This window comes from Falco cherrug, chromosome 9 (genome assembly GCF_023634085.1).
Source record: "Falco cherrug isolate bFalChe1 chromosome 9, bFalChe1.pri, whole genome shotgun sequence".
Lineage (NCBI taxonomy): Eukaryota > Metazoa > Chordata > Aves > Falconiformes > Falconidae > Falco > Falco cherrug.
Genome location: NC_073705.1, coordinates 20,806,250 through 20,928,145, shown reverse-complemented (window position 1 = coordinate 20,928,145; position 121,896 = coordinate 20,806,250). Strand labels below are relative to the sequence as shown.

Genomic DNA, 121,896 nt, shown 5'->3' with positions numbered 1-121,896 from the left:
CCCCAGCCGCTCCCGGCGCCGCAGCGCAGTGCGGGCAGGGTGTCCCTTAGCGGCTCCGTGCGAGCAAAGCGCCATTTACCGGGGAGCTCTGGCACCCCGAGAGGACCGGCGGCGCCCTGAGGGAACGGATCTCCCGCCCTGAGGCACCAGCGGGGCTGGGCGCGGGAGGGGCGGCTCTCGCGAGAGCACGGGCGGCCGCCATTGCCCAGCCGCCAGCCCGGACCCGCAGCCCCCTCGGCCCCGCGATGGAGGCCGGCGGGCGGCGGCAGCAGGAGGAGCGGCGGCGGCTCCGGGAGCTGCGGCAGGAGGCGGTGGAGTACTACCGAGGCCACCGAGTACAACAGCGGGTGGAGGACGCGCTCAACGCCCTCTTCCCCCTGCGCCCCGCGGATCTCTACGGGGAGCTGGTAGCGTGGGGAGGGGGAGCAGCCCGCAGGCGGCCGCCCCGGCTCCTCCTGAGGGAGACCCCCCAGCGCCGGGCTGAGGGACCGCTGCCCCCCGGCGGGGGGAGAGGGGCCGGAGGGGGCTCCCCTCGGCGGGCAGGGACCTTCCTGGCGCCGATTCAGGGCCGAGGAACAGCGGTGGGGGGGAGGCGGCCGTGTGGCGCTCCCCAGGCGCCCGTGGACGCCCCGCAGCCCCCTCAGCTTCCGGGCGTACCCGCAGGCCGGTGCGGTACTGCCCGCCCACCGCCGCCTGCTCGCCCCGAGGGTCTGACAAACCTCACACAGACTGATTCGAAGAGCTTGACGTCTCTGTGGTTACAGTTAAATAAATTCCCGCTGACTCAGGCAAGGACCGCCATGGTTTTGTGTTCGTGGCCAGTGGCACTTTTGACACTGGGCCAGATACATTCCCGCAGCGGCAGGGCTTTTTGTTCTGTGCTGGTTGCTTGTCTGGACACAAAACCAAGGTATGTTGCCTTCGGAGGGCACAGATGGATGTCCCTTACAAAACTGCTGTTCAGCATGGTGATGTGTCAGCCCAGTGGCAACAAGAGACAGTGCTATTCACACTGCAGCTGTTCCTTAACAGCAAATGGGCCTCATGGAAGTGGAAAGGATTCAGACCTTATCTGATCCCAGTTGGGAAAATACTGTAGACAGGAGTCCTAATGAAACCTCTATTAGTGGTGATACCGGAATTGCCAACACTAATAGTGAGCAACTTGGGGGGGGGGGGGGCGGGAATAAAATATTTAGTACGTTCTTTGATGTGAAAGTGGCAGCGGAAATGAAACATTTCATTACATATTACATCATTCCCCATCTCCCAAGTGTTTTGCCATCACCAGTTGGGACTAGAACTGTTCTTGATTTGCTTGGTGTTCGATGTTCCTTCTCTATGTAGCTAGCTGTGTTTCCTAGTTTTCCCATTTGGTAAGTCATTGTTTGGTGACCATCTCTGATACCAGACTAAAGAATGAAACTAGTAGGGGAATATGTAGTAACCCTTAGGCAGCACCTTAATCCTTTTTTTAAAGCAACATCAGTGTTTATTAAATACAGACCCCCAAATATATTCTTATAGTTGAATGATGACAGTTCAACAGGCCTGTTAAAGACTGTGTTGGAAGAAGTACGAGAACTCTGCCTGCCAGAAGTCTAGCTTTTCACCTGTTTCACAGGGGTCAAAGCTTGCTAACCTAAACCCCCAGATTTCCCATGGAGTAGTGACCCCTAGCTGCATCAGTTGCCTTGTGTCTTGTTACTAAGTGTGGCATACCTGCAACTCCTGAAATTTGTGCTAGTCTTAGCTCAGTTCTGTCCAACAAAAGCAACATTTCTAGTCAGGAGAGTTTGGTCATTGTGGTAAATATCTTTACAGCAAGCATGTTCTGTAAGAGAGGAGTGCTTATCATTGTTACTGAGAAGCTTGCTGACAAGCTGCTCTGCCTTCCAAATTAATCTTCTGCTATTAAGATCTTTAATGCTGCATTGGTTGAGTGCTGAGACACATGAGCAACTGTACATATATTTGATGAAGCAACCTTGAAACATTATTAGATATCTGGGACATTAAGTACTTTCTGTAAGCAAGGAGTATATTTTGAAAATACTTTTTGTTTTTCCCTGTCTGCAGCACATACAAAATTTTATGTGTAGCATTTCACATGTGGCTTTGGACTACCATGCTCAGATAGGAATTGGATCTGTTCCCTGGAATCTCATTCTTAAGCAGATAATATAGAAGTAAATGTGCAGTGTAACAGAAGTATTTTGAACCCTGGAACATATAAATGGATTTGCTCAATGGTGGATTTGATTGAAATATATTTAATGGAATAAAAGCATTTTGCATAGAAATTGACTTTAATAAAGTTCTTTCTCTTTCATTTAAGGCTAACTACTTTTCTAAATTTTCAAAAGCTCCAGTAATATGCAGATTAGTTGGAAGAAAAGTTCTTGATGGAGTTGGTCAGCCAACATTAGAAGTGGAAGTATATTGTACAGTTAAAAACTATGAGAAGGTATGAGCTGCTTCTTCCTGGCTTATTTCTTTTAATTAAAAAATAAATTATTACATTTATTAAATCTCTCAGTATCAGGGAGAAGTACTATTCTGCTCGCATCCTAAGGAATGTTTTATTTGTCATCTTTAGTGAAAGGAGATGAAACCCCGTAACTCAACAGTTGAGTGTTGTAACTTAGAAAAAAAGTCATGAAAAGTTAGACAGTGGCAGCAACTCTAAAACCTTTATTTTCCGTGAATTAGGCAATACTACTTTTTATTTTGTTAGTGGGATGTGACAGTGCATCTTTGTATATTAAATTTTTATCGGTCTTAGTGATCATGTAGCTTTTCCTTACACTCTATATCTAGCCCTGTAAGTTCATGTTCCTTTTACTTTTTTCTTTATTTTCAGATCCTTCTATTTCTGTTTGTATGACAGTGTTTCAGAAAAATATAGTACAGGTGAAAATCACAGTAAAGATGAAGGTACATTTTTACACTAAGCTAATAGGCTGATGTGGGCAATGGTTAAGTCAAACATATTCATCTAGCACCTGCAGTGCAAAATTGATGGTGCATTGCCATCTCTCCCCCAACCTGAAATATTCTAGACACTGTCGTTGCAACTCTAGCTATTGTGTAATTATTTCTACTTTCCCTTGGTTAAACTATGGTTCACTTCATTCTTGAATTAAATATAACTTCATAGGTACACAGTATATAAAATTAATACTATTAATGCAGGCAACTCTGTGATATTTTTAAATGATGGTTTCATTGAATTTTCTGAAGTATTTTTCTTCAGCAGTACAGAAAGATAAGTTCGTTACCTAGGTAAGACAAAATGTAACTGATCATGAGGAATGGCATTAAGAATGACTGCTGCTGAATCATGGTAAAAGTCTACCAACAGCTTCAACAGAAGATGTCCTGATGACTGTATGGTCTTCAAAATTACCCCATTCTGTTCTGATAACAAAATATATGCGTAAAGCAGATCTGCCAGGAGGTTTTTGCCTAAGTAGTTATAATTTAGGTCAAGAAACTTGAATAACATTTGTGATTACTTAGTATAAGAGACTAGAAAGAAGGTGCTGGATGAAAAAAGATAAGTACATGGAGCAAACATTAGATTTGGACATAGATACTTGTAGAGTTGGTAAGGACATATAATTCTTAGTCTAGCAAATGACATTTCCAAGTTAGAAATTAAAGAGTGTTTTAAGCCTTTTTACATTTTCTTGCAGAAAATTTGTTCTATTGTAATGTCTTCTCATTCTCAAATACCTGAAAATCCCTTATCTGAAACAACTGAAGCTGATGAGAAAGAAAGAAATGACTCTGTTAACACTGCTGTGGAATGGGTCAATGAATCGCTGAACACAATGTTCAAAAACTTGAAGCCTACTGACCAGTGTGAGGTTGATAAGATGCTTGGGTATGTCTTGCATATTATGTAAATTATTGCATTTGAAATATACACTGTTAGTTTATATTGTAAGTAAAAAAATATATTAAATATTCAATGTTTCCTACTATGATTTTTCTATATATTTTTGGGATGTGATGTCTATCTCAGATACATTGCACTATATTATTGACTGATGGTTTCATAATTACAATTTGAAAATTGTGTGTTTTTTCACAAGTTTTCATACATGGGATGCAAAAATAGGGGTCTCTAAGAAAACAATGCCTGAACACATTCATGAGTTAAAGGCTTCATTTAAGAAACTCATTCAGTGCCAGTTTCATTAAGTGGGGATGTTTTTTCAAATTGCAAGTTCACTTCTGTGCATTGCACTGCAGAACAAAAGTGGTACGAAAGGCTTGTGTGTCTTGTCTTCTGCACTGAGCTAATCCACAGAAAACATGTATGTACATACAATTTTCAGGTTTTGATGGAGTTTTCTTTCTGAGCAAGCTGATCCAAAAGGCTTTTTACTTGGGGCAACTAGTTTATTTGGAAACACAGTTTCTGCAGTAAACATCCATGTTTATTTTTTTCATGCAAATATTTCTTCTTGGGAGCATCCCAGAGTAAAAAAGAATGGCCATTCAAAGAAATGTGTGTGGTTGTTAAAAGAAAAAAAGGTGTAGGTTAAAAGTATCGCAGATGTACCTGAATGTATTTTTACAGTAACGTTAGAGGACCTACCTGGCAACATTGTGGCTTTCTTCATCCTAGAAGCAGTAATGTAGCCTGAAAGTGTTTCTTTCAACTTCACTGCTGAGGGGAGCTACACTTAGCTGGAGGGGTACGGGTAGGGCTGCCACACTTAACACAGACTGTAGCAAACAGACCTAATTGCCTTCCACATGCGTTAGCTTTGGGGAAACCTTGATGAAGGGAATAAGGACTCAATTGGAAAGAAATTCTTCCAACTGAAGTGAATCTAAGTAAGATTTTAACGCATTGTTTATATTACTTTATATATCTTACATACTTGGTTTGCCTGAATTGGGTGACTGCCACCCATGTAGGAAGTTTCCAGTTCATGCATGTAATCGAAAATCATCCACTTCTGAGCTTGCAGGCACTTAGATAAGCAGTGTACAACTGGCCTATTGGATTAGCAACCTGGGCCAGGCTGTTGGGTGTGATGAAGTTACGACAGGGTCCATTACTACCCATGCAAAGCAAATACATCCTTCACGCTAAGACTGTCAGCTCAGAGCTGACTTTCAAACCAGTGTGATGTGAAAAGCATGTGTTAAGGTTTATAATACTTGGTTGTGGGTCTGTTTGTTTAACTAATGCTGCAGGTGACTACCAAAAAATAATGTCATTTATTGACTTATCCAGCTTCACACGAGTCTATGGCAGAAACTCAAAGATGCCCTTAATTCACCTCTTAGCATATTCTTTAGCCTGCTGCATTCTGTGTCTACTTGTCTCATGTCTAAAAATGCTTTGAGCCAGTAATCTTTATGCCCTTTCCCTCAGTGAATACTTCTCAAAAAAAGTAGAAGAAAAGAAAGAAATTCAAAAGCAACAAGAAGAAGTAGCAGAAGCCACTCTTACCCTTACTTCATGCACTCCATCAGCAACAGCACTACCTGGGGAAAAAAAGACAGCAAAACCAGGTTTTACTTTATTTGATTTTAATATCTTCTGCAACACAGATATTGACAAAGGTGCTAAAATACTTTCTGAAATGTTCTGTGGACACTGAATACTTCCGAACACATGACACAGTGTCTTATGTTCAAAGGGTTTGGTTACTTTCTCCTAAATCTTTCTGATCACAGCAGGTTCTCCTGCAGAAATGAGACAGGGGAAAATACAGAGTTTTCTAATCATTCACCTGCATTGGTTGAACAGTTTCTGCCTTTGTTTTACAGTTGGCTTAGACAGGAGGTTATTACTTTTCAGAGTGAGGGGAATAAGAATGGAGGAGGATGCAAATGAAGAATAAAAATTAAAAAGATAGGGAAAGAAAAGGGAATCACAGAACTGAACAGGAGAATGGAGATAGAATTAAGATAGAAGTTGAAAAGAATGGAAAGCGGGAGGAAGGGAAGTTTCTTGCTAACACCGAGAAAAGGAGGAATAAGGTGAAAAGCAAAAGAGAAAGAAGGAAAGGGATGAGGTGGGACTGATGGGCAATTCAGAGTAAAAAGAAATAAGCAAGCAGTCCAACTAAAGGAAAAAATGGTGTGAGAGTAGAGAAACACAGTAAGTATACATGGCCAAAAAAAACCCCCACCACCAAAGCAAAAAAGCACCATACGTTACCTTCATATATGCATTACCTTAATAAAAACAAGATTTGTTACTATTTATTGGAAGGGCAGAAAATTTTGGCAAATTATTATTTCTTCCTAGTTTAGTTTCACCTGTCATATACTATGAGTAAAACCTCACAATTAATATGTCAGATATGTGCACAGTAAATTCACCTTCGACCTGAAATGTAACATCTGCAGTTGTCAGGTCTATCCAAATACCATCACGTTGTATACTTTTAGACAAGCTTCTGTTGATGCAGATATATTACTTGTTTTCACTGATTGTGTTTTCTTTGTGCTTGATTGTGAATTTGACTGTAATGTTATTGTTAGAATCTATACCTGACTATTAGGATCCAATGATAATAAAGCTATTTCTTGTTACAGGAGACCACTAAGAGGTGGTGACTCCCAGTAGCAGGTGCTTTCAGGGGTAGCATCTGTGGTGTAATTTATGCAGGTTACAAAGTAGCATGGTGTAAAGGATCTCTGCAGAACACTGCAGTTTGTTAAGAGATGCTCATTGGTGGATTACTCTTGTCTTACGTATGTAGCTCTTCATCCTCAATTTATGAGGTATAGAATCTGTGTGTAGTATGCAAACGAGGTAGAATCTAATCTGCATATCCAATTAAGGTCCTATTTAAATATCAGTCATATCCTGTAGTATTTATATTTTGTTGAAATCAAAACTCGTATGGCGCTCCCATTAGGAACCAAAGTAGTTGGTCAGATTTACCAAAAAGCCCCCAATGCATATGGTTCTCAAGAATCAGACCACTTATTTTGGTTTCAGATGGGTGCTTACTGTTCATGTTCATGTAAGCACTGTAGGCAATAAATATGTTAGTGGGCACTGCTGGTTTTCAAGCATTTTGGCAAAAGTTACTCCACTTATCTGGAAGGAGGATAGGTTATTTTGAAATTTTGACAAGGCTATGCATATGGAATATTTAAAAGACCTGTTTTCTCATTGGAAAATCCAACAGTAATAGGCCTAAATTTTTTACATACTCATTATTAGAAGAAAACAAGTATGTGTACTTTGCATCAGGTTATAATGTGATCTTCCAAGTTGTTTATGCAAAAGCAGAGCATACAAGGAGGATGATAAAGAATACTGAAATCGTGCTTATGAAAGGAACCTGAAAAATTATATCACATTACTGCATATAAACATAGATAAATAAAAATACATATTTCAGTGCTTGAAATATCTGTAAAAAAAATGGATTTGAAATACATTTGAAACCAGAGTGAGGACAGATGCTTTGCTTACTTGTAAAGTCATTTTGTGTAAAACAACTGACAAGATTAAGAAAAAAAGAACGATTCTTTTGTAATACAGTGAGTAGATACTGAAATGACAATATCATATTTACTCATATAACTGTGATACATAAAGCACATGTTTTAAACCAAGAAAATATTTAGCTATTACTGTCTTGCAGGGAAGAAGGTGGCAGTTGCAGAGAGAAGGATCCCACCCGCAGAGCCATGGGAATCAGTGCTCTGTGGCAGCTTAGCCATTGGGGGGACGTCCCTTGCTATAGCTAAGGCTGCTGCCACCATTAGCCATATCCCATTGTACCTACATATTGCACTGCTGAAACATGATCAGGTACATGTGACACTTGCAATTTTCTTTATTTTATCCCAGTCATTACAATTTTTCTAGAATTCTGAAGCCAGTAGTCTATTGTGACAGTGGTATTAAATACACATCATAGAGAAAACCCTTAAGACCATTGCCTGTAGCAGTCTTTGAACCTTGTGCCATAATTAAGATATATAAGAAATTACTCTGGTTTTTAACATTTTTATTTTCACGTGGTACTCCCAATTACAGGATTCACCTAAAGAAATGACTCTGCCACTCCCAATGGTTACTCTGTTGAACTGTGAAAAAATTTTGCCTGCAAAACTGAAATTAGTGAAAGAAGTTATGCTTATACCACCAGTTCAATTATCACTCAAACAGGTACTGTTTCATTTTCATTTTTATGAATGTATTTTATAGATTTTATATGAACATAAGTATATAGATCTTTTCAATATAGTCATTACAAACTGTATTTTTCATTTTTGTTTGGTTGCAAGGCCAAAGTTTTAACAAATGTTAGTGCAGAATTCTAACACTGGGAACATTAAAAGAAGTAAATAGATGAAGATTTAAAAAGAATATACGTGAAGATTTGAAGTTAAAAATGGATGTGTTAGTTAAGAGGGAAAAAATCAGTGCATTGATTGTATTACACAACAGTAAGAGATTTTCATTTTGTTTAAAATGTGCATTTACATTGGTAGATTATAAATAATATCAGATGAGTGATAGAGTGTACAAAACAAAACTTGTAACATTCACAAGAAAGCCTAAAATCTTTGGGAATAAATAGCTTTAAAAATAAAATTGTGAAGATAGAAGGGAATACAAAGCAGAAAAAAATCTATTCAATGAGCAAGAAGGATGGATGAGGCAGACTGGAACAACCTCTTTTATTTTAGCCATGTGTTGCATTAAAGAATGTATCTGCACAAGATGCCTACATTAGGGCTGTGATTTCTACTTTGTGTGCTGGTGACCTGAACAAATAGCTGAGCTCGATTCTCTTTCTTTTTCCTTTAACATTTTAGAATTGTCACCAAGAGCTCTTAATAAGGTTGATAATTCTGTACCTTTCAAAGACATAATGCCTCCTAGTGCTCATGGGAGAGCAGCAAGCTGTTCGCTGCAGTACAAAAAATGTAGCCATTCCTCTTGCGTTGTGTGTTGCCAGCTGTGACTGACTTCTGCCCCCTTCAGTATCCCTTTACTGGCACAGTTTAAGAAAGTCTGAAATGTGGTTTATGAAGTTAGCATTAAACTTACTAACTCAGCTGAAAAGGAAAGAGAGTTTCCTGTTATAAGCAATGGATTCATTTGATTGGAGTGTTCCTCCATTCCCTGTTTAAAATGAAGACAGTGATTTTTTTTCCCTGCTTTCTGGAAATGTTCTGAAGGTAAACACATTCAATTTTGTCAGTTTCCAGTTAGGAAGTCTTGGAGTCATAGTTGTGAACAGTGATCATCATCTTCCCACTTCTCAGATATTACACAGACCCAGCTTACATGTTAGATTTGGGAAGGGTTCCTTTTGAGGAAGAGACTACTTTTCTTGCCATCCCATTCAGCAACATAATCAAATATTCTTGTTCATTCCACTGCTACTAACCCTTTATTGTTGGCCACTTGACTGCATTTTATGGGTGGGGGGATTGTGTTAAGGAAGTCTTTAATTTTTTCTTTAAAAAATTATATTAAGGTCTGCATTTAGAGTGAGTGTTCTCTCTCTTCTGATTTAAGCTGCTAAAATGAAATAATTTATCTTGCTTTTGAAGGTTACTATTGTTTAATTTCAGGGCATAGAAAGAGTTCTGGATATTCAGAAAGAAGTGATGAGACTGTTGGAGCCTCCAGGCAAAACGGTATGATAAAAATGTGTAATGATAATGCAGTGTACTCCATTTGGTCTTTCTAATAGCATTGTCTTTTTAAGCTTAACCATGGAGCATTTAGCCTGTTATCAGGCTTTAGGCACAGAACAGAAAATGTGTTTCTCTGACAGATGAATAAAACATTGGCCATTTGGTGATATTAAATTAATGAAGATAGAATAAAAAATTGTTGTAAGCATAGTAAGACTTTCTGTTTACCTGAAGAAGTACACTGGGAGTGAATGGTGTCACAGCGAATATACAATATAGGGTTCTGATCTTGCTAGGTCTGACACACCCACAACACGCGTTATTCAAGGTACTGTTATTGTAGTAGTGTATCAATCTCAGTATGGGCATATACTTTTTGCAAAGCAAGGTCGTGGGGTTTCTCCAAGTATGGAGTCTAGGTTCTCATTTCTGAGATCCCCTGTTTTTCTGATAGGCTAGGTAAGAATCTTTTGAAAAAACAAATGATGGTTGGAGTGATGCCCACATAGAAATAGATCTTTGAAATGGGTTACCATCACAAAATAAAACTGGATAGGTGCTGATTAGTATTCAAGACAAAACAGAAGCTATTTCCTAACAGAAATATTTGCAATCTCTTTAGACTGAAATTCAGGCAACTTTTTTTTTTTTTTTCTTTTTTAATTCTGATGTCTCCCTGTCATTTTTGCACTTTTCCATGGAATTGATTTCTTTCTTCTTTCACTCCCTACAGACCAGTCCTCAACTAGCAGACAGTAAGAAAGGCAGAGCACATAATACAGGGAAGAAAGCTCTGGTAAGAAAAGAGATTTTCATTTTAAGCCTTCAGCAAGGTATTAACAACAGCAGGGAACCAAAATGTTCTTAAGAAATGGATCATTAATCTACATTACCATTTTGGAAAGGTCAAGGCAAGACTTTAAATATTCCAAATGCTCATATTTTGCATAATAACTTGGATTACACTGACTATACCTTCCCTTCCTGTGGAACAATAACAGAAAGGGGAAATTCTTCTGGAATCTGGTCATTTTTCTTGTATAGAAATCCCAGTAAAGTATCCAAATGAGCATTTTGCAGGCCTGTAGCACCGCCAGAGAACATGCCCTTTTGATCATGTAGGCCATAAAACTATTATCTGTAAGACTTGCCTATTGTGCTCTTTCCTAACTCCATGAGCATAACTCTCCTCTTAATCATGCTGCATTAAGTTTCTAGTTCTTGTTTGAGGTTATAGATAATGGCAAGTATGAACCAGTAGCTAAAGGGCAGCACTCACCGTAGTGTACAGGACATTATTTTATATGACTCAAAATCACTTCAAAACTGGTAGTTACTATAAATGAGTTTCCCAGATAGTAGGATGGAAATGCGATGCTAGTTTTGCTCTCCATTCTGAGACAATTAAATATTATCAAGTGAAAATTGTTACTGTTGTGGTGTGTACAAAAGAGAGGATGATCAAAAGTTTTTTCTATTTTTTTGTGCTTAAATAACAAAACTCATCAGCATTAAGCAGATGACCAATGTTTTTTTCTGGTGCGTAGTTTACATATTCTTATCACAATATGTACTGCAATTGCGAGTTAAAATAATTCCTTAAGATGTGCACAAGGAAACAATGCATCAGATTCTCAGGGGAAAAAAAATCCATTTATTTCAATAGGGGAAAATTAAAGGAGATAGTAGTGGGACTGAAATTTAAACTGATAAAAGCACAATGTTAGTTTGAACTTTTTTGGGGGGGGGAAGAAAAAATGACAAAGTAGGCAGTGAAGAAGAAGAACTTGTTTAGGTTATAGAAGTAAAGACTAGAGAGAAAAAATGTTTTTATAAAGATAAGCAATGCTTTTAATAGAATGTAACAAAGCACAACATATGGGTGCCTTGAAGATCACATAAAAATGCAGATTTAGCCTCTATCTCATGTTAAATGCACAAAGACTGCAGCATTTCTTGCTGTGTATTGCTGCAGCTTAGTGCTCGAAAAGCAACAAGTCAAATAGATTGTCTCTCCTTGCAGATTGCTACAAAATAATCTCACAATTTGACCTGGATTTTCTTCCTAACATTTTTTTGTGAAGGAACATTCATATATCTCCTACAGCTAGGCCTGCGTTCTGTCTGCTGTAGTTAGTTCTCCAACTCTTGTCAAAGCCAATGCTTTCCAATTGACTTCTCCAGTCTAACCCAGGATTATATCCTGCTGCTTTCTGGGCAGTTTTTAGTGTCATTCTTTATAATGCAAAATTCACAGACTTTAAAGTTAAAAATTAGTGTTTGAAAAACTTTAAAAAAAAAATGACAACAGAAGGACAGGTGAAATATTTGCTCAATACAACTCTGCTTGTGGCTTATGTCTAGGAACGCAGTTACTGAGGCAGACAACTCCATGCAGTTGTGCTAGAGGTATTCCTTCTTTATGAAATGTGTTCCTCCTAGAAGTCTTAAAAAATTCTAGTGTTTCTTCAGTACTCCATAGAGGCAATATCAAAGTTGTAGTTGAGGATAAATGAGTAAAAGCTGTTTAAAAATGGAGAATCTGGTTTTGTGGCAAGGGGATGGTCCACAGCACTGGAAACTTTTACATAGCACCCATGACAATACAGTGGTTGTTAAGAGTGCCTTTGAAGTCTTTTTTTAAGCCAGTACTGGCCATATAAGAGCAAGAACTGCATTACTAGATGTGTTACTGATGACTATATTAGCTCTCTACTCATTAGCACTTGATTACCCCTTATTGATAGGGAATTGTCCTTAGAATTGCCAATGCGATTTTTGAGAAGAGTCTTGTATTTTGATGACCGAATGCAGAGTGAAATGGCAGTGAAAAATTATATATGTGCTATATATATATATATGTATAAATAAAGTGATTAATTTTGTTTTACTTGCAGCCACAAGCCTTAAAAAGAATATCACACTTAGGTTGCCTAATAACAGGATGCGATAATTTAGAACAACCGCTACTCCTAATGCAAACAGCTTGCAACAATCTAGGTTTGGAGCTAGGAACAGACATGTACTTAGCAATAAATTGTGCTGCTCATGAATTAATGGATTACGTAAGTTATTTTCAATAACTATTTTGTTGGGTTTTAAAGGGAGTGTAGCTACTTGTTAGCAATTTATTACATTGCAAACTCACCTAGAAGCTTCTAACTCCATTTTTTAAAGGTAACAATCAAGCAGAGCAAAAGAATTGTCTCTGCATTTTTAAGGTATGGTTGAATCAGTCCTACAAGCGTAGCAGATGTGTTACTGGATTGTCGGTACAAGGGGACAAGACATGCAGACATCCATCTGGTAGCCTGATGCAGTGGGAACTGTGAGAATGCACGTATTCCTCCTCCCCAGCCGCACCAGCGTACTGGTGGTGCACCTTGAGTGGAATAAGGCTCACTGGACAAAGGCAGACCCCCATTACAGCTTGTGACCTGCCTACAGGAATCTCGGTTCCTTTCGTGATTTAACTTTAATCATTCAAACAGTATAAGCCTGCCTGCATCAGCCAGGTTTAATCCTTTTCTCTGTTTATTTATTTAATAAGAGTTTTCAGATCAATGCGTGTCAAATACAGCAAACTGTTTGAATGGGCAAACACCTACTACATGCCCTGTTTAACAAGCCAGCTTCATTTCATGTAACATCTCAGACAATTTTGAATGAAAGTATTAATCAACAAATCCTGGTTTGTTTGGCGTTTGGTTTTTGTGGGTTTTTTTTCATTTTATCACAAGGTATAAATGAAATTATTATCTTCTATCCACCTTGCTTTCAAAAATGAAGAACAAGTTATTTACACAAGTATACTTCTGTAACTCCTTCACACCACTAGATGCTTATTTTACCATTATATTACACTACATCTGTTGTTTTCTTCCAACTACCTTGACCTTTCCATGTAGTTTTTCTATGGTATGTTTGTATACCCACTAACATTCATCTCATTGTGTATCAACATTCATTTTTTAACTCTTATTTTTCAATATTTGTATTAGACAAAGTTTATTTATCTCCAGCTGAAGTTCTTGCTCCTCCTTCCAAGATCCATCAGGTGACTCTCTAAGCAGAAAAAGAAACTTCCTGTTCCATTTAATATCTCATGAGATATTGTGTGTTTGGGTGACAAAGCTTCCATTAGTAATATCTTCTGTGAAATCAGTTGCTTTCATGATAACCTATGATATCTGTATCCTATACCAGAATGAGCAAAATCTTAACAGATGAATTATCAGTAATTCTGCAACATTCTGTTATTGAAGTGTTATAGTCACTAAAGCAGTGGGTATTCTGGCACAGTCTGACAGTGTGCCCATAATTGTGTGCTGTGGTTTGTGCATTCTGTAATGATGAGACTAGTCTTAAAGTATTTTTTTCTTGTTTTTTTTTAAGAGGAAAGAGGTAAGGAAAAGCAGCATCTTGTTTTTGAGCACTGAGGGGGCACTCCTTTCCCCTAGCAGTATTTTCTTTATGAAAACGAGGACAAAAATCGTGAACTTTTTTTGGAAATGAAAAGTGAGAGTTTTCATGCAATACTGCGTAAATATGTCAATCATTGCTAACTTTATTCATAAATAAAACTGGCAGTGTAAAACTGACAGTGTTGCCTAGAAAATGCTGAAATAGGTCTCCCTGATTTTGGGAGTGGCATCTTTCAGAGACTTTGGCACAAGCCCACTGGAACCCACTGTTACTTCAGGCAGAGTTTTTCCATCACAATGTGCTGAGCGCTTAGCCATACAGCAGCCAAGTGACTGTGTGCTTATTGAAGAACACAATCTGCTGCCTTAATAGAGAACCTGGTGTCACAAGATCTGTATGCTTTCCTTATACTCTGGCTTTCAAAGTATTATTTCCTTATCTTTTATGCTTTTTACTTTACTTTCTAGGTTAAAGGTAAATATGAAATACTCACTGGAACATTCAAAAGTCCTGAGGAAATGGTTGACATATATGTGGAACTGATTAATAAATTTCCTTTTATTATTGCATTAATAGATCCCTTAAGAAAAGAGGTAAGATACCACAGTACAGTCCCTTTTCACATTTTTACAAAACACATAAAACATGAAGCTTCTGGTTTTGGAGTCTTTAAGCTCAAAAATATCACTATAAAAATGTATTTAACAATTCATTTGCATATCTGTAATTGACAATAACTAAAGTTTTCTATACTTTTGACATAATTCCTAACAAGATAATCCTGGCATGAACAGAATACGGTTAGTACAAATATTTAGAGAGTTACAAGAAAATGCTTTTTTTCTGATTCTACTTGCTAAAGCACTATTAAGTTTTCCTTCTTACATAAACAAATAGTTCAAGTTATAAAAACAAGTTATAACATTTGAGTGATATATGACTGACACTGTATTGTATTATAAGGAAGAAGCTAAAATTTGGACATTTTTATATATTCCTTAAAATCACTCAAAAAAATTATTGCTGCTATTCTTCATGATTGAGATTGACACTCAAAGCATGAACAAACCTGTCACTGGCAGCACTGCTCGGCAGAATTTTTTAAGTGGTAGTAAAATACCATGTATTTACCACTGTGATCAAAGTTAGAGGAGTTAATTTAGTGTGGCAAATATATTACAACAATAAAGTAGAATACTATTAAGCATGTTATGGAGTTATAGATGGATGAAAGAAACAGATTGCATAACCTTACATATTAGCATTTATACATTAAGTTTCCATGCTAAAAACTTAATTGTAGCAGAACCTACAATTGCAGACCTAGATTCTGCAGTTGCAAAACTTAATAAATATCTCTTGCTGTCAAACTGCAGCCTTTATCTTCTGTAAAATATATGGGGTTTGTTTTCATGAACAAAACAGGAAGACCGTGATTGAAGGTGGAAGCAAAGTGACATTGTCTTTGTCAATCTGCCCAGTGCCTGAATCAATAATTCTAAAACAGATGAGCTGCAAAATCCATCTGATTTTGTTCTTAACTGGAACTTTAAAAGTTCATTTTTCTAGTATGTGTTTATTGTTAGCTCGCTCAAATCAGCCTTGCCTCCCTGTGCTGTTTCAGTGTGACTCTGAATTACCCATGTTCCAAAACAGCAGATTATTCCCCACTGCTGCCAGGGCTGCAGAATTCTTTGAGAATTCTTACAAAGGAGCATACTTGCAGTATGGAAATCTGCTGGTGAATTACAACAGATAATTGTACAGATAAGTACAGATAAGGGAAATGCCTCTCCTCCTCCTCCTCCTCCTCCTCCCTCCTCACAAATCTACAAAGTTTACCCATGCCACACCTTTGCCACAGATAATCAGGTCCTTGAGGATTAGCCCTGGTACCAATTCCACAATTCATTGCCAGACAGCAGACCACTTTTGTGCTTAAGTTTGAACATTTGTTCAGATGTCAAAAACTTCATTTTCGTTTACATGCAAGCTTGAAATCCTTACAGGAATGGACCCTTGCACAGATTGCAACTACATAGGTACAAAAGTCTGTCTGATCCACAGACCAAGAATTATTACTGACGGAATTATTAATTGGAAAAGTAATGTTTTTAATGTGAGAACTTCGCATTCTATGGACACAAAGCAAGCAAATTAATTTTAAAATTTGTTCTTTCAAATTATTTACATATCCTTTTCCTTTTTTTGTCCTTAAATCTCAGTACCATGTGGACAGTGCATTAAAATCAAGAAACAAAGACCCTAAAAAATGGAGCTCTGCTGGAAAGACTGTTGTATTCTGCTGTTCCCTCTGGGTCAGTCTTACAGCTCTGATCCTCCTGACTTGATATATGTCACTGAGTCTATGACTGCCTCTTGTTTCATTATTTTATATTCAAACAAATATTAAGACATTTAAAATATTAACACAAGAATTAATCCCCAGAATAAAACAATAGAAAATAAATTTATATTACATTAGAATAGAATACATTTCAGGAAATAAATCAAAACTGCAAAATCCTACAGTTAATTTAATTTGAAATATTTTAAACTATACTTGTATGCAACTAGCTTTGATTAATTCCAGATTAGAATTTATGTTTTCTAGCAAAATCCTGAAATCCAAGTAAAATGGTATGTTCTTCTTAAGTAGACAGATTTTAAAAACAGTATAAAATATAATATGTTAATATGAAGGGTATCTTTAGGATTAAATAATTTTTGTTTTGTTTTGTTTTGTTTTTTACCTCCTCAATTAGGGTTTTCATTCAGTTTAGGTTTTTTAACTTCAATTATTTACTTGATTGTTTATGCAGGACAGACAACAATGGAGTAACATATGTTATGCTCTGGGTTCCAAATGTTACCTGATTGCTGAAGATGCTGCCACATATATTTCCAAACTTAAAATTGACCAAAACATAAACATACCAATGTGCAGTGGTGTTGTCCTGAAATATATTAACCAAACCAAGGTATCAGACCTCATAGAACTTACTGGACTTCTAGATGGTGAGTAGGGGAGGGGGAAAGGCTGACTTTCAAACCCTACAAGTCAATAAGTAGTGTTGTGACACCTGTAAATATTACACGTTTTTATTAAATTAATGCCACTTCTGATTTAGCAAGCCCTTGTCAGAAGAAACTAAAATTCATGTTTTGATTCCCAAATTCCTGTTCAGGAGCTTAAAACAGCATCCAAGGCTTCAACTATAGTAAATTAATACACTGTGGACGTTTTGAATATGGGTGCCCTTTGACACTGCAGCTAAGTCTCATACAGTTAGATATCAGAAGTGAACAACATAAAAAAAAAGATGTAGCTGAGTAATCTGAATTTTTACTAATACTAGTATTAATAATTAAGAAATCCAAACAAGACCAAAATGTTTAAAATTGCAGTTTACATAATTATTGACTACATATTATTGAGCCTTTGTGGTAACACTACTAAGAACTTCTGCAGTTTCATATGTGAGATTTCTCTTTGTATCAATTTGTCTGTATTCATGTTTATACCCAAGGGATAGGTGAACAAATTTAACATATCTAAGTTCCTTCCTTATTCCTTCAAAGAGCCCAGAATCACCATCTCAAAGCGAGTAAATAGCATCTTAAAGATTTCATTCAGTCAGGATGGTAAACGCTTCTTTTACAGTGAAGAAAAATCATTACTATAGTAAGGAGCACATTTAAAATAAACAGAACAGCCTCCTAGCCTGTAGAACGTGTTACCAGCCAGATCAGCGAGGGACAGAAATTAGGATAGGATGTTAGATATTCCCTTATCCATGCTGAAAATAAAATGTAATGTTAACCTAGCAAACTAATACAGTTTACATTTTTATGAGATGGGTTTCATTGGTTTTACTCCTGTTTGTATTTAAGCTTAGATAGCCCAAGGGTAAAAAAGAATGAGAACTCCAAACAATTTCTGTGTTGAATACATAAAATATACACTAATGAAGGTTTTACACTTCCATTATATATAGGTCAAAGACATATTACCATATTAGGAAGTCCAGATAGAGAATCTTCTGATGACAGCCTTGTGGATCTGGTAAGTATTGAAAGCTGTTCAATTGCAGAATTGCCAAAACACTGCTTTTAACACGAACTATATTTTAAGGAGAAAGCCTGTTTCTGCTTGAGAAAGAAACAACGTTTTACAAAATGGGCTTTTTCTAGAGAGTTACTTTTTTTTTTCTCCACAAGTTTATCTTTGAGTTTAAAGAGAACACACAGGAAATTTGCCAAAGCAGGGAGTATATTCAAAAATGTGTATGATCTATTTGGTTGCATTAGTTTATTAAAAAATGTGAGTTACTTAAAACATTTCTGAGTAGTAATAATATTTTAGGAAAAAATTCTTAATACTAATACATTTAATCTTTTTGTATTAAAGCTACATTTGCAAATAAAATTTCATTTCATACGCCAGTGAAAATTACTGTTTGCATCTGACAAATCTTTTATTAAGAGATTTAATTTCTAAATAGAGGAGGGTTTTTATCTGTAGAAAGAGTGTTAAATTAGAAGTAGGATACCGTATTTAACAATTAAGAATGACTTCACTTCCCAAACTGTGTAGTTTTAAAATACGCACTTTCTCGTTTGAGGCTGTTGGACTGGGTGCCAGGTTTATCAAGTTGGGAGGTCTTTCCCGCGGAGAAAGGGTGACCAAATACAACCGCCTTCTTGCTATAGAGGAAGAACTGGCCAAGAATGGAACGCTACGTATGAGCTTCTTTCTTACTTTGTTTTCAGCTTGCAATGAATACGAGAACAAAGATTGGAGGGAGAATGATTGAAACTGCACCACAGGAGGGAAGGGAAATCAAAAGACTATAAATAAGCACTGACAAAAAAACCTAGGATAGCACTTGCCACAATGTATATTGTTGTCCTAATGGATTATCTGTTTACTGAATGTTAAAATAGACCCCTTCTTGAGGAGTAGCCTACATTAAGCTTTTTTCCAGAATTAATTGGTTGGCGTCTTGAAGCCTACAGTGCAAAAGGAACAAAACAAAAAACCATGCATATAACACGTCGAAAAGCTGCCAAACCAGAATTTTAGCCCAAAAACCCCACCTCCCTTGAGCCCCTAAACATATATTGCTAACAAACCTTCATTTCACAACCCTCTTTTGTGTGTTACATCTCCAGCAGAATGTATTTGGAAAGCTACAGTTGCACGGGTAAGCACTAAATAAAACCCAAGAAAAAACGAAGTGATGATGCACATTCAGCCTTAGCCACACGTATCATTTCGGGGGCTGCATCTTCTTTTTACACTATAGGCTACACTGTTAAATGCTTAACAGTTCATTAGAGCCAATTCTCACTTGCTCAGGTATCAATCAAGACAGAATAAAGGCATACAGTCTGAAGGGGAAGCAGAGAGACAAGGAGAGGAAGAAAGGAAGGAAAGGGTTTGCAAGAATTATTATGCCTCAGAAAAGGAAACATGAAGGAGACTTCAGTCATTTTACCCTCTTGTCTAATAATTTTCAGTGTTCTATACATTGGATAGCAGCACTTGACATGCACACTATAGAACAAAGTTTTCATTTTAAAAACGTTTTTTATTGAAAATATTCTGAGTTTTCAAAATCTCCCCCTTGCTCATATATAATCATTGTTAAATAATAGGAACATGGACAGAAATTCTTTTTTGCTGAGAAGGTAGTTTCACAGAATGCACTTTTCAAAAACAAGACAGATAATTATAGAACTATGAATTTTAACTGCCTCAGCAGTATTAATATATTCCCTATTCAAATGGTATAGTCTAAACAAAAGAGCTTGAGTTTGACAAATATTTAGACCTGTATCTCATGAAATGAAATAGCAACAATTCCCGATGTCATTAATCGTTTAGCAGAAATAAAATCCAGTAACTAAATCAACAGCGGGGAAATACTGAGAGAGGATGTCTGAGCTGCATACCAAACTCTTCATTTGGCTGGGCCGCGAGCTATGGAATACGCTGGAGGGCTGCAAGTGGAGGGCTCTGTAAGTGGCTCACAGACGGGGGGGTGACACTGACCCCTCAGGAGTCCCCCCAGGAGCGACTGAATGGGGCGTACAGCTGGGCCCAGCAGCACCGTGCCCACAGCCACCCGCGGCTCCTCGCCCCGCGAGCGATGCGGGTTGCACAGAAGTAACTCTTGGCCTAAGCGCAGCCCCGGTGCTGACGCTGCGCTTCAGCCGCTGGATTCACCGGGACAATGCGCTGAGCCACTTGCAAGCTGAAGGGCAGGCTGGCCTTCCCATGCCAGTAACGCGCAGCTGAGGCGTGTTCGGGGATGGGGTGGGCACTGCGTGTCTGTGGCAAAACGGGGAGTTGGGAGGTGAGGTTAGGGAAGAGGAGCATCACAGAACGGGGAACAACAGCGGGGGAGAGAGAGGTGAAGCGTTAGTTACAGAAGCAACGCCTGAACGTGTGCTTACGTGAAGTTGTTACAGGCGGGGGTGGAGGTGCAGAGGAAGACTCAAAAAAAGGACAGCAGGGCGAGATGGTTAGTGAGGAAGGGAATCCAATAAATACTCCGGCTCCAGCTGCTGCGCACCGTGCCCTGATCCTGTAATCAACACACAGGCCTGGTGCTCCTTTGTTCCTAAGGGCCAGGCTTTAGAGGTGTTTAGAGACTCTTGTAAGCATCAGGCGGCATTTTAAAAAAATCTGAGTGCACCAGAGAACATTACAAGAAACCAGATTACAGCAAACATAAGAATGAGTTTCATTTTTCTCTTCTATTTCAGGTGAAGCAAATCTCAAATTTATTGCTTTTGCTGAAGAATCACAGCCAGAAAAACAGCTTTCTGATGTACCTCCTCCCCCCAAAGCCAGAGCCGTCGCCTCCACAGCTCTGCCCGCCAGCCCTGCAGGTTCGCAGCCTGCCTGCTCAGCTCCCAGCAAATAACACACTGACCTGAGTTGTCAACATTAACTTTTGGTTAATTTTTTTTAAAACAACAACTAGTAAGAAACTCATATCTTAACTAGTCCTTAATCCATTTATTTTCAAGCCCTTCAGCAAACATTTTAAAAAGCATTCAAATACTAGCTGCTTTTTTCCCAGGAGACCATCGTTTTCAGCTGAAACCAAGTTAACTGAGCAGCGGCTATAGTTTGAAAATGCCACAGAATTCTGTGCTGTATTTACAAATTGACCAAATAAATACCTCTGTGTTAAGTCCAAAACTAAATGTTTGTTTTGGGAAAGTGGAAATCTCTCTCCCTACAAAGAGCAAGCTATTGACAAACAGTAGAAAAAAAACATTTTACAAAACACAAAGGCCTTGACTGTTATGTGGCTCCATCCCCCCACGCACCCTCAATGCTGCTCTTAGATCTAGCCTACAAGGGAAATTTTGCTCCAGTTCTAGCTCGCTATCAACACAAGTGCATCAGTGCAAACCCCAAATGTAGGGCACAAAGCTGTAATTGGCATCACTAAGAAGCTCGCTTCAGTCAGAGGCAGGGAGTAACAAGTCAATTTCACAAGGTCTGGGAAACTTGTCAGGAGTCTTTTTAATAAGCAACAGTGAAAAGAGAAATAAATAATTTATGTCCTAGGTAACAAACAGTTTGAAATGCTTCTTAAAAAACTTCTGGAGGTTGTATAATTTGAAAATCGGAACATACAATACAGCAGCAGTAATTTGAGGAAAAAGACATATATAAAATGTTGCATTTGAAATTCAGTGTAACAGCCACCTAAGTGAAAGATTCACCACCAGAACCACATGCCCCCCAGAAATGCAGATATCAATGAGACAAATTTCCTCCAGTGTAGGAATTATATGTAGTTCAGCAATTAGATCAAGCCCAAGACCTTCTTAGCAAACATGCAAAAAACACCAAAAAGATGTGAAACTACCACACTCGTTACTATCATTTTATTTTTAGGAAAAGCACCAGACAGTTGCATGCAGAGCCAAACCAACAAACTCAGAACATTCATCCTTCAACACTATCATTGTTTCAAATCATTAAATTAAAAATAATCCAAGTGCATTCAGGTACTTGACCACTCGATTTCAGGTACACCAATCTTTAGGTAAATCCCTGATTACATTTGTTCGTGCGTTATAAAAGAATGAGATACTGTGTTCAGTTTAAAAAGAGGCTACAGTGGAATGTGAATTGGCAGTGGAGCAAATCACTTACGTACCTATCTCACTGTCTTCGTAGGAAATAAGGGCTGAGGGAAACTGGGATTTGTGTTCGCAAATACAGACATCTAAAGTGTTACCTAACAGAGACATCAATGCCACCAGCGTGTACCCGGGTCAAAGCAAAGGCTTATTTGTTTGTGCTGCGAGCTTTCAGCTGGCAGTTCGCAAAACGTTGATTCCAAATAACCTGCAATCCCAGAATGACCGAGTCCCAGATGTAGTCCGTGCTCATGGGAGCCTGGAAGAAGTTGTTTTGGTTTTTTTCAGCAGTAAATGCAGGCTCCAGTTGCAGCAGTTCCAAACCTGGCTGCGTCATGGAAACAAAAACCAGGAGGTGAGTCCTCTGAAAAGCTTTTCATCCAAATGAGAGCACCAGTCTCGACCCACGAGCTACGGACTCTGGCTATCGTTAGACGACATGCTGCACTGCCTCTGCTTTTCAAGTCTTTGGGCTACCTGTCTGCTGGAGAACCTGCAGCAGACAGACGTGTTATGCTTGTGCTTTTAATTTCCTCCAGAAAGCGTGTGTGGAGACAGCAGTAAGGAGACCTAAAAGATCTGGCTTGAAGCAGATACCAAAATGTTTTTAAAGCAATGTGTCTAAAGACCGATTTTTTAATAATTAGTAATACCTCCCATACTAAAGCTGATGTGTGCGTTATCACCTTCACAGGGTCTAACCCAAACCTGCCCGATTCAAGAGGGGTGCGAGGGGCTGCTGGCAAGCTGCAGAGTGGACCTTTTAACAAGGCATTCTTCTCAGTGAAAGAGTAATTAAAAAAGCCTTTTCAAAAACAGTTTTTAAGTAAAGGCAACTGACACCATCTAAGAAAATAATAACTGTACCTGCTAAATTAAAATGGGAGGGGGTTTTTGAGTGATACATAGTTATTTAACACTTTAATGCATGTAACTGAACCGCATACAAAAGACCATTTCAATCTATATCATTGAAAACTGTTTGGAGTACAGACTGTAGCCCCTAGTGACACACCTAAGCAACGTACACGTCCAGATAATGATTCCCAAAAGTTACAGCCTTTCAGAATAACAATTAACAGTTAGAACTGTCTGTTTCTTTTATTTTCTCAGCGTTAGTTTCTTTATACAGTGGCTTGTTTTTTTCTTCCTTCATTTTGTTCTGATTCAGAGTGGTGTTGGGCATCTGATCCCCACTGGTGGAAACAGGATCTAAAACTACAACGGATTCTGTCTCTTTTTCATTGCTAGAAGCTTCTCTTCTAAATTCTGTATGACTAGTTGATCTAAAGGAAAAAAGAATAAATATATGAATATGGGTAACAGCTCACACATTTAAAAGAAGGAATATAAATATACAGAAAAGCATTTCTATTACTAGTGGCATGTATGATCAGGACAGGTCTCCTGAACCAGTAAGTAGATTTATAGATTTAACAGCCGTTACACACAGATAGTAGCGCACAAAATGCAACAGTCGCATTACCCCTCCTGAATCCCTTGTTAAGCTAGCCGTGGAAGACACTTAACAGGAAAAATGAACTCACAAAGCACTGAAAAAAATCCTTAGACTACAAAAGGATCAGTTTAAAGATAGTCTTTGAGAATTTGTTTTCTCTCTGCTCATCTCAGATCCAGAATTGGGTTCCCCCATGTCCAACAGAGCCGTTGCACTCAGAGAAAATGCTGCCAGTTCCTGCGGGCTGTAGGCTAACAGCCTGCAGCCTGGACAGAGAACGTGGCTGCTTCTCCACACCTCCACCCCAGAGCAGCTTGCATGGGGCTTCCACTGTGCCACACTCCTCCGTACAACCGGGAGGCAGAGGCAGCGTAACCAGATTTGCCGCTGTGGCTCGGCACCAACAGGCTGCTAGTGGTCTCACTGGGAGCAAGCACCAACGATTTCTGAGAATTCACCGACTGGATGCGCTGAAGTACAGAGGGCGTTAGACCCACGTTCTGTACTGCAGCAATGGGGTTACATCTTGATCGCTCACAGCGCAGGGATCCGCGCCGATAAACAGCCCTCTGCGTGGGGAGAGAGGAAGGAAAGGTCAGAGACACCGGGGTTATTTGTCGAGGCTGGCAACACGCTAGAAACGCTAAAAGCACTTCTCTATATTCAAAAGCTTTGTACTAGTGTTGAAAACGTGCAGGCAAATCCTTAGATTAGCTTGAACGCCCCAGCAGAGAACCAGGCAAAGACTGGGGAAGCGGGAGCGGCCAAGGCAGGGACGGGGCACTTCCCGTGCCGCCCTGACGCCGCTGCGTGGGCAGGGGCTTGGCCTCCCCCGCCGGCTCTCCTGGCCAGCCTGCTGGCCCCTCGCCGGGGGCACGCAACCAGCCGCGCTCGGAGAGGCACTGGGCCCATCTTCAGGCAGGGCCTCACACAGCAGCGTGGACGCGGGGCAGATGTCCACGCCGATACAGCTACAACCCCCACGCTGGGCAGGGGCAAAACCCCTTAGTGCAGGAAGGTCCTACGCAGCGGCAGGCGCGTGGATCCGCTCTCCCAGGCAGCCTAACTGTACCGCTGCTGAATGCAACTGCATTTGCTAGTCTGCAGCCTTTTTTTAATTCTTTTTCTTCTTTTTCTTCTTTTCCTTTTTTTAATTTTTCATGCTTACTCATAAGGAGCAGCCTTCCATCCTGCTACGATAACACCCTTGAAAGGAAAAAGTGGAATCAACTGGAGGCCAGAGAAAGAAATTCAGCTACTGGATCCATCTGCTATGAACCGCCCTTTATTGTGACAGTCTTTGTCCTGGAGAAAATGACAAAGAAAAAAGAGGTCACCCCACTCAACAATTAGAGCACGGGGCGGAGAATGTACTGGCTCCCACCTGATGGGGAGAGAGTAAATGTACAGGTTAAAAACGAATAAATAATCACAGAAACAACAGATGCTGCACTTTCCGTTTCAGAAAGAATTTACTCAGCTTGCTACTGAAGCACTGGATATAACAAATGGAATTCCATGTTCAAGCTTTAATTACAAGCATTGTCTCTAACATTAGAACTTTGGTATAAGTTAATTAATGCAGAAATTGGTGCTAATAGATACAGTTTCAGACTCATTTGATTATCATCAGAAGCTAGTGATTTCATAAGGAAAATAATGCTTATTTTATGCAAAAGTTGCCAATCATTCCAGAAAACACAAGGTGGGGTATTTTAAATGTTACAGCAAATTAAACTTTATAAAGCAGTGTAACCAGAAGAGGGTTATTTTTAAAAGTGCTACCTCTGAAAAGCTGATTGCCCAACTCTATAAAAATGGTCAAAGCCGTAAATGCCAAGTTCATTTTTATTTCACTTTGGAGGTAACTATCTTTCAAATCCCAACAGCTGGACTATTTAATACAATCTGGTGAATCAAAGTATAATTCTTCACTGGGCTCACAGTGGGGAGTCTGCATTAGTGTATGGCAGCATTCCAACAACTGATGCACAGCCAAACACTCTGAAGTCTGTTTCATTTATAACAAAAATGGATAAAACGGCAATCATATTTACCACCTTTAAAGGACAGAAAAATAAAAGATGTCGATATAAAGTAGTTTAATGGAGAAAACCAGTGATTAAATCAGCGTTTCGAGCATAAAAATAAGAATTACTATTCCGACTTCACTGTACTCGCATTCCCTTCTTCAAATGCTTTACGCTGTTGCAGCACCAGCCTGACAGTGCTGCTGTTACAGATGCAGTATTGTTAAAAATTATTAACCCTATTTATCAGGTGTTCAGAGCTCATTTTCAACAGTTTGTCAGGAGCGGACTGCAGGCATAATGAAGTTTCAGTGCAAGAATGAACACAACATCGGTGCTCCCTTTCAGAAAACTTTTTTTTTTTACTGCTACAAATACAGCTGGGAAAAGCAATTAGTACAGATATAGTTAGCCACAGATTTGAACAGTTACGAATTTATCCAGCCAAGGTATTTGCATTTAGTTCTATGCAAAGCTCTTCCCTCATTAAGATTGTTAATGTTGTTATCAGTATTCTTGTTATTTGCCCAACTATATATTTAAGCCAGAAACTGAGAACCTAGTTCTATTGTACTCATTCATACATAATTCTTTATAAGTCTGCATATATTTTTATGACTAAACACATAAAATCTGTGCTGTGAAATCCAGATTTAGATGACAAATGCATTTTAGATTAATTGTAGGGGATATGCCAAGTCCCATGCAGTATTGAGGACTGCTTGTGATACAAGAGTATCAAAAGCAATATATTCTATTTAGATAGTTAAAGAAGCTACCAAAGATTTAAACATAAAGGCTTACACCTGACGGGCTGTCTGTGAACTAGTACTGCTGTGCCCTTTGTAAATAATTTACAGTAGGAGCATAAAAAGAAACTAAGGATTGGATGGTCAACTGAGACTTGGATTTTTCTTTGTTTCTTCTGGTTAATATTATAACCTTGGTATTACTTAACCTCACTCGGTGCTCTATTCAGGAAATCACTGTAATATGTTTCCATTTAGAAACCAGAATTTTATGTAAATATCATGGAAAATTTTATTGGATGAAGTCCCATCCAATTTTCTAAAAAGCAGAAGGCTAAAGGAAACCATTCAAGGAAAACGCTGTAGGAAAATCTGTGGGTTTTACAGCATATTTAGAAACTACTAGCAAAAATCTATCCCAACAAAGACTGGTTTTGCAAGTACATGGTATAAGCATGGGAGAATCCATGTAGATCCTCTGCCTGGAATCTGAGATAGTATGAATGAAGTAATTTCTGATACAAAAGCCAACACTAACATGGCATCAAATTAGTATACTTTGTCCTTCAGTGAGCTCCTTAATCTAGGATGCTGAAATAGCTGTCATCTGCCTTCAAAGCAAAATTGCTTTCAAAACCAAAATAAAACTCAGCTGGTGCTATTCCTTACTCCCCGAAAGGTAAGATCTGAAGCATTAAGCTAATTTGACAGTTGCTCACTACCAGCTGCTTCTTCCTAACAGTTAAAAACCATGCCTGCATGCCAGTTACAGCTTGCTATTCGCCGATCTACCGCCCACCCCGACCCCAGCATTCTCGTTTTCCTATAAGATACCCGTAACCGAGGACAAACATCACTCGTGCAATAAAGCTCAGACTCCAATCTCTGTGTCCTTTCCAAACTACCATGCTAGGAGGGTTTGCCAAACAACAGCAGCTCCGCTGTCCTGCCTCTGACCTGGACTAACCAGCCCACGGTGCCAGGCTGTACAGGACAGGGTCCCAGCTCAGCAGAGCACCACCATGGTCTGTCTGCTGCGTGCCAGACCACAAGAGGTGAGTCAATTTTATCCTCCGTCAAAAACTTTTCTTGAGAATAACTGCAGATGTGTTTATTAAACACCTCAGAATTCTTAAAAAGGCAGGGGAATTCAACAGACAGGGCCAAAGGCTAATGCTGAACAATAGTAAAAAATACACCAATTCCAAGCCTTGAAAGTCTTCAATGAACAAAAAAATCCCAGCACGCTACAGGATTTGTCAACAGGAAATTAGAGGGAATACAAAGAGTGACACTAGTGAATTAGTCGGTTGTTTTCCTCCTCTGATAGTACCAGTTCTATCTATAACACCAGACATCTGTGAAGTGCAAGAAACCTTCTCCGTTTCAGGAATGCCGCTGCTACACCTGGCTAAGTAGAAAGGTCACCAACATAGCAGCAAGCAGAACAGAACTGCAGATAATCTCTAGTACGGAATTTGTTCCCATTCTTAGGCACTGTTTTGAAAATGCTCAGAAAGATTAGCAAATTCATTTAAACGAAGAATCTTGAAGAGCTTCCACCTGCACTGAGGGAGCACAAAAGAAGTACACTAAGAAAAATGTATGACAGTAGCTTTTAAAATACTTAAAATTGAGGAGACCTCAAACTTCCAGGACATCCCATTGTTTTCTTCATTTGTTGTTCAAACTGAATTGCCCATGTTCAAGCTGCACTGGAAAACCTTTGCAGTTCTGTCTAGCTGAGGCTGAGCTACTTCCCGCAGAGCTGGTAGATGATTCAGGGGTACTAAGATTACAGCCAGGGGAAGGAGGACAAATCCTTTAATTGTATAAAATCATCAGATTAAGACTAACCCTCTCTGTGGTTCACTCTGTCAGCGGAGAACTCTGCTGCCCAGAAACAAAATGTTTACAAAGTGCTGGAAAAAAAACACCAAAAAACCCAGGGGCAGAGCCAGACACACCTTCTCCTTCTGTGTCTACACACTGCAGGGAGTCACGGGAACTCGCTTTGCTCCCAAGGTAACTAAATTGTCACCCATTCTCTTCTGAGCAATTGTCACAGAATTACAGTCATGCTGGGTTAAACATTTGGGAAGAGATTTGCAGAGGAAGTTACCTGAATACTGAGGTAAGGCCTCAATTTCTCTATAGGACACACATGATTGATGTCTTCCCCCTCAGCACCACCTGAGCAAAATTTCGCATTCAAACATTCCAAATCATCCTCTTAATGGCTTCAGACCCTTCTTCTAACAATCTCCTATACTGAAGGAACACCTCACCTAGTGGTTCAAAACCCACATTTTTCCTCTGAATTCATTTCTCTGAGCTGTCATCACTTAGTTTGATTACAGGAAAACTTCAGAACCAACCTGTAATTGCTGATGATGTTACAGCCCTTTTCCACAATCCCTCCTTCGGCCACTCACCTGAGTGGCCCAGCAGATTCAGCTGGTGGCCAGTGCTTTGGTAACACTGGCCACAGGAGTAACCATATCACCTGCGGAGTCCTACTACAACCAAAGCCTTTGAAACTCCTGACCCTTTGCATATTTCGGTTAGATTGCCACTGACTTGGGGGCAGGGAGGATCTGGGATTTTACTCAGTAGGCTGACTTCCATCTACGTATTGTTTACAGATACATTTTCAAGACTGGGTCTTTTTCAAAGGCATGACCTTCTTTCTCCGCAAAAACAGGTGTGCTCAACTGTTACTCAGTGTGAATAAAGAACGATGAATAGGGCTGTTCGCATTTAAATGTCTGTAAGTATTACTCCTCCTTCGGATTACAAGCCTCAGTAAATGGATGGCACAGCAAAGAGAAATATCTCATGCACAACTATTCCCAAGGTTTTCTATAGGCAGCTCTACATTAAAATCCAGGTGAAGAAAAAAAGAATAAATGCTGCACTGCCAGAGACACCTGGTAATGATGAGACATGCAGTCCTCTACCGTGCTCGAAAAGGCTTGCTTGGCTGCTGCAAACAGGGCACACCTTTGTCCGATTTCAAGGAATTGTGAATGATGAGACAGCTGCATCCTTTTGCCTCAGGTATGAATAATAAGCCGAGCCACAATAAATCTTTTTCATGCCTTTGGCATTTAGGGTATCTGCCCAAAGCAGCGTGCTGCTTGTTTAGTTAACACGGGCTACCTTCGAAAATAGTGTGGTGCAACATCAGCAGATGTGTAAAGGGAAACAGCCTGTGCTTCAGATCAGTGCCCTCACAACACACATTTCAGGGGGGGCGTTCATTGAACTAGCTCTTGGGTGGCTCCTGGGCCAGCCAGTAAAGGCTGGATCACATCTTCTGGTTCAGTTTCACTCATCCAACGAATCCCTAGTTTATGCACTAAGACCACTCCAGGATACGAAGCAAAGCATAGCAAATGGGGACAATAGGGAGATTTGCTTCAGAAGCGCTCTGTTGATCCAAACAAAACTGTTAGTATAGATGTACCCAGGGAAGCCCAGAAAACTGCCTAATTACAGAGCCAAGTAGTCAGATGTGATAGCCAAATGAACTTCCTTCTGATGTCTGCTTTGAATGAGCCTTCTTTCAAAACAACACACACCTAGGAGCGCGGAGGCTGCCTCTACTAACCTTTGCTGCAAACAGTACCCAGGAGGAAAAAGAAAACTAATTGCACTTCAACACGGTATGAAACGTCTAGGTTACTCCTGCTCCTCCCTGCCAGCCCAGCAGTGGAAGTCTGACAGCCCCAGCATCTTCTCGCTTGCTGGAACACCAGCCTCAAAGATGAGCCTAATACGCAGGTTACACCAGTGACGCGGTGCAAAGCAGCCCTGCAGCACTAAGGAATCTGGCCCACTACATTTGTTTTAATGCTTTAAACAGATAAATTAAAGCGAAATGTGTCTTTCAGGATGTCACTGAATAGGCAAGCTGAGAAATAAATTGCGCTTCACATATGCTTTTATAACACATAACAACTGTGACTGTCAACACAAGATCCTTTTCACTGTCAATTCACCACGCGTTCTGCGAGACCTTGGGGCCTGCAATTATTTCATTTCCTTTCTTGTAAATGCAATTTCCACTTAGTTTGGTGGAATAAAGGTAGACAAAAGGTGGTAGGAGTTGCTGTATTTTCTGATAAAGGTTATCTGTTCAAAATTGTAGAAATCCACAAATTACAAACAGTATTTTTCAGGAAAAACCTCACCTTTCCGTCAGGGTAGCAGTTCAAGAAAATGTAATGGCATTATTCATGTCAAATTAACTGTTGAACAAATCTTCATCTTTCTGATTAAATTAAAATGAAGATCATCTTTCTTCTAGGGATACTTAAATTAAATAAAAGGGGAAAACACATATGATTGTAAAAGACATCCTGCTTTTAAAACTCGGTGCGACTTAAATACTGTAGAGCACAAAAGGAAATTGGGCTCTTTATCCATTCAAAAATAAATTATAAAAGTACCTGCAAGAGAGTGAAGTAACTATCAATTCATAAAAATAGATACGAACTGAATTTCCAGCTCATTTGTCATTACTTACTCCTTTGAACCAAGCAATGGATACTTGCTAGAATTGGTACTGGTGATATTTTTTAACTGACAGAGCCGGAAATCAGAGGTTTAATTAGCCATGATTACAATATTCTGCTGATCTGATTTGTCTCAACTATTTCCTTTTCTTGAAGTGACAAACTGACAAACAACCTGGCAAGGGAACTGAAGCAAGTGCACAGCCTAATTTCAAAAGGAGCTTGGTATTGTTGTAAAACAAACCAATCCTCCAGGGGATCTGTCTGAAATAAATATTTCTGAAGCAGGTTTAACTCTTTGATGCTTAACTGGCACCTTGGGTCTTCAATCTGTTGCGACAAAAGATCCTTCTGCCCATATGTGCAAATGCGGCACTAACTATATTTTTTGTAGCTTTTGAAGACTCTTAATCTCGCGATTTCAAGGTAATTCAGAATTTTTACCAACAAACGTTTAAGAGGAATAGGACTTGTTTTGGTCCAACAGAAACTACCCTGAGCACCTGCATACAGACCAATATGACCTACATGACAGTATGTTTTAAAATATTGTGCTAGAATTACCCTATTTTTTACATCAAGAGTTAACTATACAACTATCATCCCTCTTCTCTTCAGGATGTGGAAAGACCCCTCAACTTTGCCATTCCTCAGACTCTTGAGGTCTCTTTTGGCAAAGATGATGAACTTTTTTTTGAAGAACGTTCACAGATTTTACAGGAAATGGGCTTTATTACAGAGAATTCAATTTCTACTTCCACATGAGGCTATAAATTATTTGAAGAGTCAGTGAGTGGTAAACAGCTGCAGACTGTACCTTTATCCTGTTAACCAAAACTGGTATTAAATCACTTTCAAAATGCACCAGCTAAACAGATCTGGTACTAAAATGTATCTAGAAATCCATATTCTACTTACTGTAATGTATGCTTGGAGCCCGTGACGCCCTTAAGCTCATTAGAGATGGGACCCGAGTCAGGTACTTTGGGACTGAATTCTGTCTCCAGGTCTTTCTTGTTCAGCGCTGTTTGTGCGGCACTGGCTCCCGAACCTAGCACAGGCAGAGATTTTGATTCTGATGTGGCCAAGATTCCAGTGGGACCTAAAATCCAAAGAAAGTTTAATGCTTCTGTCGTCTAGATTGACCAGTCTAGAAAACAACACATAAGCATAGCAGAATTCAAGCTAACTAAGGAATCAAAATGGAATTTTAACTAAAAGCCTCCAGTGCATGGAGGCTAGCAAAATGCAGCATTTGCAGCTTCTGCTCTCCCTGCCAAGATTAACCCTTTCTTGTACCCCAGGCAGGGCTTGCTATGTTGACACCGTCATGCACGGAATCCCCCAGCCTCGTGGGATGGCGAGTCCTGCTGCCCATGCAGCGCGTCCACGCCACAACTTGCCAGTGCTCTCCCAGCCCAAAGTACAGCTGGAGCGAGAACCAGCCCACTGACAAAAAAGCCTGTTCTCATACTCCTGAGTGAACTACCCAGCTACAGAGTCCAAGCTAAATCCATACAGTGACATTAAAACCAGCCACATCTGCATCAACTATCACATGGCCTTACACTTGCACAGACTGTTTCTAACTAGGCAGAACATCAACAGTTCCTTACAGATGATGATAATAAAGCACATTTTAAGAACTGCAGACCTTTGCTCTGCAGAAGAGGCTAATTCAAAATATTACTCCTAAATCCTCATTTCTCTGGTTACCATTACTTTAAGGAGTATTTTCTCAGTAGGCTCAGACTATTAACTGCAATAACAATGTCTGAGCTCCAGGCAGGACAGAGGAACCTCTGTGTATATGGCTGTGTGCGCAGAAAATCCCGACAGAGGCATCTCTTGGAGAAAATGGGGATGAAAAGTGACAGGTGCGACAGGGAAGTGAATCACTGTAGAAGTAAGCAGGGCTCTCCATAATGGCTGAAATGGCAATGGTCTGGAAGAGAAAGTAAAGCTTCAAGAGTCACTTAATGCAAGAGAGAGGAAGAGGACTACAAAGGAGTCCAGCCACTTACTGCCACTGTCCTGGTCAGTGGTCACTTTCCGGCGTCGCAGAACTCGTTCCAGCTCTGTTTCACTGCTGTCTGTTTCAAGGGACTTCAAGCTTCGGGAACTAGTGGATTTATTCAGCGTTTCCTACAGCAAGAAATAGGCATGAGAAGCTCTCTGAGGACATAGTATGCCTTGCCAAACATCCCATATGCACAACATGATAACCTTTTAAACCGCAGTTCTAGACCAGTGTGTGAAGCTCTTCCATTAGTACAACAGTGAGCATCTGGGGGCTGGCTCACCACTCCTCCCCTTACTTGGATTTCCTGGTGTAGGGATTAACCATACTTAGCTACACATTACGGTTCTGATATCGGGCTTAAGGGTGATGCTCTGGATCACCAATGAACAAATTCTGCTGTTTGCAGGGAACTGCCAACTTCCTCCATCTTAACGTTTAAAGGATCTTAATAAACTGCTAGAGCATTACCATGCCCATTATCAGCAGAAAGCCAACGACTCATATTTTACTGCTGCATATGTTCTGTGCTGGTCCTGTGTTGCTCCATCCTGGTGCGTACACCTATCTGTAGAAGTCAATAGGTACTAGCAGCAACTGCAGCACATTATTATATTCTGTAATCTAGCTGATCTGCCATAACCCTGACCCTATATCCACATACTTCATGGCTTCTCTTACATACAGAGTTTGATCTCAAGCTTTTTAAACACACAAAATAGAAATGCATGCTACTCGTGCCTTATGCCAAAACCAGTATTTTGTAGCAGCGAAGCTGCAAGTCCAGCAGCGCTTCTCTTAAGGTGTGAGAGGAAAGGCTTTAATCAAAGCCTGAAACCTCACAGACTTGCCCACAGGAATTTTAACACGCACATAGTGCACACTGCATGCATTTCCCAACTGACAAAAGTCAGTTACTGGATTAGCACCCACTTGATTGTAAAATTTCCCTAAAATGTTTACAATGCAACTGAAAACTTGGGACCTATATGGTATTTCATTCTCCCTCTGAGTCTTGCCATCTTTAGGGATGCCCAGGAACCCTGTTCATTCAGCCTTCCACAAATGTCAGACTCACACAGCATTTTTCCGAAGTATAAATAACATACTCTTAACATCTTTTTTTGACAAGCACATATATTCTGAGCAGAAATAGCAAATGACAAAAGGAAATGGCATCACAAGTTGCAAAACCTGTGCTACTTTCAGGTTCCCAGCAAAGTAACTAATTCTTCACCACCACCCAAAAATTAAAGTATTTTCTTTGGCAAATATTTGAAATTTAACTGGGCAGGTACATTATTAATTAGTAGTATGCTCCAGATCTGCACAAATGTACACAACAGAGTCACTCAAGTCTGCAATTTACAGAACATAAATGTGTTTTGTTTGTAACAATTATATGGAGGTCTACATGAAATGCATAATTAGCATAGTAACAACAAATGTTTACTCCATCACATCCCACCCCCGTGTTTGTTGTCTGACTGTGCATAATGACTGGTCTCAAGAATAGATTGGAATTGGATTTTACACAGTTTGTCTTACGCCGCAAATATCCTAAAGGGCTCCAAAGCAACAAGCTAGATACAGCAGTACAGTGACTGTAGGCTTCTCTCTGCTCCCTCTGAAGTACATAATCAAGTCTCCCCTGATGTCAGTGATACAGTGTCAAAGAAATTAAACAGCTATTAGAAAACGAAAGGGCCTTCAGCAGGATTGTTCAGTCCAGCCCTCACTGGTCCAAACAGCACGCCATATGAAATATTCCTATAATTACAGAGTTTCGTTTAAAACATAATCTCCACGTTGCATTTTATTTCTTTTCTATTTACCTCAACATTTAGTTATGTGTCCCTCTAATTACAGCTTAGCATTAAGGTCTGGTGGCCCTGTAGATGATTTCTTCCCTTCTTCCCCTGCTTTCGTGTGACTGGAGAACAGTAAGTTTAACACACTGTTGGTGCCGCACTCATGGTTTTAAATGGCAGCACAGGCTGTGGCTACGCTCCTTGCTGCACCACCCAACACAGCACTGAAGTTATTTTTCATAAGGTCTGTTTAGGTGCTACAATGGATGAGTAGAATGATTAGCCTTACCTTCTGTAGAGTGAATGTGAAGTATTTTGCTTCGGTTCAGGCAGAATTTCACCTTACAAAGGCAAAATTTCACCTGATGTCCCAAAGTCACGCTTCAACTTTAAAAGCTTCAGGGTCACAGAAGTCAGGGAGCAAGCAAGAACTACAGCTCCTTCTGAATGTTTGATACAATTTTAGCACTTGTGCAAAAGAAGCAACCAGTTAAATAAGCAATGCAATGTATGAGCAAAGGATGGAATTCAAACAAACTTAGCACATTGCTCTGAGCAGGACCAAATACACACCTGATGTTTTTATTTAGCGATCAATGGGTATGTGGACAGCTATTCAGAATTATTTTTTTCTACTTATAAAGGCAGAAAGACTAGAGAGCTCTTGCTCTATTTAGGCTACGTCTATGTTAACAAGAAATTCGGTGCCTCAGGAGAGAGCAGGAGTTCAGAGCAGTTGATGAGGAGAACCCTATGTCTACTATATGCGCTGTCTGGGGGCTTCACTTTGGACTAGATATATTCAGCTGCCTCTCACTCCCTAAGCATTCCCACTGTGAGTACTTGGATAGTTTCCAAAAGATCTATGGCAGGTGTGGACCATAACCTCCCCTCTAGTGGCAGGAACATACAAATCTGGGAGCAGAGTTAACAGGCTAGTTTTCTCCAAAATAAATTCTGTTCGCAAGACCAAAACCAATCTTTCAGTCTGACCAAAGTAAAAAGTGGAATCAAGGGATTCACTCCAAAACTGCTCTAAAGCTTCAAACCAAAACACTAATGCAGAAGTTTCAAATACTCGTCTATTTTACACAGAAGGCCCTGTCAGCTCAATGAGAAGAATAAATGAAATATAAACCACAAGTTTTCTTACCAGAATCCCTTTTAATTCTTTCATTGCACTTTCAGAGGGCTTTGGTGTTTCTGGCTGTAAAAACACATGCATGTTAAAAAACACATGAAATGGACCATGACAGACTTTGTACTTGAAGACAGATGTCGCACGAGGGTCCGCCACACAGGCGTACAGTTGTGTGCCGTTCCTCTGCTCTCTCCTCTCCTGGGCACATGGCTAACGTCCAATCTATAGTCTTACACAGATGAGTGGAAGAGTCTGAGCTCTTAAGACTGTGAATCACAGCCTACACACATAAAGAAAAGTCATGCTTTTGTGAAGACTGTAAGCAATATTTTATAGTAGCCACATTCAGGTATTAGTGCTAAGTGTTGCATAAAAGGAAGAAATACTGCTAAATACCATCTACTTCTTTATCACCCCCTTCGGTTCAGGCAGAATCCTGTTTTCTCTCTGTGCTTTTTGTTTCTCAGTAGCTGTTTGTTTACAAGATGTTTGCTTTCAGTTCCTTTCTCTGTCAAAGAAACTGGGCTTCTATTTACTTACTGTTGGCTTCGCTTCCTTTTCTGTTCTTCAGGCATATGCTGCTCTAATTTATTTTATTCAAAATCAAGCAAAGCAAATGAGGTGAGATAAATGTATTCTTTTGAATGTTTCACAGAAACTCTGATTTATTTTCAGTGTAAATTAGTGTACTTGGCTAATATCATTGCTCTGCTATTTATTCCAAACCTTTGTTTTAGGCCTGCTTGACTGGTTGACTGGTCTCAGATGAACTCCCTTTTTAATTCTGTCCATCATTTCTTCAACAGCTTGTCTCTTCAGATCCGTAACTTCTTCACCTGTTCCGAAAATCAAAAAGCATATCATGTTCCAGATATAAATACAGAGAAATAGTACAAAGAAAAAACCACGTTAAACAGATAGCCTACTAATCAGCTTGCTTGCCATAAAACAGTTACCATAATCATAAATTAGTTTTAATGATGAAACAGTATTTACGTATACAATGTACTTAGCTATACTCCATGCCTGCATGTGTGGGCATACTGCTCAGGTACTACCCAAATCCATGCTTTTCCTCAGTTTTATTGAAAATGGCAATGATAACCATAAATATATAGGCTTACTTTTCTCCCCGTAAGTGGGCTGTTCACAGGGTCTTTCTTACATGATCACTATCTTATTCTTAATTTTTCCCACCAAAAAGAGGCACTTCACCTGATGTTGCATGCATCTATATACAGTAGCAGAAAGCAGTAACCTCGTCTCTAGTTATCAGGAATTCTAGTTCCTGGATACAGCGCTGTTGGTGATCTTTGCTATCAGCTACACTGTCACAAGCTCTTCAAGGATAATATGCCAATCTACACACGCTGAGGATCCAGCCGTGGACTTTGCAAATGCCTGAAGAAGTTTGGACAGAAGGAGGGCCCAGATCCTGAAAAACGCAAAGCTCCTATAACAGTTTCGGAATTGCAAAAGTTTAGCGCTACAGGCTGAAAATACAGCCCCACTTCCACTGTACCTCTTCACCCTGGCTCAGCAGAAATTTCCCCAGCTTCACTGACACAGGACAAGTGCACAATGCCCCACACACGGCCTGCACGCAGCCCATCACAAGACTGCCGAACATGTCTTGTATTTCACATGGGTTTGAGAACCTTGCTGGAATGATACAGCAACATCTCAGACTGAACTAAAAACACGTTTAAAGAACACTGCATGAAGTCAGAGTGCAAAACTTAAATACCATGAAAGGAAATGGTTGCTTTCTCAAGAGACTGAGTATCAGGACTGCAAAATATTCAGATGAAGTGGGAAGCTGTGTGATGAACCTAAACAATACCTGTTAACTTATCAGTGTTCTGGATAATGTAACAAAAGACATTTAACATGCCATCCCAAAAAGAGGTGGGGGGGGGAAAAGAGTACTTAAAGCAAATACATGGAGAAATACGGCTGATGGTATTCAGAGCTGCAATGTTGTACCTTATATAACAGGAATTTTAAATAGACTTTCGCTCTCTCACTTGTCAGGGTACTATTGATGATTCATAGAAATGCAGTTTCTGTATTCTAAGCCTATTTAATGTCAGGCTTTAATTTCACAAACAGGCTGTTTCAAATATAAAAGCATAATTGGTGGTATGGGATAGAAACCACTCATTCTAAGTCCTTAACAAGGGTCAAAATAAGCCTCAAGTTGGATATAATAACAAGATCAAGACAGAACTTTCCACCTTTTTATATTTTTATTTTAGGAACAGCTCAACTATTAAGAGAAAAAGCAGTTCATATGTGATTGAAGAAAGGTCAGAACTCTTAAAGTTTGCTAATAAATAATGAAAAAATGGGGTGTAGAGAACTTATAGTGAATTTCATAGTATTTCCTGCAATCACCGTTTGTAACGGTCTCAACAAAAAGGTGTAATCAAAACATCTAGGATGCTTCAAGATAAGGAAACCTGATAAATAAAGGCAACATAATTGAACTTTTACTGAAATATAAGAGTGACTCTTCATCAGAGACCTCAGTACAAGGTCACTTCTCTGATTATTTTACCCAGACAAACAACTTTATTTCTCTCAGATTGGTAATGAGTTCCCAAAGGTCCCCGCCAGGACCTGCCCAAGTCACCTGATTCCTCAGTTCTTCACCTGAAAATGGGAGGGGTAATACTTCTTGTCCTTCACATCCTGCCTGTTGGTCCCATCCAACAATCCAGCAATAGTTACAGACCATGACAGTCTGCTAGCAGCAATTTTTTCTTTAACAGTTATATCCTATACCTACAATTTCAGCCAGGTTCCCTCCTGCAGCCCCCTTTGTTTAAGTGGCAGCAAATGAGTTAAGCAATTGACTACAAACTCCTGTTTCAGAAGGAAAGAGAGAAACAGCCAGAAAAACCTTAGTTATTTTACTGGCAATGCTTGTCTAACTGGCTTTGATTCTTCAGGCACTCATGTTCATTTGTAAATCTGTACTTGACTCCTGTTCTCAACCTACTAGGTTTCCAGCTTCCATTAACAACAATAAAATGCAATTTCAGCTGTTACTTTGCACGCAGAGTCACCTTAGTGCAAGATCCTGTTTTGTTTTAGGTTTTCAGTATTATTAAAGGATTAGCATTACAGTCAACTCTGAGTGGTAATTTCACAAGATATGAATAGAGGGATGAAAACTGAAGCATTTAACAAACTAGCTCTGTGGAGAGGCTTGGGACAGAAGAAATCACAAACAAGAAGCCATTTGAAAGTTGGAAACTTCCCTGTGTTATGCTGCATATAACCTGTTCTCTGCTTAATGCTTGTTGGATTTGTTCTTCTGCCTCTTCCAGATAACCTATGGTAGTGCAAAGTCCTGGACGTACTGTAGGTGCAGCTACATGCTATATTGTGTTCAGTTTAAAGCCACAGGCTGAGCCTCTAAACGCTGCTATAGTGCAACTACTACTGCCAGGGGGCAACTCAAGCTGCATGGAGTTGGTGTAACAGCATGGGGCCTAAACTGGACCATGCTGTTCTCCCCATCCATTTATATCACCCAGCACACCACCATACCCAACTAAGTGCTTATCTTTACCCTCTCCCCAAGGGAAAAAACAGGAAAGATAACTTTTTCTGCCACATCAGTGAGGAAGATCAGCTCAGTAACTTATCTGCTAAGCATTAGAGCCAGAAGCAGGAAGATCAGAACTCTTCAGTTACAGCAAGTGCTAGATCTTCCTTTACGGTTTTTGATCTGCAGCTTCAAAGACTGTTCATACTAAAATCCATTTGGAAAAAGTATATTGGATGCTGATGAACAGCTCAGCTGTGGAGGCACAGGTGGCTACAGGGGCTGCATAAGTTTGCTGGGTATCCTGAGGCAGCTCGCAGTAGAATAGAATAAAATATTTCAGTTAGAAGGGTCCTACAACAATTATCTAGTTCATCTGCCTAACCACTTCAAGGCTGAACAGAAGTTAACGCATGCTATTAAGGGCATTGCCCAAATGCCTCAAATGCTGGCAGGCTTGGGGCATTGACCACCTCCCTGGGAAGCCTGTTCCAGTGTTTGACCACCCTCCCCATAAAGAAATGCTTCCTCATGTCCAGTCTGAACCACCCCCCGGCACAGCTTTGAACCATTCCCGCTCGTCCTATCAGCAATGAGGTCACCCCTCAGCCTCCTTTTCTCCAAAGTAGACAAACTCAAAGTCCTTAGCTACTCCTTACCAAAGCTACCACACATGTACCTGGGCTGCAACCACATTTCTAACCGCAAGGCAGATGAATATGCTGGGACATGGATAGCAGTAGTTAATGTTGACAGTTATAAGCATTTGTATCACTAGCTGTACGCACGGTTCATTTTCACTAGTTTTATCTGCAGTACCTAGTGAATAATCTGCACGACTTGAGAAAGGACACGCCATACCTGACTCTTGCTGAGGAGGTTTCTCCTTCTTGCTCACGTTGGTGTTGGAGTGAGATCTCTTGCGAATCATTGACATAAGAGACCTTTGGGAAAAATGAAACTGCAGACTGTCATTCTGTCCTGTATTACACACTGTTAGAATGAACTTGAACATGACATACACAACAGCTTGCTTATACCTGATTATACAGCTAGTTACAAAAGACTCATTTAACAGTTCTTGAATGCAGATGTACGTTCTGAATTACCCCCCACAATGCCTCCCATCAAAATGCACCAGAGAAATCTATTTCTTTTTAACAGGCATTAGGCACAAATCAAAACACTCCAGATTTGAATATTAAATGACAGTGTCTCATTGTAACACATGACAAATTGAAGCTGCTCCAGCATAATAAGAGGAAAGAAGAGCTTTCTTCTTTTGAATATTGATAGCAAAGTATTAGGTATTCTAATAGATAGATATCGACATGAAGATATTGAATCTTCAGATATTGAAGTGAAGTATTATTCTTCAGAGGACACTTAAATATGGTCATCAGTATCTCCTCACCAACTACAAGTTTGTAATCTTCTTACGGTATCAAATAACTATCCTTTCACTATAGTCAAAATGTAAAAGTCCAGGCATAGAAATGATTCATCTTAAAGCCCAAGTATAAGCTCCTATGCATATCTGATGTGTCAGTGGGGCATATCACTCCCAGCTGAACATTGCTCCTTACAGAGCAGAGTGACCTCCCTGACAGAAAGGGTCAGAACTCTGTCCCAGAAAAAAGCAGCATTCAGCGCCTAGGCTCTGAAACAACCTCTACGCACATCAACATCACAGTGCATGAAGGAAATATTCTGATGTAGCTACTACAGGGCTTAAAATGAATTGTGTTACCGGTTTCAAAAATAAAAAAAAATAAAACAAAACACAAAAAACCAAACCCATACCACCACCACCCCAAGTTAATTCATGCTACACATTAGCAAGAAAGAAGCAAACAAGCCAAGTGAGTTAGCGGACAGAAAAGGAGCAAAAGGCGAAACACAATTGTTCAGAACATGTTTAGTTTAGATTTCTAAAAATAAAGCAAGATGCCCAAAGGGATGAATTCTCCCTACTAATCATCTCTATCCATATATTAACACAGTAGTTAACAAGATTCCTATATGTAATTTCTATTAGGTTAGAAAGTGTCAAAGTCCATTTATTTTTAAAACCAAGCAGACAACATGAAGATCAGCTGAGTTCCTAAAATTAGCTAAACACACCTTAGGGCTTAGTTAATTAATTCAGGTCTAATGCCTGATACATCCTATATTGGTCATCCTCTTTTACAGTCCTTTGCAAAAATCAGACTTAATTTTGATAATTTCACCCAAAGCTGCTTGACGATGGGGTGGTGATTTTCTGGGATTTTTTTTTTCTTTTTAACTTAGGAAAGCAATTGTGGGAACTCAATGGAGTCTGCATTTTCATCACCAGTATCTGACAGGAAGGGACACACAGTAACCCAACATAACCTTTGGTTCAAAGGCGTTTTCTTAGCAGTAGATTCAGACAAGCATTTCACAAATCTGCAATTACAGCTATCAGGTGAATAGAAAAAAATAACCTCTGAAATTAGAGAAGACAGGTATCCCTCCTACTGCAAAGTCACAGCCTAGACAACTGGTTGGGCTTGGCAAGGCAGACACTGTTCAGAATTGGTCAGGGTGTTCGTCTGTTGGCAGGTGGGGCACAGAGCCCGTCCTGCCAGTAAAAAGCCCAAGACAGATGGAGAAAGCCTTTTTTTTCTTTAAAGACCCTCTTCCTGCTTGGATGCAAGCTCATGTAATGTATTCTGCTTCAGCAAAGCATTAAAGCTGTGACCTTTGACTTAAGCACTTACCGTATAGGGTTAGGAGGAGGAGGAGGAGGAAGAGGAGGAGGGGGTGGTGGTGGTGGAGGTGGTGGAGGATTTTCAGACTGCTGTATTCGTTTTTGAAGTTCATCAACTGCACAAAAGCAACAAAACAAACTACAGTAAGTTCTTGGTTTCTCACATCTGCTCTAAAACTCTGATGGTTTAAACAAAGCAGCTACTAATTAACTAAAAAACAAACAACAAGAATAAACCATACAACTTCTAGGATATCACATTTTTTATTTCCTACCAAGAACAATGTCCTAGATGCACAGGATTCTCATTAAACCAGGTAGCTTCAATATGAGTTACTTTTGAAACTAAAATGACACTCTCCCTCGTACAGGATCCTTCATATAAAATGACAGAGCATGGAAAAGTTTATCACATTCCGGCAATGGTCTATTTGAGGTTCCATTTGAGAATGAATTAAGAAGAGATGAAAGAAATGAGCAATTTTGGCTTCCAGCCTTATCTCTGTCTTGCTGATGGTGTGGGTTTTCCCCACAAAAATGGTCAAAACTGGGCAGTGATCAGAATGGATTCCTTCTCTCCTGTTTTCGTGTCAGACCTAAACTGTGAAAATTACTTTTCTGCACTTGAAATATTGTCAAATGCAGTCAACTGGGGAAGAGCAGATACAAAGAAAAAAAAGTCTTAAATTTCTTTTTGTTAGAACAATTTTTAGCAATTGTTCTGAATTATGGCAGAAGTACAGAATATGATTTCCAAAGTGGATAAGGTTCATTATTCTCATAATGATGGATTCAAATTAAAATTACAATCTTTAACATTTACTTTTAAACTTAAAAAGAAAAAAAACTAAAATCAACTAAATTGCTTTAAATTTCAGGTACAATCTTTATGCTGATGAATTCCTTCTGAAGGACAAACAAGCCTGGAAGAACCTATGTGCTGCCATCCAGCGAGACCTGACCCCAGGCTGGAGAGCTGGGCAGAGAGGAACCTGATGAAGTTCCACAGAGACCAGTGTAGGGTCCTGCCCCTGGGGAGGGACAGCCCCAGGCACCAGCACAGGCTGGGGCTGGCCTGCTGGGGGGCAGCTCTGCGGGGACGGGACTGGGGGTTCTGGGGGCAGCAAGTCGCCCGTGAGCCAGCAGTGGCCCTGTGGCCAAGGAGGCCAGTGGGACCCTGGGGGGCATGAGGAAGAACATGGCCAGCAGGTGGAGGGAGGTGATCCTCCCCCTCTGCTCTGCCCTGCTGAGGCCGCCCCTGGAGTGCCGTGGCTGGTGCTGGGCTCCCCAGTTCGGGAGAGACGGGGACCTGCTGGGGAGGGGCCAGCGGAGGGTACCAAGATGGTGAGGGGACTGGAGCATCCCCCGTATGAGGAAAGGCTGAGGGGCTGGGGCTGCTTAGCCTGGAGAAGAGAAGGCTGAGGGGAGCTCGTCGATGCCTACAAACATCTCAAGGGCGAGTGCCAAGAGGACGGGGCCAGGCTCCTTTCAGTGGTGCCCAGTGACGGGACAAGGGGCAACGGGCACAGACCGCAGCACAAGAAGTTCCTGTCGAATATGAGGAAGAACAGCTTTATGTGGAGGGTGACGGAGCACTGGCACAGGCTGCCCAGAGAGGCTGCGGGGTCTCCTTCTCTGGAGACATTCAAAACCCGCCTGGACACGACTCTGTGCAACCTGCTCAAGGTGAGCCTGCTTTAGCAGGGGTTGGACTAGATGAGCTCCAGAGGTGCCTTCCAACCCCAGCCACCCTGTGATGCTGTGAAAGAATCTGCTGTGAAGGTTAGATCTTTTCCAAGGCAGCTGAGAATTCATATGCTGCCTAGGCGTATTTTTAAGGCTTGCTAATGTAAAACTCACACAAAGCAGTTCTTCCAAGCAAGACTGCTTAAAGTGAATCCTGCTTTTAAGGGTATGTTTCAGAAAAGTGCGGCTGTACATGGAGTCTTAACTGAAGACAGGGACTTTGGCCTCCTCTGACAGGGGCTTAAATGCTTCTCTGACCAGGTGTCATACTTAAAACTAGCACCTGGTTAGGCCTTCAGCTGAACAAGGACTGAAAGCAAAGGTACATGCAAATACTTAACCAGCCACAGCCCCACACTCCCTGTAGCGAAGCCACACACATCAGGTGCTCTTTTTAAAATCCATTTTAAATCAGGAGCATTAGGTCAGAAATATCCTCATTCAATACATGGGATGCTGCAGACAAGCCAGGCACCATCCTGACAGCCATAACTGTGTGAACATCTGCACTGCAACAGTTGTTCTGTCCTCAATATTCTGTGAACCTATTCTTTGGGTGTTAAAGTCAGAGACAAATGCACACAGCAGCTAGCAAGACTGTTCCTTTCCTTTCAGTCACTTGACACGGAACGAAATATTTGACTACACGTAAGAGATTTACATATAGAATTCTCATAGATATGAGCCATAAAATCCCACCAGATTTGTTTAGCTAACTTCTTTTGTAGAGCTCTGAAAGCAGTACTTACCTTTTAAATATCTGGTTTTTGAAAAAAAGAAAAAAAGAAACACCTCCTAGACCCTCTCACATCAGCAGAAATTGTTTTCTCACATGTCAGTATGCAGGGCTAAATCATGTCTTTATTTTCACTGATGTCTTCTATTGCAAGACTGTTAAATGGCTGGGTAAGCTTGATAATTACGGGATGTTTTTGTACAACTGATACAATGTAGACTCCACAGTCTGATAAATCACTGTGCATCTTTGCAAAACAAAAACAACGAAAAAAGGAGGGGAAAAAAAGAGCAGAGTTGTCCCATTTTTTTAATTTTTAAAACTAGGTAAGAGGATACATTTTGATTGGGTACACATTTCGACTGTGTCTTTCACACAGAAACAACAGATATATATCTCCATCTGTAAGACTCAGGGCAATTTAACAGTACCTTACAGAAGTTTTGCAAGGTTATTCTTTCACAGACATTCTAGACAACCGTAGTTGAAGGCAGTTACTGTATTTTGTCTTGTAAAGCACAGGTCTGGATCTCAGCTACAAAAGCTGTTGCTTCTGGGGTCTCAAATGTAACATGTATAATTCTATTAGATGTGCACTCACCACTCACACCCCCCTCAATTTTCCCTCTAAAATGAGTTATTATATTATTTTACCTGAATGCTTTAGGTCTCTAGCTTTTTCTTCTGAGTTCTGACACTTAAGCTCTAGTTCCTTTTTATCTTCTTCCAAAAGTTCTAGTTGCTGTTTAAGACGACTAATCTCCTTATGCAGTGCTTGATTCTCTAGCTGCTCCTCCAATTCTTTGATCTGCAGTCAGCAAACAATAGCATTCATTACAATGAAAGGTATTTTCTTCCCTTCCTTTTGAGAAATAACCCATTAGGCACAGTTATTCCCGAAAACATGATTTAGGAGTGAACTGCAAGTCCCAGAAAGAGGACAAATTTTGAATGAGAGCTGGACAGATCTCTCTGAGAGATGTCAGAATTTCTATTATGATCCAAACTTGTTTTATCTCTTCTTCAGAATACGTCTTTAGCTCCAAAGTATTTGAGCTATAAGATGTTCCCTTTTTCTTTTTATAGTTTTTTTATCACGTAATTAGAATTTCAGAACATTTCTTCATTTGAAAGCAGAAGAACATTGACATTTTTGTTCTTTCACTGATTGTTTCCACTGACAGGTTGTTATTTAATCTCCCTTGTCGCAACTCATGCACATGCCAGTAGGTGAACTATGGAACATCTGCAGCACTGAGGCAGCATTCAGGTGCAGAGTAGCAATCACTTCCCCACTCCCTAAATATATACATTTTACTCTAGACTTCAAGAGGCCAAAGATGCAGAGGTTTTCTATAAACTGGCAATTATCCTTCCAAAACACTCATTCAGAAGCAAGTAAGATTACATATAGTCTTAGTATCACTGCGCTGATGAAAGCACTGGAACTGTCTACCTCTTCCTAGCATTACTCTGTTAACAGAGTGGAAAACTAATTTTCAGGCTTTGGAGTGAAGCAATGGTGATTTCTCCCAGTTAGAGACTAATCTAGTCCTGTTTCAAAGAATATATTTGTTTAGATCCTAGTGCTTTAGACCCTATCATACCACTTTGCAGCATTCACCTAACATTTCCCTGCTCTAGTATGTCTGGCTCTTCCCCATGCAGTTCGTTAGCAAGTGGCCAGACTACTAGCGTGAACTGCCCACCTCTCAACTCCTGGTCCTCTTAGCTTATACCCCCCTTAAAACACCCTTTATATTACTCAAAGTCCAAAATATTCTCTTGTCATCTCTTCTTCAATGGAACCAGACTTACTGCTTGTATTGCACTTTACCGGCATCCAGAATAAAATACTTAGCTAAACCAGAGCCCTCAGGCCAAAAAACTTACAGGTTTTGTACTCATGTCTACCAGTGACCCAGAAAAAGGGCATCACAACCTTCTCTGAAGTTCAGGTTTGTATTTTGAATTCTTATGGGGCACAAGAGCTCAAATAATTCCGAACATAAAAAATATGATACTACTTAAATTCAGGAGGGTCTCAAAGACTTCTGCATGAGATGCAAAGTAATCCTGTTTTACCTTTTGTTGGTGTTGAAGCCTCTCTTCTTCTAATGTGTGGGTTAGCTTAGCGTTGTCATCCAAAGCCTTCAAAAGCTGTTGATCAGGAGCAGAATTTTGCAGAAGCAATTGACTTTGCCTTTTCATCTTGTTTTGTTCAATAAACATCTGCCAAAACAAAACCCACCCCCAACAAAAACAACAGTTAAGCACAGTCTAATGCTACCCTGGGAAAAATAGCAACTGAAAAGAAAATGAAGAAATTAACATTGTGTTAATATATGGTAGGGATAGCGAGGAAGAAGGTGAGAAGGAAAGGGAAAAGTAGTTCGAGAATAAAATTTACAAGAGCTAAGCTCACACTGAAAGAAACCAGGTGTTTGCTGATAGAACCACCCACTGCTACACCTCAATTATGCGCATGTTGGTAGCATTCAGAATTTAAACACGTCTCTGAATTTTGTTTCCTGGAAATGGGAACAATCTGGTCCCTATTCTGGGAGTTCCAGAGAGATTAAAAGAACTCTAGGTGGAGGAAAAAAAGGTCTGTGAATTCACAGGCTACCTCCTTAAACACACCTGCAAGCCTTGGCATAAAGCCCACTTCTTGTGAATGTTACTTGGATATGTGAATGATGGAGAGTCTTTGGCAAATGAATTTCAGTCCATGTCTGTGTAATCATTTCAGGGCAATTTCAGTCTTTTAGTTCTGATCCTTGTGTTCTTTCCTCTTCCTCAGTTATATTTTTGACGTGGGGAATGGATACATTGGGTGTGGGGGAAATAATCAAATAGTCTAGAGACCTGATATTTACAAAAATACCACACATTTCTCTAGGATTCACCTAAGAGATGCAGAGGCTGCCAGCACATGCAGTTTCCATAAGAAAGATCTGCTCCTTCCAGACTGTTCAGGAGCTCAGGAAAAAAAAGACTGATTCCTGCCAAAAAAAAAAATTCCTAGTGAATTTGTTCTGCATCTTGGCATCTCTTTCAGGTAGAGGGTTGCCCCCCCGGCAACAGGGGCTTCATCTCGAAAAACTCAGCTGAGCCTGTTCTTACAGCAGAAAGAGGGACCGGGTCATGCTGAGGTTTCAGACGAGTGCACAGATCAGCAAAGCATGCCACTTACAGCAGAAGAACAGAGAACAGCCTGAGAATGCAGACACTCCCTCCGACTGTAAAAACACTGTTGTACGGCACAGCAAAAGCAAGGCAATGCTTTAAGAATAAAGTATTTTAGACATACAAAAGTTCCATGGCTCTTTTCAGGTTCCCATACTATTTATTTACACACCCAAATTACGGATACAACATATGGTTTCTTTTCATCTGGTGCTACTGCAGTGCTACGTGATTTATTTATTTAATACAATTGGATTTTAAAGAAATATCAGCTGATGCAGATTTGTGGCAAGCATTCCATCCAGTGCTTTGCACAGACGCTTCAGTTGAGTCTTCTTAGCAAGCAGCTCTCTAGCTGTACATACAGACTGAGAAGCCTGCTGACCGTGCTGAACTTTTAACTCACAAAGCAGCCTGCTCGACCCTGCGTGCCAAGAAGAGTCAATTGATGCAGCCTTAATACTAAAAAAACCTACAGTGAACACTTCATTGGGCAAAGCTGTGCCATGAGGGCAAGGCAATAAAGGACTGGAAGTATTCGATGAAGAGGAAACGATGAACAGATTCTAGTACCACACTCTGTTATAAAACAAACGAAACCAAATTTATGACAAAACACACAGGCCACTGCGGCATGGTGCAAATGTGCACTGGACATCAGCTCCCTGTCACAAAATTCTGCCAGTCAAACCAATTATGTTTGCGTTACCTTAAATAAGTAGGGCTGTACCAAAAACAATTCAAAGGCAAGAGAAATTCAGAATCAAAGCTACCCACCCCAACCCATAAAGGTTTGCCTTTGTATTGCAATCCATCGACTTGTTTAACATTTTCTCTTCTTAAACAAAACAGCATGTTTGAAACATCACACTTTCAAAAGGCCTGTAAATCACTGCTAAAGAACTCAATACTGTCTCAAACCCTTCTGCTTTCCTGTCAAGTGAGTCAAAAGTTATTTAACCCTGATGGAAACATCTCTCTAGAAGCCACCTTCACCAAACGTCACAGTTTACCTATAGCAAACTTTCAACGCAAAGTGAAATCTTGGGTTTCATTTTTTTGGAATTTGAAAAACAGTTTGAGATGATAACTCCAGATTTTTGTTCCCCAAGTTTCTACCACTAAAACCAACAGAACAGAGTTGTTCCAGCCTGAGGGAGCAGAAAGTTGCCAAAACAAGAAGAAATCAAGTAGATCAACTTGATTTCTTCAGCTTGAGCAGATACTTCACCAAATGTAGAAAATTCATATTCACTTTGTTTCATGCTCTTCTGCAACAAAATAAAAAAAAATACTTTTGAAGACCTGGCTGAAAATCTTTTCATTCAGAAGTTTTCACATGAAGTATTTTCAATTGGCTTTATAAATTGCTTTCATGATATTGCAAATACGTTCCTGCTTACAACATATGTAAAAGTGTTTTCACCACCCCAAAAAAATTGTTGTTTATAACTTAATGCTGTCATCAGACACATGGGAATCAGTTTCTCATGGGGAATCCCATCCATTTCAGAAGTTACTTACACACGTGTCCTTGAAGTACCAGAATATTTTAAATGGAATGGAAAAAACTAGACAAGATGGCCATGACAGATAAAGCAGAAAGCAAGCTGGTGATGAACTGATTGCAAGTTTTTGAGAGGTTGCTCTGTGTGTTTGACAGGGGACAAAGAACCACCTTAGAAATTAATTCTAACTTAAAATTTAAAAAAATCAGTTCCTGCTTCAGCAGGGCAGAAATCTGTCTGCACAACCCTGAATATTAATTAAAGTGACTGCTGAAAGGGCAAAACAGCTACTAACAGGATTATTTGGACTAGGTGGAATTTAACCAATTGATGGATTAGTTCCGACTTTGCCACCTGCTAGACAATTATCTGCAGAGTATCCCAATCAATGCTAGAAATGTAAGTTGATGCTGAAGGAATCTACTGAAACCATGACTGCAACGAAAGGCAGATCACAAGGGACAATAGTTTGCTTACAGCTACCATTTAAATTTTAAAAATCTCCAAGTGTTGTTCAAAGCAGCTATGTATCTTTCCCCCAAGTTTACAAAAAGAAGCTCCAAAGTGCAGGAGATCTGGGACTTGGCCACTTTCCATCAGCAGAGTTTGCATAAGAATTGAGGAGGGGGAAAGAGAAGGGGGTGAAATCCTGAAAATAACAGACGTTTTTCCCTTGACCTTAATGGGGCCACACCTCATTCTCAGACCACTGCTCTAACCATTACCCTAAAGAGCGCTCGCTGCAGCTGTTTTTTGTTTACACCAGAGCTGGAAAAGGAATTCTTCCTCATTAAAAAAGTTAGAAAGCAACTCCATTAGTGTCAAGTCCCTGGGAACTCTGATCCTCGTTCAAATAATGTTCAGGGTACAACTGGATGCTTTCCAACTAACTCTTCTCCCAGGAGCAAAATGAGGCCAAAGGAAATGCTTTGATATCCATATGTTGCTAAATTTCCACCTATACATCGTTTGGGTACTCGCTATGCGGGATAACTTTTTTGTCTTAGCTACAGTTTGAAGGGAGTAGAATGTCTCAATACAGCCGCACTGTTATAAGAAGGTAATCACTGGGTGCATAAAGTAAAATCTACATCAGTGGCAAATGCTATCCACTATGAATAAAATAGCAAAAGGCATGTTGCAAGGCAGAGTCAAACTCTGGAAGTCTCAAATAGAAAAGAGATTAAGATCAGTCAACTAAACAGTCGGCCCTGATTTCAATCCTTGGCAGCACTGCTCCATCCCCTACACATCCTAGTGAGACATATAGTAAGTCATCCTCATTGAGTGGTAACACGCTCATTTACATCTGTCATAGTTTACAGGAGCTGATGTCTTTCCCATTACGTGTACCCTAAAGCCTTATAGTCTTGTGTTCAGACCTGAAATAAGTCCCAAGAAAGGTAGGGTTAAGGTACTTGTATCTCCACAAAAGAACAGCCTGTTGGGAGGATTGTATGTAAAGGGGAGGACAGAAGTGATCTTGTCTGATTATGGCTTGACAGGGCACTAAATGGCTCTAAATTCAGGAGGTACTCAGTTTAAAATACCAGCTCCAGGTGTGGATTTTAGTTCAATGGCTAATCAGGAAAGATAAACATATATACTCTAACTCTGTAACTGCTTAACTGTACTGTATTATCAAGGACACCTGGGCTTGTGAGCTTCACTGCACATAAATATTACAGCAGGGAACAATAGCTAGTGGGGGTTTTTGATGGGAGAGTTGAGAAACAGATGTATCTTACTAAAGCACATTAACATGCCCATAGTTTGGACATTGACCTAGAAACGCTCCCTCTACACTCAGATTCAATGCTGCACATCAAGCAATGATATCAGCCTCATATGAGTTACAAATTCCTTATGGTTTAGTGGGTTCATAGGTGTCTGAAGAGCTACTCAGGAAAAAAGCTACGACAAATAAATAGGCTCTGCAGTTCGGGCACAATCCAGAAAACGTGCTTCAGCACATGTTTGATTTTAAATGCATGTGGCATTACTTGGATCTGAAAATGTTGTAGCTGGTGCTTATATTCCTCCCTGCCTAGTAACTGCTTCTATGAAAAGTAACTGTCACGTGATGTCAGACAGAAAGAGATTACCCAAATGGCTAATATCAAGGGCATGGAGGGCACAGGACAAGACTCTCTCTAACAAAAAACCAAACAATGCGAAGAGTGGAAAACCACAGCAATGCATTTCTGGCAGTGTACTTCATAGAGCTCCTCCTTCAGAGGAGCCAAAGACTAACCCTAGATAGATTTTCAGACTACTACAGAAAACCAAGCAACAGGATCATGAAAAAGGACACGTGCATAGTAATGGGCAACCAACAGTCACTCCTCTTTCTCCAGATAATTCATAATATTTTATGGTTAGTAGTTTTTGTTCAGCCCTGCATCCATTTTAGACTAATAAAAGATACAATGCAGTTGATTTGGTTACTTGGCTAATAGCCAGACAACTTCTGAAGGGACTGTTCCTAAAGAACTACAAGTTGTAGTATTAGTAAGTTTTGTGGCTCAGAAGACGAGATCTAATTTACTTAGAATGGGGGAACTGGAGTAGATGAGTTAACTGTATTTCCACAAAGGTGCTTAGAGCATGTGTTTTGAGCATGAGAAAACTGAATCCTCATCAGTTTTGTAACTTACTTAAAAACACAGTATTATTTATTTTACCAGCCTGTTCTGTACAAAAGGATTTGTCAAACTACAGCACTCATTTTTCACTTATGAGACATAACTGCCCAAGGCCCAAAATAAAGGGAAAAAAAAATCACTATTGTAATTTATTTCTTTGTTTCCTGTAGAAAACCGTTTTCTTTTTGCCACGGCAGAAGTATATAACACTTCTATAACACTCACAGTCTTACACCATCGAGACACTATCGAATATATTTAGAAACAGATCATATACCACATGAAAAAGGAGGAAAACTCTCCACTTTTTTTCCCAATAGATTAATTGCCTGAACAAAAAAAAGAGAAGGGAGTAGGGGGGGAAAGAGGTAGACCAAAGAGATAGTTTCCTAGAGCGTACATCTGTTACCATTTCACAAGCCTGTTCTTGGGAAAAAGCTTGATGAAATATATTAGTGCTATATCATGCTTCAAAAGTGGTGACATCCAAGCTCAGGAGAATTCACGTACTAACCACTTATCATGTCTCTTTAATTATTATTCACAGTTTAGTCATCTGGAATGCAAATTAATTATCTTCAGATACCAGTCACTGTTGAACTATCCTTGGTAATGCACAGTGTGGTACTTGTAAGCACAGAGTTGCTCCACGAGTGCTGGTTATGCAGTATGCACTCACAGATGTGGCATGCTAATGCAGAAGTCCTCACACATTAACCCTTAATAAAAGGTCACAAACACATCTGAGGAAGAAGAGTTCTTGGGGAGCTCACGTCATTGAGATAACCAAATCCACTGCACACAACCTCATGAGTAGTGTAAACATCTGTTAAGAATGACAATAGTTTTTCCTAAGTCTTCTAAAGTGATAGCCACCTTTTATCTTTCAATAAGGGAAGATTCAGTCCTAGATTAAGTAATGCAGCTGTGCACTGGCCCACGTATGGGATGCAGGCATTTTGAGGTAAACAAATGGCAAACACAATGTTGTGTAATAGTTACTTAGAAACACATAGACATGGTATGCTGGTTTAATGCATCCATAAACACTGAGAGTTGAAGGGAAACTCAAGGAAAAGATGAACGATGCACATTACAGATTCGCTTCCCTTTTTTAATCCATCTGGATCACAGTTCCTTTGAACCTCTCAGACCACAAACTATTTTACAGACAACCATAAACACTTGGGAAACCCTTAATTTTTTTCTCCAGTTGTATGTTTTGAGAGAAAGCCTACACTAGCCTCAAAAGTGAACGGAACCCCAACAAACCTGCTCAGCAGTTTGACACTTCACTTCTATTTATCCAAGATACAGAGGACAGAAAACAAGAGCTCGATACTAACTTTGAGAGCACACTGCCTCTTATCCAGGAGGTTTCCAGAGTAACTTTAGATGCAAAGGTTGTCCCCATGCCAGCACACAAAACAGTAACGAACTGTTCACTTGTAGTGGTTTTGGCTGGGGTAGAGTTAGTTTTCTTCATAGCAGCTGGAATGGGGCTGTGTTTTGGATTTGTGCTGGAAACAGTGTTCATAATTCAGGGATGTTTTCATTATCACTGAGCAGCCCTTGCACAGAGCCAAGGCCTTTTCTGCTCCCCACCCCACCAGCGAGCAGGTTGGGGGGCACAAGAAGTCGGGAGGGGGCACAGATGGGACAGCTGACCCCAAGGATATTCCATGCCGTATGATGTCGTGCTCAGCATATAAACTAGGGTCTCCCCTAGGAAGGGGGGACGGGACGTTTCAGAGTGATGGCATTTGTCTTCCCAAGTAAACGTTACATGTGATGGAGCCCTGCCAGAAGGAATGGAGGTGGCTGAACACCTGTCTGCCCATGGGAAGTGGTGAAAAAATTCCTTGTTTTGTTTGCTTGCACGAACAGCCTTTGCTTCACCTTTTCAACTGCCTTTATCTGAAGCCATGAGTTGTCTCACTTTTACTCTTCTGATTCTCTCCCCCATCCCCCTCACGGGAGGAGTGAGCAAGTGGCTGTGTGGGGCTTAGTTGATGGCTGAGGTTAAACCACAACATCACTTTACAAAATATTGTTGCAAGGCAGGATGTATGCTTAATAAACTATTTATGCCAGATTATTTTGTTAAACTCCTGGGATTTTTACATCCCTAAGACTTTAAATTTACTTCTCTCACTGTGTTCCTCCCCTTTTGGCTTCCTCTGGCTGTATGTATTGTATTTTGCTCATCTTTGTGAAGAGTGCTTTTCAGGGCTAATCTCTATATTACTGCAATGGCCTTCAAGATACTCTCTGCCTTCCTTTGTTTTCTTATAAACTGCTCCACAAAGAGCTGAGAGATCTTAAAGTGTCTCTTAAAACATGACACTAGAATTCTGGTTAAGCTTGCCAAGATTCCTGTGTTAACAACCCTGTTTTATTCAGGTAGGTACAGATTTTTCCATGTCCCCGCCCCTTACACACTCTATTTATTTAGTTCTTTTATGCAGAGTCCTGTACCTTTCACAATGGATTGTGACTCACTTCAAACCTTCTTTCTTTTTCCTTCCCCCTCTCCACACCACGGCTGACAATATTTACTCAGTTTCTTTAGAACCTCTACAGAGCATGAATTCTAATGTTTGAAGTTGGATCATTTTTGATTAATTAAATATATATTATGGTGGTGCCAGCAGCATGACTATAATTAAAGCTGTATTGGATTATTTTTTAATCAAAAGCTCTGATTTTCAAGTGTTCACTCACTCCTATATGTGCTTGCTCCCTCCCTCTTCTTGTCTTTCCTCTCTCCCCCATCTGTGTTCTGCTTCTGCACACACACTCACCCACCCATTATTTCTCACACCTGTACTCCCAATTGCTCACATTCTGTGGCAAATCCTCCTCATTTGTCAGAAGTGCAGGATGCAAAGGGCATCCCTCCAAAAAGCAGCCTGCACCAGTCACTCATCTGGTCTCCTCCCACCACAGCCTCAACGCAACCCCAGGAGGGCAAAGCTAAAAGAGGAAGGCACTCTATCGAGAAAGGGGTTAATCTGAATTCATGGGATAGCCCCCTGTGAAGGCAAGATTCAGATACCTCAGCCCCTTAGAAAGACAAGACATCCACCACCAAACAAGTCCCTTCACAGGCAGTAAGTCTGTATTTCAGGGAGCTGAAAGACACATCTAGGCTGTTTGAGATGTCACAAACACTAATACGAAACACTAAGATGTGAATTCTAAAGTCTTTGCCGTGACGCTGCAGTGACACCCATGTTACTCAGAGCCTATTTCCTTTCTCAAAGTGCTCCAAACAAGTCGAGCACAAAGCACTGAACATGCAGTGTTGCCCTTTACTGAAAGCTACTCCTTCTCTCATTACTGCACAGATTATCACAACCAACTATTGTGGGTTCTGCAAAAAACAAGCAAAAATCCAGCAGGGTTTTTGTTTTTTCAAGAAACATTTTATAGGGACAGAGAAAACACGGCTGATGAAAGCAAGCAGAAAATCCCTGCACATCCTTAGCATAATCCAAACTGTAAGCACATCCTAGAAACCGCAGTTCGCAAAACACAGCTGCAACCTTGTGGCATGATCCATGTGAAAGGACACTCATACAACCTCACCCAAGCCTAAAGCTTTGTTGCTGTGGATGCAGTTGTGGTCTAGAGCCTATCTCTCTAATGTCTCAGGTCACTGAAGGGACACCATCAGTGTGAAACCAGGCAGTGATAGCAGATTTTTAAAGTGATTTGAAATGCTACTAGTTCCCCAAAGACAAATGAGCAATGTCTTTGTTGTCATGTTCCTATATTTTAAAAAACTTCCCAAAAATCTTTCTGAACAGCATGATACCAAAGGAAGAGGAGAAGCAGGTACACAAAAAGAAGACTAATGCAGGCCTGAAGCTCACTGTTGTAGTGACTCTGGTTTAGATGGGAGAACTTCACGGAATGAAAAGCCTCAACTGAAGAGCTAACACTGTCTGTCTACAACAACGGTAGCCCATAGTTTTCATGAGAGACAACTAATGACAAAAACCAAGAAGTACTTTTTTGCGCATAATCAATATTTTGCCTCAGACCTTAATAGCAAGACCAGCTTCCCTTGGGTACTCAGCCCCCTAAGCTGGAAGACAGGGATGAGGAGGAGCAGAATGAAGTCCCCACAGCCCAGGCGGAAACGGTTAGTGACCTGCTGCTCTGTTCACACATGCACAAATCTATGGGGCTAGACGGGATCCACCAAAGGGCACTGAGAGAGCTGGCAGAGGAATTGCCAAGCCTCCCCCCACCATTTATCAACAGTCCTGGCATACTATAGAGGCTGCAGAAGGCTGGAGGTCAGCCAGCGTGACCCCCATTTACAAGAAGGGCAGGAAGGAGGATCTGGGCCACTATGGGCCTGTCAGCCTGACCTCAGTGCTGGGGGAGGTTATGGAGCAGCTCATCCTTAGGGCCGTCATGCAGCACGTGCAGGACAACCGGGAGATCAGGCCCAGCTGGCATGGGTTCATGAAAGGCAGGTCCTGCTTGACAAACCTGATCACCTTCTATGACAAGGTGACCAGCTAAGTGGATGAGGGAAAGGCTATGGATGTTGTTGACCTGGACCTTAGTAAAGCCTTTGACACCATCTCCCACAGCATCTCCTGGAGAAACTGGCTGCTCATGGCTTGGACGGGTGTGCTCTATGCTGCATAAAAAGCTTGCCGGACAGTTGAGCTCAGAGTGGTAGTAAATGGAGTCACCTCTGGCTGGCAGCAGGTCATAAGTGGGCTCAGTGCTGGGCCAATTCTGTTGAATATCTTCATTGACAATCTGGATGAGGGCCTGAGTGCACCCTCAGTCTGCAGACGACACCCCGTTGGGGGTCAGTGCTGACCTGCCGGGGGGCAGGGGGCTCTGCAGGGGGGTCTGGGCAGGCCGGGCCGATGTGCCGGGGCCACCTGCATGAGGTTCAACCAGGCTCAGTGCCGGGCCCTGCCCGTGGGTCACACCAGCCCCAGGCAGCGCTGCGGGCTGGGGCAGGGGGCTGGGAGCTGCCTGGGGGGAAAGGGCCTGGGGGGGCTGGCTGACGGCCGGCTGGGCAGGAGCCGGCAGGGTGCCCAGGGGGGCAAGGGGGCCAACAGCACCCTGGCTTGTATCTGAAATAGTGTGGCCAGCAGGACCAGGACAGTGACCGTCCCCCTGTACTCAGCACTGGTGGGGCCGCCCCTCGAACCCTGGGCTCAGTTCTGGGCCCCGCACGACAAGAGGGACATGGAGGGGCTGCAGCGTGTCCAGAGCCGGGCAGCGGGGCTGGGGAAGGGGCTGGAGCACAAGGCTGGTGAGGAGCGGCTGAGGGAACTGGGGGCATTTAACCTGGAGAAAAGGAGGCTCAGGGGGGACCTTATTGCTCTTTACAACTACCTGACAGGAGGCTGTAGCGAGGTGGGGGTCGGTCTCTTCTCCCAGGTAACCAGTGACAGGACAAAAGGAAATGACCTCAAGTTATGCCAGGGGAGGTTTATATTGGATATTAGGAAAAAATTCTTCACTGAAAGGGTGGCCAAGCATTGACACAGGCTGCCCAGGGAGGTGGTGGAATCACCATCCTTGGAGGTATTTAAAAAGCACTTAGATGCAGTGCTTAGCAACGTAGTTTAGTGATGGACTTGGCAGTCTTGGGTTAACGGTTGGACTTCAGGATCTCAAAGGTGTTTTCCAATCTAAATGATCCTAGGATTCTATGATTTCTTTGGCATTGTACTTAACAGCTTGCCTGTCAGTTTGTTATTCAAATACAAAAAGTACTTTAAATATCTTTCAAAACATGTAGGTGCCTGACATTACAGTTATGAAACTAAACGGAAGCAACATTCTGGGCCCAGAGTATCAGATTATACTCTTTTTATGATCTGAAAACCAGTTTAACTACGCATCTATAAATTAGTCATTTCTGAGAGACATAAGACCTTTACATACAATCTCCTGTTGTCAGTTAATGAACAGAAGCACATAATTGTTCTATACTTAGAAGATAAAGCAAAGCAACAGTCAGAGATGCAAGACAGTGTAATAATGCAGGCTAAATGAACATGCTTAACTTTCTCAGAATTTTTTTTCCTTAAAAGAAGAGTTCTGCAGATATTACAGTCAACAAACACTGCTAATAAATAATGCCTGCACAATCTCAGGAGGTGAAGAAACAAAACACATTATAAAAATAGTTATCATAAAAAGCATAGGTAATGAAAAAGCCCAGGTTTCCTAAAGTTTACAAATAGTTGCAAGAAAGTAATATTTTACAGCACAGAATGGTAACAGTCTCAAAAAAATCCAAATGAATATTTAACAAACGTAGGCAATATTTTGTTTAACAACTTTCGTGACAAATAATGTCTCTAATAAATTTGAATGGAATTTGCAGATCTCAGTTTTATTTCTGAAAAACCGAAGTGAGCCTTTGAGCAAAATATAAATGGCCCAATGGCACTGAAGCCAAACAAAGGGAGTCATCCAGTTCTGCTCAGCAGAGGAATCTGGGCTCTGTCCCACCAAGCTCTATAAAAGTGCGGTTTGGAAGAGGCTGCATGTGCAGTCTCTGATCTCAGAAATCACTCCTCTTGAGTGATTTCTCTCCCACATCTCTTGACTCTAACAGCACCTTAAAAAGTCCATTTTTATACTTAAAATTTGGGAGTTAACAGGACATTTTAATAAATAGTAAATATTTTCATTTCTATTGTCTCTTATTCCCTTGGGGGTAAAATGTGTCATCAGCTTTAGCTTTGCCAGAAGTACAGTTACATATTCAACTCATGGCAAAAATACTGAAAACAAAAGGCAGGAGACTGCATATATGTGTATATATATATTATATAAATTTATATTTAATTCAATTACAAGTTGACTCATCAAATGATTGAAGCTTTAGTTCCACTGGAACTGATAAGCAGCAGTTTATCTAAAGCTAGGTTATACCATATACCTGTATGAATGAAAGAGAATCTGCCAAAGCTTAATATACTTGAATCTGCAAATACCTTTCTCCTTTAGGATGAGTACCCAGCCCCATTTTTCAAATGAAAATCTTCCTATTAATAGAAATTGTTCTATACCAAGAAGTTATTAGGTTACTGTCAAGGTAGCTCCTTCAATGGATTTCCCAAAGGGTCAACAGGGTGACCTTGCAAAGGAGAGAACAGGAAAGAGTAGCAAAAGGTGGAAGGAGGAGAACACTTGGCCCAGATGCTCTAAAGTTCTCCAGCCTTTGTACACAGTACCATCGGAGACAGAGAGCGAGTGCAATCAACATCTGGGTTGCCTTCTTCACCTCTAGCTTCCAGATGTTCAAATTTACTTACAGTTTATCTCAAATCCCAAGAAATTCTTTTTGTTTACAATGTTGTTATATGATTTTGTTCGTATCCAAAACACTCAAATACTCAGCAAAACCCACAAGATTAACAGAACAAAGTAAGCCTATTCACTGTTTTCTATACAGGTTCAGAATTTATATATGCCCTTGCTTACAACCACTAAGTGAATGCAGTTAGCTATAAAGGAGTTATCAAACATATTTTTAAATTTTGAGAGAGAAACAGCAGCAGCAAAGAGAAAAAGCAAAAGAGCTTTCTACTCAGACAAAGCTGACTTCCTGAAGGCTAAATACCTGCTTTCTGGCAGCCATGATTTCAAAACCAAAAATCCGCTTTGTATCAGGTGTCAGATGTTTCCCTTATTTACAATATTTCAGTACTGATGACTCATGTAGTTTTGATATATATAATGGCTTTCTTCAAACATGAGCTCCCAGAAAAATTATTCCTTAGGAAGCCCAACTTTTAATAAAGAAAATATCGATGCATGGGGGATAGAAAAGCTTGAAAATATAACCCAAGTGCAGAGCTCTAAAAATCCAGAGTGCAAGCAGAAAAAGCACACGAGAAAAAAAATAAAAAAACCCCACACAAAAAACAACAACAAAAAAAACCTAAAGTCATGATTTTATAGGGCTTCAGTCTATCAACAGAATGAAAGAGTTTGTCAGCATTTTCTAAGGCAAACATTGCCAGTCACAAGCCATCAGAGCAACCACCAGCCATTCCATAATGCTACCTGGTAACTCATTTTCCTCTTTGGGAGTTTATACCTTTGCTAGAACACGGACACAGTGTTTTTCAGCTTGAATGCTCCCTGCAATAGCTTATTCGAAAGGCCTATGTTAAACAGCAGCCAAACTTCTACAAACATCAACTAATATTGTATTTTGCAATGCTTTTTCTGTGAGTTCACGTATTTTTCAGGAAAAACACAATGCTTCAAATTATATCACTAGAAAAGCAGCTAATCCTTCCCAGATCCAGCTACTCACATACCACATTGAAATGTTGTAGCTGACTAAGCCCATTATAAATTTAAAGCCTCGCTTTAAAAGGGGAAAGAGGTAAGACTGCATGGATAATTCTGAAGTGCTTTATAAATGCTGTTGAAACAGTAAACCCATTTTACGGATGAAGTACAGATGTTAGCTAAGTAGTGCATAGACATTCAAAGGCATCTTTTGTACAAGAGCTGGGAATTGAAATCAAGTCATCTAAGATGGCAGGGTTTTGCCCAGCTGCAACGTCTCCATTTTACAACATCCCTTCTTCTTGACTACTCACCTCTTGTGCAAATGACTCTGCTTTCTTCCGCAGGTTCTTTTCCAGTTCAAAGTTTACATGAAGCTCTTCATACTCCTCTACTGCCAGCACAGACACTGTTTATAGGAATAAAACAGTATCAGAAGTAAAAGTGGAATAGATCAAAAAAACTACTGCTTGATTTACCCAGATAAACTGTTATTCCCTAGTACCATGAATCCTTGAAAGAAGGTGTAACTTAGTTTTACATTTCTGCATACAGTCTGCTTTGCAATATTTGTCCTGTTTGCTCTAAACCACACTATACATATGCACAACTACTGATCTTCTGAATAGAGTAATACCCCTGCCATCAAGGCTAAAAATCGCCATTAACAGGCATTACGTAGCACAGATCGTATTTTGCCTCTTTGGGTATGAGCCTTGCTGAATCTATCAAACATTACTATGTTATTTTGGAGGCACCTGCATTTGCCTACCTGGTTTGAGTGAGGTTTGATTTGTCCTTTTACAACAACCATTTAAAGGAGCCTCAAGAAGACAGCAGTGCAATTTTGCACTGCCTGTATTTAAACTGTGCTCACAAAAGCGAGGGTGGCTAAAGCTAACCATGGGGCGTGCTCCCCCAAACCATTCTGAGGCCTCAACCCAGGACAGCAAGGATCATTTGTCTCAGCGACCACCTTGATAAGGTTTAGCTCTTACAAGCTGAAGACTAGTTTGCAGGGTGATGACACTGGATTTCTTAACACTCGTACACAAGTTCCTTGCTTTTTTGGAGATGAACCTAACAGTTTTTAAAGCTACGTACAGTAAGTGGTACTTTAGACAGTGAGATACACATCCCAGCTCACCTGACTCTCAAAATGTTTACTAAAAAAAAAAAAATAAACCACACACCAAATTAACAATCAACCCCCACACTTAGATTTAAGATAAATCTGACTATCTGTCAACTCTGACTGAAATGTATTTGATTACATGGCTCCAAGACAGTGACACATAGACACACAGTAGGTATTGAATAGATACTTTGGTAGCTCATTTCAAGTATACAAACAAAAAAATCTTGCTTTATGTTGCCAGGGCACTAGGACCTAGCCTGGCATAACTCCTCCTTCCTGGAAAGCAGGCAAATGTGAAACAAGGGGTTGTTCCTTTGTTCATCTTTAGAACACAGAAAACATTTCAGAAACTTTTCATCTGTCACACTATCCCTGCAAAACCTTCTTCAAGGTGATCTGTCAACCTATCTGAATTTTGGTGTTTTAAGACTCTTCAAGTACTGCCTATCACAGGCTTAAGCCACGCAGACACATGGAAGAGGTAAGAGAGGAACACTTGGTGGAAGCTTACAGGATATGCCCTACTGCACCTTGCCAGACCCGTCGGCTTCCACTTCAGGAAAATGTGAAACAGCCAAGGAGACTTTCAACCAAACAGTTTTTAATTTTACAAGGCTAAATAAGCAACAAGAGAAAAGGGCACAGTACTCCAAGGCATAAAGTCTTTCCTCTTCCCTCTAAATTTCTTTTGGGTCAACTATTTTTCATGTGGAAGCACTCACCTTCATTAAGCAAAAGCTTTCTTTTCTGAGCCATATGTCTTTTCAGATCTTCCTTGCCCTAATTTTACCACTCACTACGTTCCAGGAAAGGAAAGTCCCTGCTTTCCTTCCATAACTTGCAAATCCTATTTATCTCATTCCCAGCATTCTTGCCTTTTTCTCACCATCCTCTGATCATACAAGTTGCTCCCAAGTCTTTAGATATTCAAAATTATTAGCTGTGTCCCAGCTAAAAGGAAAGCTGATGTAATGATTTAGGAAAACAGAAGATTAAGGTTCAAGTTCCATCTCTGTGAAGGACTACCTTCCTGCCCTAGTTTGCCACTTGGGCCACAGAGCAAAAAAAAATTCCGATTCTCACATATAATCTGTTGCTTATACCACCACATTTTGCTGAAGTTGAGATAGTCTAGAATAGTCCATGTGTTCATGCAGCGCCTGCAGCAATGAGGCAGAGTGTCAGATCTGGACCACAGTTGCTCTTCTGTAACCTACTCTTAGTACTACAACATAAAAGCTCTGAAGCTTCTGCAAAGCATGTAGCAAACTGTTAGAGAACCTGCTGAGACCACACACCTCTGTTACATTTCTCCAACAATTGTTGCTGCTTAGTAACTTCTGTTGTCAAAACAGCCTTTTCTTCTTTTACTTTATTCACCTAGAAAAGTATAAAGAACAAATTAAAAAGAAGAGTATTTTAGTTAGTAGTACAAGGCATAGAGCACATACATAATTGCAAGCAATATTTTGCTTTCAGTAATGCTGTTTCTTGAGTTTGGCTCAGTGTTAGGGTTTCCAGCAGGGTGGAAAGCATTTTTACCCCAACTCGGAGACCTCAGAGCATATGTCACAGAAGGGTTATGAAGTAATCCTCCCATGGCCCATTTGCATGGCACGTACCAGTCACAGCTGCAAATATAACACCCTTGGAACATTTCAGGATCAGGTGCCACAGCACCTGGTTGAAAAGTTACTAGCTTGCCCTTGACTGCTTGCATTTCAATATAGTTAGGCTGCTGTTTTGGTTTTTTTCCTGGGCTCTGTTTATTGTCCAAGAGCTGTCAGCTGTGTCTTTCTGAATCCAAGTGTTGCATAGACAGGAAGAGCCACTAAGTCCTGATTTGCATCAGTACATGGCTTATCCAGTTTTAAAGCAGGAATGAAACTCTGCTGGCTCCAAAAGCCAATTTGCTGGTCTAATTACCATGACAGGGCACTGCCAATGGCTAAACTCAAGGATATGCTCAATGAAGTAGCACCAGTGATTAAACTGGACATTCTCCAAAAGTATTTCTTGCACATCTACAGGTTTCAGGAAATCCAAGAACCCCGCAGGCTGTGATGGGTGAAGGGCTGTCAGGAAGGGGGAGATGAGAGTTATAATACGGGCATTAAAACAGATCATTAAAAGTCATTGTGCCAGCCACAGCAGCTGACTGGACTGTGACACAGAAGGCCCCTTACAGGTGTATGCCCTAAGTGGTCTATCATATGGGAAGGCTGGCAGGACTTGCGATTAGATAGTATTCAATTAACTTCACAACTAAGCGTTTTTAGCAAAATTAGACACAAAAAGTACTGACTACACACTAACGTGGTCTCCCCTTCCATGGTACAATACATACTTCTTCAATTACTTCTACAAGTTTGCACCTCAGGTTTTCCAGTTCAATGGCTAAGGTCTTCTTTTCCTCATGAACAGATACGATTTGATCTCGCAGCTCTATGGTTTGAGGAAGGAAATGAAAAATATATTTTATTCTTGGAAGAAAACAACAAAGGAAATGTGATACCAATGCAAGTACAATCAAGTACGAAACACCTTAACTGCATACAAAGCATTAATTGTATTCAAGGCACATCCTCAATAATTCAGGAACTTCATGTAAGTGTCAAGTAACAGATCTATAACTGGGCCACAGTTTCAGATTTACTCTGTTGAGGCAGGCTGCCCTGTTCAGTACTGCTGTCTTTATTTGCATTCTGAATGATTCATTTCCTGCTATAACAGGGCCAATCCTGCCACCACAGAGCGTCCTCAGTCCTATCCAGGGGACTGTCACATCACAGAGATGCTGGTACGGGGGCAGCAGAAAGCATTTTTTAATAGGTGTCCTTTAAAATAAATTAATGCAGTTCAATTATTTTTGGATCATGAATTCTCATCACAAGGGAAATAAACAAAACAACAGGCCGTTAATACTTGGGAGGTTTTCACCAAAGAAATTGTCCTGAATAGCTGCCAATTTATAGGCTTTGTAACGTTATGTGAACAGAGTCACAATATAACCTTTACTGATGAAAGAGTTAACGCTTGTAATTTTCCCCTCAGAAGTTTTGTTCCTTAATTATCAAAATATGAAATAAATGAAATTCACAATGGAATAAAACATTTGATTATAATCACTTCTTAACAGGAGATCAGTTTGCATACATAATATATCAAGGTTTAGGTTAACATAAAACCACCACAAAAATATAAATTTATTTTTATGTATTAGCTTTCAGTAAGTGCTCTCATTCCCCACCTGCTTCCAGTATTTCATAGCACCGCTGTTTGTTAAGTATCAGCCACGAGTTGAGAAAATTGTTGCTAATCAATTGCAGATGATGATGACGATATCATTCTGTTTGGTCTCACATCTTAAAAATGTTGATTCTACCCAAGCATCCCCTTCTCAATTCAGAGGCCTTAGATTTATTTTCCTCCAAATTAAAGGCACACATATTCTAAAGTAAATAGAGAGACCTGTTTTCCCAGAACATTCTTGAACCAAATCATCTCTTTTATGGATTTGTGCTTTCCAGTGAAATTAGTGGGGGAAAAAAGTCTCACTGAAATTTATGCTAGTAATTCAGGTCTTACAATATGTATATCAACCTCATTATCCAGAGAAGAAAGCAAATCCATATATCTAAATCTTTATAAATGTGTTCAGTAAATGTTTCTTTGCAGATACAGGTGTGCACTGTACTGCTCAACTAACACAGTTGAGTTTTCAGTTCTTGTTACATCCAAAAGGACAACTAAAAAGGAAAAGAAAACCCAAACCCTATAAATTAATTTCAGGTACTGCTCTGAGACCACCCTATGCTTCCATTAGGAACTACAGCTGTACTATCACCTTCCCCTAATGTATGAGAAAAAAAAGAAGGAGGAAGGTCTGGGAGAGACAAAATTTTATCCCTTTAATAAACAAGACAGTGTTAATCACAGATCCTCAGACTATACCACCATATTTGTATATCCTTACAGAAAATGGTGGGATGGAAGGAATCATTCCAAGAAACATCCAATATTTTGTTGAATGGTGAGAAAGCTAAAAGACTTCCAAGATCCCCAACACAAAACATAAATATTTGAAATCATAAACATGCACAGAAGAGCAAATTTCACCTGAGGCAACACCAGAAAGCAATAAAAAGAATTTTGAATAATACACCTCTTTCATTGCATATGATCTTTCACTTAGGAGGTAATCCAAGATGTAACTTCAGATTCTTCACTGAAGACGAACACCATGCAGCTTTGGCTTAGGCTTGGGACACAGCCCTAACGTATACCTTTTGGTATTGTCAAATCACTCTGCTACCATACACATACACATTTCTCTACAGGCACAGGGATGGAATATCTTCTATAGCAAATGGGATGCCAATGGTTTTTAGAATACTCAGCATTTGTAAAGGTAAGGTCATTAACATTTAATAGTAAGGCCAGAGAGAGGCACAGAAGCCAGGAGTTCTAAATCCTTTACAAAATGCCACATTGTTCTTTAGTGAATTTTTCATCAAGAAAGAAAGCATGTACATCAGAGGCTTTCTAAAATACTTCTCTACTTTGACCCTGCTACCCTCCTAACCATGTTCCTCTGATCCGTAGCCAGAGTCTTTGCTCTCTTTAAATGTATCCTTGATATCTTTCTCCAATAACAGACAGGAGGAACTCCAGAATCGTATTTCCAATTCAGATGGGTTGTTGGTGTGGATCACACCATTGCACTGCCTCTTCCTGCATCTATAGGATTGAAAACTGCTTGCTATAGAAGGGTACTATGGCATGTTATTTCTTGGGTGGGATTTCTGTAAAGCATTTTTACAACACTCATTCTCTTTTCTCAGTGATATTTTGTATTCTCGCTTCATTTTGAGGTTGCTCCATTCAAGAAAAACAATTAACAAGGCTACACTGAAAATTCAGGAAAGCTGTACTTGCAACATCATTTGCTATATTACTATCAGAAAAAAGTGAAGGCTGTTTGGTTTTTTGTTTGTTTGTTGGGTGTGGAGTTTTGGTTGGTTTTAAGTGAGCCACTTAGTCTCCCTCTGTCACCAAAAGCAGAATGTCGGCATTCCCCTTTTCTGGATACTATGATATAATAACATACAGAATCATAATGACTTAATCAGAATTAGACAAGAAAGGAAGGCAGATTTTGGATTGCAGAAATAAAATTTGACTTTCAAAAAAGACCCAGAAATTTCCTAATAAAGCAGATATATCTTATCTGTATATTTCCATGTTACCAAGTTTTGCTGGTTTACCCAGTACAACAGTCCTTTTTTAAGTTGCTTGTTTGGCAACAGCTCCGTAATATGAATGAAGTTTGTGCATACAAAGGTACATAATGGAAACAGAAATGGAGAGTCCTGTTACACCAGCTTTGAAATACTGACATTGCAGTTGGAGCAATACCAAGGTGACCTTATCCTTCTGCTCAACTTTTACTTTGTTAAGGATTTGAGGAAGTACTTCTTTTACCGACTCAGTAACATCAAACTCTCTTAGCTGTGTAGATCTCATTTTCCTATTGCATTATTACTTTGCAGGCTGTATATCCACCATATACATTACACAGTATCACAACAAGGCCACCATGTTCTTAGTCTTTTCTGGAAATCCTTTGATGACCCATCTGACTCGGTCTCGTGCTTCTGAGAGTGATCTCTGGTCCAAACCAATACTGGCATTCTTCAGACAGCTTCTGCTTTGTATGGTGGTGCAGGCTCAACAACACTCACCTTTTATTTGCTGCTGACAATGCAGAGAATTGCAGGATCCAGAGTTAGCTTCTGTATCTGTGGATGAATCATCCTCATCAATGTTAATCTCTTCAGTGATAATTTCTGGGCCCAGTTTTGCCATATAAAGCATACTAATTCTTTTCAAGGTCTTATTTTCTTTGTTCAGCTGAAAGTTAAGAAGCACAAACAGTAATAAGCTAGTCAGTCTGTCTTCAAGCTGCTGTGCAAGAAAATAGAAGTCAATTGTATTTTTTTTCTCCTTTATCATTAAAAGATCTATCAAATGAAGAAGACAAAGTAACATTTGATTAAATGGTCCATTCAACATTAAAAGATGTGAAGATGGGAAACTTGTCCACTTTCTCCCCTGAGGAGGCTTGAATTCAACATGATGCTTCATCCATGCCCTTCTTTCCTCTCTGGTACTTCTGATTAATAAATACCCTGTGTAGGTTCAAATGAAATCAAATCAACTATCAAGCTTACTTAATGCTACGAATTCTTTGTGATAGGTGCTTTAGCTCCTTACCCTTAAGCATGCATTAGCATCAACAGGAGCCCTAACTAAATGACCTGAAGAAGGGCTTGTGTTCCTGAAAGCTCCTGTGGTTTTGCCAGCTCTATCAACTGGTCAAATAAAAGCTCTTACCTTCTCATATGCCCTTCCTTTACTTATAAACTACCAACACCACAACTACTATGCTCCCAGTCATGATAGAATTACCTCAGAATTCTTCTGAATTATTTTCAATTCTCAGGAATTATTAGTGGAGTCAACATATGTAAGATGAAAGCTGTATCATAAACCAATTCTTTATGGGTCAAACCACAAGTCAGAAACCACTCTGAGTTGGATGCTTAAACACATGACTCATTGGTGGATGATACAGAAGAGGTTCTACAAGGCATCTCCATCTTGATCAAAGTGCCAGCAAAAACTGAACAGGGATTACTGCAAATGTTTCACTCTCACCATTTCTTTCACTGTCCTGCATCTAGACAGCCCATGCCAGCAGCTGTCAGCAAGCTCAGCACAGTCTCAGCAGTATTCAGGCATACGTTGAGGTCACTGTCCACCCACCAGCCAAGCATTCCCTGTGTTCAGGTCTAAGAATGAGACTCAATTTTCTAGTAATGACGTACAACATGTTGAAGTCAACATGCACTTCAGAAGTCCAATTTTTACCTTCAAATAAAACATATACTGTGCAGTTAAGCTGACCCTGAATTTTTACCCAAGCAATCATCTTTGATCCCCCTTTTCCTCAGCCCCCCAGCTACAGGAGATTTACTTGAGAACTGCTTCATCTCATTCCCAAAGAATGAAACTGAGCAAGCGGGAAAGGTGGTGTGAGGAACCTTACATGGTCAGCTCACAGCAACAAAAAAAATCAGCTTTGGCAAAGCAGCCCCATGGGATAAACCTATCCTTTGAACTGCTCCTCTACATGCATTACAGGAAAAGTGCAGGAAAGAAGAAAAGTTGCATAAATGCGTTCATTTTCTTACTTATATGCTGATTGTCTATCTTATGAATTCTAATACAGTGCCATTATGCAAACAATTAAGTAAATACCTCCAGAAAGTACATTGCTAATGCATCTAAATTAAAGTGATTTCTTGCTGGTGTGATTTTTGCCATATCTAAGGATGTACTTTGGGCAGGGGATGGGAGGGAGGGGTGGGGGGACAGAAAAAAAAAAAAAAGGCAGTCAGCATTGCTAATGAAATTTGGTTCAAAATTGCTGTAATCCATTTTCTGATGAAGTGGCTCAGATGCATTTTACACAACCAAAAATATATAAGGGAGATAAAAACATTCTTTAATAATAATGCACTTCTGATGAGATGGAATATAGAAAATTACACACTTGCTAAATTCATCAGACTAGGCGCAATCAACAGAGCAGCGGAGGTCACCTTTCCCCTGCCCTTGCTTTGCTTTCATAAACAATCACCTGAAATGTAATGCAGTGGTTGACTTTTTCCATTTCATTTAGACACTGAAATGCTCATTATTGTTTTATATCTCACACAGGACAGTTCTAAAACTTGTTTTCCATTTAACCTAAATGCATATAAAAACTAGATATCAAGATGCTGATCCATAGCTTAGTCTTCCAAAGTAGAAACTAAATTAAAATGGCAGGAATTGTATTTTGCATCTCGCATATGGCTTATAGTTTTTGCTACTTCAAAACAATTTCACAGATCCACAAGATTATACCAAACACATACCTGGGACATGCATACAATCTCAAGTTAAAAAAAAAAAAAAAAAAAGAAATTGGATGAAATAGAATCACCATAATTCTTCTCACCTTAGAAGCCAAAGCTTCAGCACTTTCACGGCACGTCTTCTCAATTTCAAGATGGTTCTGAATGCAGTTTACTTCCTCAATAACCATGTGAGAAACTAGGGGAAGAGTTTAGTCATTATTTTCCTGAATTTGACACGTGCATTTGACACATGCATCCCATGATGAGAAATATTACACCTTTTCCTGTTAACTTTCATGTAAGCATTTCAAATACAGAGAAGTACATACTTAGCTAATCTCCATGGATAGGAACGGTTTTGAACATTGACTATTTGGTTCATTGCTTTAAGCAAATCTTTCAAGCCATGTCTGCAGCACCAGAGGGGGAACTGGAGAATTGAGCATAAACTTATGGAAGTAGAAAGCCAGCAGAAGCCTACTTGACCATCATCATTCATCATCTTTACTTCATTACCACTTAAGGAATCACAGTGAGAACATTAGGATTGTCCCTTAAGATTGACATTCTTCTGAAAACTTGCTATGGATGCCATTTTCAGAAGATTAGAACCTCAGAATTTTTAAACAGCAAGATTAACTGGACAGCAAGTCGCCCGTGAGCCAGCAGTGGCCCTGTGGCCAAGGAGGCCAGTGGGACCCTGGGGGGCATGAGGAAGAACATGGCCAGCAGGTGGAGGGAGGTGATCCTCCCCCTCTGCTCTGCCCTGCCGAGGCCGCCCCTGGAGTGCCGTGGCTGGTGCTGGGCTCCCCAGTTCGGGAGAGACGGGGACCTGCTGGGGAGGGGCCAGCGGAGGGTACCAAGATGGTGAGGGGACTGGAGCATCCCCCGTATGAGGAAAGGCTGAGGGGGCTGGGGCTGCTTAGCCTGGAGAAGAGAAGGCTGAGGGGAGCTCGTCGATGCCTACAAACATCTCAAGGGCGAGTGCCAAGAGGACGGGGCCAGGCTCCTTTCAGTGGTGCCCAGTGACGGGACAAGGGGCAACAGGCACAAACTGCCGCACAAGAAGTTATTTCTGAACATGAGGAAGAACTTATTTACCTGGAGCATGACAGAGCACTGGCACAGGCTGCCCAAAGAGGCTGGGGAGTCTCCTTCTCTAGAGACATTCAAAATCTGCCTGGATGCAACTCTGTGCAACCTGCTCTAGAGGAACCTGCTTTAGCAGTGGGTTGGGCTAGACAATCTCCACAGGTCCCTTCCAACCCTGACCATTCTGTGAACTCAGGTATGTTATGAAGTTTATTTTCATCTTCCAGTCTCCAGGTTTATACAGTATTTTAAGTATCAACACACTTGCTGACCACACTGTACAAGAACAGCTGCAGGATGGACATACAGCACAGGTCTGGGGCAAGTTTGCCAGGAAATGGAGAAAGGAGTTAAGTGACTGAAGCCTCCATATTCACTGTGTCTCCTACAGCGCATGCTCCAATGAAGTCAAATCATTACCACAGCACAGTTCCTTCACCTTGTTCTGCCCATCAGCTCTGAAGCCGCCTGCAGTAGTACATCCTGATGGAGGCAGTCCTGATGGAAACTCAACACTGCTTGCAATGCCTGATTTCTGACAGCCTCAGCTGAAAAACTCAAGATCTGTATTACTATATGGCTGTAGTGTCTGAACTGTTTCTTGTTTGAAGTCTTTCTGTGCTTGAGAGTGCCCTAAAACAAGCACCTTGGTCTCAAAACCCACCTTCACAGTCCTCAATAAAGATTCAGGCCCCAGCATGTACACACACAAACTTCCATGAGACCAGGGCCAAGAGCAAGCTGCCTGACTGTGTCTGAAATCACGGCTGTGCTACTACATTTGATGTCACATTTGTCCTTTGCACTTATAGGATCCCTATTACCACAGTGGGTACACACCACTGTGTCAAAGATACACAATATTCTTAAGAGTGACCAAAAAGTTATGGAACAAATCTTATTTGTAACATAGGATACCAATGCAAGTTAGAGGAAAGTTAAAAGCATAGATACATTTTGGCTTGCCATTCCCCTGAATTTCCAGCAGTACTGTAGGTACTTCAATATACTAGTGTTGAAGGCTGTCTTCTAAGTAACAAGCTTCCAGTCACACGGGGGATCTGGAGCAAAGCAGAAAACCCAACAAGTTTCCCATTTCTCAGGCTAGCACCTTGCTCACTGATGCAGCTCCTCCTTGGCTCCTGGCACCTTTATCCATCCTAAGCAGCAGCCTGGACCCTAATTCTGCAAGTTATTTTATGGGGCAGATTCCTTCTCAGCCCACTGTCAGGATTTCAATGTGCAGAAAGGACTACTTGCAGCTGAACAATACTTTGGAGCAGGAGCAAGGCTAAAAGAAGATAGTGTAAATATGGAGGACTTCTTCCAGTATCTCCTTTCATTTTCATAAGAACAAGCTTTAAAACCTAGAGTTTTTACACCACTGCTTAGAAAATCCCACTCGGCCTCTTCCAAGACTTTTGCCTAAATACTGAAGAGACTTACTTAAGTCCTCTTTGATATCCAGAGGTCATCCTAATTACTAGAAAAATAGGACTTAGGATAGGAAAAAGAAGGCCATTAACAAGTATTTACGCAGCTTTATAGATACTTAGTCAATATTGACTAATGTCATTAATAACATACGTAACAAGAAATACATTGGAGTTTGTTGCCAAATGTGTAGCTGCGTGTAAGAAACAAGTTCGAGAAAATATGAGCAGACAAAGAAAAAAATCAGGGCAGAGTATTGGGAAATGTTGGTCCAAAAACCATTGACGTGAAGTCTTCTAACAGCAGAGCAACCACACCTCTTTCTTTGGTTGTCTTTTTGTTTCCATTTTTTCTGACTTTGGAGAAACTACCTGCTCCATGTGTGCTGTACCAGCTGCTACATTTAATTTGAAAGAGGAAAAGCTTCAGGTAGTACACGTCTATACCTCTTCTGGTGTTATTTTGCCTAGCTTTGGGAATTTGGAGCAACGAAATGCAGGATGAGGGAGCAGTGGAAATACAGAGCTGCTTCCCTTTTACAGACAGGAACCTAATGGCCTCAAGCAAGGCTAAAGTTAGGAAACAAGGATCGGGCTCACATGGCAGAACTGGGGATTACTCTTGGTTCATTTAAACTTAATTAACCTGCAATTATGATTAACTCAGGGGAAAAAATCTTTCCAAATTAAATACAAAAAAAAATGTATTATTTCCTAAGTCTGTCCAAAGTTCTTATTATGTCAATATTAATATTCATAAAGCAGCACTAAGTGGCCTGAAACATCTCTAACCTTGACAGTTTTTTTCAGGGGTAATAATAATCCGCAGCAAATGCAGGCCAACCAAAAACCACTTAACTAATTAGTAGTTGCAGTCACCGAGAAAACATGAATCAACACTGTTATTACAAGTGGCACATTTGAGTGGCATCTAATTATGACTTGATGAGCACGATACTTGCATTATCAACATTACTACTGCATCCCATCAGGGACTAAAAGCGGCTGATGGCATTGACTGCGAGAAACTCCCACTCAATGGTACTGCAGCACCCAACAATCTCCTTGGCAGGGGCACCCTCACTAAATGACATGTTAAGCATAATTACTGGTAGACATTGTAAATAAACAGGATTGGAAGTGAAAATTGTACCAAGTACATAAGACACAATCTGACACATTGGAAGTGGCAGCCTTAATTGAGAGTTTCTTTGACTGCTCAAGATCATTTCAACTGCATTTCTCGGAGGACAGTGATTATAACTGTGGAGACAGACGGCATAATGGTATCAGCACTGCTGACAGAGCAGTGAATTAAATTGTATCTGCTGTTGTGTGAAAGCCTTGATGAGAGGTACAGATCCTTAGTGGTCTTATCATTATAACACAATGGTCATGTTGTCATCAACCTTGCTGGCTCCAATTGAAAAGAAATGATTGTGTGTTGAAGCTTTCCCCCCCACCACCACCTTCTATCTCTTGTGCTCAATAGAACCAATTTTCAGAGAGCTATGAAATCACGCAATAGGGCCTAAAATGCAGCTGCTTGGCATACAAACGGGGCCCCATTAAACTGGAATCACACACAATATGTGTTTATGCCAGGAGAACAAATAGAAGCTGAGTACAGGCCAAGTTTATTCACAGACACAAAGCCAATGTAGCTCTTCATCAATATAATTGCCTTTTATATTGTCGTTTAAATAATGGGCTCTATTATTGCCTTAAAATCCTAATATTCCTGGCATTTTATCACTATGTTTACAAGGTATGTCCTTTAAAAATGTGAAAGGAAGATAAAAGAAACCTATAAAATTTTACAACATCAAATATTACTTCAAATTTTAAGTCTTAACTACTTGACATTTTTTGCCACACTCTGGTATTCCTCGTATCATAACAAAAACAAAACAGGCTGCAGTTTTTTCCAGAGGAATTAGACTTCTAAGAGAACATTCTTACCTCGCAGAACAGTTATCTAAGATCATTTAAGGCAGTAGGTGTTTGATTTTTAAATTATTTTCCATAATTGTGTCATATGAACAATTATAAAATAGAAGTGAGCAAATTCCTCTATTATACAGTCAAACAGAAGTATAGACAGTGTGATTTCCTCCTGCATTAACTTCATCCACATTTCTGATGCTTCGTTGTGCAGTTCACCATACTGGCATAAACCAGACATAACAGACCACAATCCTATTGTAACTGTCTCTTCTAAGGAGCTATTCCACTAGGATACTTCCACTCCCATTAGATGTGCTTTGTTGCTTCCAGACACCACACAGTTTCAATAGAACCATTACCATAAAAGTGTAAAACTGAATATTGACATTCTCACAGCCCAGACAAGATATACTTTGCTCTAAAAATTATCAACAGACAGCAGTTCATCCTAAAAACCTTTACTGGTGTGCTTAAAGTAATTTTACTTCGTCACAAAAAAATTACCATTATTATTACTAGCAATGTCAGCAAAAGGGTTAAATCCCACTCAACCCAAGCATATATCATTCCAAAAGTCACTTGCAGAATCCAGGTGAGACAGAGCTGCATTTGTATTTTCACCACTTTGCACCTTAAGAATGGCTACCTGTGTCAGAGCGTATAAAAGCCATGACAGCAGTTAGTCTGACAATGGTCAGTCTCACCAGATTAGCTCCTTAAAACAAGGTTTTGAAGGAGAAACAGCAAGTGGGCCTGAATCTCAGTCTTAACACCGCTGCAGAGTATGCAGAGCTATGTTCATAACTCTCTATACCAAAAAAAAAACCACTCCACACTAATATTAACAGCTTACTTTTCTGAAACTCCTCCAGTTTTTTGACAGCCTCATCTCGTTCTTGCTTGATTTTGTCACACTGTAGAAAAGAAAATTGAAATGAAATACTGATCCCAGTTATTTAATTAGCAGTCAGTCACAACATGCAAAATCAACAAAGATCCACTGCCAGCACAATAACGCACGGAAGCTTATCAAGGCATCGTTTCTTTTTGCTCTCAGTCACGTAAGATCGATGAAAACTATGCATAAAAAATTCATTACCCAGCGCATTTCCTAACCAAACTAGCAAGTTCTACTTGATTTTAGGTTCCAATTCAGAGCTACTCTGAAAACATTTTAGAAAAGTTACATTATCCTAAACTGATTTAAGTCATCCATGTTCCACACAACAGTAAAAGCAACACTTTGCATGTCAAGAATCTCCTTTTTATCTCTAGTTTAACACAAATAGACTTGGAAAAGAGGCCTACATTTCTATACCTACCATGTGCACGGAAAACCTCAAAGCCAATAAACAGGGACATGCTGTTCAGTTTCATAACATCATGATAAAAGCTTCAGCCTTAAAGAGAGGAGGACACTCATTTTCACACTTTGAGGATTTCCCATCAACCCAATTTTAATAATTTTGGGGTTAATGCTAACACTGCATAGGGCTACAATCACTGATCTTTTGATGGAAAAGTTTCTTCAAAGAGAAAGAATAAAACAGATGTTACATAGACTTGTCTAAGAAACCCCTTTCTATACGCAAATGAAAGGACTCAAAGAAATGAGTAAAATTCACAAGAGAGACAGTCAGTGATTAACCACACTGTGAAAAACACATGACCCGGGGGGAAGTATGACTGGCACACAACAGGTCTTACACTCACAGTGTACCAGACATCCTTCCTCACATGCGGTTGTGTATGTTCACAGTAATAAATCAACGCCAAGACCATGAGTTAACTTCTGGAAGAGATCTGTGTGACTGAGCTCCTTACAGTGTAACTGCAATTACAAGGATACTGACCATTGGAACAGAACTGGAGAAAAAAAAAACCTGAAATGATTTTGCTCGATTTTCAGTTTTTCCACATGAGGACTCACTTTGAGTTAGCTGGGAAAGGAGCCTGCTGTTTAGTAACAAGAAGCGGGAGAGCCCGATTCAAAGGCAGCCAAATTCAAGACAGCCCTTCTGTCAGCTCCGGAGGACCCTGGATGAGGCCCAAAGAAGGATCTGTTCTTGGGCAAGGAGAGGATGCCATTGGTGTCACCTCAGGGGCAGCCTTCACGCAGGTTTTGGAAGCTGCTGCTGATGGCTATGAGTGGGAGCAAAAGCAGCTGCACTCAACAAGCAACCTCTCTTCTCGTGGCACTGGGGTGATGAGGCAAGGGACAGCGGCTGAGTAGCGGGGACAGGTCAGTCACCAGCTGCTGTAAAGGTCTGTGAAAAAAGGCAGAGCTGCAGAAGGAGCAAGACATGCTGAGCAAGCAGCACAGGACAAAGACTCACCATTTCATCTGGCCCTGTTAACAAAGAAGCTGTTTAGAGAATCTTGCATAGGAGAGGCGGGGAAGGGAAATCTGTGCATGAATCTTGCTGCTTGCCGCCCTCCCTCTCAATTTTCTCAGCAAAAATGTGTGTTACCTTACTGGCAGAAGTGCAGTCTAAGAACAGCAGCAGTAAAAGACGCAGAAGAATTTCCGATCGTTCGTGCAAGAGTGCAGCTCCACTGCAAAAGGGGGATCAGCGTGAGCTGCTGCCTCTTTGTATTTTACAAGAGAGACACTGTAATCACACTGGCATACTTCACCCACAGATTTTTCTGCACTCTGCAAGCTTTCAGCCCACTGCACATTAAGTGAGCAAGCCGTTTTAATGCTCAGTTTAAAAACCAGGAAGATTAACATTTTAAGGATCTGATCTGTTGCCTGTGGAAGTCACCAAGACACTTTTGTACTGATGAAAACCTTGACGTAGAAGATGTGGTACACTCCCTATCCCAGTGATGGGAAAAACTCCTTTTGAAATCCTCCAGCAACATGCTCTAAGGCGTAACAGCTTTCCCTGTGCAGCAAAAGGGGAAGTGAAATGACCTATTCCACTTCACCTTGAGTGCTGTTTGCACAGAGAGCTCCATTTGGACCACGGCAAGCGGACTATTCTGATAGCTATGCATGTTTCTCTGCACAATCAGGGTCTGTAGGTTTGGGTCTCTGCTGAGCAATTCCTGCTCCCAGTTGCAGTTTCCTCAATATTTTCCCTTTGCTGCTACTGTGCTTCAGAATGAAAAAACAGGAAAAAAAGGAAAGCAGGAGATTGTTGCCCTTGCTGAAATGATCAATGGAAAGCACTTTGCCTTTTGTCTTGCAATCAGACCCGTGCAAGCAGAGCTGTTGCAAGTCCTACCAAAAAAAAATAGTTTATCTCAAATTTAGCTAAGGATTAGAAAAAGCTGAGATTGTCTTAAATGTTTCAGACTGGAAAGTTATACAAACAAAATATTCCTGTAAAGTAATGAAGTTTCATAATAAAAAACGCTGTCATCCCTTAAAATACATCGAACACACCTTTAAAACAGGAAAGTTTAAAAATACCAAAATTTAGAAATGTTAGCTGCTCTCAAAAAGCTGCACAGAAGCCTTCAAAATTCACAACCACCTCACTTTTCAAAAAGGCAATTTCAGGCAGATATGGTAGAATTCTTAGTTGACAGGAATATCAATAACGTTAAATGTTAAAAGCTAAATAAATACCATAACATCACTATAAAAATCTACTATTCACTTTTCACATTCAAGCACGTGCAACTGTTGAGGAGAAACAGCTTTCAAGTATTCAATAAGTCTTCCCTTGTCAGTATTAACAGATAGCTCCATACGCAAGTACCCTCAAATAAAAAAAAAAAAAAAAAAAGTCAATGATACCTGCATTGTTGGTCAATTTTATGGTCTTAACTTTATTTTGTTAAGAGTTCCAGCTTCTCTTCAGAAGAAAATAAGCATTTATACTATCTAATATTATAGCACCATTATCCCAATAAAAAACTGAAGGTAACAGACAACATTCCCGTTCCAGTCCTGAACTAGTGATAGGACTCAACAATAATTACTTGGCAATAAACAGGTATTGCATCTGTATTTTTAGAAACAAATTAAGAGCTCAGTTTCCAAAATTCATTTTGTGAATAACTCCTTACTTTGCAGAAGCAAGTTCAGGAGCTTTGCCAATCCCACTCAATTTCAGATTTTTGCCTTCTAGGTACACAAGATAAGAGGAAACACTTTCATTTCTAGCACAGGGAATTGATACGCTGACTACTTACAAGTAAACCACATACACATCAAAGGCTGATGTTCAAACCAAGACTGCATATAAAGCAAGGAGAACAGCAGTGCATAAATTTGGCGTGTACTTGGAGCTAGCACAGTACCAGGATAGTACCATGCTATCAAGGGAACCCGACAATACAACAGGATGTTGGAAGTCAATGCACACAACCACCTGGCAGCCTGTGGGTACATTCTCTGTACACCCGCTCCCACCAGCCTGATGACTCTTTGCCACTAATTCCAGGGAGGCCTGGGTTTCTTGTCTATTCTCTTTTAATAGGCTTCATTTTTGCCAACTATTTTGCACATAAGCTCCTACTGACTTCAGTAGAAAGCCTTCAAATGGCAAAAAACAAGAAAGAGATTGTTCAGTTCAGAAATTAAGATGCAAGAAGTTCACGTACTAGCCATATAGTCAATTAAAGCCATTGCTAAGCAACTCAAGATACATTCTTTCCCATTTACACAGATTATGAAATTTATGTAAATTTAATGCTTGTTCTAAAATTATGAGTTTGGTACAGTGCTCAAAAGTATCCTATGACATTTGCTACACTCAACTTACAGAAAGAATAAGCATGTCATCAGGGCAGAATCCCTTCTCCATTCCCATTTGGTGACAAAATATATAATCCACTCTATGGATTATATGCTTTAACAGAGCAACTATGAACGATGCATCAGAGATACAGTATTACACCTACTGTTTTGGATAGCTGTCTTGCTTTTTCTTTCCCCCCACTGGCAGCATGACAAAACACTGTCAAAACCAGTGTTCAGAGTCATTTCTGTCTGATTAGCAAGTAGTCAAATATTTATTCATGATCTGACTCTGAATACATCAGCACTGCATATTAAGTTATCTACATTTGTGTGCAACTGAACATTAGTTATCTGTTTTTTGGGGACTGGTACGCATGTTTAGTCGGTTCAATTAAAAGGATGACCTAAGAGAAGTAATCTGCCAATGTCATTTTTGTTCCAGTTTTTAAAAGTATTTAAAAATACTAATAACAAAATTCCTGCACCAGTTTTGTCAGAGACCCCACCAGAGGTCTCAAAATCGGCAGTTTAGCAAGGCAATGAGGAAGAGATGTTGCAGATAAAAGATCTTATATTTTGCTCCTAAATTTTCACGGTTATTAGCAGCAGTGCTTTGAATAAAGTAACCTATGACAACTCAGTTTCTAATCCTAAGAATACATATGGAACAAAAAGCGCACATCTTCAAAAATTTAAATTACATCTTATTTTAAGTTAGCTGCTCATTATCCACTGAGTTCCATGTTTCTAATATAAACTAGGATCATTTCTCCATGACACAGCTCATCTTTCAGAGCCATACAAGCATAGTGGTGACTTAGAAAAAGATTCCACTGAGTGCATCTAAAGCACATACATCAGACTGCTATCTAACTCCTGTGTGGTACTTTCCACAAATAATCTCCAAGCCTTATTCTAGAATTTCTCTCTTCTTTTCCTCCTATCTATGCAATTACATGAGCACAACTGATATGTGGATAATGGAGGAAGCTATTTGCTTACACTTATACTGACGAAGAGTGGCAGAAACTGGAACAGAAGCCACCCACAACTCCCCAGACCCACAGGCAGAGATAGCCTGTGCTAAATTCCTCCAACATCAGGTCTGATCCTGCAGAGCATAAACTAAGATACAAAGTTAGAAAGATGCTAATGAGTTTTCAGGATTACCCAGCCCTGCAATAATGCAAGGAATAGTTTCTTTCAGTATTGGCACTGGAAGCAAAAATAACCATGAACTCTGTACCAGCAGATTCTTTTTTTTTGTAGAATAAATGGACTTAGGGCCTCACACTTAACCACTTGAGTCCAAGCACTTAAACAGTTAAGCACAAATGCTTACACAAGCACACCAGTTTGCAGGATGGAGGTTCTTGGATGGAGAATACTTGCATAACAACTGAAAATCCTCCAACCCTGAGCACCTGCTTAACTAATTTGTTGGACTGGGAATGTAATCCCCATGTGCTCAGAGTTGGAGGATTTTCAGTTTTATGCAAGTATTCTGAAAAACGTCATACCAGCCTTCAGAACAAACACACAGGAGTGGCTGGAGATAGGCAGTTATAGGAAAGAAGTCTTGTGTGAGAGAGGAGCAAGGAAGAAGAGCAGAATGCAAGAAACATCAGAACATCTCATTTCATCTCAATTTTGGCTACAATGTTTTTCACTGGAATTGCCTTTGAAGAAGAAAAATTTCTAAATAAAAACGCACCTCGAGAAAATCCTCCCCAATCCCCACCCCCAAAACCTCAACAAAGCTTTGTTGAAGCAACAGCAAAAGCCAGCAGGACTTGGGTTCAGGGCAAAGCTGGGGAGCCTGTTTTTCATGTGGTAGACAGTCCTGGTGTGGAACCCCTCACATGATGGAAGCCAACAAGCAGCACAAGCTTGGAGGGGACAGGGCAAATTCAAGAAAGAGCACTGTGAAGGGCAGAACACACTGAAACCACATGCAGCTGAGGAAGTCCCCAGGCCGCAAGTGGTTTGGAAACTATAAGAGTACTCTGCAGAGGTGTTTTATACACGCTGTTACTCCTCCCTCTCCGCTGCTGTCAGAGGCAGGACACCAGGCTACTGGACTCTTGGTTTAACTCAGTTTCATTCTCCTTTTCCTCTGAGCACTAGGAGATGAACTGCTGCAGTCTTCTGAACAGCAAAAATTGAGGACCGATTTCCTGGGATATCTGAGGCTCTTGTGTAGGACAGCAGAACAGGAATGCAGCAACAAGCACAGTATAAAAGACAAGGAGGTCAACGGGTAGGAGGGAGTGAAGTGCAATGCGCTGAGCTCAGTGGAAATACACATAATCATTGCTGAAGCATAATGTGAAGATAAGCTTAAAGTTTTCTTTAATAATGAGAAAGTAGCTAAGAACAAGGTCTTCCCAATACAGCCTTGGCATTGCAACATTTATAGCAACCAGACTAAAAGTGACCCTTCAGAAATTACTTCACAGAAAGCTAAATTAAACCTACATGCCTTGGCAGCTAATAGGGATTTGAAAACTAACATGTCTCTTGCACTTTCAGTTCACTAATACTGAAGAAAGGATAATTTTTTGTTTATCATACAGAGTAGCACTGACTCCTCCTCTACCTTCCTCGCTATCTAGAACCGGTATGAGTCTTTTAAAGGCCACAGTTTCTTTCGGCAGATATCTGCTAAAGACCTTTTGCACATTGACACGGATTTATGCAGCGCAACACTCCCATCTAATCTCTCGCAGGAGTTCTCTGTTCCCATTGGCTTCCTTGCAGAAAGCAGGTGTGTTGAATGAACAACAGTGCTGGGTGGAAAGAGCTACCTTACCGAATGTGCTTAATTTAACTACTAAACAGTTCATCATAATTACAATAAACAATCTAGAAAGCAGTCATTTTTTACTCTAGTATGTCTGAACATTAAAAAAATTAATCCTGCAGTGATGTATGAAATTCAGCTCAAACATTAAAAGCTTCTTTTTCAAGTTGGACCCGCACACAGATTTCACAGAAAGATGTGTGATACGCTGCCATTCCATTTTATGCTGCAGTACCATTCTCCAAATTGAGATAAGATATTTTGCTCTCCTATTAAAAATTGGGTTGGTTTGTTTTTTAGGGTGACAGGGTGGGGCCAAGGGAGGGGAGAAGACTTTAAAGACCTTCAGAAATCATATTCCAACTTTCAGAAGGGCTGGGTACTTTTTTTTTTTTTTTCAGTAAGTCCCATTATGCAAATCTATTTGTAATAAAACAAGGTTTAGAACCAAAAGAAACAAGAATATCTACACACTTGAGTTGTCTACATTTCCCATTGTAATCCTAGGCAAGCTGTCTATTTCAGCAATCAGTTAAAACAAATTATAGATAAAAATCATACATAAAATCAAAATATACATTTAGAACAACTTTTCTGGAGCGGGACAGCTGGAATAGTTGATGGGAGTTGCACTCTGCTCCTCAATACTTACATGTGATAAGTATCACTTGCATCTATACGTAATCAGCTGAGCTCACAAAAGCAGACAACAACCCACCGTAGCAAATAAGGTATACTGATATTTAGCATTTTAGTATTAAAGAAATAATCAACAGATACAAACCTCTTCTTTCGTTTTCTTATTTTCTGCTCTAAGCTCTTCATATTCGCCAATAGCTATGCAAGAAAAAAGAAAAATAAGTTAATATTGCAGCACTTCCTTTGCCCAAATCAGCTCTCCATTTCATTCATTTTAAAGCTCTTCTGGCTATCTACACAGACTTCTTAAATAACACAGGTCATAAACTTCATTAATAGTGGATGAACTGGATATCCTTGTAGAATTGAAGTAATTGGAAAGTGTCTGAAAAAGATGGTGGCTCCCAAAACAATCAATTTTTGATCAATGGAGAGTTAAACAACCTTATTGATTGAGTTCAAAAATTACAAAGTGAATGTACTGGCTTGCACTCACTATTTTATACCCACACTGGCTCAGGTTACAGATCAATCCTAGAAAGCACGGTTAATACAATACTGTTACACATATGTAACTCCAGAGTAGCTGAGCGCCTTTATTTATTTATTTACTAACATTTTCTTCCAACAAGAGTCCTAGGACAGACCTTTTTCTTTAAACTCCACACTGGAGTCATGAAATGACTGTATGATTTACTTGGAATCACACAAGAACTCAGCTGCAGGGATCAGCAGGGAAGGGATCAACCTCCAGGATGCTAGAGATCCACAGTTTCAAACCAGTAAATAATATGCAGAAACAATCGATCAGCTACCAATTAAACTTCCAGTTTACTGTGTATTTTTATGTGTCTTCTTACATCTTTTATTTTACTACCTTAGAGACATGCCATTGTTACCACAACTTCCCAATTCTGTTGTCCTTTCAGTGTGTCCCATATGGGTTGTTTTGCTTCCAAGACCATAGAAATTTTATTGTCGCTAGAAAGAAGCCGAATACACCTCCAAACCTTAGAACAACAAACCTCGCTAGAAAGCAACACTGTTCAGTCTTCAAGATGCATGCTGCAAGAATAAAATGAGAGGGCTCCCGACATCACTATGCACTTTATCCCAGCCCTGTGGCATCTTCTCAAATTTTTTCTTATACCTAAGAGAAGCTATACTAGCATACAGGTTTTATTTCAATCCAACTTAATTAAAACTGGATAAAGGATGTGAATATATGGTTTTCAGCTGACAATAGCAGAGATGTTGGAGTTTCATCTTAAACTTAACATGTCTTACCCTACATCTGAAGACATGAACATGTACAATCTGGCAGATTAGCCACCCGAAAACCCGCTAGCCCTTTCTAGCTTTAGATAGTTAAACTTTTTCAAACAAGAAGCTCTTACAAATGAAAGTTACACTTTACACTGTTGTGACAGCCTCTTCTGCTTCTCCAGAGTTTAAAAATCTGTTGAAATAAAACTAATCCAACTCACTCCTGAAAGCTAGGTCCATGGCATCACTGTTCTGCTTGCCTTCAGCATGCCTATTACTCTCAGCAGCAGCACAGAAGTACCTCCGATGTAAAAAACTCAAATTATCCTAATTCCTCTTTTCTGCAAGACCACTTCATTTCATAGATGCAGGACTGACATACATGAAGTCTGGGATACAGAAAGCAGTATTAGCTCCTGGGCTAGTAACTCAAAACACAGGACTCTGCTGCTTGTGTGCCCTGACCAGCAATGGGGAAATGGCAAGACCTTGCTGACTGTATTAACTAGAAAGGGAAATGAAGGAACACTAGAAATCTCTTAGCCAGAATCTCAGCTTTGCTGTGATCAGCAGCGTTGAAAAATTTGCAGGGCTCTCAAAGAGGAAAAAGTTAAATAAAACCACTGAAAACAAAGTCACGGTCCACATGCAAACTCACAGAAAATCTGATTATTTGAACAGATGGAAAAAAATCCTCACTCCTGCTCATCCAAGTAAAAAGATATATCTGAAGAGCAGAACAAACAAAATCAGGTTTCTTAAAAATGTGCCATGCATCCCCCTGCCAGTAAAACCAAGGTTTCCCATCCATCCCTTTACTTTGTCCCCACTCCTCCTTACCTAGCCCGGAGACCCCTACCCACCTCCCATAGTCAAGAAGCACACAAAACCAACAGGTAGATGAACAAGGAAGAAACCACACTGATGCAGTTGCTCTAAGAAAGAGCGCCTTTAGTGAAACAACACATTTCCTGCACATGAACATGGAACAGAAAAGCTATGCCTCTTGATCAGTGTTCCACTTCTAATTTCCCTGTTCCCTTTAAGAAAACAAGGAAAGAGATTCCTAGCACCCAGATGCAAGAAAAGGAATGAAGGCTGTATCAACAGATATAGTTTCTTCATACTTGAAAACTGCTAGTGTTTGCTTGCCTGGAACTCATACTTGCTATGCAATGCTTTAAAAATGACTGAAAAATGTAAATATAGATTTGCCCCACCCTTAGCTCTCCTCACATGCTCCATGAACAGAGAACTCTGAATCAGCTGCCCTGAAGGCATGGATACAGGAACAAGTTACCAAAAGACAAGGAGACAATTTACACAACGCTCCAGTAATTCCAGTGAGGGCTCACCTGTGAGAGACTGGGAATTAAACCGTCTGTTATGGGTAGCCCTTCCCTCTTTTGCTGCTGACTGTTATCCACAGCACATTCATTGTGGAATTTCATTGCGGAACACAAACACAAAATCATCAGCTACTTCATGCTGCACTCACATGGCAACTTTCTGCAGTGCCTTTTTACCATGCCCACCCCCTTACAGTCACTGCAAAACTGTTAGTTCTGCCTTGAATACAGCTAATGCATAGCAAGGATCTGGTATCTTAAAACAAGATTGTTCTTCGTGGATGGCAACCTCTAGATAAAGCTCCAATACAGATCCCATCATTCAGATTTTCAGTTTTGGATTTATTATACACTAAGTCTAATGAAGAAATTGCTGTTTTTATCAGGCCTGGAAACAGAAATAATAATTTTAAAATGACTACACCATTTTCTGCTGTATATCAGATTCTCTGCAAAGGCAGAAGATGGAAATTGGCGGGCTTTTTTTTTTCTGAACATTGGAGGGGGTATTGGGAAGGTTTTATACAAAGTTTTTCAAGTGTTTTACATACAATAAGTTTTGAGGCCATCTAAAATAAACTCAAAGTCTACATAACCTTCACTGAACAACTAAATGCCATAAAGGTGACAATCATCTCTTTACTCTAAAATGACCCTAAAACAATTAATACCAGCAGCACTAGGCAACACTTTACATGTTCCAAATCTCATATAGCTTATTTAGCCTTAAAACGCACTTTGGTAGATCAAAAGTTATCATTATCACCCATTTATAAATCAACAAGCAATAAATCCTGTTGTATGAGGACCTCCCTAAACCTTCTCTGTGAGACAGGACTATTTTTTCACCTTAACCTATGAAGGTGCTCACACAATATGACAATGGCACTTGAGCATCTCAAAACTTCTTACATCTCACCTTGACTCACTCAGATTGTGCTATACATAATTTAACCCTGGAATAAAAACTCTTTCCAATAAATCAGTGGTGAATGAAACAGACTAAAATGCTTTACTAAAGGTGCTAGTAAAATTCCGTAACTGTACATCATTTTATCAAAGCATCAGTACTGTAGTATATATTGATAGTAAAATGCCTATGTTGTACTCATTAGCCTTCAGTGAATCCTGAAGAACTATAATAAATAAGTATCAGAGACAACTCCAGAAACTATCGCTGTCCGACACTAACTCTAAGTTTACCTTAATAGAACTATTCCTGATACACAACAGTATTATAGGAAAAAATTATCAGGATACAAACCCTATTTCTTTGCTTCAGGCTATCTTCACGCAGTACAAGGGCAACATTACAACTTTACTTCAAGACTAAGGAGAGAAAAGAGCTGGAAAAAGAGCTCTTAGCCCACCCAAAACATTCCCAGCCTTACTTGCTTTTACTGTAAAACACTCAAACCACAAAACAGCCAACACGAGTGAACACAGCATGTTCCTTCATAGCATGACCATGCTCATTCAGCAGCTACTTATTCCACAGCTCAGTGGGCCAGAAAGAACTGTCCTGTCAAGATATATCAATGTACTTTATCTGTATTAAATTAAGGAGGTAACTTTGTATGCAGAAGGTCCTTTAACTATATCTCAGTCTTTTGATTTTTAGTTGTGAACCTGAGTCTTCTGAACCTGGATTTGCTACCAGCAGATACACATTATCTAAATTAAATGTTTTATATATTAGATACTTATTGTGGCTAAAAAGCACTTGTTAGTAAAATGAGGTCACAAGGATAAAAGTATGTAATGACTATAATTCATAGTGAACAACAGAAAAGACACCTTCACTTACACAGAGCAAGGTGGTGAGAGACTTCCTACTCTTTTTATTTAAAAATTCATTAACTCTTTTTCTAATGCTGTACATTGAAAATACAAATTAAAAAAACAACCTTTAAAAGCTACATGAACTTCTTTTTTATTTATATTTATATTGCATTTATATTGCAAACCAGGGTAGTCTTTAAGTAGGCTGAAAGCCCTTCCATGCCAAATCAACAAGTAATGACACTTCAGCATTTCAAATCTACTTATTTAATCAAAAAGTATGTAGAGCTGTCAAAGGAAGCAAGTGTCATTCCGCTATTTATTCTTCTAGACTATGGAACAGGCATGTCTTTGCTGGTACAGGCAAGAGAAAGAGCTTACAGTGTGAGAAGGCCTTCACTCCAGATAAAACAAGCTATCCCAGTGAAGTCATCTTTTGTTGGTAGAAGCAAACTAACAACCAGCATTTTGCAGGTTCAGATGTATCATTAGAGAGAGAATTACCCCTGACAGCAACACTGCACCAGACACTTTAGTGGGACTGCTGCCACCACCCACCTCATCCCAGCGTACTTGGAACAGGGAGTCAGGCTAAGTCTTTTCTACAAACCACCTCTCAAATAGCAATGGTCTCCCTACAAGCACAGCATGCGTAAGACCTGTGAATTGCTGTCAAAAGTGTAAACAAAAGTCAAAAGGGCTCAACTTTTCTCTTGTTTCCCATTTTAGGCTCAAAGATCCCCTTCACTTAACCAGGTGATCTCTATTTCAACAGGACACGGTGTGACATCAGTAGTGCCAGCCATGTGCAAACTACTTCAAACTGATGCCTGGAAAGCATTTCTAACATCTCCTGGGCCTCCATGAAAGAGAGATGGAGCTGAGGAACAAGCACTTACAGGCTTGTGTAATGGTTAATATATGTAATGGCATTATACTCGTTACTTCACAATGACTCCAAATCCTGAGTCAGCATATATAAATATATTATTGGGCCTAAAGTTTACAGAGCCAAACTAAGCTTTTGGTCACATGTCAGTTGCATTAGCTGATACCTACAAGATTCCATTACCAAACAGTTCTTTAAAAAATAAACAAATAAAAATCAGGTGTGTAAGTATACAAAGGTAAGCATTAAGTACAAATACTGTAAGTCAGATCCTGCATCTGGGTTCCCACATGCTTTGATTTTACTCAAATCTGTAGAAATGTGTACAAAAAAATTTTTTCATGAGATCCCAAGTTTGCATCCTGCAGTCTTACAGCTTCCTGGAACCTGGACAGAGAAATTAAATACACCACTACCTGACAAAGCCCAACCACTAAGCTCACACCAAAAGACTTGCCTTCACAAGTTTCTGAAAGGCAGGTAGGGTTCCACACAAGAAACTAAAGTGGAAAACACTTTTAAACATTAATACATGAAAAAAAACATTCAGGCAGGGTGGGTTCTGCTGGTGAACGATGACTGCTGTGTACAAACACCCACATACATGGGTATATGGGGGAGGAACAACTATAGAGAAGATGACAACAGAGAAACATAGCAGCCAACAATATATCCTAAACAAAGAAATTCCTCTGGCCATATAAATTATTCCTCTGCCACAAAGAAGAATAAATTTGTCAAACCACATTAAGAGCTTATCAATAACAGATACTTAAAAAGTATTACCCTGAGATATCACTGTTAGATTGGTAGTCTGTTTCTTAGAATATTTCCTTATTCAAAGATTCTGACATAAAAAAAAAAATAAAGAGATTGCATAGATCTTAAAAAAAAAAATCATAGAGCCATAGTGCTTGAGACTAGAGACTGGAAATCACCACACTTCATCAAATCCAGCCAACAAACACAGAGCAAGACCTTCAAAACTGACAAAGAAAACCCAGGCAATGTAACCATGCTTAGTATATGTATAGTTAACAGGAGTTGTTAACCACTGTAATTTAACCAAGTGACCAGAAATGTGACTGTGATAGTGGCAGCTGAAGTGTAATTTTACCTAGTTTTAACTCCAGATGTTTTGGTTGCTGACTCTTGTTTTCGAGTAAACAAAAGTGACCGCAGCGGAAAATGACTCTGTCTTTAAGGGCAAAGTACCAGCAGTGCAAATAAAAGGAAAGACAAACAAGGCAATCTTCCAGGCAGGTAATCAACTACTGTTACAACATAGCTGTTAGCTTGCTACAGTTCCTCAGGTTCTACAACCAACCACTAATAATGCAAGGCTTTGCCACTTGATTGGGTTTGTTTCAGTTCTAAGTCTTACCCATAGGAATTATGAATCCAGCTGAATAGAAAAGTACACTGCTAGAAATACCACTTGAAAGTACGGTTAGGTAATACTAATATTTATAGTGGATCTGCTTTATCAAACCAAGCCATCTCAGAAAGCTATTCACAGGATTAAAAGTCAAACAATACTTTTAAGTCCTAAATATCATCAATACAGAGATCATGTTTCTTCATGATGCTCACCTTAAACTTGGTAATGGAGCAAGCCAAAGGACGATCAGTATCAGGTATCTCAGTCTAACACACAGGACTTGGAAAATTCAGCATGGGAGAAAGATAAATGTATCTTGCACACAGACAGCTGCAGTGCCCTTGTTGCTGTTCAGAGCACTGCCAAACAGCCACACGAGTTTGCGCAGACACCAGTCAGCATCACAGCTGCCACTGAGAATTGAGCAGGCAGCTACACAACACCTGCCTCAGGTTCAATGTATTGACCTTGATTAGGAAAAGTATAAGCAGTAGCTGAAATGTGACAGCAATCAGCCACCTACGCTGCTATTTGCCTTCCCCTCTACCTTTTGCCTCATTTCTCAGACACTTTAGTTAGCTGGTGTCAGGCAAGTTTCTCAAGACTAGAAAAACACATCCTGAAAGAGAAACCAAACAACAGCTACTGAACAAATGTTCTCTGAAACCCCTCCAAATCAATGGGTGTTTACCAGAAATCTGACTACAGACCATAATGTTACAGTAGTCTGAAGCCATATGCCACTCTGAAGGCGTTAAAGACAAGACATGATAAGTACATACACCCATTACCCCAAATATTCAGAGACAGCAGATCCTTCCACCAACAGCATTTACTTACCGAGTAATACTGCTATCTACACCTGGAAGCAGTAAAGAGGAAAAATAAAAGGCTGCTCTTCCTCCTCTTTTCACGCTGCCCCTGTTTAATGGAGCATCCTAAAATTACTTGAGGAAAGTTGTTAGTATCTAAAATAGTCTTGTTATCAATATGATTGGAGGGGAAATGATATATTCAAAATTCCATTATATAAAGAGGGAAAAAAATTTACTTACCTACAGCAACAATATTTAGGTCATTACTGTTAGGACAATTTTATGCATCTCATTACCTTTTCATCACTTGAATTCTTTTCTTTGGGCACCTCAGACTTGTCAGTTAACATAATGTAACTATTAATTTAACTGCGGTGTGCTGCCATAATTTTGCATTGGTTTAGATGTGAAACAGCATATAGGAGAGTATTTTCAAAAGTTTTCCAGTGGCTAAAACTTTCTCACCAGCCATACAATTACAAAAACATCTGTTAGCCTCACAACAACACTCTACAACTCCTGCATTTGGGGATGAACATCCACCAAAAAATGCCTTACAGGACAAGGTGTGCCGAGTACAGTTTCTGTTTCAACAGCTTAAGTGGATCTGGGACAGCCAGTCCTCAAGTTACAGTAACTTTCCCTTGAACTAATTCCTGCAGTCCTGTAAAATTTCATTAGACCTTAAAAGATACTCAGCCTACTGGAGCAGAAGACTTTCAGACATCAGATCTGAAGCCTCAACCTAACCAAGTTCAAGAGGCTAGGATTTCTCTAAAGAACAACCCAAACCTGCCTTTTTGCAACTAATTATTGCCATTTTAGCAACTGTCTTTTTTGCACAGGCAGCTCCTCTGGTACTGGAGCTGGTACCATCCAACAGTACCGGCAAGAAGCAGTCGGCAAAAAAACCCAGATTTTTAGCCTTATTTTTTGGTCTCGTGTTATCAAAATGCACAGCTAAAAGATTATCATAAATTTTATACCCACTGAAATCCTTTTAAGTCAGAATCTACCCAGTCCAGCCAGTAATCATGAATTTACAATGCTGAGTGTACAGGAACAACCAAAAAAAGAAGTGTCAAGGCAGGTCATAAACAGTTCATAAAAATCCAGCTGAAATTTGGTTAAGAAAAGCTTCTGCTATACAGCAATAGTGACCAAGCACATTGATGGCCAAGAAAAAATGACAGAAAAAGGGCACTGATCACACCCCCATAATTTCACTCTTTTACACAACTTTGTCCCACAGGTCCTTTCCAAACAGCTCCTCCCAGGCTCATGGGAGACCAGGAGAACACAGTTATGGGAATTAACAGCTGCAAGTTACAGGCTTGGTACTCTGCACCTACTGCACATGGTGCTGTGAGACAGGAGCCACACCAATTGTTTGAAGCATGTTCACAAGCAGATGTCCACAATTCAAACAGCTGGTAATGCCCATTTTTCAAGTGTTGCCTACCTATCTAACCAAAGTAGAAACTTTGCTAGACCAACCTGGTTTGGGGATTGACTGACCAGGGAAGTTAAAAAATGGGCTGCCTTTTGAGCATCCAAGCTCTTTTCCATTCCCCTTCTTACAGAAGAACTGTTTACAATGCATCAGCTTCCGAGCCGAACTATTCACTCACAAAGCTGAATATCTATAAAGTTGAAGTACTGGACTTTTCTCCAAAAGCACCGAGAGTGACTCACACAGGAATCCAAACCAGTCCAACACAACTGCTCCCTTTCATTTACACTGGCACTACAAAGGCCCTACAGAAACGTCTGGCGTACCAAGGCGAGCCCCAAGCCACGGGTAGGAAGTTTGCACACTGACAGGGAGAGGGATGGATGGTGTTGGCTGGGCTGGGTTAGCACCAGATCCTGCAGCGCAGGGTGGGAGATGGGACACGATGCCAGGTTCGGCACAGCCAGGCACACCACGTGAAGCTCGAGAGACAGCAAGGCAGACTTCCACCTCCTGCAGCCGGCCAGACATCTGGGCTCACCAGTACCGCTGGCCGGGGACCCATTGCCCACCGTGAGCCATGCCCACCACCAGCCCACGGGCCAGACCGAGCACAGGGCGGCAAGGCCCGGGCTGCGGGCAGTCCATGTGCCACCAGCACCGCAGCCTCTGCCCTCAGCCCGCCCGCCATGGGCCGCCGCGACGCCCACGCCCGCCCCGCCTCAGCCGAGCCCACCTGCGGGCGGCGAGGCAGCTGCGGCGGGCACTGGCAAGGGGTACCACCGAAACGTTTTGCTCCCCCGATTTATTTTGTTCAGGCTTTTTTCTCCTCTGCGTGGAGGGAGGGAGAAAGGGGCCTCGGAAGGAGGGACCTGGCCGCCGGGCGGGGGACGCTCAGGCCGCAGCCGCCCCCCCTCCCCGGCACAGGCCGCGCCCGCCCCGCCGCGCCCCGACCCCCCGCGGGGCCGGGCACGGAGCCCCCGCCTCACGCCGCCGCCTCACGCCGCCGCCCGGCAGCCGCTCCCGCCGGCCGAGCCAGGGCCCGCGGCGGCGGAGGGGGAGCCGCGCTCCCCAGCGCCGGAGGCGGCGACGGCGCCGCCCGCCCCTACCTTGGTCCTTCAGGCTGGCAAGGAGCTCCAGCTGCTTCTCTTCGTCGGAGCTGTTCATCTTGCCCCGCCGCCGCCGGCCAGCGGCTGCCCCGCTCCGCCTCACCTAGCGCGGCTTCACCTGGCAGCGGGGGCAGGGACGGCGGAGCCCCGGGGCGCGGCGGGCGCGGCGAGCGGCCCGGCCCGCTCTGCACATGCCCAGACTCCCGCGGCGTCCCAGTGAGCATGTGCGAGGTGCGGGCACGGCGGCACCTCGGCCCGCGGGCGGGCACCGGCCGGCAGGATGGCACTCGGCCCGCACGCCCGCCGGCCGGCCGCGGCTACACCCCAGGGCCGCTCGGCTTGTGGACGAGGGGGCAGGGGGCACAACAGCCACCAGCTGTTGCGGAGACGGGCGTCCTCACTGCCCTGTTGGGGCGGCCGGCGCGCCAGCCCCACGTAGGCACTGATGGGCCCTGAAGGCCCTTCCCGCCAGCCCGCTAGGGTGTCCCCCCACGGGTCTCCCGTGGGCCGGGCAGAAGCCCTCCTGAACCGCTCCCCGCGCCGCTGCGGGTCCGCATGTGTTTAATAAGCCCTTTTGTGCCCTTTCCGTAGGGCAATGTTCCACATGGGATTCATGTGCTGCCCCGAGGAGGGGTGGGAGGGCATAAAACTGTGATTCAAGCGCTGTGGTACAAAGAAAGCTAAAAAGTTTTTTTAAAAAATATCATAATAATTGGAGGGTCGCTTTACTGTTCGTGAGGATTGGGGGGAAACAACTGCATGCCGGTTCCAGTGCCCAGCAATTAATTGCAGCTTTGGAACAACATGAGGGCAGAGCGCTTCGATGGGGACCCCACCATGTTCGCCTCAGAGGAGCACAGTTGTCCTCTGCTGATGGCTTTTTGGAAAAGGAGGGGGCCTAGTGGTGATTCCTGTATTAAAACAGTTACCTTACCTGGCTTATCCCAAGGCTGACACTGCACTGCAGAATCTGGTTCTGCCTCTTATCTGCTGAGCTTCGGTAGCAGCCAGCTAAGCAGCAACTGTCTTCAGATTTGCATGGACAAAGGTACTGTTGATACACCTCCCTCCCGCCGCCTTTGGCAATCACCTATCGTTCACCACGCCGAGCAGGTCAGAAAACACAGCACTGCCACAGACATGGCAACATTAGTTAGAAATACCTGGGAAGGAAAGGAAAAATCTGATTACAAAGAGTTGCTTAGTCCTCACACCTCTGTCCTCCCAGACTGCATCCTGTAGTTTTTCCATCCTGACCTAGGAAACCTTTAAAACATGAAGAGACTCCATATTGATGCTTTACAGCATTGTCTGTCCCACAGGTAGTTAATAACACGTGTACCATCCTGGAAAGAAGCCGAGAGATCCAGGAGATCCACCATGAGATGGTGTCTCATAAGCATGTAACACTCACGGAAAGCAAAGGAGGCCATACAGGGAAGTTCACAAGCTAGTCAGCTTATTTTGAACTAGTCAGCACAAAACACATTTAACTGCACCAAATGCAAAGTTAAAAATTTGTGCTCCTGGAAGTGGAGTTGTATGCAGAGGATGGAAAATTATCGTGGAAAACGAAGGGTCTGTAAAGGAAGTGGGAGGCAAAGTACAGGTAATTACGTATGTGCTGCCAGTAAGGTACTACAGCAAAAGAAGGAGATGTATGCTGACAGCAGTGGAAAAATTTCTTCTATGACATTGACAAGACCAAAACAAAGTTACTGTCTCCAGTTCTTCAAAAGATGGTACAGAGACATTTACAGTGAAAGCACAAGAGAAAAAAAATGACCTAAGTTTTCAGGAGAGTGCTTTGCAATGAGAGACCTCAAACCCTTGATCTTTTTAATTGAGAAAAAAGGAAAGAAATTATTTAGTTATGTTAATTTCACAGGAAAAAATTCTCAATACTTGAGGGCTTTTCAGCCTACTGGAAAAAGAGTCAACCAGTATCTGTCTGTAACGAGAAGCTGAATGTAAAAACTACAAATAAAGCCACACATTAATAAATCTCTCCCTTTGAAGGAACACAGGGGTGCTATTTAGGTCTTTAGAGTTCTGGGCTGACCTCAGTTTTGAATAGCCCCCACTCTAAGTCAGAGCAGTTTTGCCAGGGTTTTGCTTTTTAGCATCCTTTCTTGGGTTGCCTGTTGGCTCACCTTCAGCCACAGGTCCCATTCCAAGCCCCTCTTCCCATTGCTGATATCGCTCCCCTCCATTTCCAAACCAATTTCTTTCACGCAGCGCAATAGCAGGATTTGCAAAAGAGTCATTGTAGGGTCGGTTATCCCTGTGCTGTGCCAAGACACCGGACATCTTCATCTTGCAACAATGTTCTGTCTGTTGTATGCAGCCAAAACAGGGCATAAAATGTCTTTGATATCTGCAGAGACAGTAAGCCGATTCTTCCATTATTTTATTTATTTATTCAAATTTAAGTATTATGGCTCTGTCAAAAGAATTCCCTTCCATAATTTCTATATTGCAGCTTCATCATTGTTCTTATTGTTATTATTCACTTAGACCTACATCAGGTTACAATACCTTGGAACCTAAGTATTTAAAACAAGAATGTTCCTGTTGCAAACCCTTTTGATTGCAACAGTAGGATGAGTGCCCCTACAGCATTACTCTTCGAAGACATTAATTGTTAATCAAGTGTTGCTTTTCTTTTTCTAAGTTAGCAGAAAACAGAAAAATTAACTCCATTACTAAATTTGCTAATGGATCCCCCTACGCTCTAATGATTTAACATCCACAGAAATGTTTCCCTGCATCGTTAATTCGTTTCATTGTTTCAGGGATATTTTAAATAACAGCCCGTAACACCTATTTCTATGTAATGTAATGTCGACATTGTGATTTGATAACCAATGCTGTAAACCACTAAGACCATAAAAGGCCGAAGCAGGCAATACAAGCACGCAACATGAGATTTCTTAATATTTGAATAGGGACTGGGCAGCAATTGCTTCCTCTGTCAAAGAAAAGCAACATTGTACTTTGAACACACATAACCAGTTTCTAGTGGTAGCATTGCAAGAACACTATCTCTTCTTTGTTAAATGGCAAAGCTAAGAATAAAAGGGGCTCTTAAAACTTGTCCAGTACACAGTCGGTACCAGTGCTGGGGAAAAAAATCAAAGATTTGGTCACTTTTGACTGGACATGACATGTCATGGATGATCCACATCCTTTTGGAGATGAAAATTCAGATGGATTCACCATATCTTTAGGTTCCACCCATATATGCCTATTCTTCCAAGACCAGGAGTAGCTTCGTCACAGAGCGTGCAGTGTTTTGAGAACTGCAAATTATACTTGGTAGGAAAATGGAAGACAGACATGATGGGGAAGGCTAGAAGCACTACAGAAAGTGGGATTGCAATTCAACTCTTGCCCAAGCGGAGCAGTGATTTAAGCTGGGTACTACTGTTCTACACAATGCTCTGTTATGCTACATGGAAACAGTGTGCCGGTTTTGGCTGAGATGGAGTAAATTTTCTTCTTAGCAGCTGGAATGGGGCTGTGTTTTGGATTTGTGCTGGAAACAGTGTTCATAATTCAGGGATGTTTTCATTATCACTGAGCAGCCCTTGCACAGAGCCAAGGCCTTTTCTGCTCCCCACCCCACCAGCGAGCAGGTTGGGGGGCACAAGAAGTCGGGAGGGGGCACAGATGGGACAGCTGACCCCAGCTGACCCCAAGGATATTCCATGCCATATGATGTCGTGCTCAGCATATAAACTAGGGTCTCCCCTAGGAAGGGGGGACGGGGACGGGACGTTTCAGAGTGATGGCATTTGTCTTCCCAAGTAAACGTTACATGTGATGGAGCCCTGCCAGAAGGAATGGAGGTGGCTGAACACCTGTCTGCCCATGGGAAGTGGTGAAAAAATTCCTTGTTTTGTTTGCTTGCACACGCAGCTTTTGCTTTACTTTTTGAACTGTCTTTATCTGAAGCCATGAGTTGTCTCACTTTTACTCTTCTGATTCTCTCCCCCATCCCCCAGGTGAGAGGGAACAAGCAGCTGTGTGGGGCTTCATTGCTGGTTGGGGTCAAACCCTGACAAACAGTGATAGTCAGTAAAAATAAATGCATCAGTAAAATAAGCGCATCATCTCTGAAAGTTTGAGCAAATTAAGGTGGCTGTGAAAAAAGACAAAATCTGGAATATAAATTAGTACATAAGACACGCTATGGTTTGTTCCTGATGTGCTTGACTTTGGTGAGACAACAGGCAGAATAGCATGCCAGCTCCTACTACCACGCATCAAACAGAAATGTAGACCTGCTAGGGAGAGCCTGCAACAAGAGCAGTCAGTTCTAAACGTAACCTGGGCCTGTCAGAAGAAAAAAGCGTGTGTTTAGGGGGATCATTCCCTATAATGAAAACCCAAGGAAAAAATAATGAAGGTCTTGATATCAATTAAGGACTATCACAAAGTTGTCCTCAGTAACCACTGGGTTGAAGAACCAGTGCAAGGTTTAAACTGTAAGTGGGGAGAAAGGTTAGGTATTAGTAAAGGATTTATTAGTGGAAGCACTGGAATAGGCGACAGAGAAGAGGAAAGGTGAAATCTTCAGAAGTTTCTGACAGGTCTAGGTAACCTCTGAGGGTCCGCCCTTCCAAACATCTGTGTAGGCAACAGGACTGAGAGCAAATGCACCACTCCTGCTCCTCTCTCCCTCCAGTTCCCCATCATCCACACCAAGGCTAGCTTCACAAGGAGTCCCCCCTGCCACCTTTCCAACTCGTCACAGTCTCACAACTCTTCCCACTATGCACAGAAGCGGGTGATGGACTCTAAGTTCTAAGAAGGATGGGAGAGAAAATCAGAGCTGAATGGCAATACCTCTGAATCTCTCAATACAGTAAAGCAAACCAGACATCCCATATCTCTGCTCCCACCCCTGTTGTTCATGGATGATTATGTTTATGAGCTTTATTGGAAATAATGCTCTGACACATTAAATGAAATAAGGAAAGACCTTCATTGCTGTTATTGTCCTTGCAGCAGGACAGATTTATTCTTGCTGTTGGCTGCCCCTGAGCTGCAGACAGGCCTGTGAAGGCTCACCCATAGCGGTGGGGTATGGGCACAGCTCTACCACTCCTGGACTGAATGGAGAGAGGCACCAATCAACAGAGGGTCACAACCTAGGCACAATGTCCAGGGCAGTATCCCTGAGCAACAGTAGGGGAGGGCAACATCTCCAGGCGTTATCTTTGAAATGAAACGTGGCTGCTGTCTTTCCATTTGCCTCTTTGGCTCCGTGCACTGACTCTCACCTGCTGGCAGCTGCCCACGTGGTGCAGCTCATATGCTCTTATATTCAGTTCTTCCATAGGATTTCCAGAAGGAGAGCTGATGCCAATAAGCAAGTGAAAGAGCAGGTGATATGCAAGATAGCCTCAAACTCTTGAAAACAGACTAGTCACAAGCCTGTCCCTGACCCTGCTCATGTAAGAACAGAGCAGGTCTTATGTTCATCTCCAGAGAGGCTAGGAGGGGCAGTGCCAAAGAGCTGGGTACTTCTGAAATGATGACACCATTCCTGGAGAGGCAATTTCTTTTATGCCTGTATATGAACTCTCCTAATGGCCAGGTAGTTTGGGACCATCATTGTTCATTATTTCTTCCTGCTACTATCAGGTTTTGGTAATTTTTCAGGAGGCATTTGCTTACCCTCTTTTGGAATTTTTCCAAATGTTCATTTTGCTGACTGCAGATTTGTACCACCTTGTTCCTACTGATGATGTAGTTAATACATAAACGTGTATATCTTTTCACTAGGGCTGCTCCCCATCTAAACAATACAAATATTTGTTTACTTGTTAAAACTTACATTGCTTGTTAAAATTTATATAGCGTTCCTGCACTTTTTATGACCAGAGGTTTCCAGTATCCTTACAAGGATGATGAAAATGAACAAAAGCTAAAGGGGAAAAAAAACACTTAAAGCATTCAGAATTTGCCTAAGATCAATATTCGATATTAGAGTGGCTTCAGTCTTGTGGGAGAGCTTTATAAAATCACATCCATCCACATCAAAGCATATCTGCAGGCAAATAACCAGTGCACAGGGTGGAACAAGAATAATGTTCATAGTTTCAAGGAGCTACAAAAATAGCCAAAAATTAAAGGAATCATTGTTTTCACTGTATCCTCTGCTCCAGACACATTCCTTTAGTATCTATTCCTGTAGGTATTATAAGGTGAGCATGAAAATATATTTATAGCAGACAACATGAAGGGAACCATGCAGTTGGAGCCCTATCGAACAGTAAGAGAAAGATGAGTAACAAAGAACTCAGAGCTGCAATGAATGAGAATCTAACTGGTATTGTCAATTTCACAGTAGCCAACAATAGTATAAAATAGGATAATTATATAGAAAATGAAAGATAAAGGAAAAAACAAGAGGTTTAACTTTGTCTTTCCTTGAGATAGATCTTAGTGAGATGTTGGACACCTCTTGTTAATAGCTTGCATATCATTTTTGCATTTTTTTTCATTATTAAGAGCATGCTTTATGCCTGTTCTCCTCTTGGATGGGACTTTGATGAGTATTCACACAGACGGACTTTGTAAGTTGAAAATATCACAGAATGACAAACTGAAGCAAATGCAAGTGTTGTGGTTTAACTCCAGCTGGCAACTAAGTACCATGCAGCTTATTCCCCCCACCTGGTGGGATGGGGAGGAGAATTAGAAAAAGGAAAAAACTGTGGGTTGAGATAAGAACAGTTTAATTATTGAAATAAAGTGAAAGGTAATAATAACAACAACAACAATAAAAATAACGTAACAAAAAGAGAAAGAGGAATAAAATCCAATAAAAACAAGTGATGCACAGTACAGTTGCTCACCACCTGCTGACCAATGCCCAGCCAGTCCCTGAGCAGCGATCACCCCCCTGGCCCTGGCCACCACCCACCAGTTTATATACTGAGCACGATGCTCTATGGTATGGAATATCCCTTTGGCTGGTTTGGGTCAGCTGTCCTGGCTCTGCTTCCTTCCCGGCTCCTTGCGCACCTCCTCACTGGCAGAGCACTGGAAACTGAAAAGTCCTTGACTTAGGGTAAGCACCACTTAGCCAGAACTAAAACATCAGCGTATGATCAACATTATTCTCATGTTATATCAAAAACACAGCACTGTACCAGCTACTAGGAAAAAAAAATAACTCTATCACAGCCGAAACCAGGACAGCTAGTAATTACTCACAAATTCCTACATTCAAAGAATCTAGAGTGGAGCGCTAGGAATTGACATCATGATTGTTTCCAATTAATGATTTTAGCCTGGAATCTTCTCAAGACAGTAGATTGTGAACCTTATCTATTCATCCTTATAGAATTTACTTTTTTTTTCCCCCCTCATAGATTAGCTGTTTAACAGAACACTGCACATGATTGTAATTGCAGAATTGAAGAGGCTGGTACCTTATCAAATAGGTACTGCAATCAGAAATTTGATCTAATTGTTATCGATCCTAGAATGTTCATGTTCCTATTCCTCATTGGGGTTAAAGGTTACTTGGACCTTTTAATGGACACAGAGAAATCTTACCTCATATTTAAATAAAACCCCAACATTTCCAACAAGTGACAAAGAAGGGAGCAGCGGACCTCCTCTGGCTGGGAGAGAAGGGTGTTCTCTTCTGAAGCAGTGGCATCCATCAGTCCTTGCCAAACCTAGATTATCTCGAGGGGTCATCGTCCTCCTGTTGAGGAGAGCTACCCTGTGGATACCACAGTGACTACAGACTGAAGTTACCCTCAGGGCATGACTACAGCCATATGTTCACCACTTTCAGAGCAGACATATTTTGAGGGGCGGAAGGGGGGGGACACAAGGAAAAATAAACTACATAATCACTGAACAGATAAACAACTATTTAAAAACTCAAAAAAAAATTAAAAGGCAATAGCTATTTGAGTATATAATTAACACCATGAATAAGACTAAACAGCTTATGTGCTGAGGTAATGTATATTTTTCCATCAAACCAATCAGTGCTGAATAACGACTAGCGTAGTATAGCTGGGTAAATATAAGCACTTCTTGTTTTCCTGAGATGACAACTAACTAATCAACACACATTCAAACTGGAGTATAAGTATGATTAAAAATAAAAAAATCAGATAATATGGGCTCATTTGAAAAATTTAACCATTTGATTAGAGACACTGGCATGATCTTTGCTAGTTATCCCTATCTAGGGTGACAAACGCGTCTATTTGCACAAAAAAAAGGCACAAACTGATTGGGGAATAAATCAGAAGAAGATTAAGTATTTAGCATGGCATTTTAAAATGCTGTAATTATACTGCAATTAACAACCCTGCATATTAAATCTGCAACTATAAAATAGAACTAGGCAAATCATACCTACCTGCCCTTCATAGCAGTACATCGTACATTATGGATGCTCACCTTGTTCAATTTGGTTGAAATAGATGTCTGCTCACCCCCAAGATGGGAACACCTGCCAACACATGCAAGGACACGTATTTAGAGATAAGAAATAGCTCAGGAGTGACTCACTATGTTCCTACCAGCAAAATAGAAGAACTCCTTTGCTTCCAACCTGGCAGGGACAAATGCCATGCTCTTGGAAAGCTGAAAGCTGAGTTGCTCTCCAGATCTCCCTCCTGAAGTGGGGGACCCTGTTTCACCACTATCGCACTGGGCAGGCTGTGCTTTACCCGTTGTTGCAGTGGCTTGTATGTGCTACTCTGGTTTATTTTGTAGCTCTTTGGATAAAATGGGCTGCCAGGGCAGAGAAGAGGGTTTGTATCGGAATGTCCTTGCAAGAAACATTTTCATGTGCCCTGTTTCTTCTTAGACATTACATTACTGTCTTCACTCAGAGTATCTGAGAGTTGTTTTGTCCAGTCTGGAGGAAGGAATAAGCTGCTGACTGATGCACCACATCACTTTGTTAAAGCAGTTGTAACACTTTTTTTCTGGTAGATGTTACACCAGTGACCAGAGTCATTGAAAACACAAATGCTACAGTGGCTCTGCCAGTAACAGCTCTGCAGCCCAAGAGCCAGCAGTCCCTCTTACAGCTCCCAGATTAATTCCCTTGGTTTCAGATGGAAAATTTTGCATAATTTAACAATCAGTTATTGATTCTTAAGTTTTCAAGTATTTCTTTTTAGGTATAAAAGAGAGAGCTCAGCAAAGGGCCTCTGAGGCGATCAAGGGACCAGAGCACATCACACATGAGGGAAGGCTGGGAGAGCTGGGACTGTTCAGCCCAGAGAAGAGAAGGCTCAAGGGGGGAATCTCATCAATGTGTGTAAGTACTTGATGGGAGGGTGCAAAAAGGATGGAGCCAGGCTCCTTCCAGTGGTGCCCAGTGACAGGACAAGAGGCAACAGGCACAAACTGGAACACCCCAAGTTCCCTCTGAACATCAGGAAACACTTTTTTACTGTGAGGGTGACTGAGCACTGGCACATGCTGCCTGGAAAGGTTGTAGAGTCTCCATCCTTGGGGACAGTCAGAAACTATCTGGATGTGGCAATGGGCAAACTGCTCTAGCTAGCCCTGTTGGAGCAGGGAGGTTGGACAAGATGACCCCCAAATGTTCCTTCCAACCTCAGCCAGTCTGTGAAAGACACTCTCACCCCACTGATACCTCTGGTCAGATGCTCTTTCTTCTGTGGTATTCTGCAAAGAGAAGAGATGAGCTGGTAAGACTGCATGTGAACGTAGCTTGGAAGAGAATCTGATGTTCCCCACTACAGAAGGAGTAACTCCACACAGTCTTATCAACACTGAGAATTTCATAAGTTGCCTATGAACAGGTATCTGGCTTGCATATTGCTCAGCTGCAAGTATTGTAACAGCATTTACTCCAATAGTCCCTACTCTAATATTTTTTTTAAATTACCATGTGTTATGTGATGATAAATGACAATAGCAAATAAGCTTCCCCCCCCAGGAAGAAGAGAAGATCCATCAGATTAGGTGAAAAATACAAATCTTAGCCATGTGGCATCAAGTATCTCTGTGATCATAATTTCATTATGAAACACAGACATTATCAGATTTTGGTGTGAACAGAGGTTTATCATGGGAGAAACCTGAGGGAAAGAACACACTGAAATCTAACAAAGTGTCACTGAATAAAAAAAGTTATTCCTTGGTAAATTGTTCCTGGAACTCACAGTGCTATTTTAGACCTTGTTCTTTGGTAAACAACTAACATCATGTCAAACTAAACAATAAAATCAATTAGCTAGAAACCTAAGTATGTTATTACACAACAGTCAAGGTCTCTTGGTACTGATCATAGGCATGTTAATAGACCATTCATAATGCCGAGATTCTGAATTCAATGCCACTCTTATTTTGCCTACATCTTTATTACGCTGCTCTGTAAAGTTGTCTTCATAATTAATTTCCTCAAGAAGGGCAAATCATTTCACTTATATTAAGCAATTTTGCAGCTTCTGAGAAATAACCCATTGCCCTGCTTTCTCAACACACTTTCTATCAAGTGTTCAGTGCGAGTGCAACTGGAGCTGCTTTGTCTGTCTGTCTGTCTCTCAGTTGAACTTTGAATGCAGCTCAACAGCAGTTTCTGGTTTTGTTCCTGTTGTGGACTTGTCCATTTTCTGGTGCTTGTACTACTACCATTTTCACTACATAATTAGGGTCAGATGCTAGTTCCTTGAATTAAAAGGCATTTGGGCTCTCCTCCCAACAAGCACTTCCACTCCCTTCTTGCAAAACAAAGCTGTCACATGCATTCTTTAGCTGATATTGGATTAAATTACACCACTCGACCACACTGCTATGCCAAGATAATTATGCCAGGTATTTTGCTGATAAAAATCACCATGGTTTTATCGTATGCTGTGGAGTTCCATCAATTCATGCCAGCAGAAAACTGCGCTCTTTAGGGACAGCGACAAAGCTCAGAGTTGCCATAAGGATTCTCACCAGGTTAACCGGCATTTCTGGAAGTCCTTCAACAAGGCAGAAGTAAAGGGACCAAGGAGTAAGCAAATTTACTCCCATAAAAATATAAGAAAACTTTCTCCCACTTGCCCAACTGTTCATCACCAGGTACTGAAGAAATACATCCTTTGCAACACACTTCATTTTGCTGACCTGCCATACCACAGGGCAGCTCCTACAGCTCACGCGAGCACTGTTACTGGCCATACTAGAAACAGAGATAAAGAAATTATGTCATGAACCTTGTGGTAGCAATTCCAAGAAGCTCATAAAGGGCTGTTCAGGAGACAGAAAAAACTGTTTGCCGTGGAGTTTTACCAGGAATAAACTTGGCCCAAAGTATTTGTTGACATTTAAGAGGACTCCCTGCTCTTGGAGCCTATGCAGAGCAACTCATTTCTGTGAGCCCGTGGCCACCCAAACGATCTTATGGGTTGGCTGGAGCCAGGGTTTGCCCTGTAGCTTCTCAGCATTAGTTACAAGTTCCCACTAGAGTCTGAAACAGAGAATCACAGACAGTGAAAATGGAGAAGAACCTTGCAGAGCAGCACACCCACCAGTGATCGTCCCCACAGAGCATTCTGGCCAACAGGACACTCCACTGTGTCTTCCCTATTGAAACAGGTCGTACCAAGAGCTCCTTAGAGTGAATATTGGGGGATAAAAATCCTGCTCGCCACACTAAAGTTAGTTTTCAGTAACCGTCTTGACTTCAAAATTGTTCTTAGTTCATGCCATTTCGACAAAGTGAAGTTTGCTTTATTTGTTGGATGAGACTATATACTATTTCTATTGCCACAAGAAGTACATATCATCTTCTCACTATTTCTATCACCAGGAGTGATAGATACCATACTTTTACTCCACCAGTGCTTTTTATTTGTATGCTGATTCTACATTAAGGCTTGTTAGTTAAAGGAGATGGCAAATAGTGTATTAACTACATCTCTGGGTCTGACCAGAAGATTATTTCGCAGCTTAATTACATTCTTTTTTAGTAACTTCCTTCACATTCCAAATACCAAGCATATCATTACTCATATAGTATAAAAAAACATAAACCTATGTAAAAATACTGCTTTAGTGCAAAAAAAAATATGGGGGAAATCTCCACATTGTACAAAACTAGTGCAATGCAACAATCTAATAAATCAGAGTGTTCTCACAAGGTGAGTTGTTGTGTCACTTGAGTGCTTGAAATGCTATCTAATGTCTCTGTGGAAATGGCTGAAAGAAACAACAGATGTCTCAGCTTTTTGCCTTTCATGTCTTGTTAAAAATCAAGAGAAGATGGAAAGGCAAACAAAGGGTTACTCATCATTTTCTCTCCCAGGAAAAAGTTCCTAAGAACACCGCCTACAAGAAGAGGCAGTGGTAACTGAAAGACAAAAAGCAATTTAGAAAATGATGAGCATTAATAACCGAAAAGGTTCATCAAGAACAAGGTAGAAAGGAGCAGAGAAATTCTGCAAGCTGCTCATCTGAATAATGTAGCAGTGTCACTGCAGCCTTCAGCACAGACATCTTGTATTATTCCCCACCAAATGCATTCATCCGAGAAACTCTGAATGAGATGCTTGTGATTTGATTTGTGCTGGATACTTTTGACTTCACTCTCTTGTTCAGACTTGCAGCTCTGGCCTCTGAGCAGCATCCCTGCTCTGCAGGGACTGAAAAGCGGTTAACTAGGTAAGAGTCAAGTGACTTGGAGCACCTAGCTCAATGCTTACAGCAGAGCTTTCCACAGCCATCATCTAAGATGTCTCCATGTCCTACTTTCATCAGCCCCCTGCACTGCCTTGTATGTGAAACAGCAATGTATGCCATTGTTGTTTATCTGCTAAACAACACGGCATATCAAAGTCTGCTTCACATTGCTATGGAAGCCACTTATGCTTTGTACTACAAGCCAAAGCAAATGCCCGATCTCTTATTCTACTATTTCATCCTTCTGTTCCTGGAAGAAGATGGATTTGTAATTTGCATTGGCTATACTAAGCATCTCCTGATAAGATGAAAACACTTAGAAAAAAATGAATATGCAAAGTGTGACCCAAGCAGTATTTCTAAGCCTGTGTTTCAGCTCTGGGAAGAGTGAGTGAGCACACTCTGGGGATCAGATGTTCAACCAACACCCCTATTGCATGTCACTGTGCATTTGGCATCACACAGCTCACTGGAATGGCTGGTGGTTGCAGGCAGTGTGCCATGATGCTGCGGGCAAGGGCAAGGACCGCTGCACTACTCACACCATGGCTCCCTGAGGATGCCTTTTCCACTGCTCCTGCACCTTTGTAGGCAAAGGGCCAAGCATTAAACTCTGAATCATCCCAGGCTGCATACAGCCACCCTCGACAAAACATTACAGATGCCAGAGCAGGAGATCAGGCTGTTCTGCCCTATAAGCCACTTAAACAGGATACGCAGAATGCCAGCTGAGATACTTTAAAAAATAAATTAATAATCCTGCTTTTGCATTCCTGAGCTGAAATTCTGTAGAGGAGTTCACACAGAATAGGTTAGCTTTGATCTTAAATATGTTACACTTCAAATAAAGAAACTGAAGAGACAGCATTTCTTTCCTTAGTTGTTTTCATTTAAGACCTCAATCCCAAGGTGCTGACGCTGATGGGCTGTACTGATGCCAAGTGCTGCTGAAAATTGATGAAAAGCAGTCTTTAAACCATTCAGTGAACGATCTCATATTTAATACCAAAGGCTACAGGCACTGAAAAAGGTTTGGTTGGTGAGTGGTGTATGTGAGCATGTCATTAAAGAAAGCTGTCCTCAATTATCCGTGGAACAATTTAAAAAAAAACCAAAACACTTTATTTACTAATTTTTGGATACACCCTACGAAGATACAGCCTTATGTATTTATATAGAAATGCAGGGGAATCAAAACACTTCTATACCTACTGTAAAATGTTTCAGACTGACTGTAAAACTGGTCTAGTGTCACATACATCTTGTTATAAGGACTGCTTTTGCTTTTGTTCATAGCATTGCCAAAAGTATAATGATATGGACTAAAGAACGCAGTGGCAAATTTCTGGCTAAAGCCAAATTTTGGGATTGTTTTCATGGTTACACTGCACTGATTTTAGTTACCTTAAGTGTGTGGAGGGCGGGGGGGGCAGGAAAAAAAAAGTATTGCCACTTTATTGGGAAGCTGTAGCACCTTACCACCTTGTGGCAGCTCTAAAAGCCCAGCCATGGATCTCTGTGGTGGCCACACAGTTGGTTTTGCCAAAGCAGAAGGCTGGGAGAGATGGGGTAGGGACATCCTGGAGAGGGTGGCCTCTGCATAGCCTGGGCTGGAGCAACCTGGAGATGGGCAGTGCCAGCCTTTTTGCCTTGGAAGGATGAGGGGGGCTTATGATGAGAGGAGATGGCATACACTGAGGCTGCGGTAAGAATGAGGAGGTGAAGTTGGTGGGAGTGACAGTCACAGAGGACAGTATGGAAAGAGGAGGAAAGAGGAGGAGAAAGCAGCCGGCAAAACAGGTGACCAGGGGGTCAAAGAGGGTCAGTGGGGTCCCTAAGACTGGAATGCATCATCCAGCTGGAGTGGATCCCCTTACTTCTGAGTGTCAGATTCCTTCCTGTCCCCACAACTGATGAGGGACCCTGTTGGTAAAGTGTCTCTATCACCTCTGCTGGGGTGTCCACATTGCAGTGAGCCCCCTCCTCCAGCTACCCACCCCTCCAGACAGAAGCTCTGAAAAACTCATCCTCAGTGATCACTCATATTGGGGGGAAGCTCAAGACCATTCCTACCTGCCTCCTGTCCCTCCCCGCCCCCCCCAGGTTTTAATATGCTAAAACCTGAGAAACAGCATCCAGAGATATAACATGAAGGATTACCCACCCATGAAGCACTTGCAGGTTTGTTCCCACAGCAAACCTGGCTTGTCTTACCTTATCTGTATGCTTGAGAATGCAGTCTTTAGTATGTAATCATATAATCATTTTCCCTGTGGGACCGATACTACTCCTTTCACTGCCATTATTAATAGCAACCTTGCCCATCTTGTTGCAGGAGCTGGAAGATGTACAACTAAACACCAGAGCCCGTTACAGGTAGTTAAGGCAACATTCTGTTAAAGACAGTATTTATATTTTTTAAAGTTAGAATTACTCTTCGTATTATCTAAGAAACTTTATATATTTTGTTAACAATTTAGTTCTGTTTTCTACAGTGAATGTGTGTTTTGGGAAGGGGGTGTCCAGAATGTGGGGAGTTGAGGTTTAATTTTAGGCCTGGGTTTATGGCACAAGGTAAAATTTTCTTTCCTCTTTGTGGTGAGCAGTCATGTGCATGGATTTAAAACAAGACCTTTGAGTAATTCAGGTGTTTCTGTTATTCTTGCACTTTTCAAAAGAAAGCATGTCAACTCAAGAAACTGCAAGTAGAATAAAAGATGACCATTCCTTACAGAACACCCATCCTGCTTCCTAAAACATTAAGAAGAAATACCAGAAGGAACCTCATTTCTACAAGAGCTACTTGAGCTTGGGCATGGCACCATGATGCCCTAATGTGAACAAGCTATATTTGAGTGCTTGAAACCACAGCATCAGCTAAGCGGGTGACTCCCCTGGGATATGATAGGAAACGGTCCCACTCTCTGCTGCTGGCTACCCTGCAAGAGTACTCTCTAGAAGAGTGCTCCATGCTTTTCTGTACGTCCTGATACACCGCTTCAGCACATTTTCATTCTCCATTAAGGTTTTCCGATACTTACATGAGATACCCTCAAATTTAATGCCTAGGTAGATTGCATTCCCAAAGTCTTTGACTCTGAACCATACAGGAACGGTAGCCAGAGGGGTGTAATGGTCACGTTCCCTCTGATTCTTGAAGTAACTTGCATCTGGACCAGAACATTTGCAAAGTTGCCGCCACAGAAAAAGTAGTCCCTGCAGGAAAAGTAATCCCTGTTCTGAGAAGTCTGCACAGCTCAGTAATACTGGCGAAACTGCTCTGATGTCTGCTGGGAAGAAAACACCACAGCTCCTGTGTGACTTTTCTTCCTGGGGCTTTCATTTCTGGAGCATCCAGTTAGAAAAAAAAGCTTTAAAGACTGCAGTTTTCAGAAAAAAAGCTGAACGTTTATCAACCCAAAGTCAGCTGAGGCCTCTAGGTGGTATTATAAGACAAATACAAAATAACTACCCTTTTGAGGGTGGCAAGTTAGGCGCTAGTCTTTGCAAAGAAGAGATTTGGGTCTAAGTGCCCTAAACAAAGGCTCTAATCTTGACAGTTCTGCATTGGAGCAGGAATTTACAGCAGCAGGTGTGAGAGGATGGAAGGGAAAAGGGAACCCTGCGAAGGGGGCACTAACCCCACTGTCAGTCCAGGCTGCTGTAACACACATTCCTGTCTCACAACAGGTTTACAACTACAAGTCTGAGCAGCTCCATCCCCTCCAGAGAAGGAAAGATACAGAGCCTCTTCATTCCCTGCTGCCACTGAAACCAGGTCATCCATGCCTGTGGCACTGCTCCAGTGAGACTAGAGTCAGGGGAGTCTTCCCTGCATTTTGAACAATACTACCAGCTCCAAAGGGTTTGCAGACTAGCTCTTGAGATAGATACAGCATGGCTTTGTAGCAGAAGCATCACACCAACACTTCTGACCTGGCCCTGGGTCCCCACACCAAATGAACCGACCCTACAGCCTCACCAGCTTCTGCAGAAGCCACTCTCCCCTCCGCCAACACACACACACGCCTCTGAGCTGTGCTGGAGGCAGCAGAAGAGACAGGCAGTATTTACTGAACAGATTTCTTTGGAACAAATGCTTGGCAAAATAATAATTTTACATTTATGCTTCCTACAGTGCCTCAAGAATTATGTCTGTTTAACTAGCATGTGCTTATTAAACTGGTAAAGAAGGCATTCTGGTGTGGTTAGTAAAAAACACAGGCAGTTGTGTATTGCATGGGACACAGTCCAGCTCGCCTAGCTCATCTGAACAACCTGTTCTGACCTGTCATAAACATTTGATTTTTGTAAAGGAACCAGATGTATTTAGTGGAAGTAAGGGTAGATTCTCTGACCAAACCCATTGGCAGGAAGAGTCTGGAACTGAAGTCGGCTTGCGGAGGGGAATCACTGCCTGTCTGGCGAGAGCTGGCACCACAGGTCATTGAGATCTCCACTTCTGGCTTGGGCGTAAGCATCAGAGTTAGTAATGAGTCTCAAGCCCATCTAGGTCTGATAAAGTCCTTGGCACGCACCAATGGTGATTTAGTCTCTATTCTTACTCTTTCTGCTGAACAACAACAGACTGCAGTCCAAAACCACTACAGATTGTTTCACACACAACTAATTCCTACAATACACCAGTGCTGACACATGCTAACACCTTTCTGTCTCTTTCTAGCAGCTATTTATATTAGTAAATAAATCTTGACCCAGTGTGAGCTGGCAACTAAAAGATGAACAGTTTGAATTTCAATCTCCTCTTTTATGCTGTCTCACCGGAACACATTCCCACACATCCAGAACTACTAAAAGCCAGCCACACTTTCCATAAATATAAATTTTCTAGCTGTTGTGCTTCTAATGCTGAACTGCCTTTGTCTCCGATCTGAACAGTTAGTATCCCAGTAATGCTTTTGAAATGTGTCTTAGCCTTGAGTTCCAGGTTAAGAAACAAGTGGCTTTTGTCAGAAAATCAGCAGAAAAATCAAGAGTACAGAAGGAAAATATCTTCAAAATACTCAGTACTTTCCAGTTCTCTTATGTCTAGGATGAAGCCAGCTGCCTCAGTGGGACTACATCAGGTTCAAGGTGTCTACAAATGGTCAAGTAGTACAAGCCAGACAGAAAAGTATGAAGAAGGGAAGCAGAGGGAATATCCAACAAACAGAAGACCAGATCAGATCACAGTAGGAATGGGAGTTCAGCTGGGTGGACATTTAGTGTAGGAAGAATCAGTCTTCTAGTGTGTACTTTGTCTCCCTCTGCCTTTCTGCCCTCTTCATTTCCTTCACCTGCCCAGCAGATTGAAAGCATTGCACTGATCAGGTATTTTCCAAGTCCTTTCAGGTTCCAGGTTCATTCTGTTCATGATACCAATCACCCACCCTCTGGAGCTGTGAGAGGGATACCTCATCTGGAATTGCTCAGGGTTCTACTTTGTTTGTTTGCATTGCAATGGCACGTAACCAGCTCTAGCTAAACCTTTTGCTTGTCATCCTAGCTGTCATAAAAAATCCTGGAGACAGAATCCACCCCCATTCCTCCCCCCAAAAAGGATCAGCTTCACCAGATAATGCAAACAGAGACTGGTAGAAAGGAGGTGTTACCAGTGCCACCATTAGACAGCCCCTGTTGCTGTTGCTCCTTCTCCTTTTGCCTATCAGCAGCCCCTGGGCTCAAGGCTCTGAGCCTTTTGTCCCTGCTTTGGCACATTCAACATGTGGGATTCATCTCCCTCGTAAGGGTGCCATCTGCTTTTAACTATGCAGGAATTCTATAAATCATTGTTATCATTGCTGCAAGAGAGGAAAGCTATCAGCACAAATCATACAGATGAACGGAAAGGTTTTCAGGATTAATAGGTCTGAAATATTTCTGACAGATCAGTTAAAAGATGCATTAAGGCAGAATATAACACTCATCAAGCTCAAGATTTGCTTTTCTTTCCTTGACATCTACCCATTGGAGCAAATCCTGAGCCACTAAGTCAGCTTGTTGACATACTGGGGCAGGAAAAACTGAAAAACACTAGTAAAAGCACTTCACAAAAGCTCCATAAGAACGTTCTATACCTTAACTCAAATTACTGATGTTGACAACTGTCATTCTGCACAGGGTTGCTCAGTATTCTGGGCAGCCAGGAATCGCATTAATTTTAGATTATTCTTACTTAAGGTACAAGGGTATCTCTAATGACATAAACTTGGAGAACTATACCCAAGGAACAAAAGTCAGCTCTGCCTTCCATGAAATTAAAACAAGAAAGATGACTGCAACAGAGGACGGTGACAGAGAGCCTGCTGTTGAAATATCGGTGTTATAACCGGAATGATTGCCTGCCCACTTTGTTTTGATATAGATCAGGAAAGAATCTAAAACTGTGTTTTCAAGTGAGGAGAGGGGAAGTGGACACCTTGGAGAAGTCACCAAACCTCTCCTTGTGAAGTCACCAGCAGTGGTGGAGTTGCGAGACCTTCCCACCTGGGGACAAGGAGTGACCCAAAGCTGCTTTAACTAAAACAACTGCATCTTAGCAGCTGCTCCAAACAGGAGCCACCTCCTAGCAAGTGTCTCTACGTAGGCAGGGACACTCAGCACTTTGCTCACAGGCAGAGTACACAGTCATGCTTGACCTGGCCAAGTTGTTAATACTCCAACCCCCCAAAATAACACCACTTACCCTATGCAGCCGAGTTTACTTTTACAGCGTTACAGAATCCACAGACACCTACAAATATAAAGACTGCATTGACTAATGCTTAGGTCAATATTATGAGTATATAGTTCAAAGTTAACGGCATGACCGATTCACACTGAAGGAGGACGGCTCATTACCCATCCTGGGAATAAATATAGCAGCTGCATAAACACACTTAGCTGCCAAATACAAACTGGATTATGGCTTTATTCTTATATAAAACACTAGCTCCCTCCCATAATGGTAAACAGAAACAACATTTAAAGGACCTAAAGTACATGATGAGCTGTCTCACCCATTTTACAAAAGCAAATATAATAGAGGAAGAGAGGGGTCTTATAAAAATATGATAATGAAAATGGCATTCAGAAATCCATTAGCAAGTGACTGTGCTTCATCACAGCAGTGGGGAAGTATTTTAAATGTAAGCAAAGATCTTTGCTTTTAAAATCCTTAATGAAGATGTAAAGTACTAAAAGCAACCAGGAAGTCTTAAAAAATAAAACAAGACTATGCAACAAAGCTAACACCTTAGTTCATAATGGATTACAAGTCGATACCATTGTTCCTGCCTACCTTATTGCAGACTACCGTTCACCAGAGTGAATGATACTACAAAACTCACCTACGTTTTTTTTCCTTGGCCTCCTTATCTCTAGTAAGGTTTGCTTCGTTTATTGATCTCCCTGATGGGTACCATAGCAATGGATGAAACAGGACCATTTATTCAAACTATCTTTAATTAAGGTAAGTGAAATTCATTCAGGTGAAAACTCAGAATACTAAGAAAAGGTAAAATAGGACTGAAAAAAGTTGCAAAGGATTGGTTTTCGGAACCTAGCTTAAAGTCTGTAGTTTTGGAAGGAAATGCATTGTAACGTGTATATTGGAAAACTGCCATCTGTTTTTAAGGAGAAAGTTAGGATTTACTAGGTGCAGAAGCTCCTAGCTGGGCAAAGGGATCCTGTATTCTGTAGCAACATCTGGAGTTCAGAGCCTCCCAATGCAGGTGGTGAAGACACTGCTACTTAAGGACTTCTTCAAAATGTCTTGCACCAAAAATGAGCCTTTTCCCAGACAAAACCAGTGATTTTTATGTGATCACTTTTTTTTTTTTTGACAAGTGCTCACTCTCTGTCATTTTGTTGTCAGATATGGCTATAACAGGGTACACTGTGCAGCCACTGGATGTCTTTGAGGAACGCAAGGGTAGTTTATAAGGGCAGAACTTCACTTCAAACAACTCATTCAGTAGTGCATTGCTTTCTCTGCCACATCAAGAAAGAGAAAGTGCCCTGGAAGTTGCAAAGCCATGTAGTTTACCTTTTGCCAATAAATGAAGTGACGAAAACCAAGCTGATACCTCCTATTTGTTAATGCAAACCACGATTAAAGGGAGAATGCCTTTCAAGATAGGTGGTATCTGAGAAAAGGGTATTTCTAAGTCTGCATCCTTTGCTTTCATATTTGGAGTGTCTTCTGCAGCAAGAACAAATGTCACTCCTGGGCTAGTAATACTGTGCCACTCTCCTCAAAGGCCATCTCCCACTGCTGTGCTTGAAACGGTGCTTTTCTGCTGCAAGTCCTGCTTAAGCCACATTTCATATGCAGGAAGGTGTGCTGAGAAGCACCAGGGAGGGTGGGGATGTCCCACGGCCAGACAGCAGCAAGGCACATCCCTCCACATGGGCAAGTATTTCTGGCATATGGCAAGTTCCATCTCTCATCACTGGCCTGTACAAGAAACATATCTAGTGGAAGTCTTGTATCATTCACTTACTGATGCAATGGCACTGTCTCAGCATCTCTGGATATTGTATTTTTATTTGCAGGCATGCTCAGCCTGCAATATATTATACTGTTGGAAATGTCGAGAAAAGCAGTCATACAACCAATAACTGAAAATTAACTGCTTGGCTAGGACTGAACTCCAGCACCTTTATAATAGAAAATAAAAACCCTGAAAATAATCAGCTGTAAAACAGTCCCCAAGGTCCCACCTTTGGCCATCAATTCCATCAGAAGTCTGACATACCCCTGGACTCCTGGGTTGCTTCCTGCTACAGGCAGCATCTACTTTCTGAGTAGGTATGCGAGTAGCACAGCTTCCTTGTACCTCCTTTGCAGTACAGAAAAGGTTACTGCTCAACCCTACATTGAAGCAACTGGCTTTGAGCTCTTAATTATCTTAGATACAACCAAGTACACTTTTCTAAAGTGAGATAATCTGATGTAAGAGCACACAGCTGCATAAAGGATGAGTGATTCACTTTCTTATGCCTGATGAAAAAGTCAATGTCTTAGGTGTAACAAAGTTGATGAACTACAGGATTAAAGAGGTGGATCTTGCTTGCAATAAAAGAGAATGGAGCAGGCATTCAGGGTCGTGAAACTACTGTTTATGCACTCCATAGCTTAACAAATAGCATAACAATATATAGACATTGATTTTGTAAGTTAACATAATGATTTCGTACACATGTAGCTATTATAAAGCGATGTATTTTTTTGTTCTGTCAATGCCCAGCAATAACTGGTTATTTGTGTCTCCCTGCACAACAGAGGAGTTGGCAGGAGTCTTACCCTGGAGTCAGTCATAAGGCTTATTTTTAAAAGGTTGGTAAGAGGCCCTTAAATGTGCTACTTCAATTAAGCCTTATGAATGTCAGTACACATTTCTTCAGAGATCTGAATTAGTGCAGTTAATTTTAATCTCTCCAAGAGTCAGTTTACCTTTAGAATCCAGATTCTGGAGGCAGGGCAGGAGGATGACTCCTTTTTGTCATGCACCAAAGTTCTCTGGACACAGCCACCTCTGGCATGGTCTTTTACTGCTCAAGGAACTCGAGCCAACAGAGAACCTCCAGGACATTGCTGTTCAGCCCCATGCTTCATCTCACACAATACCTCTCGTACATTTACCAAGCTCCCTTTTATGACTAGGTAGACACTGCTCATACTTACTCTGATTGCAAGGCTACTCAGATGCTAAACTAGAAGTCAGACAATCTCTACCTACCTATTTATAGCATCAACCTTACCTTATAGCTTTTCTCCCTACATGCTTGTAAAGGGTAATAATTTTTGCTTTTTCATGTTCATTTTGACAGGATGAGCAAAGCTCTGTCAGTTGCTCTGAATAAAAGGCTCTCGTCATTTCCCAAACTTCTAGCTCTTTGCTCACTTACCCCACTCCCCTCCTCCTTCACTCTACACAATTAGTTGCTTTCTTAGCAGTCAAACATAACTCAAGTGTAACTTCTTCCATTAACTCTACACAGGCATGGTGACTGCCATGGCTAGTAAGTTTTGAGGAGGAGGTGCCCAAAGTTTGGCTTAAATGCTTAAGCTTAAACAGCTGTGTTTTATTAGGATCACTATGGCACGAAGTACAGGCTTCATCTTTTGTCTTTATGCCTGGTTTCCAGAAAGGCCTCTGCTCAGACGAGGGAGTCCACCCAATTCTCTAAACCCAGGACCAAGGGGAATATCATGATTTGAGCCATCCTTTCCAGTGCTTGCTCTCCAGGTACCCTGCAGTTTAGCTCTACAAGGATTCACAGAGCCAACAGCAGAAATCCCCTAAAGTCTCTTTTAGACAAAAAAATTGCTACTAGAGATAACACCAGAGTATAAAAGGCTAAGGTGCAACAAGCCAGCCCAATAGCTAATATCAAAACTTACCTCCAGGGCCACACACCAGTGACACAAGTTAGACAGAAAGTAGCCAGTCAGCCCAGCACACAGGGGACAAACTGGAGACACATTCAAATCAAATAGAGATGAACCGCACAAAAGTATTCCCCATCTGTGGGGCTGCTTTAAACAGAGTTAGGGCTCTCAGCAGGGTGACCACAGGTGGAGTTAGGAGCTAGTAATTACTTGGTGGCCTCAGCTGGGACAGCTCAGGTCCCAGCCCAGGGGCCTGATGCTTGTCAGCTGGGGAACACAACCACATGAGGACAGCGTGGCTCTGCCCCCCTTCTAGATCTCCCTCTGCCTTTTCTTTTAACTTCTCTCTCTCACACTACTCACTCTTTTTCTTTTTTCCCCTTTTCAGAATTTTTCCATTCTTTCCACAGAGTGGACAGGGATGAGGTTATTTGGGATACAGTGACCTGCTTTTCTAAGCCAGGTTAGTCACTTGTTGATGGTTTCTCATGGTTGCCCATTCAGAAGGTGTTACAAAGGCTGTATCTGTGTTGATATCAAAAGAAGTCCAGAGAGAAATCACTGTCCCCAGGATTAACAGGCTCAGCCTGACTTATATCCTTGCTGCTCAGTGCTAGTTCCTCTTGATGGGCCATGTTTGCACTGCGCTGGAGGTGGCTCTCAGTATTTCCTAGGCACACTGTGGCTGTAGACAGAAATAACTGTAGGTTTTGGGCTTCTTTTTAGCTTTCAAAATACATGAAATAACATAAGGACTGTGTTGCAGCTCACTAGATTTATTTTTTTTTTTTTAATTAGCATAAACCAAGACTATCTGTGTGCACTGTGGTTGAGACACAGGAGTCTGTGAGAACGTTTGGGACTGCAAAGCCTGGTGGAGTAACACCGGATTGCATGGTATCACAAAACATGCTACCTTCTGGGAGCAATCCCTGCAACAACCTGTCCTTAATGTTACCTTGGAGACTTAGCTAGAGCCTTGAGAGCAAGCTGAGGAGTGATCTATGCAATACAGTCAGTGGACGGCCCAGGTGTCCAGCCTGCTCTTTCCCTCCTTTTATTTAACTGTGTAGATGCACCCAAAAATGCCAGTTCCCCTCTCCCTGGCAAACAAGGAGCACCTCCCCTGCTCTCTGGTCACCTTGTGAGGCTCTCTGAGTCCACTCAGCAGCAGCAAACTCACCTGGAAGCCCACTAGTTCCTTTTCCATCCCTCTGTCACCCATGGTGGCTATCCTGAGTTGTTTAGGCACCCTGACCTCCCAGTGACTGGGACATGCACAGGCCTAATAGGGAGTCTGGCACCGTGCTTTTGTCACAGACAATTTTTAATGATTATACTGCTATATGGTTAGAAGTGGAGAAAAAGTCTTCCTTGTTAGAAATAGGAGGGAAGGAGCTGCGTACCTCTACTCTTCCTTTTTAAGCCATTTCAGGAGACATCTTCATTTAGGAAACTCCCACAATGAGCCATGGGATGGGGTAGATAAGACACGTTTGAATATTTAGAGGAGAAAGATGGCCCCGTTCCCCTAGCTATCACCCAGCCCTCCCACCTCTGTCCTGCACTGAGATTTTAGGCACTCGGTGTCACTTTGCTGACAGAGGATTTCCAAGTGGCTGTGCCTGATGATTTGGGGTCAGGAGGGAGAGGGAAGGAAGCATTGCCCTGCAAAGCCAAGAAGGGCGCTGAGGGGGCAAAGGGTTGGGAAGGGAAAGCAAAGCTGATGCTAAGCATGAAAGCCTGGACATGCATGTTTTGAATCCTGGCTTCACAGGGACTTACTAAATTGTGTTAGGGTCTGATGAGATTGCTGGCTATTTCTCATAGGTCGCACACATATCCAGACCCAATCCTTTCCTGAACTGGGTTATGCACAGTCCCATTATTTAGTGGGAGTTGTGCATCTCTCTGAGGATGGTGGCTGTGTGGTGGGACAAAGACTTGCCATCCTCTGAGTGGGAGAGGTGCTGGGAAAATAAACATTCAAAGAGTGAAATGGCTCGTGCAGACAAGTACGCTCTGTGTGTGTGCGGAGAGATGCAGCATCTGGGGCATTTGCACCAGCTGGTTCTCTCTGATGCGTTTAATGGTTTACGTTACACTTGCCAAACCCTAGGCCTGATCCTTTTTCCTTCTCTGAACAGCACTTGTCCTTTTTCTTCTGATTTGCAATGACTTACTGCTCTTGGATAGTGGCAGAGAGGGTTCACCATTCCAAAGCATCTTTATCTGTATGATTTACTGTACTATACATCAGGCTGCCTACTCTTCTAGGCACTGGCAGAATCAGAGCCATTTCTTTTCCCCCTCTGTGGTACCAGGGAATTCAGATGTCTAGATGAGATCTCGGGACCAAAAGCCTTTTAGCTATGCTGGTGTCAGTGGAGATGTTCTGGCTTGTAGCTACTGAAGCTCTGGTCTGGTATTACTGGGTTAGCGAGGAGTTTAGCGTTGCACCCTCAATGGACCCTTTTTATCCTTATTATTTTTTCTGCAAGAAAATAAAGCTCTGAAACTGCTCAAATACTGTCGGACTTGTCTTATTGTGTGTAATTTTGAAGCATTTGTTCCAGACACACTACAATTTTTGCCATTTAGTGATTACCTTTAAATTCTGTGAAGCCTTTTCTCCTGTGCCCTTGTGCAGCGCTTTGGGAGATTGTCTGATCTGAAAAGGCACTATTACATATTGAACTGATTATTGTTTGTTGCTGTTAACACAGACAAGAAACCCTCCTGGCAGGCAAACAACTTCTTTGCTAATAAGTATTCATAATTTGTATCTCGGCAAAAGATGTAAACATATATTATCATTAAATAGGCTGTAATTTTAATTGCCTATAAATGTTATTAATTCTGATTGTGATTATTCAATAGGTAATAAAGATAAAGGCTGTCAAAATTAATTAAGTACATATTCATTAAATTCAAGGTAGCTTCAGTTTCTTTATTGCACAAATACAATTAACACTTAATCTGAATCTCAGTAAGTTACATAATCATGTGACTCAAAATAAAGGGAGGATACAACCTTGGCCTTTTACTTTTTACATGGGAAAACATTAATGATGCTGACATTGGAGACAATTAGACAGTGTCGGCCAATTGTTTTTAGTCAGCTTTCTCTCACATCTGTGGTGTCTACAAGCAAGAAGGGCCATTGTTTCTGCAGGCCTCCGTCGCGCTTTGGCTCTTTGTGCTAACCGTCAATCTCTTGCTGAATATCAAAGCTGTGAGGAAATTAGAACAGACCAGCTCTACTGCACCACACTAAAGCTTAGCAGGGTGCATCCACTATGCTACTAATTAGGCAGTGGCCAACAAAATAACCTGTCAATGTGTGCTTGCCATTTCCCACACACCTGCATTTCATACACTAATAAGCGTACAGCCAGGGAGAGAAAGGGATAACTGCTGAAGTGTGAAAAATGAACAAAATATAACAATGTTTCTCTCCCCACCTATACTACTGCCAATTACCATTTAACATTAGGTAGAATCAACATGTCGGAAGAAATACAATACAGTATCTGAAACTAAAGAGGGGGTAGGAAGGGGCAAAGCCACACATAGCGAGTGTATTAATGTTTGCTGCAGAATGGCGCGCTAAGTGGAATCTCTCCTTATTTATATAAACCAGGAGGTTGAAAATGATCATGATTAGGGTTTTTCTAGTCACGTCAACCTGCAAAGAAATCCATATTTTTGTTGCTTACCAAAAATAGGTGAATAAACACAGTAGCAAATGACGTCCAGTGCCCTTCCAGCAGACCGCATCCTTCATGTGTACCGGTGCAGCAAAGCCAAAGCAGAGAGACCAAAATTCTGATCTCCTCTCATTTACTTGCAGCCAGTTGGTTGCAAGCTTCTCGGAAACTTCTGTGCACCGTCCTTCCACCTTATAATTCCTTCGTTTGAAATCATGTCAATCAGGATGTCAGTACCAACTTCCTGGTGGACTTACTTCTGCTAGTATTTCCTATCATGGATCTTTTCCCTATCAAATACATGGTTAGAAAACTTCTAGAAATGACTTTTCAGTCCGAGTAATAAATATATACAAAACTGCCCTGTTATTACTATTATGAAAGGGGGAGGAGGAATGCTTATGCAGTGATCACAAATATTGTGTTTGAAAATGGCTCATCCTTAAAATACAGAAATCAGTTTCATTACAATCGTTACAACATAGCATCGCCGAGAATTCACACAACTCCCACTTACAAGCCTTTGTAAATTGCTAGGTTTTGTACAATAGTAATTCTCACACCATATATTTCTTTCCCTTTCCCTTTGCTTTAATGCCTGATCAGATTGCAAGAGTGATGATTTAGAAGTGATATGCACTGAAAACAAAGCAGAGCAGAAGTAAAGATATTAAGTCAGCTGCAAAATACATGGGGCCAAGCTGCTAAGGCCATTACCTCCACTGAGGATCTGGCTTGGCTGAATTCAGCACTTCAGACCTGGAGCTCTTTATTTTTTTTTCCTCTTTGCACAAACCCAAGGAGTATAAATGCAAATTTACTCATATGAAACACAGTGATTCCCTTGTAGGACTCCCTCCCCCTGCATCCTGATGCATATACTCAGATTTTCTCTCTCTCTTTTTTTTTTCCCCACCCTGGGCTTGAGCTTTGGTGGATCAGGTAGGTGAACAGCAGAATTTCCCTCAAAAAGAGATTTATGGGTGTATATCACTCCTGAGCAGCCATCCTACTGGGTGCCTTTAATGTACAGCTGAATTTAAAACAAGAAATGAAAACCAGAAGGGTTGATGCAATATGTGGATGAAGCTGTTTTCCTTTACAAGAAAAATCACTTCATCTCAATATGTAGGAGAAATGACTATATTGTTACGCTATCCTTGATGGAAATCACACAATGAAGGCCAATATTCAAATGGTATTTGTTAGATACTTTTGAACACCACTCTGCCTTTCATTAGACTTTATCCAGGAGCAGCATTTTCAATTATAAATAAAAACTTTCTCCGCCTCTTCCCACTTGAGCTCAAGTACAGAAGGCCCCTATTTAAAATGCAGCTCCCGAGCAGGCCACCAGGCCGCCTGTTCAGCTGCCAGTGGCTTTTGTGTACAAAGATGTTAATTGGTCCTAATCCCCTCCTAGAAGCTGTTTTGGTAGCCTGACCTGGCACCCCAAAGGACACCTTGGTGTGAAAAACTAAAGGGCCCATTGAAAAGAGAGTGAAAAGCAGCACTGAGCATTCCAACACATTTTAATTTCAGGAATTAAAAAAAAAAAAAAAAAAAAAAGGGAGGGTGTAGCCAGAGGGGTTACGGTGGAGGGGGGGACGGCACACATCATCTTGCTGATTCTGAATTGGTTGTACAAAGCTTTAGTAACCGTGAAGTAAGTTCTACAAACACCTTTTACACACACACACACAAAATAAAGCCAGGGGCTGCTTATATTTCAGCTTTGAGTTCAGATCCTTCTTGTATTTTGTTATCTTTAATGCACCAGCTGTGTTTAGGAGGGCTGAAGGAACCCAAATGCAGCCCAAGGGTCCAACATGCCTTCTTCCGTCTCTCTGGGGAGGAGGTGACTAAGTCCAGGCCAAAGTCCATTTCCCTGAGTATTCTGCTTGTCCATTATGTAGCACAAATAAACATCCAGAATCCGAAGTAGAGAAGACATTTTTATTAGGCACTTCCCCAGCAGCTGCGGGAGGGGTGGGGGGGAGGGGGGAAAAGGACAGGAAAAGGGGAAAAAAGGCAGCTATTATGGCAAACTTATAATCAAATGTGCTCAAGAAATGTTAGATATAAACACTCCCCCTTAGGAAGTTGTAAAATGCTGTCTGTTCAGCAAGCCATTGTATAAAGTGTACATTTACAGCTTGGGTGGTAAATTATGCTAATAGAATTCACAAACCTCAACCGTGAGGTTTTGAATTTTTTGACACAGTTCACAGATCAACTTCATAGGTCAAAGGAGTTTGCCTCCCACAGCCTGCTAAAGTAGAAAGATATAGTGTGTGTATTATTATAATCTTGCTGAATGCAAGTTTTTAGGTAGAACAGATTTGTTACATTTTTATCCCCGCATTTGCTCATAATGAGTATTTTTCACTAGACGCTGCCCTAGGCAAGGGCAAAACACATAGGAGACTCTTTTCATGGAAGTGTTTCAAGGTGTTGAGTGTAAAAACCCAGTAACAGAAGCTTCCATAGCACATCAATGTACACAGAAAGGAAACTACAGTAGCATTTCTTTCACCAAAGAACAACCACTCAGATATACTTTTTTGTGAGCATTTGCAATATAAGAAAAAAAATAAGGCGTGTGAAATGATAGATTCCTCAGCCAGCAGAGACTTCCTGCTCAGAAAACAAGGATCTATCGTTAGAGATGGAAGGTGAGAAAGACACGAAGCTTGTGCAATTACTGTAAAACAAACAAACCAACCCTTTGAATACAAAGCACCGAAGAACTGTGGAGTATCCGTTTGGAGGGAACAGCAAAAAGAGGTGCGCTTTCCCATCCATCTCCTAAAGCACTTTTGGTGATGGAAGGATTGCAAATGAGATTGTCAGCATTTTCTGGACTCATTAAAAAAAACACTGGTTTTTTTAGACAGATAAAGAAAGGGTAGCTACCAGAAGTTAATCTTCTTCAGTTATCTCAAGGTGCATTTTTTATATGAATGACT

At 41.1% G+C, this 121,896-nt stretch overlaps 2 protein-coding genes across 3 annotated transcripts; one reads left to right on the top strand and one right to left on the bottom strand.

The window, feature by feature from the left end:
* The first annotated feature begins 200 nt into the window (after positions 1 to 200).
* Positions 201 to 21,294, top strand: ENO4 (enolase 4). Its single transcript, XM_055720597.1, is given in 15 exon segments — positions 201 to 407; positions 2,339 to 2,467; positions 3,699 to 3,889; positions 5,399 to 5,538; positions 7,635 to 7,804; positions 8,033 to 8,164; positions 9,583 to 9,648; positions 10,382 to 10,444; positions 12,546 to 12,713; positions 14,541 to 14,666; positions 16,896 to 17,091; positions 18,072 to 18,139; positions 18,699 to 18,816; positions 20,848 to 20,921; positions 20,923 to 21,294. Coding segments are annotated over 15 exon segments (1,902 nt in total). The 5' UTR covers positions 201 to 245; the 3' UTR covers positions 21,022 to 21,294.
* A 302-nt stretch (positions 21,295 to 21,596) lies between these two features.
* SHTN1 (shootin 1) lies at positions 21,597 to 92,354 on the bottom strand. Of its 2 annotated transcripts, none has more exons than XM_055720598.1 (17): positions 92,153 to 92,354; positions 82,254 to 82,306; positions 74,821 to 74,881; positions 69,597 to 69,691; positions 67,273 to 67,441; positions 63,876 to 63,973; positions 62,827 to 62,908; positions 60,705 to 60,799; positions 46,833 to 46,979; positions 45,402 to 45,555; positions 42,276 to 42,381; positions 40,393 to 40,475; positions 36,702 to 36,811; positions 35,988 to 36,041; positions 33,028 to 33,148; positions 31,922 to 32,105; positions 21,597 to 23,531 (listed from the first exon to the last, which is right to left on the bottom strand). In XM_055720598.1, exons 1-17 carry the CDS (start codon positions 92,208 to 92,210, stop codon positions 23,321 to 23,323), a joined length of 1,881 nt encoding a protein of 626 aa, XP_055576573.1. In that variant the 5' UTR covers positions 92,211 to 92,354; the 3' UTR covers positions 21,597 to 23,320. The 2 variants fall into 2 exon arrangements, with proteins under 2 accessions (XP_055576573.1, XP_055576574.1); XM_055720599.1 differs by having other exon boundaries at positions 31,922 to 32,054.
* Positions 92,355 to 121,896: the final 29,542 nt, after the last annotated feature.

Bases quoted from the DNA above. Each gene is read 5' to 3' on its own strand.
- SHTN1 (XM_055720598.1), bottom strand. From the start codon at position 92,210: ATGAACAGCTCCGACGAAGAGAAGCAGCTGGAGCTCCTTGCCAGCCTG. The intron at 67,442-69,596 runs GTGAGAAGAATT...CTTAACTTTCAG, and splicing joins CTGAAGCTTTGGCTTCTAAG to CTGAACAAAGAAAATAAGAC. The intron at 45,556-46,832 runs GTAAAACAGGAT...TGCTGACTGCAG, and splicing joins GGCTTCAACACCAACAAAAG to ATCAAAGAATTGGAGGAGCA.